The 124600-nt window shown below is 35.7% G+C and overlaps 5 protein-coding genes and 1 non-coding gene across 6 annotated transcripts; 5 read left to right on the top strand and 1 right to left on the bottom strand.

Annotated features, from left to right (window-relative positions):
- Window positions 1–46116: 46116 nt before the first annotated feature.
- LOC127789183 (copper transporter 1) lies at window positions 46117–46676 on the top strand. The gene has a single exon (XM_052317996.1). It carries the CDS (start codon window positions 46161–46163, stop codon window positions 46599–46601), a length of 441 nt encoding a protein of 146 aa, XP_052173956.1. The 5' UTR covers window positions 46117–46160; the 3' UTR covers window positions 46602–46676.
- A 5922-nt stretch (window positions 46677–52598) lies between these two features.
- Window positions 52599–53176, top strand: LOC127789216 (copper transporter 6-like). The gene has a single exon (XM_052318038.1). The coding sequence runs from the start codon at window positions 52618–52620 to the stop codon at window positions 53083–53085; it is 468 nt and encodes a 155-aa protein (XP_052173998.1). The 5' UTR covers window positions 52599–52617; the 3' UTR covers window positions 53086–53176.
- A 2995-nt stretch (window positions 53177–56171) lies between these two features.
- On the bottom strand, window positions 56172–87106 carry LOC127788445 (peptidyl-prolyl cis-trans isomerase PASTICCINO1). Its single transcript, XM_052316705.1, has 21 exons — window positions 86973–87106; window positions 86653–86772; window positions 86425–86509; window positions 85839–85908; window positions 82968–83065; window positions 81155–81277; window positions 79619–79651; window positions 78551–78609; window positions 78338–78422; window positions 77978–78136; window positions 73574–73631; window positions 63397–63545; window positions 63045–63142; window positions 62793–62862; window positions 61752–61811; window positions 61091–61147; window positions 60451–60519; window positions 58111–58188; window positions 57059–57160; window positions 56900–56971; window positions 56172–56823 (listed from the first exon to the last, which is right to left on the bottom strand). Exons 2-21 carry the CDS (start codon window positions 86724–86726, stop codon window positions 56557–56559), a joined length of 1866 nt encoding a protein of 621 aa, XP_052172665.1. The 5' UTR covers window positions 86727–86772; window positions 86973–87106; the 3' UTR covers window positions 56172–56556.
- Window positions 87107–102628: 15522 nt separating this feature from the next.
- LOC127787938 (rop guanine nucleotide exchange factor 7-like) lies at window positions 102629–105949 on the top strand. The gene is made up of 7 exons (XM_052316023.1): window positions 102629–103483; window positions 103594–103710; window positions 103850–104004; window positions 104217–104291; window positions 104394–104684; window positions 104772–105128; window positions 105370–105949. Exons 1-7 carry the CDS (start codon window positions 102955–102957, stop codon window positions 105598–105600), a joined length of 1755 nt encoding a protein of 584 aa, XP_052171983.1. The 5' UTR covers window positions 102629–102954; the 3' UTR covers window positions 105601–105949.
- A 9941-nt stretch (window positions 105950–115890) lies between these two features.
- TRNAD-GUC (transfer RNA aspartic acid (anticodon GUC)) lies at window positions 115891–115962 on the top strand. Its single transcript has one exon. It is a non-coding gene; the product is annotated as a tRNA-Asp (tRNA).
- Window positions 115963–116438: 476 nt separating this feature from the next.
- On the top strand, window positions 116439–117128 carry LOC127789089 (putative lipid-transfer protein DIR1). Its single transcript, XM_052317862.1, has 2 exons — window positions 116439–116802; window positions 116923–117128. Exons 1-2 carry the CDS (start codon window positions 116478–116480, stop codon window positions 116937–116939), a joined length of 342 nt encoding a protein of 113 aa, XP_052173822.1. The 5' UTR covers window positions 116439–116477; the 3' UTR covers window positions 116940–117128.
- The last annotated feature ends 7472 nt before the right edge of the window (window positions 117129–124600 follow it).

Raw genomic sequence — 124600 nt, 5'->3', positions numbered from 1 at the left:
ACACCACATATATATACATATATACTAATTACATATAAACCCCACTAATTCGCATTAATTGCACTTGAGAACCCTTAATTCCACTTAGGAATTTTGATAATATCATTTGAGCCCTCCAAGACCTAAATTAATTACCCTCAAGCCACTTAGATTATTGATTTTCCCAAAAATTATTTATCGACATTTACTTGGGAATATCAATTTTGTCCCTACACCTGCGTGGGACCTCTATTCGACCCAAAAACGTTTCAGGGTTGTCTTACTCGCAAAATTGGATCACCCCTGGGGTCCCCTCAATTTCTCGAAGATCCCCTATGACCATTCGGTATTGGCACCCCCTCGGACTTATACAGAATTTATTTCGAAAATTATTTCCGGTCAGACCGCTTCTAGCGTCATTATCCTCATCTCGAGACACTCACCAATCTCTTGCCCTCTTCCCTGGATATCCAAGTCTCGAGGCACTCCCTGCTGCCAACTCGACAAATTTCATTAATTAATTTCTCGAAACCGACTCTTGGGCTTCTCGGACCACCCGAGATCCTTTCAAAATAATCAAAAATTATTTATTTTCAATACCATGTAATACCGGGTATTACATTCCACCCCCCTTAAAGAATTTCATCCTCAAAATTCACTTTGCCTTGATCTCTTGCCCAAGATAAGGGTCGTTTTTGGCTATCTCCCTCTCTCTCACTCTGATCTATCTCTCTCTCTCTCTCGATCTCCCACTTTCTTGCTGCTCTCAATTAGCCAAAATGCATCTCAATTTATAGGTGTTGTTGCTGTTCTCCACGGCTAAATATATATATATATATTACATCATTAATTACTCAATCCCTTAAATCTTGCTGCCATAATCTCCCCATTTTGCAGCCAAAATCTTGGCCATTAAAGCTTCACAGAAGCTAACCATGGCCACCCACGCGCACACGCATATGCCTATATATATATAATTATATATTACATTATCATAATAGAAAAATTACACATTAAACCTCAATTTTATCATAATATTACTTGGGTAATTTTCTTATTGCAACCATGCCCTCAAACATCGATTAAATTTTTATTTTAATATCAAAAATCCATAATTAATAACTTAAATTTTACTCGATATAGACGATTTCGCCTTTGCGTTCTTTCAGGATCTTTGTTTCATCTCAAAACCACTGAAGGGTTGCTCATTACGCAAAACCAAAGCCCCCATCCGTTGATTTTTCGGGAGTCTCCTACATCAATTCGATTTTGCAGTCTAAATGGCAATTGCATTTTAACTGTATCAAAAACCGTTCCCAATCCGATTTCTCTCGATACCATAAATCCTATCTCGGAATGCTCATCGAAACCATATTATTTTCCTTAGATGATTTCACTCCGAGGCATTCCCTACAGTCGATTCGGTACTTATAACTACTATTAAGCCAATTTTTCGGTATTCTAAACTCATCGAAATTAAGTGACAACTTTAAACGAACATAGGGTATTACATAAGAAAATTCATTTTAAATATGCATGTTATGATGATGCATGGAGCATGTGCATGAAAAGGGTTTTAAAATGTTAAAGGCTTTATGATGCGCGCAGCAGTCGAGTCCGCATGATATATCTGCAGAGAAAGATTAGGCTTAAAGATGGACTTCGGTCCTAGAGTTTTGGACTTCGGTCCCATGGTCTTGGACTTTGGTCCCATGACTATGATTTTAAAATAATTGCACATGAGCATGAATGCATGTTTCATTGTGATACCATGTGAAAGTACCTTAAATGTAATTCATGATTCTTTTGCCTCTCGATACCCATGACTCTTATGCTCACTTTCTTCCAATTATACTTTCTAGGCTTTGTGGCTCATATTTGCTTACATCATTCTAGGGAAAGGCAAGGCTAAGGAGGTGGGCGAGCCAAGTGAAGATAGAGTTGTGGGGTAGAAGTGTGTACAGAGCTGTCTCAATTGAAAGGTCCTTAGGGGGTGTTTTGTAATGTGTGATATTAAGTTACGTTTTGTTTATATTCTAGATTGTACCTTGAGGGGATATGGTAGGTATGTGGACCCTAATATGTATATATCTATGAATAATGATGCATAAGTATGGCTTCCATTGTTAATAGCAAGGAACATGCGTGACGCTTCTAATTGGGTTGTGCGTATATGCCATCTTTTCTAACGGACCCTAATGGGCATTTCCTGTTTTGCATTTTAGATTGGTTGGTAATATATCTATTCAAGTAATCATGTTGTTACATCAATGACTACGTAATGCTTGGCTAATCCGAGCGTCTTCCATTGTTTTAGCTCCAAGAAATCCAGATCCAGCTCCATCAGCAATAAACAACAAGGTCTCGAAAAAAAAGACAACACCCACCATTTTTTATGCCTCGTAAGTTTTATTTGTTGAACAAGCATACAAGAGGAGAATTTATTCGTCTTGCTTAGCTTGTAGGTATTATGGTAGTTGTAAAAGTAAATTGTTATAGAAGTATATGCAAAAGCAATTACATTTACAATATTCATTCATAGTGCAAGTACTATTAGCAATTATATATTTTCAGAATTACAGTTTTTTTTTTTCTGAAATGGTTTTCTTTTCCAAAGAAATTATGTTTGTGTATTTCTATTACTTGTTATTAGGAACATACTAACTCTACCTTGGTTACTTATATTTCCAAGCCCTTGTTGTGCTTGTGACATTAATATTGCTATTTAATATAATAGTTTTAGGACAAATTAATCAATTGAAACACTTATCATGCCATAAGCAGATTTGTTTGTTTCGCTAGACCTTTCGATCTAAGTGCCTCAGTAACTAGATAGGTTCTATTGTTGGCCTACTAGGATTGAAACTAAATTGGATTTCAGAGACCTTTATTTTTCTTTTTAATCTTTGCTTAGTCATCCTTCCCAAAGCTTCGTAGTATGACTTAACTTGATCCCTTTATAATTTTTTACTTAACCCCTTTATAATTTTTATCACTTTGAACCTTCTTTATTCTTGTAAATGGGCATGCATTAGGCATCTTATTCAATTTAAGGATCATGTTAATTGTGACACCCCATAAATTAAGTGTAAGAATAGGGTCCCAACATGACACTTCAAAAGATGAGGAGCTATTCTTAGATATTTGCTGAAACAAAGTATGTAAGGTGGTAGCCAAGCAAGTGGAAAACCACATGTCAGCAACTCAATTTATAATCAGTTTTTGGGGACTAAATTAAGAGATAAATATATGCATTCTTAATATGTTACTAGGCATAAAAAGATGATTCTGATGATATGGAAATTAGTAATTTTGGTTTAGAATTGAGGAAGTTGGATTAAAGACTTAATTAAGGCGCTTATGGTTAATTAAGCAAGGATTAGTGAAGTTCCAGTTGTAGGGAATCTGTAGAAGGTTTCAGCCTACTTAAATTCCACAAGGTTTGAAGTTTCTAAAGATTGAAATTAAAAGAAAGCGTGATCTTCTTTCGTTATATATATTTGTTTTCTTTCACATATATATAGCTAGATTTACAAATTATAATGTTTGTTGCTTGTGTGTGAGTATTTTCTGCCTTGAAAATAAATTTATAGTTTAACACTACAAGAAAAATAGTTTTTAGCGACGGAATTTAGTGACAGAATTATTCTATCGCTAATTTTTTTAAATATTTTTTTAATTTAATGACAGAATTAGCGACAGAAAACCCTTCAATAAATTTAGCGACGGAATTAGCGACAAAAATCCCGTAGCTAAAAAATAAAAATATTAAAATTTAACAATGGGGTCAACCTCATCGCTAAAAAATAAAAATAAATAAATAATAATTCAAATTTAGCAACGAGGTAAATCCCATCGCTACAAAATAAAAAAAATTAAATAAAAAAATTAAAATTTAGCGACGGGACAAACTCCATCACTAAAAAATAAAAAAAATTGAATAAAAAATTAAAATTTAGCGACAGGGTCAACCCCATCGCTAAAAAAATAAAAAAAATAAATAAAAAAATTAAAATTTAGCAACATAGTCAACCCCATGGCAAAAATACAAAAAAAATTAAATAAAAAAATTAAAATTTAGTGACGGGGCTAACTCCGATGCTAAAAAATAAAAAAAAAGTTAAATAAAAAATTAAAATTTAGCGACGAAGTCAAGCCCGTCGCTAAAAAATAAAAAAAATTAAATAAAAAATTAAAATTTAGCGACAGGATCAATCCTATCTCTAATTCCATCGCTGATTAGCGACGGGTACAACCCCCGTCGCTGATTCCGTAACTACAGAAATCTTGTCGCTAAATTTCAGCGATGCACTTTTTAACAATGAAAAGGTACTCGTCACTAAATCCGTCGCTAAATTTTTTAGCGATGGATTTTGATGTTTTAGCGATGAAATTTTTCGTCACTAAAATGTTAATTTTTTTTAGTGTGAGTTTGCCTATTTTCTTCATGTACTTGTGCCAGTGTTGCACAACTTTGGCAGGATTATGTTATCTCCTCAACTTTGGCAGGATTATGTTATCTCCTCACTCCACAACCATAACAGTTTTGGTCATTTTGGAGCTTTTCATTTTACTCTCATGGAATATTTTTGCTATGTTTTGAATTGTAGCATTCATCTCATTCCACATTAGTTTTGTCTTACCTTCTACAATTTAATCTCTTTTGTCGTGCACTTCTTTTTCTTGAGAATAATTTATTTTTCACCTTTTATTTTAGCAATGCAATTTCATCACTAAAAATATAATTTTTTAATTTGATAAAATTATTTTTTAATTTTTTAATATGTTTTAGCGGCAGAAATTTTAATTTGATAAAAATATACGTGCTTGGGAGCCTAGCACGTATATTTGACCCTTTCTATTCCGACCACTAACAGCTTGATAGAAGATGTCGTGTTCATTAACTGGAGGCGATGAGGACTCTTCGGTACTTGCAGATGATGAAGATGCCTCCACACTCAATATTTCATATTTTTCCTATAAAATTAAAACATTCATGTAAATGAATTAAGAAATTATTTTAAAATAAAAATTTTAATTTAATTTATAAAACACACTTGCAGCAACGGCCCTAGATCTATCATCGACCCACACTTCTTCTCCTTGATTATCTTTCCTGGTGTGGGTTCTCTTGAAGAATTCAAACTCATTGGGCTCACGATTCAATTCAGTTACCTGTATAAGAAATTAATAAATAATATAGTAAATTTGATCAAACTAAACTTATAATCTAAATAAATTAAAAAAAATATAACTTAGCATAAGTAATTATCAACCTTCTTCGAGTCAAGGAGAATGGAATGGACCTGCCAGTGTGGAGCGACCCACCGGTCTCAGAAGCACGATTGTTTTTATTTTGTGTGGCAATTTTTTTGTTGCTTTCTTCTGCCCACTTTGCATCAAGTGCCTTACGCACGTCGGGATCCATCCACATTGCTTCGTCTTCCCTATTTCTAATTCGATGCATATGGCTCCTAAAACTTCGTCTACCAGACTTATTCCATGTGAGTCATATGCGATCATTCTCCTCGGGTTGCCAGAAATACATCTTCTACATTAAGTTAAGAAACATATATATATATATAAGAATTTAAATACAAACTTATATTAATAAAGAATTATAAATTAACTTACGTTAAATTCTTCAAGCCACATCCTTCGTATTATTTCTAGCACTTCATCCCAATGAATCTACGATTCAGTGTATCGTGCCCTCCAAATCTTTCCCCGTTTGCTTGGTGGGCCACTCTTAGGGATTAAATTGTCAAACACAAAAGATATATATATATATTCATTTGAATGTATAATATAATTGCAAGTAATAAATTTAAAATAATAAATACGATACTCACTAATTACACTGTTCATCACAAGATAAGTGTTTTCGACCATCTATTCGGCTGATGCCAATTGGGTCAGTTGGAATGGGCTCAGAGTGTTGTGCAGAAACAGATGATGAATTGAGTCCTTGCGGTGTCGGCATAAATGTGTATGGGGAAGGTCTGTCTGGCATATGAGAAGTTCCCCAAACATATTGGCCACTCAGTGGTATAACATCTGGTGGGTAGAAAGTAGGTGGAACACCATAATAACCCCATGGCATCGTGGTTCCAGGATATGGAAAATGATGAGGCATGGGAGCAAAAAGTTGTGAGGGTGGTGGTGGGGGTGGTGACTGAAGATTGAATTGTGTGGATTGGACAACAGGTGTGGAGTCAGGAGAAGAATATTGCGAACTAGAATTGGCATCTGGAGAAGGTGTGGTCCTATAAGATGTTCTACTTCTACCTCTTCCCCTACCCGAAGCTAATGAATGTTCTGACATCTATTTCGACAATTATATAAATATGAAAAAAAAAATTACATTAACATCAAAGTCATCATACTAAAAGTACAGGTACACAAATTATTAATATTCATATTTTAAAAATACAAAGGTTATTAATTAGCATGCACAAAAAAAAAAAAAAAAACTATCAGTCATCTTCTTCTATATATTCATCAATGTCTTCCTGGTCACTATCTCTGTCATTAGATAATATATCTTCCTCGTCTTCTTCTAAAACAGATTCTTCATCCATATCATTTTCTTCTTCCTCAACGATATTGGAGACATCAACTTCCTCAACTAGCCCATTATCATCTTGTAAAGTGCCTCCGAGATCAATATTTACATTAATTACAGGCCATTGCAATATTTCATCCTCTTGAAAAGGCTCTTCCATGTTAGCTTCAGGAGCATTTATTGTACCTCGTGCCTTTGTTTTAATTACAACCATCCATTCATTTTCTTCACGACAGTAATCAGGGTAAGGCACGTAATACACTTGTTCAGTTTGTTGGGCAAATATGAATGGATCATATTTCTTATATCTTCTTAATGATCGAATGTCTACAATTCCATATTTATCATGAATTTTAGTTCCTCGTGGACTTGGATCATACCATTCACATTTGAACAAAATTACTCTTTTTATTGGTAAGCTTGCATATTCTAACTCAAGTATGTCTATAAGTTTTCCATAATAATTCATATGTGAAGCTCCACCTCCTGACGCAAACACGCAAACACCATAGTTTTCTATCGACCTACTCTGACTTCATTCAATAGTATGAAATTTGTATCCATTGACGAAATACATTGGCCAATGTTTTACGTTGGGAGTTGGCCCCCACCCTATGCTCTGAATTAGTGGGTCTGCAATAACTTCGCCACTCAAATTCACCTAACCAAATATTTCCATCACTTTATGTATACATAATTAATATTAAATTAAGAAATATCTTAAACTTTACAAACTTACATGATTATGGAACCAAACACAAAAATGCTTCTCGATTTGTTTGTCTAATTCTTCGTCACTGATTACTGGCGATAATTCACGTAACATGTTTGTGTACATGCTGAAACATTAAAATATATATATCAACATAATATGAAAAAATTATTAATATGAACTCATAAATATATTAATATAATTAATTTTTGGTTCTTACTCAATATAAGGTTCGAGCTCTAGCGTATTTAGCAAGACATACAACTTTGCTGTTTGGAACTCATTCACATCCAACCATCTTTTTTTCATTGGACCAGCCGCACGACTCGGATAATTGAAGATAGAAATTTGTGAATGCAAAGATTCTCCCCCATCATCATTTCGAGGGGCTCTCGTCCTCCTTGATTGAATATTTGATTCAAAATAATATGAACCAAATGTGACCGTCTCCTCAATTAAATATGCCTCACAGATAGATCCTTCTATGGGAGCCTTATTCTAGACTTTCTTCTTTGATGTATTGAGGAACCTAAATCATTTTAAAGTTGTCTTAATTTATGAAAAAGAACATAATAAACTATACAACAAAATCAATAAATTATATGAATATAAAATTATTATTACCGTTCAAATGGATACATCCATCTGTATTGGATTGGCCCTACAACCTTTGCTTCGTAAACCAAATGTACTAGGAGATGTTCCATTGAGTTAAACCATCCAAGCAGAAATACACGCTCTATTTTGCATAGAATGATTGGGATGTTCTGTTTCATAACTTTCAAATGTTCAGTTCTTAACGTTGTTGAGCATATTTCTTTGAAAAACTGGCATAACTCAGTTATTGGACTCCAAATTCAATCTGGTAATCCTGAAAATGTCGTTGGAAGTAACCGCTCCATAAGAACATGATAATCATGACTCTTCAAGCCAAACAATTTTCCATTCTTCATATCAACACATCTACCCAATCTAGATGCAAACCCGTTAGGGAGTTTAAGTTCTTTTATCCATTTCAAAATACTTAACTTTTGTTCTCTCGTGAAAGTATATTAAGCTTTAGGTTTCCAATATTTACCCCCACCACGTTCTACTAATTCCAACTTCTTCCACCTGCAATATTCTTTCAGGTCCATTCTAATTGTACTATTATCTTTAGTTTTACCTTTCACATCTATGATTGTATTGAAAAGATTATCAAAAATATTCTTCTTGATGTGCATGACATCTAAGTTGTGTCGGATAAGATTATCTTTCCAATATGGCAAATCCCAAAAAATACTTCTTTTTGTCCAATTGTGTTGCACACCATATCCGATCATAACACAATTTTGTTGTTCTAAGATAGACGGGACATTATTTACTCTACCAAATACGTTTTCTCCACTTAAATGAGGAGGTGGACAAGAATTATCAACTTTATTTTTTCGAAATGCAGTTGTATTCCTTCAAAAAGGGTGATCCATTGGCAAAAATTGTCGATGACAATCAAAAAATGATATTTTCCCACCATACTTGAGATTAAAAGCTTTTGTGTTTTTCATATAATACGAGCATGCTAATCTACTTGATGTCATCCAACCAAATAACATTCCATATGCAGGAAAATCATTGACAGTCTATAACAGAGCTGCTTTCATCATAAAATTTTGCTTTGTGGATATATCATAAGTCAACACTCCTTCGTGCCAAAGCAATTTCAGTTCATCAATTAAAGGCTGTAAAAATACGTCATCTTACTTTTGGGATTTGAAGGACCCGAAATATTAATAACCGTTAAAAACATAAACTCTCTTTTCAAACATAATCCAGGAGGCAACTTATATGGGGTCACAATTACTGGCCAACAAGAGTACGGGCGACCCGATTGACCATATGGAGTGAACCCATCTGCACACAAACCAAGTCTTACATTTCTAGGAACAGCAGAGAAGTCAGGATGTGTCCGATCAAAATATTTCCATGCTTCACCGTCAGACGGCTGAGACAATACCCCAAACTCTCTCCGATTTTCATAGTGCCATCTCATGTTCGAAGCAGTAATGGTTGAAGCATAGATTCTTTGCAATCTTGGTATGAGGGGCAAATACCACATTCTCTTAAAAGGAATTTCTTTAAATTTCCCTATGCCACTTCTTGCAGACTTAAAACGAGGATGACTGCAAAACTTACAACTCGTCTCAAATTGATCATCCTTATAATATAACATACAACTATTTGGACAACAATCGATCTTTTGACAACCAAGTTCAAGCTTAGAAACCAACTTTTTAGTATGATAAAAGTCACCGGGCACACGATTAACAGTTGGCATTGTATGTTGCATAAACTGCATGATTTCATTATAACAACCTTCAGGCATATTATAATCAGATTTAATGCTCAACATTCTAACTGCAGTAGAAAGTTCACTCTTTGCATCACAACCTGAGTATAATGGGGATTGTGTAGCAGATAACATCTCATAAAATGTTTTTGCATTTTCATTAGGTGGTTCCTCAATATTGTACGACTGATGACCACTTTCGCTAAATGCTCCTTGCATTGTAGCAGGCCCATGTGACGGTCCTGCCGCATCCATTACCATTTGCTCATACGGATTAAACTGATCTCTAAAATTATATTCTCTATAATATTCATTTACAATAACATTTGGAGGCATTATTGGCATTTCTTCCCCATGGTTCGTCCAATAATAATACCCTTTCATGAACCTATGCTTACAAAGATCCCTTTTCACCTCATTAACTGGTTTAAACTTCAAACACTCACATTTCATACAAGGACATTTCAACACTACTTAGTCTTATGAAACTTTCTTAAGAAGATGCAAGTTGAATAAAGTCATCAACATCAGCATAAAATTCAGGAGTGATCCCACCCCTTCTTGGCATACACCTATTATCAATCCATCGACGATGCAACGGAGCTTCCATTTTCAATTCAAAATTGTATAACAAGCACGCGCTAGTTTCTAATAGATATTTTATCCTGAAAACTAATGAAATTATATTTCATCATTCCAGACTGTCATAGGTAACTGATAAATATGAACAAAAAATAAATATAATAATAAATAATTTATTGAGATAAATTTTGTATCTTTTTAATAAATTGAGATAATAAATAATTAAGATAAATTTTAATATCTTTACTTAACTCTACATGTTTGAATTGAATTTTTCTTAAATACTTATTTAAATTTGTATTTCCTTTAATACTTAAACAATTATTAAAATTTTTATTTGTTACATTTTTTATTTTATTTTGATTAAGTAATTAAGAACAATATGGTTAAAATAGTGTATCTAATATATTTTCTAAGTTAGTTATAAATGTCTCACGTTGAAATTTTAAATAAAAATATTAAAATCCAGTAGTGTACTTATTTTATTTTATAACAATAAATTATATTACTCATTAATAGTATTTTATTTTTAAAATTGTATTTCTTATATATTTGAATTTAAATATTTATCTAATTTATTTCTCATGTAATTTTTAATTTTTAGTGTTTTATTTTAAATAAAAAAATTAAAATTTATACCTTTTTAAATTCTATTTTAATTTTTAAAATAATTATCTAATTTATTTCGTACATTATTTTAAATATTTTAATTTTACTTTTATTTATTATTTTTAATGTTTTAAACAGAAATTTTTTAATTTTTAATGTCTATATTTAATCTTATGGCAACAAAATATATGTTTTCATAAATATTGTATTTACTTTTAGTATTTTATTTTTTACGTATTTGATTTAAAATTATAGTATTTTAAATTAAAAATCTATTTTAAATTAAAAACAAAAAAATAAACGTTATTAATACAATTACATAACAAAATAACTAAAGAAATAATTTATAAACAATTAATAAAGTTCACATTTTAATTTCTAAACATTACAAATAATATAAACAATTAAAATAGAACTAAACTAATTAAAATAAAATAATCATTAAACTCAACATACATACTAAACACAAAAATAAATTAACTATTAAACTAAACTAACGCAATTTAAACTTTTATTTCCTTTACTACTTAAACAATTATTCAAATTTTGATTTGTTACATTTTTTATTTTATTTTCATTGAGTTATTAAAAATATTATGGTTAAATTTATTGTTATAAAAACTAATACATTTTTCACAGTAAAATTTTATTTTGTATTTTTAGTGTTTAATTTTAAATTAAAATATTAAAATTCGTTATTGTATTTTTATTGTTTACTTTTTTATTGTATTTTATTTTTAATATTGCATTCCTTATATATTTTAATTTAAATATTTATCTAATTAATTTCTCATGTTATTTTTAATTTTTAGTGTTTTATTTTAAATAATAATCATAATCTATACCTTTTAATTTTTAAAATAATTATCTAATTTATTTTATATGTTAGTTTTAAAAATTTTAATTAAAATTTTATTTATTATTTATTATTTTTTATATTTTAAATAGAATTTTTTATTTTTTAAATAGAATTTTTTTAATTTTTTAATGTATACACTTAAATATTTTCTTATGACAATAAAATATATGCTTTCTTAAATAGTAAGTTTATTTTTAGTATATAATTTTTTACATATTTTATTTTAAATTACAGTATTTTTCATTAAAAATATATCTAAAATTAAAAATAAAAAAATAAACATTATTTATATGTGTATGCTTAGAGTTGCACGAGTTCCCTAGACCAATTATTTCATATCAAAATAACTAAAGAATTAATTTATAAACAATTAATAAACTTTACGTTTTAATTTCTAAGCATTACAAATAATATAAACAATTAAACTAAAACTAAACTAATTAATATAAAATAATCATTAAACTCAACAACTAATATAAAATAAACTACTAAACTAACACAAAAATAAAATAACTACAACTAAACTAACACAAATAAATTATACTATTAAACTAAAGTAACACAAAATAACTACAACTAAACTAACATAAAATAATTAAAACTAAAACAAACTAAAAAACACAAAATAATTACCTTCACTGATGAACACCGAAGATAACCGCAAATAAGAAGAACAAAGGAGAGAAAATTGAGAGAGTGAGAGAGAGGGGGTGAAATGGTGTGGAGGGCTCGTTCGGAGTGGGGAAGAGGGGGGGTTTAGCATTTTAAAGGGCAATTTGCAACGGGGCTGACATGTCCCGTCGCAGTTCTGCTACGGGGCATCAATCCCCGTCGCAGTTCTGTTATGGGGCGTCAGTCCCCTCGCAGTTCTATGACGGGACAACTCGGTCCCGTTGCTGATTTGCGATAGGATACGCCATTCTATCACTGATTTGAGATGGAAATAGCTATCCCGTCGCAATTTTGTGATGGTAATTTCAAACCGTCACTAAACCACTTTAGTGACGGCTTTCCATCACTAAATCCATCACAAATTAGTGACGGGAGCATCCCTGTCACAAAACCCGTCACTAAAACTAATTTTTCTTGTAGTGTTATATATATGATTGTTTCAACCTTTATGAGTTGGAAAAAAGTAACAACCCCCATCTGGGGAGCTTTGGTAAAGGTTCAATTGGTAATTTTGTTCACACTTATATTTCTAATGTGTATTATGTGAATAACCTTAAGCATAACTTGTCAAGTACTAGTCAGTTGTGTGATAAAGGTTATAGTCTATCTTTTAATGAGCATGAATGCAAAGTAGTAGATAAACACACCAATGATGAAATTTTTATAGGTCAAAGAAATGATAATGTATACACAATTGACATATGAAAAATAAATAACGACACATGTCTTGTTGCTGTAAATAAAAATGAGAATACTCTATAGCATAGGAGATTAGAACATGTTAGTATGCATCTTTTATCAAAACTAATGAAAAAGGATTTAATAAATGGTCTTCCTAAAATGAATATAGATAAAAATAATTTTTGTGATGCATGCATGAAGGGTAAACAAGTTTGGACTTCATTCAAGTTAAAGAACATAGTCTCAACCTCTAGGCCACTTGAATTACTTCATATGGATTTGTGCGGTCCCATAAGAACACATAGACTAGGAGGAAAATCATATATCTTTGTGGTTGTTAATGACTATTTACTTGGACTATGTTTTTGAAAAATAAAGATGATACCTTTAATGAATTTATAAAACTTTGTAAAAGAATTCAAATTGAAAAATGCTTAAAAATCCCTAGCATTAGGAGTGATCATGGAAAAGAATTTGAGAATATTTCTTTCAAGTCTTTCTATGAAGAAAATAGAATCTCTCACAATTTTTCAATTCCTAGAATTCCTCAGCAAAATGGAGTTGTAGAGAGGAAAAATAGATCTCTAGTAGAAATAGCAAGAACCATGCTATGTGAGAATTCATTACCTAGGTATTTTTGGCCAGAAATAGTCAATGTTGCTTGCCATATATTGAATAGAGTAATGAAGGTGTGCTTCTAGGATATTAAACTTCAAGTAAAGCATATAAGATTTATAACAAAAGAACAATGGCAGAAGAAGAATCAATACATGTAAGCTTTAATAAGAATAATGAAAATATTCTTACAGTACAACAATCTGAAGATGAAAATGAATGAGAAATATTAGAGAAGCCTTTCAAGGAAGAAAATGAAAATTCTAAAGCTAAAAAGGAAGAAGAAGTAATGGAGCTAAGAGATACATTTGTCCATAGAGAAAAGACTTATGTGGATGAATCTAGGATTCTATGAGATGTTACTCAAGGAGTAAGGACTAGCTCTCATTTAAGAAATCAATGTAAGTATGTAGCATTTCTATCCAAACTAGAACCAAAATCCATAAATGAAGCTATAGAAGCTTCCAGTTGGATATTGGCTCTACAAGAAAAGCTTAACCAGTTTGAGAGAATCAAGGTATAAACCTTGGTACCTAAGCCAAAAGGGGAGCAAGCCATTGGAACTAAATGGGTCTTTAGGAACAAAATGGATGAAAATGGAACCGTAGTTAAAAATAAGTCTAGACTAGTGGTTCAAGGTTATAGCCAAGAAGAATGAATAGATTTTGATGAGACTTATGCACCCGTAACAAGGTTGGAAGCTATTGGATTATTGCTAGCCTATGCTTGTAACAAAGGTTTCAAACTTTATCAAATGGATGTTAAGAGTGCATTCCTAAATGGTTATATTAAGGAAGAAGTATATGTTAAGCAGCCCCTAGGTTTTGAAGATCCAATGCATGAGGATTATGTGTTCAAGTTAACCAAAGCCTTATATGGACTTAAGCAAGCTCATAGGGCATAGTATAAAACCTTAAATAATTTCCTCGTTAAGAATGAATTTAAGAGAGGGAATGTGGACACTACTCTCTATATTAAGAAGGATAAAAAGGATATTCTATAATCCAAATATATGTAGATGATATCAAAATTTGAGATGAGCATAGTAAGAGAATTGAGTTATTTTCTAGGATTGCAGATTAAGCAATTAAAGGATGGCATCTTTATCAACCAAACTAAGTACATTAGTGTAACATCCCGATCGAACGATAGGAAGGACCGGAACAACTTACCCTGATGGACCTACACGAACTTCCCAGGGGGGTCACCCATCCCTGGATTACCCCAGGTTAAGCACGCTTAACTTGGGAGTTCTTTGCCAACATTCAGCCCAAAAGGTATCCAGCTGGTGTTGTTTCCTTTCTTACACTATCCTCGATATATACTAACCTCTCTGGGCTCTCGGGGTATTACATTCTTCCCCCCTTAAGCGCATGACGTCCTCGTCATGCGACCTTACAACTGGTCCCAGATCTTCTCCCCTTGCGGGCTGCCATCCTAGAAGCCTGCCAGAAGCCGCTCCTTGTACAGGCCCTCAAGCCTCGGCGCCACTCCCTGCCCTCATCGAACCGCCTTCGCCAAGGGTCGGCTCTGATACCATTTGTAACATCCCGTTCGAGCGATAGGAAGGACCAGAACAACTTACCCTGATGGGCCTACACGAACTTCCCAGGGGGGTCAGCCATCCTTGGATTACCCCAGGTCAAGCACGCTTAACTTGAGAGTTCTTTGCCAACATTCAGCCCAAAAGGTATCCAGCTGGTGTTGTTTCCTTTCTTACACTATCCTCGATATATACTAACTTCTCTGGGCTCTCGAGGTATTACATTCTCCCCCCCTTAAGCACATGACGTCCTCGTCATGCGACCTTACAACCGATCCCAGATCTCTCCCCCCGTGCATGGCCAATGTGGGATTCGCCTAAGGTGCCTACACGCACCACCCATAGGGGCCTCACACCCCCCTCGGGACTCAGCCTCCTCGCTGAGGTTTGCCCCACCACCGCGCTCAGAGGCTCGGGGGTCAGCTCTGATACCACTTGTAACATCCAGCTCGGCGATAGGAAGGACCAGAACAACTTACCCTGATGGACCTACACGAACTTCCCAGGGGGGTCACCCATCCCTGGATTACCCCAGGTTAAGCACGCTTAACTTGGGAGTTCTTTGCCAACATTCAGCCCAAAAGGTATCCAGCTGGTGTTGTTTCCTTTCTTACACTATCCTCGATATATACTAACCTCTCTGGGCTCTCGGGGTATTACAATTAGAGATATTCTGAAGAAATTTTATATGTCTAAGGCAAAATCCATGGATACTCCTATGAGCACATCTATATCAAAATGGATAAAGATGAAGGAGGTAAATTTGTGGATCAAAAGAAGTATGAGGGATGATAGGATCTCTTCTTTACCTCACTGCATCTAGACCTGATATCCTCTTTAGTATGGCATTACGTGCTAGATACCAAAGTGACCCTAAGGAATCCCATTTAACTATTGTCAAAAGAATATTTAAGTATCTTAAAAGACCTCCATCTTTAGGTCTATGGTATCCTAGATCATTTCCCGCAGAGTTTTATGCTTATGTTGATGTTGATTATGCTGGATGTAGGGTAGATAGAAAAAGTACAAGTGGCACTTATCAATTGCTTGGAAATATGCTGATCTCATGGCCATCCAAGAAGTAAAATAATGTGGCCACCTTCACTACTAAAGCTAAGTATGTATCAGCTAGTAGTTATTGTGCCCAAATTTTGTGGCTTAAACACTAATTGGAGAATTGTGGAATTAAGGTGAATTATATTCCTATCAAATGTGATAATTCCAAGGCTATCAATTTATCTAAAAATCCAGTGCATCATTTAAGCACTAAGCACGTTGAGATAAGGCATCATTTTATAAGAGATCGTGTGCAAAAGGGAGATATAGTCTTAGAATATGTGCCAACTAAGAGCCAATTAGCTGATATTTTTACTAAGTCATTGGAGAAAAATCAGTTCTCAAAGATCAATACTGAATTAGGAGTTATCAAAATTTGAGGTGAAAAAATCACTATAAGAAAAAACACTTTTTAGCGACAAGTCAGCCACGGAATAGCTGTCACTAAATTTTTGAGACGAATTAGGGACAGTTTATTCTGTCGCTAACTTTTTTTAATATTTTTTTTATTTAGTGACGGAAAGACTCGTCGTGAAATAATTTTTAATATTTTTAAAATTTAGCGACGGATACGCCGGTCACAAAATAATTTTTGTGATTTTAATTTTAAAATATAATTTTTAATTTGACATTTTTTTATCAAATTTCAATTTTATTAATTTTTTTTATAAATTTTTTCATTTGACATTTTTTATTTTTTAATTCCATTGCTAAATAGAAAAAAATTTAAAATAAAATTAAAATTTTTTAGTAACAGAATAATTCCATCACTAAAAGAAAATAAAATTAAAACTTAATTTAAAATTATTGAGCGACGGAATAATTTTGTCGCTAAATGAAAGAAATTTTAAATTAAAATTTAAATCTTTTAGCAATAGAATTCTTCTGTCCCTAAAATTAAAAAAAATAAAATTATATTATAAATTTTAGAGGCCAAATTATTCTATTGCTAAAATGGGAAATTCATAAAATATTTAAATTAAATTTAAAATCTCATTTGACAAAGAAATTTTCCATAGTTAAATGCAGAATTTATAAAATTAAAATTAAATTCAAAATTAGTGATAAAATATTCCATCGTTAAGTTACAAAATTAATAAAAGATGAAATTACAAATTAAAATCAACATCAAAACAGGGACGGAATTTTTTGCCGCTAATATAATAATTTATAAAACTTCTATTCAAATTAGTAATGAAATAAAATTAATAAACATTAAAATTAAAATTAATATCCATTTGAATTAGCAACAAAATATTCCGTTTGCAGTCTAATATAAGACAAAAAAAGAAGCCCATATTTGAATACAAGGCAAAATATATATATATATATATATATTCGGATATAAGACAAATACAAATAAAAATATTCGAATACAGGACACAAACAAGAAAACATGTTTGAATACGAGACACAAACATATATTTGCATATTCGGATATCATAGAAGACGCTCGATTATTGTTTATTTATACAAAAATTATTAGTACAAATAAATTTAGAGTTACAAAATTCGTTAGATTTTGAAAATATTTTTTTATCAAATATTTGGAATTATTTACTTACAAAATTATTTCTCTAACATATAAATTGTGAATCATTTTTTTTTTTCTGTAGTCTAACAATAAGTTGGAGTCTAAAAATACTATATATATATATTATTTAGTATAAATATATAATTTATATAGTATTTTTGGTTTATTATTTTTTTGTTTAGTATATTATTTATATATGAATTAATTCTTCTATTTAAATAAGATCTCAATTCCAATGACGGTTTCATTAGATATCTTCCAATTAGAATCCCTCTTTTTTTGATTCAGTTCCTCTACCACCATGAACCCCATTTAAATTCAATTACGTTACACTTTTTAGTTATTGGGATAATCCAAGTACTCTCTTTCAGATTCAGGAAACAACTCTCGGATATATTTTTTTTCCTTTTGGAAGATACAGAAGCGAAACAATCAATCTATTGATATTGGAAGACCTAAAGGAGTCTTCCAATGTATCATTTATGGGTCTAATGGAATTCATAGGTGTAACGACTCAATAATAGATCTAGTTCTTTTGATCTTAATTTCTAAGCGTTAAGTTTCGAAGCATAGGCGAAATAAATGTTAGTTTATTTTAGTTAATAATAATAATAATAATAATAATAATAATAATGGGTGCAAGTGAAATAAGGGATAAATGTAGTGTGGGGCGTGAGTGTGGGCTTTCAGAAGTTTTGGGGCATTGTTATAATTTTGGAAAGAGGGCTGCAAGTCTCCTTAAGATTAAACGCATGCCTAATATAGCTGAAGGCAGCATCTGGCGCGGGCAGTCATGCTCGAGGAAGGCCGAGGTGGAGGCGCAGGTTCGACCCTGCATGAGTGAGCACGAGAGGAATTTGCTGGATTTTGCCAACGTAAGGAAGCCTCGAAACGATGTCGTTTCAGGGGCGAGGAAGACGCGCGGTAGTCGCTGGCTGGGCCACATGACGCGCTTTAGGCCATCCGTTCACCGTGGCAACCAAGTCTCCTTCATTTTGGTGGCCAAATTTCTCTCCTAATTAGCTTATTAAAAAAGTAAGCAAATGAAGGTAGAAGAAAAAGAAGTTAGGCGCAAAAAGCAGCTCTAGAAGGCAATAAATAAGGGGGAGTTTAGGGAAAAATTTGGAAGAAATTATTCAACGGGGAGCTAAGGTGGCCAAGTAGGTAGGATAAATTATTAGAAAGTATCGTACATTTAAATTATAGATTTTACATGGTTAAATTATACACTTTGCGCAGTTAAATTTAATTAATTTAAGCCATGGTTTCATTAATCTCTATAAAACATATTACTTCATAGCGGGTGCACGAGAAAGACGAAAAATAGTCGTTTAAAGCCAAGCTCCTAACCCACTTCTCACATTTTATAATCCCTACCCAAGTTGTCATTGTTTTACATATTTTATTCTCTCCCTTGTCGTGATTCGATTCCATACATTAACTATGTAACAACATGTGGCAACCATTCTATGATTCATGTGTTATTTCTTGTTAGCCTAAACGGGGCTTTGTATCACCCTTATTTCTTTGGGAATAATGCTAAACCTGTGGGGATTAGGTTCTCAAAGAGTCAAATGTGCTTATGGGTGTAACACCCCGCCTTACACGGGTGCGTTACTATAAGGAAATTCCTGAGGATCTTTTTTTTTTCTTTCAAAGTCTGTCACACGCAACGCCGTGGATACAATCTTCACATGCAGATGAAAAACCCGTCACATACAATGGCCGACGCCCGCGGTGATTCCAAGAACAATCTTCACATGCAGGTAAAAATCCCGAGAACCCTAGTCTTACTCGCTTAACTAACAAGATCAAAAGACTTAAGACTAAACGAGACATGATATAACACAGCAGAATAAATACATCAAAGTGTCGTGGCCTATCACGAGTTTCATACAAAGTATTCCCGTACTGAAATATGTAATACAAGCTGCAATATTACTAAATGATATCAGTAGTATCATATGATCGTTTGTACATATATCAAAATAACTTCTGACATCTTCAAAATGGTAATAACGACTATCGACTTAAGCACCGTTGGCCTCACCGGCCATCTCCTCGACCTTGCTGCAATCCCTGGCTGGAACGTTGAATGTTCCAGGGGCATAACCCAGGTTAGATGATAAAACATCTAAGTGATGGCATGAGACAGTTTATACAATGCATGAACAACATATGAGCATGGCATATACAGAAAATGACAGCATGAAAATATGTTTAACTAGAGAAATCTCCCTGACATACTCAACCTCCCGTGGAATAAAACCACTCCACATTCCGTTGGGGTTAACCTTGCCGCGACATACTTAATCCCTCGAGTGCCCTACCGTGTCACTCGTTTACCAAGATTAACCTTGTCCCATTCTCAAGAAGACCCCATCCCATCCCATATGGACCCAACAACGACACAAAAATCAACACCCCGATGTTATGAAAATACATGCCACGCACCGTCTCGTTTTAAAAACAAAAACAGTTGATACAATGTATCATATGATAGATATGCATATGACGCCACAATGTGCATAAATGAAACACCTATGCAAAACAACCCGGGGTTCAAGTGGGTATAACCGCTCACTAGAACTGGTCCGATCACATGGATCCTAAGCTTGGGAGGGTAAAACCACTCACCAGAACCCTCCATACACACTTCAAATCATATTTAAGACAAGACAAAACTAGAGTCAAACCACTCACCTCAAATCGGAAAAGTTCAAATTTTGCCTCGAAAAATGTGCCTCACCTCGAAATTCGTGCAATTCTTCTTTCCAACTCACCAATCGTCTCTTATGCATCATTAGGACCTCAGAAATCAATATTTCTATTTTTCCTCAATTTTCTCTATTTTTCTTTATTTTTAAACCTTTCTTACCTTCGAAAATTCATAAAAAAATACCTAACATCAAGTTTCACCAAATATTTTTCCATGATAATTCCTAAAATAATTTTATAAAAATTAAAAAATTAAAATCAAGGACAAACCCTACCTCACGCGCCACCTAGGAGTTCGGCGAGTGAAGCCCACGCGCGGTCGGTGCAGTCGTCTTCTCCAGCTCCGGCGAACTCCAATGCTTCAAATGACCACAGGGGCTTGTAAAGCTTGATAAGGCGACCTCAATGGTGCCTTCAATCGTCGAAAAAAGTCACCAGAGATGGCTTTAAAAGCCAGTTGCAGGTCGCGGCGTCGGCAAACTCGATTTTCCGGCCAACTCACTGAAACCTTACTATCTCTACACCAAACGATCCCAAATTCTCTAGAATTGATCCTTAAAACACAAAGAACAAAAACCCCTTATCCTTGAGCCTCGATTCAAGCCAAAATGAGAGAAATTTGGTCGATTTGTGCTTTAACCCTCTCGGCCGAGAACTCCTTTTACACTCGACCTCGACCCAAATTTCCACCACCAATCGATTGCTCTTATCCCCTTAACCCTAGATCTAGCCTCCAAACCAATTAAGAAACCCCAAATCACGAGCTACAACCCTCGCAAGATTCGGCCAAATCCAAAATTTTCTTCCGCCATTAAAACCGGTCACGTCGCCGCCGTGCTCGGCCAATAGCCACCCCCTGAAGCTTCATCATCACCTGAAGACCAATCTAGCACCTCTAGGCGAGCTTCCCGACGTCCAGAGGTGGCTGTCGGCGGCCATGTGCGGCGGTCGCGTTCACACTATGAAATTTTGAAAAATTGCATTTTAGCCCCTAGCCAACTTTTAATTATAATTTCTCCCATTTTTGGATACCCCTAGACTATCTAACACTTTCACTACTACCCATAAGTTCCATAATTTTCATTTCCTCAAGAAATTTCTGAAAAATTCATCATTTTGACCTCTCTCGGATACTTTGCAAAATCTGCACTTTTGCCCGAATGCCCTTAATTGCATGTTTTTGACTTCAAACCTTCGAAAATCCCTTGATCTTGTCGAATATTGTTTATTTGGGCAATTTGACCTTTATTGGCTTGCTTGATGTAGTCCCTCGCCTTCTGTTTATGCTTGGAGTATTGCACTTAGGTCCGAAACTATTGTGAATTTCGTTTTTGACCTCATAATTTTGGAAAATTCTCTTAACATTAAATACTGGGTATTATAATGGGTACCCTCCGGTGTGTGTTGTTATAACTAAAGGGCAAGAGATTTGCTATGTATTTTTAAGGGTACTAACTATCAATAGTTGGGTCATGACAGTTGATGCCTGGATGTATGGGTGTTGGTTCCTATCAATAGTTGGGTCATGACAGTTGATGCCTGGATGTATGGGTGTTGGTTCCTAATAATGGCAAATATATCCCAAGAGGGGGGGTGAATTGGGATTTGTATAGATTTTCGATAATTTAAAACTTTGATTGTTGGTAGAATACTAGGTTTCGAAATATAGGCTATATGTTTCGAAATAAACCTTTCTGTTAAGTAGGTTTCGAAACCTACTATATATGTTTTGAAATATGAAATGTATGTTTCAAAATCTACTTCATTGTTTTGCTTGATTCGAAATCCTTTACCTAGTATTTCAAAATAACAATCTTTGGAAAAGATGATTTATATATTTAAGAGTATACCAAAGATGTTTATATATCAAAGATATGTTTTCTATGAATGTGTATAAACTTATACTCAAGAAAACTGTTTTAGCCTTTGATAACTAAACTTATAAAAACATGTGTAATAGGCAATAATGATAAGCAAAAACTAAAGAACAATTGCACACAAGATATATAGTGGTTCGGCACCCGCCTACTCCACTGCCTTCAAGCTTACCCATTTGAAGGATTTGCGATCCCAATCACTTTTACTAGTGATCTCCACAACAAGGGTTTTACCACGGTTCACCCCAAAACCTTACAATGTGAGTTTTTACAGGCTCAACTCAAACCTAGCACCAAGTGAGTTTTTACGGGATTAACTCAAACCTTACACCAAGTGAGTTTTAAAGCTAAACTCAAACCTTTGACACAATAAGTTTTAGGCTCAACTCAAACCTTTACACCACAATGAGTTTTAGACTAAACCCAAATCTTACAACATTTACAAGATAAATAAAGTTTATCTTTACAACCCAGTGGAATGTATAGCAATGAATATCTTACCAATGTGGTTGTACAAACCTCTTAACTTGAGGTGAGGAGAGCTGGAGGATGATACTCGTTGTTTGCACTTGCTTATCCTTTTTCACATCACAATGCACATTTATGAATGAATGGATCTTCGTTGAATGCTTGTCAAATGGATTTAGATCATTTGTGCTTGTGTGTGTGTCTCTAGTGTGTGCTCGCTTGTTGTATCTTGTTCTTGCTCAATCAATCTCTTCTTGTCTTCAAATACCTGCTATTTATACCAAGATATAGAAATCTAGCCGTTTATAGCCATTAGAGATAAGACAAGAAAGTAGGTTTCAAAACATACAAAGTGTGTTTCGAAACATCACATAAATAGACCAAGGTTTCGAAACATAGATAACAGGTTTCGAAACATACAAGCTTCCAACTGGACAAAGCACTTAGAGACAGCAGACAAGTGGGAGACAAACACTTATGCCCACTTTGAATATTTTAAAAGCACTCACATTCAAATTCAAATTTGAATCTCATAGCATGGAGAATGCATTAATAAAATGATGTGAGAAGCATACAAAAATACAAAGCAAATGCATCTCGATTTTCAAATGATCTGCTGACAGAATGTCAGTGGTTTCGAAACATGACATGATAGGTTTCGAAACATACCTCTCTGGAAATGAGGTTTCGAAACATGATGCATATAGGTTTCGAAACATACCTCTCTGGAAATGAGGTTTCAAAACATAGATATACAGGTTTCGAAACATAGTCTAAAACCTGATTTAAAAACACATGGAATGTAAAGATGTTTCGAAATATGAAAAGTAGGTTTCGAAACATACTTCAAAAACATGTTTCAAAACATGTTGAACAAGGATACACTACTGACGAAAGTTTCGAAATATACTAAATAGCTTTCAAAACATAGGCTTAGATTTTGTTATGGGCGATCTCCGGGAATCAACCGACGGGCTGGACCCGGTCCCGCAGGGCGAACCCAAAATACCCAAGGCCCAATAGGCCGGCCGAAATTCCTTAGAGGCCTGCCAGGCCCAGTGATCGAGAACCACCAATGAAGAGTCTCACGGTAAAAGGTCAGATCGCTTAAAGATAGCGAGCTCGCTTAGGGCGAGCTCGCTCAAAACAACATCCCAGCATCACAACATCACGACTTCAGCTTCGCCGAAAGACGCCCCAAAGATTAGAACAGCTAGAAGACCGCGAGATAATCGGAAGCGATATACACCTGCCTATCAGAAGTAATTCAAATCCCTGAAGACAAGGAACCTATCCCTGATATTCCGAAACCGATAAGGAAAACGCCATCAATGGAATAGACTCCTTCCATACTTAGAAATGATTCGAATTGTAAACAACACGACTCTATTTATAGAGAAGGATACGCCACTGTAAGATGAGGGATGACTGAATTACATACTGTGACTCTATCGGAAAAACCAGAGAACAGTCGTGGACTAGGCATCATTCGGCCCGAACCACGTAAAAATCTTGTGTGCTTCTTGTTTAATCTTTTGCTTCTGTTCCCTACTCTTCGACACCTATTATCGCATTGTGGGTTCTCGAACTCTGGTTGACGATTCTCGTACATCAACATCTTGGTGCTAGAAGGAGGGCTTGCATTGATTGATAGCAATGGCAAGAGGAAGGAATGCACGAAGCTTTGATGCAATCGCCGATTTTTTGGAAAATCGTCACAACCAACCGCACGACGATCCGCCTGTCGGAGGGTCCGTTGCCCCAGCAACGGAAACTTTGGTTCCACTAATTACCGGAGTCACTGCTGGAGTGCCCCCGCGGGCTCCGGCTCCAGCGATCTATGGACCAGGGCACAGCCGTGGAGGAGTTGCTCCAAAGGGTGCAGGAGTTGGAGGCACGACAAGGAGCTCGTGGCTAAAGTAGTGGCTACGGAGAGAGGATGTCGTTCATGAGAGAAGTCGAGCTCAAAGCTCTCCCCAGGAGATTCAAGGTTCCAAGCATACCACAGTACAATGGCGACAGCGAACCCTAAGACCATCTGGACGCATTCAATGTCCAGATAGACCTGCAGACCACTAGCTCGCTGGTAAGGTGCCGGGTGTTCCCTGCGACCTTGGGAGACATTCCACGTGCTTGGCTCAGAAGCCTTCCATCTCGCAGCATTGGCAGTTGGGAAGAATGCCAGCGGAGGTTCCTCGGTCAATACAGGGCACTGAGGCGGTAGCTCGCTCCTCCGTGCCACCTCGCCACGGTCTTCTAAAGGTCGAGCGAGTCCCTCAAGGACTACATCGCCAGGTTTTGGCGCAATGTGAGTAACGTCGAAAGTCCCTCTGATGAAAGTATCTTGACGGCCATCTCGGTAGGCCTCCGGAAAGACGGGAAGCTTTATGAGGGCATCTACAAATCCCCCGTTACAGATCTGGGAGAGTTCTATGAGCGAGCTGCAAAGGAGATCTGGTGGGAAGAGGCATTCAGTTCGAAGAAGCCCGCCGGACATAGGGAGGAAGTCGGAAGTTCTAGCCGAGATAGGAAAAGAAACGACGGGGGAAATGGAAGGGACAACCGTGATGAGCGGTCCAGCAATCAGGTAGCCAAACGAGCTTGACGGGAAGAGCGAGAGGAGCGACCTCCAAGGCAGGGCCGTTTCAACAACTACGCGGCCCTATCGGATTCTCAAGAGAGGATTTTCGCTATGGAAAAGAGGAGAGAAGATTTCAGGAGGCCGAACCCGATAAAAACTCCCAATAAGTTCAAAAACCGGGAGAAGTTTTGTGCGTACCACAACGAGGTGGGGCACGACACCTCCGAATGCTACGCCCTGAAAGATGCAATTGAAGAACTAATTCGAAGGGGCCGGCTGCGAGATTACGTGGTGCGACCTGCAAACCAGCCACCCCAGCAGACGAATCAACAACGACCTCCCCCCGAGAATGAGCATGCGCCTGCAGTTCGAACGATCTACACAATCCACGGTGGACCTCACCTCGCAGGCACATCGAACAGGTCGCATGAAAGGTATGTACGCTAAGCTAATCACGTCTTGATAGCAGGATCTGTTGAGCAGATGGGACCATCTAAGCGAGCTAGGGTGGCAATGAAAGAAATCACCTTCTCCGAAGATGATGCCAGGGACATACACTGGCCGCACAATGACGCCCTTGTCATTCGTGCTCACATCGGCAATATGGAGGTACGAAGAATAATGGTGAACACTGGCAGCTCGGTGAACGTGATGTATAGGGCCTGTTTCGACCAGATGGGACTAGGGCCCGAGCAATTGAGCTCGTCCCCAAAGCCGCTTTACGGATTCACGGGAGACGCAGTTGTTCCCATAGGGAGGGTTAAACTCCCATTCACTGTTGGGAGCCCAGGTCGCGAAGCAATGGTGATGGCAGAATTCCTCATTATTAACTGTCCCTCAGCGTACAACGTCGTACTCGGGCAGCCAGTGATGAACGAGCTGGACATAGTCGCCTCAACTAGGTCTCTGACCGTCAAGTTCCCGACCAACAATAGAACAGGATACGTGCAGGGAAAACAGCACCTCGCGAGACGCTGCTATGAGGACGCGGTTAAGATGGGGGCCAAAGGAAAGAAAGTGAACGTGGTCGCAGGAGGAGCTCAGCGACCTTCAAGTCAGAGCGGGATAAACTATGACCTGGATCCTCGAGAAGTGGATTGTTACAAGGCCTCTGGCCTGGTGGAAGAACTTGAAGAAGTCCCAGCCAGCGAAGTGGATGTTGAAAGGTGTCTGACGCTCGGAAAGAATCTGGCCCATGAGGTAAAGTGCCAATTGGTTGAATTCATTAAAGCTAACCTGGATGTGTTTGCATGGAACCATGAAGATATGGTAGGCATAGCCCCGGAGGTCATGTCGCACAGGCTCAACGTGGACCCCAGCTACAGACCAGTGCAGCAGTAGAGGAGGCCAATGACTCCAGAGCGTTATGCCACCCTTAAGAAGGAGGTGGATAAGCTCCTGGACAATGGATTCATCAGAGAAGCCCAGTACCCAGTTTGGGTAGCCAATCCAGTCCTGGTGAAGAAAAAGAACGGAAAATAGAGGACCCGCATCGACTTCACCGACCTGAATAAGGCCTGCCCAAAAGACAGCTTTCCCCTTCCCAAGATTGACCAGCTCGTGGATGCAACAGCAGGGCACCAGCTCCTCAGTTTCATGGACGCCTACTCGGGATACAACCAAATCCCCATGAATCCTAGCGAGGAGGAGCACACGTCGTTTATCACCGATCGTGGGCTGTACTACTACAAAGTTATGCTGTTCAGACTGAAGAATGCTGGGGCCACCTACCAGAGGCTGGTGAATACGATGTTCGAAGCGCAGATTGGGAGAACAATGGAGGTATATGTCGACAATATGCATGTCAAATCTGAGTAGGTCGCAGATCATGTTGGCGATTTAGGAGAAATGTTTGAGATCCTCAGGAGCTACCACATGAAACTAAATCCACTGAAGTGCGCTTTTGGAGTGGCTTCCGGGAAATTCTTGGGATTCATGGTCAACAATAGAGGCATCAAGGCCAACCCGAAAAAAATAAAGGCCTTGTTGGATATGAGATCTCCCACAAAAATGAAGGATGTGCAGAGCCTTACTAATCAGGTCGCTTGAAGATAGCGAGCTCGAGCTGTCCGCTACTGTATTTACGATGAGGTGTTATATAAGCGAGGATTCACAGCTCCACTGTTAAGGTGTATCGAGGGCCCTGATTGTCAGACCGTGCTGGAGGAAATACATGCTGGACATTGCGGCAACCACGTTGGGGCTTTGTCGCTAGCCCAGAAAGCACTTCGGCAGGGATTCTATTGGCCCACGATGAAACAGGATGCGATAGAACTGGTGAAGAGGTGTGAAAAGTGCCAACGGTTTGCTAAAGTCCCGCGAGCTCCTCCAGTCTACCTCCAACAGATGAGCAGCCCATGGCCATTTGCTTTCTGGGGCATGGACCTGATCGGGCCGCTCCCAACGGCTCGAGGTAACTGCAAGCACACTATCGTGGCGGTAGATTACTTCACCAAGTGGGCCGAAGCGAAAGAACTCGTCGAAATCTCCACCTCCAAGGTACAAAAATTCGTCTGGGATAATATCATTTGCAAGTTTGGGGTCCCACAGCAGATAATTACGGACAACGGGACTCAATTCACCAGCGAGCAGTTCATTCGGTTTTGCGAGTCACTAGCATTCAGAAGAGCTTCATGGCCGTAGACCACCCCCAAGCGAACGGGTAGGTCGAGGCAGTTAACAAGATCATCAAGCACGCCCTAAAGACGAAGCTGAAGAACAAGAAGGGTGCTTCGGCAGACAAACTGCAAATAGTGCTCTAGGCATATCGGACGACAGCTCGCACCAGCACAGGGGAGACTCCTTTTTCGTTGGCCTACGAATCCGAAGCTATGATCCCAGCAGAATACGAGGTGACAAGCCAACGAAGAGCCACCTTCAACCCATAAGGGAATCACGAATTGCTAGCTGTAAATTTGGACCTACTGGAGGAAGCAAGAGACATAGCTCGTTTAAAGATCGCCGTATACCAACAAAGGGTAGCGCGTTACTATAACAGAAAAGTCTGAATCAGGCATTATAAAGTTGGAGATCGCGTACTACGCTTAATACTTCCCGCAGCTCGAAAAGCCAGTGATGGCACGCTTAGCCCAAACTAGGAAGGACCCTTTGTCATCCATAAAGACTTGGGCAACGGGGCGTACCATCTAGCCAACATGGACGAGACTGTCCTCCCGCGAGCCTGAAACCCGGAGCACCTTCGCCCCTACTATCAGTAAAAGTGTTTATCTTTGCCTATGTTTCATGTTACAATTCTTTAAGCTCGATTGAGATTAATAAATTTTTGCCTGATCAATTTTGCTACACTTTGTTGTCTGTTCTCCACCACAACATCTTAACATTTTCGGGGTAAGGGTAAAAACCATGGTTTGTGAGCTGGGGCCCATTCATCTTAGTCGATGGGCTATGGTTTGTGGCTTATCTGAGCATTCCTCTTGGTCCTCCCCCAGGTCGTGGTTTGCTAGCTGAGACCCATTCATCTTGACCCAATGTCACGGTTTGGCACCTACCTGGGCAACCACTTCCATCTCGAGCGAAGGGATCACTAGCTGAGACCCCTTTCATCTCCAATACGGCCATGATCTGCGGTCTACCTGGGTGCCCCCCCCCTCGAGCCAACCACGGAAGAACCATGGTATGTTAGCTGAGCCCGCTATGCGACCTACCTGGACATATATCTTGGTTGGGTCTTTAACTTCCATGCAAAAACTTATGGAAGAGCCATGGTATGTTAGCTGAGGCCGCTATGCAACCTACCTGGACATATATCTTGGTTGGGTCTTCAACTCCCATGCAAAAACTTATGGAAGAGCCACGGTATGTTAGCTGAGGTCGCTATGCGACCAACCTGGACATATATCTTGGCTGGATCTTCGACTCCTATACGAATTTACAAGAAAAGCCCTGATATGTTAGTTGAGGTCACTCCGCGACCTACCCGGACATGTATCTTGGCTGTCTTCAACTTTTCCACGAGAATATATCTCCCACAGGAAGCTCGTCTCGAGCCACAGCCTGTTAGCTGAGATCGTGAAATGGTCTATGAAGGCGTATGATTCGTCCAAGTCGCAATACAACTCTCTTTCTATGTTTGCAATAGCTCGTTTTGGTTTTATAAGTTATTTCAATAGCAGATCATTTATCCTCTCGACGAACTGATTAAAGTGTCTAAAGGTTATTTACGACCTGCTGCTCAACTAAGCAAAGCTTTCAAGACAAGCAACTTGCGACCTATAATCAAAGATTTATTATTAAAGAACAATCGTTCTGAGAAACTCTTTAAGATCACAGGATTAATTCAAAGCGAACATTGCTTTATTACAAGAAGGTATCTGATACAAGAATTTTCTACCGAACTACAGCATGAAGAAGGAATGAAGCCTAAACAAACTAGAGGATAACCAGAGTCCACAATGATCTCTAGCCTCCCCCGAAAGCAAGAAAAAGACACAGTTAGCCGGATCCCAAGAGGCCCGGCAGTCTTCAAGCTTTAGCCTCGCGATCCAACAACCTTCAGCTTTGACCTAGCGGCTGGCAATCCTCTTCGTCCCACATTCGACAGAAAAGGAAGAAGAAGATTGCCGGACCGCTTGGCTACAATTGAAATATCGGAGTACAGCTAGCAGCCTCATGCCTGCAAGAACATTCCACTAAGCAACCCAGAATAAACATACCTTGATAGCTTGAAAACAAATGGGGTATTTATAAGCCCCGTCTTGGAACAAGGGGGGACGCACGGTCAAAACCATGAAAAGCGGGGCCGTAATGGTAGCCCTCAGTCCGCAGATTACGGATAAACAGGTCGCGGCAACTAAAACAGCTCTCAGTCCGAAACGCAGATAAACAGGTCGCGGCAACTAAAACAGCTCTCAGTCCGCAGATCGCACTAAGAGTTGGGGGGCTTCTGTTATGGGCGATCTCCGGGAATCAGCTGACAGGCTGGACTCGATCCCGCAGGGCGAACCCAAAATACCCAAGGCCCAATAGGCCGGCCGGAATTCCTTAGAGGCCTGCCAGGCCCAGAGATCGAGAACCACTAATGAAGAGTCTCACGGTAAAAAGTCAGGTCGCTTGAAGATAGCGAGCTCGCTTAGGGCGAGCTCGCTCAAAACAACATCCCAGCATCACAACATCACGACTTCAACTTCGCCGAAAGACGCACCAAAGATTAGAACAGCTAGAAGACCGCGAGATAATCGAAAGCGATATACACCTGCCTATCAGAAGTAATTCAAATCCCTGAAGACAAGGAACCTATCCCTGATATTCCGAAGCCCATAAGAAAAACGCCATCAACGGAATAGACTTCTTCCATACTTAGAACGGATTCGAATTGTAAACAACACGACTCTATTTATAGAGAAGGATACGCCACTGTAAGAGGAGGGATGACTGAATTACATACTGTGACTCTGCCGGAATAACCAGAGAACAGTCGTGGACTAAGCATCATTCGGGCCGAACCACGTAAAAATCTTGTGTGCTTCTTGTTTGTTCTTTTGCTTCTGTTCCCTACTCTTCGGCACCTATTATCGCATTGTGGGTTCTCGAACTCCGGTTGATGGTTCTCGTACGTCAACAGATTTCAAATAGATTTTGAAATACATCATATAGATTAAGCAAAAGTTGAACCCTTTTTAATATACATCTTGAAACAAGTTTAGAAACATGGCAGACTGATGTTTCGAAACATGGAAACTATGTTTCGAAATACATCATATTGAAGAGCATTTCGAATCAACATTACAGAACTATGTTTCGAAACATAGAAACATAGTTTCGAAACATGATGAGACAAAAAATGGATTTTTAAAACATTTGACCTTTAGCGCCAAAACACTAATCATACATGTTTCGAAATATGCAAAACTTATTTTGAAATATGAGATTTTCATATGGTTTTTCATCAAACACATTTTCTCATATACCAAAAAAATATGATACAATAATGGGTGCCAGTTATCAACTACTACGATGGAATATAAACAGGCCAAGTGAGCTGGTACTGCCAGTCACCCACCTTGAGTTTGTGCTTATCATGGTATTGTTGTGATGCATGGGAATTAGGTTGTATTCACTAAGGGGACATGTTCTGTGTGTGGGGGGAAGTGTGCGCATTAGGATAACCCTATTAGCCTGTAAGTGTCGACTTGGGTATATTAGGTGAGCATATGTATTTAAAACATCTCGTATGTGTGTGTTCCTATGTGAGCGTAGCATGGCCTGATACTTGGTTTATAGAGGTCTTGTCATCACGTTTATGCTACAAAAGCCATTGCATTTCTTATATATTGTATTGCATGGTAAGCGAGAGTGACTATGATGAGTGTGAAGGATGCATAGGACTGTGGGGATGAAACCCATAATAGCCATATGTCAAGGTTATGTGCTATTAAAGCTAACAATAGTTATTTAATAATATGGTAGCCTATACTAGGTTGGTAACAGGTTTGTATGTGGGACTTGGGCCCAATGTATGCATCTTAGGTGGGCGCGAAAGACCTTATATGTGCAATTTACTTATGTTTATGTATTTAGGAATCAAGTAAGTACTGTTCATGACATGGTGTGTGACTACATTGGCATGAAAAGCATGGGGTGTCAGGAAATCTTTACTTTTAACCCATTGCCTTTCATTCTTATGCTTGTTAAGTCTCACAACTCATCCTTTGTTTTGCCACCATTCCAAGTAAGAGAACCGTTTGAGTTGATGGGTAAGTTTTGTAACGACCCTAAAGTGGGTCTAGATGTTTTAACATTTAACATTAGTTTAATGGCATTTTAAATATGGGTCTAAGTGTTTTAATATTTAATGATAAATTTCTTTGAGGGCATAGAAATAGTTTTAGATTGTACAATTTTATTTTATAGTTCATGTGATCGGAAAATAAGTATATGGGTTTAAATTTTTAAGAAATTTAGAAATAATGTAATAGGCCACAATTAAATTAGTTAATGAGTTTTTTGGCCTATCTGGTGGGCTATGTGAATTCTGGTTTGGGCTTAGTGTAAGCACCCCTGCCCGGATATCCCAACCACCCGGTCTATCCGAACGAAAGCGCTTACATAAGGGAAGAGAAATAAACACAAGACAAAAATGCCCTGGCATACATACATAAAAAAAAAATACAACAGCGGAAGCAAAACGATATACATGTACGCCCACAAGTACCCTGCTGGAACAGCGGTCAAGGAGTATATAAATATATACAAACCCTGTGCCAACAAATAGGAGATACAAAGAACAACCTAGCACAGTAAAAAATAAGAGACAGAAGTTCTAACAAAATATCAGAGATAACGGGGGCAGCTAACTGTACACCCTACCGACACAGCTAGCTGCTAGGTGGTGCGGTCCTCGCCCTCAACTTTTGCTTTGCCCTTACCTGGAATAATGGAAAGCAAGGTGAGTCGCAAGACTCAACAAGTTATGAGAAAAAGAAGGCTATACAATAAATAGAGGAGAAGGTCACCCCAAACCGTCCCACACATACACACAAGCCATGAGACGCAACAATACAATAGTGGAACATAATAAAAGCACATACCGGTCCTTGAGGCCCACATAAGACACCTGGCACCCAAGTCCCATACCAACCTGCCGCTGCCCTGAAAGCAACATAAATCTCCATAAACCTGCGCGCACTGTCCCGGGTCGGTACTCCCGTCACCCGTGTCCATGTCGGTACTCTTGACACCCGAGCCATAGGCTCCCTCGGAACTGTACTCCCATCCGAGAACTAAATACTACTAGTAACCATGCAATGCACATAAAATGCAATGGCGTAGTGAGCATCAACTTGATACACTGATGCCCATACATCCAGGCATCAGGCCATGTTCCGCCCATATAGTAAACCACACGCGATGCATATGCCCGTGCTGGATGCATCATAACCAAGATAGGATGTCCGTGACCAAGCATAACCAGATCATGAAAACCCCAACATGCAGTCCGTACCCATGTGCACACGAAAACATGCAACAAGAATAAAATGATACCAGTCATGCTATAATCACGTAATGGCAGAGCTAGTAAACAGTGCTTGGCATCAATCAACAGTCAGTGGATAGGAGAGACCAGCCGATGACCTGAGATAGACCGTACGACAGTCACTCCGTCACTGAACAGCCGATCCTTGCCCCCACTGCACAACCGCTCTAGCTTATAAACAACCAAAATCCACAATAATACCCAAACAGCTAAGAACCTAGCCCCGGGTGAGTACGGCATCATTCCCACAGGTTGGGGGTGGCACAAACCCCCGTAGGCAACCAACGAATAAAATTCTCTAGACCAGTTTATTAAATTAAATTTTAAAACAAACCATTTAAAATTCCATAATTAATTAATGGCCGAAACAAATGAAGGGAGGTCAAATAAATTGACAACAAAAGAAACGTTGAGGAGGGCATAAAGAACTTGCCTTTACGAAGATATCCTTAGGCTCATTTTGGCCAAACGCGGTAAAAATTATACAAACTCCAACACCCCAATAATTTGTCAAAATTAACAAAATTGGACTCTAAACGAAATTTCGATCTTACAGAATATTAATTACTAGCTTGTCTACTTACTTGGCAATTTAAATCTTCAATTAAACTTGATTTAATCTGAATTTTTCCACCCAAAATCTCCCAATTTCACGATCGCGCACGCACTGAATTTCTCCCAATTATTTGCTGCTTTTGTTGCGAAAGAAACGCCCGAAATTGGGCTTAATTTGAGGCAAAAATGAAAGAATGAGGAGGAGCCACGTGGCAACGCGCGGGCTAGCCGCTGGGAGGCCACAGCCTCAATCGAAACGACGTCGTTTCGACGCCCAAGGCTGATTAAAATCAGCCAAATTCCCTCAGCCTCGTGCGCCTGACCGCGGATTCGAACCCGTGCCTCGCCCACGACTGCCCTCACGCGCGACCTCTCACGCCCGCACGCCACCTTCAACCTATATACACCCTACATTATATTTAAGGTGACTTTTCGGCCTTTTTTGAAATTCGCACTAGCACCCTCCAACTTTCAAAATTCACACACACACCCCCTTAATTATCTACACTAACGCCCGGAACTTATAAAAATTTCACAATTTAATTTATTTCAATTTTTTTTCTTATTCCAGAAATATTCTAAAATAATTAATTTATTACCTTAATTTCTTATTTTCATAAAATCACATAATCTATTATTATTTATAACAACAATTTATTTTAATATTCATTTTAATTTGGATTAACACAATAATTCAATAATTAAATTAATCTGCTATTTACGGGTCGCTACACTTAGGCCCAAAGGTAATAGGATTTAAATTTTATTATGTGGATAAAAAAAACAAAACAAAACAAAAATGGAAAGCAGCAGGCTGTCTGCTTGAAGTAGCAGGCGTCTGCAACTCTCTCTCCCTCTCCCTTTTGATTCTCTGTTCTCCCTGTACACTGATTTTGTACCATTTGGATGATTTGGTGCTTGATTCTGTCTCCTATTCCATTAGCCATCACTTAAGTTCCTCCTTCTCCAGCCGCTTCATAACCTCGTTCTTCTCTATGTTCTTCTTCTGTTTTTTCTTCTTCTTCATTCATTTGCTGCGTGTTCTATTGCTGGTTGTTTTACACCTTTCATCAGGCAAGTTTCTCCTGTATTTCTATTTTATTTCAAGTCCAAATTCTATCCATACACTCCTTATGTATTACGTGAAATATAATCAACTGTTATTCTATTTCTCTATATTTCAACCATTGTTCTGTTTCTCTATTCCCTGTGAGGCCCTTTGATGTGTCCAAATGGGATTTGATTTACTCCAAGCTTTACTTCTGGAATGGCCTAAGGTAAGTAAAGGTTATATATATATATATATATAACAGCCTCCATTGTTGTCCCAGCCATATATAACCCACTTGTATATCCACCATTGTTGTCCCATCCGAGTGATCCACTTGTATATCCATATATATATATGCTAACAGCCCTTGTATATACATATACGCACGCCCCCTATTTTTGTCCCAGCCAATCCATCATTTACATATTCATATATAGATATATAAGCACGGTAGTGTACTCTCGCTATTTATTCGGATACCCCATGCTTTATTCAAACTGTATAGATATACATATATATATATAAACTCGACTTCATCCCTCCCTTGCCATATTCGGATCACTCGCTTAGTATATATATATCTGTGCACCATAGAAACATCCTTGTACCTGTTTGAGCAATCCACTTATATATACATATATATATATATATTATACAACCATCCTAATGCCCCTTATCCCAGCTAACCCACCCAGTCACATTCTCATACATATACATATATATGTGCGGCAGGGCAACTGCTTGCTTGGAAATGCTCTTTCTCTCTCTCTTAAGCCTCTGTTTTGTTAATAGCCTTATATGCTAACAAAAATGTAGACCCACTGAAAGCACAAGGCACCCAAATAGTATAAATAATATATATGTAAACATATACACACCCACTGTAAGTTAGAGGCACCCAAGTAAATAATATATATAAATATATATGTAAACACATGCACCCACGCACCCTCTGTAATTTGAAGTCCCACCCAAAAATATATACATAAAATAATTCCCTCTCATAATTATTTTTGTAAAGGAGAATTTTTGGTCCAGAAGTCTTTTCTAGTTTTTTTTAATTATATTTAATTATATATATATATATCATAATACATTCTACCTAATTTTGATGTCTTAAATCGAATAATTCAAGTTATATGTAAAGAAAAATACATATATAAATGCTTAGGATGCATACAAATAAATTGTAAAGAATTCATTAGTAAATTGATTAAACTAATTCTTGAGTAAATTATTATATTTCGTGTGCATACTTGATATGAGTGGAAAGATTATCCAGTATTGTGAGATAGACATAAAATATATATAAAAGTATGGCAACAACTTGCTAGATGGAATTCATGATGTTTATATATATATAGAAGTGAATGCGTGACACGTTTCACACACATTCAATATGCATATTATGTGGTACATTATTATTTATTTTTGCACACCTAATATTTTGCGCCGAGGAAAATGATATCCTAGAGCACCTGGCGCGGGACGAGGTGCCCATAGCTTAGCAGATTGGCTCCATATTTATCGTGAAGTTTTGCTTATGTGATATACTTTGGCATATGTTGATTGATAGCTTGCGAGCCTATGAGATTGGATACTGATATTAAATTTATATACACATTTGCATACTAGGACATGGTAGTATGATACATTTAACTTGGAATTAATCAAGTATTAAATTGTGAAACTTGTATATAACTGTCGAGTTCTAGATTACTCACTACAAAAAAATTGGCATTTAGTGGCGGTTTTTTTTGCATTTAGCTGCGGTTTTTAACCGCCGCTAAGTAATTTAGTGGCGATTTTTAAAACTGCCGCTAAATCAGTCATCGCGGAGCATTCAGCAGCGGTTTTGACCAACCATTGGAATAACCGCCGCAAATCATATTTTTTATGGCAATTTTTAAACCCCCGCAAAATTAGTGATTTAGCAGTGACTTTTAAAATATATAGCGGTGGTTTTTGAACTGCTACAAAAATTAAAAAAAATTAAAATTTTTAATTTTAGCGGCGATTCTAGAAACCGCCGCTAAAATTAAAAATTTAATTTCTCCCAAGTGGCCCACCCGCCCGCGCCCGCGCCCAGCCACGTGGCCACATATCCGCGCGCCATGTGGTAAGGCTCCCCTTCCCCAGTTTCGAACCCGTGACCTCCTCTATGCGCATGTACGCGCGAAACCTTCTAATCTGCCAAGCCCCCTTGTTATACAACCGCATATATAAATTATATATCAAAACAACTACTATTTTTCAGAATTATATTTTATATTTTTTAATATAAATTAAAAAATATTAATTAATTTATTATTTTTTAAAAGAGTAAAGGAATCAATTAAAAATACATTAATTGAATTAAATTAACTAAATTAATTGATTAAAAATAAAAAAAAAATTATATATTTTTTAAAATTATTAAAATTTTGTTAAATTTATTTTTATTTTTATTTTTAAAATTAAATTTTTTAATAATTTTGAAATTAATTTAAATTAAATTTTAAATTTCTTTTTAAGATTTTATATTTCTTTTTATTAATTTAATTTTAAATTATTTTCTTAAATAAAATTCAAATTTTAAAATCGCCTCAATGTTAATTTAATTTTAATTTAAATTATTTAATTATTTTTCAATTAAATAATTAAAAATTTAATGTTTTAATGAATTTTAATGTTTTAATGTTTTAATGAATTTTGCGGCAGTTTTCAAAAATCGCCGCAGATGTTAATTTAATTTTAATTTTTAATTATTTAATTATTTTTTAATTTAGCGGCAATTTTTCAAAACCGCCTCTAAATTTAATTTTTTAATGAATTTTGCGACAGTTTTTAAAAACTGCCACAAATGTTAATTTAATTTTAAATTATTTAATTATTTTTTTGATTTAGCGATGGTTTCGCAAAAATCACCGCTAAATTTAATTTTTAGTCAATTTTGCAGTGGTTTTGAAAAACCGTCGCAAATGTATTTTTATTTTAATTTTGAATTATTTAATTATTTTTTAATTTAGTGGCGGTTTCTCAAAAATCGCCGCTAAATTCAATTTTATTTTTAAATTATTTAATTATTTTCTAAAATTAACGGTAGTTTTTTGAAAACTACCACAAAATTGAATGTTTTATTGAATTTTGCGACGATTTTTAAAATCGTCGCAAAATGTTAAAAAAACTACCGCTAAAAGTGTATTTTGCGACGGTTTACAAACTGCCGCAAAATTCCATTTTTTACTGCAATTTTAAAAATCGCCGCAAAAAAATCGCAGCTAAAAATCAATTTTTTTGTAATGACTCTTTTTTTGTGTCACCTTATTCTTGGTTCATGTTCATTGTTTATTGTCCTAGAACTTGCTGAGTCTTGTGGTTCACTTGATCTTCTTTGCCATTTCAGGTAAAGGGAAGGCTATTATTGGGGGCTAGTCCAGTTGGACTAAGGCCTAAGGATAGTAGTGTACGGGGACGCGTCCTAATTTGAAGACCCTGTTTAACATTTTGGTAAGGTTTGAGATGAAATGATTCTTATTTTGTTAATTAACATTAGATTCTCTTATTTATTTTGTATGGCCGTCGAGCCCGAACTCTTAAGCTATTAGAAGTGTAACTAAACCTTAATTTATAGTTTTTGCTGTTAGTAGTGAATTGAGTTGTTTGTTTTATTATGATTTGTTCTATATCATCTGTGATGACCTCCTTTCGAATATCCTATGCTAACGAAAATATTCGAGAGTGTGCCCTTACATGTTTAGTAGGGTTGGGTCCAGACCATTAAGTCATGATAATATGTGTAGAGTTCTCCCAAAACTAGGTTCATGTGTGTCGTTTTGCTTGGTTAGGGTAATGCTATTTTGTTTTTGAGATCGATGTATATTATGTAGTTCCGAAACGTCTCATGTTGTGTACGGTTATGTAAGATCTTGACTTGAGTAACTATGTGGTTGGCTATGAAAGGGTTGTTGTGAAATGTTATATGCGACAATTCTTTTGCTAGATGTTGATGGGGATTGTTCTATATCATTTTAATAATGACCATCTCATAGATTATCTATGCTAATGGAGACTTCGAGAAGCAGGCCGTTACAATAGGTATAGGAAGAAGTCCTATGAAATAGAAATTTTTTTTCTTTAGACCATATTTTGATTGTTAATACGATATATAAGAATCGCTACTACAAAGAGTATTACACCATAGATCGTGAAATATCGATTAATTGTTAAACCTTGTGAATTGCGTGAAGATAAGATACTCTAAATTTGAGATTTTGTTTATTATTTATATATATTATTTTATATTTATTATTGAGTATAAAATATTATTTTTCTATATATATATTATTTATATTTGATGATTTTTGAAAATAACCCCCCTCCCCCCTTGAATTTCCCGCTCTCCCGCCCACGCCCCTTTGAATTTTCCCCTCTCCCACTTTTTGGATGACAAACCAGTCGACTAAAGTGAAGAAACTTAAGTTTAATTCAACAGTCGAGATAGTGATGCAAAACACAGTATTGTTGGGTGCACAGAACCACCCTATTCACCTGCATGGATTTGATTCGTACGTTTTGGCCCAAGATTTCGGCAATACGACCCGGCCCGTGAATGATCCTAAAAAGTTCAATCTTGTAAACCCACAAGTTCTAAACACCACGAGCGTGCCTGTTGGAGGCTGGTATTAAATATTTATTGGTCATTCTTGTCCAAGCAGGCAAGCAATATTTTTAGTTTGAATTGTAATTGTAATTGTGACGAAGAGAGTAACTTAATTTATGGACGCAGGGGTATGTTTGATGTATTGTCACTTTGATGTACAGGTGCCATGGGGGTCAGGTCATGGCTTTTGAGGTTGAGAATAGGCCAATGCCCTCAACTATATGTTGCCTCCATCTCCCCACTAAATTCACCAAAACCTTGTCATTTTGCTTTATGATTTGCAGCAAAAATTTATCAAAATTACGTTATTTTATTGATGAATCAATTATTAAACACATCAGTACGTCATTTTAGTCGTCATGTAAACCAAGCCACACGTCTAGTTAATTGAATATAAAAATGACATCAATGTTAAAGTTCAATTATCAAATTAAAATAAAGTTTAAAATGAGATAAAATTACAAAATGGCCCTAACTTCAGAATAAATCAAACTATTAACCCTATATTATATTATGCATTTACTTAATTTGTTAGGATTGAAATTTGTCCCAGTACTCGTGAGTTGAGTTGTCTTTCCTTAATTTCAAACATTCCTTCTGAGCTACTCTCATTACTTCCGATGAAGTGAAATTAATAGTAGGAATATATAATAATAATATATGGATAAGAAACCTTCCATTAATCAAAATTATCCTCATATAATTAACATGCCTAGGCGCTCCATCCAAAACAATGTGACCAGCACTATGCCTAAACCTAGTTGGTGGATAAGTTAATTTGTGATGTGGCATCGATTCTTTGGGTCCTTGCAAAAGTGGTCTAACTTTATGTGTGTGTGTGTATCCATTTCCACGGATTCCCCCTTATCCTAAATTTCCGATGGTGTTTATTCTGAAACTCTGTGCAAAGGGGATTCCAATTCTAAAATATCATCTCTATTGCTGTACCAAAATTCTACTTATAAATAAATATAGAGAAAATAATATTATTGGGTTTTGATTTTTGTATTTTGTAACAAAGTAATCTTTATATTTTAATTTGTCTTATAACAATTATTAAACTTTTCATCTGTCAAAAAAATTATGATGTGGCAGGTACATAAAATAAATAAATAAATAAATAAACGGAAGTAGCTACTATTACCGAATATCGACAATAACCGTTGCTACAAACCCAACAGTGGATGGGTTCTTTTTTCTGCTTTAGAAACCGCTATGTTTTTCATTTAATTTCTCATAAATTTTTATTAAAATTTTTTTAAAAAAAAATTCTTCTCTTTCAAATAAGGGGTACACTCAAAAACTTTAGCATAATATATACTACACGCCCCTAAAATTTTGAACAAATACAAGTAGTGCATCTCATAGTTTAATAGTTACATGGACTGTCTCTATTACTCTGAAATTATATTAATATTTCATGCCGTTAGTTTTATATGGTACCCTGATATTTTATATATATATACTCAATTACCCAGATGTTTAAAGGAGAAAAAATTAGTGTAATTTTTAAAAGTATGAGCATACACTTAGAATGTATTTGATTACACATATTTATCATAAAAAATGTATAATCATTACACATATTTTTTATGAAAATAATCAAATATTTTAAATTTTTTTATCAAAAAATGTGTATAGTACAATTATTTAAAGTTTCTTTCCATGAAATTCATTTTTAAAAAATGTAAGGTAATTTTTATTTTTTAGACAACCATTACCTAAAATTAAATTCTAAATAATACAATCAAACACACATTTATAGTAAAGTACAGTATTTTTGTAATTTACTCAAAAAATATTTTTACGACATTATTTTAGTACGGTTCGTAGTTTGTTGTGTAAAATTAGGAAATCACACTCATTTTGGCCTATAAATGAAGCTTCGGCTATGCTTTGCCTTCAACAAGAACTCATTTGATTCCCATCTTCTTCAACACCTCCCATGTCGATCATCCCACCCTTTGGTCCACGACGAACCGGTCCTTTTCCTTCGATGTTAGGGATCCTTTGAAGGACTCTCCTTTCCAAAATACCTTCTTCGGCGCCGGCCATGGAGCTCTATTTCCGGGCCTCGAAGGCTCAGAACTTAACTGCCCAGACATCGACTGGAAGGAGACGCCGGTGGCTTACGTCTTTAAGGTGGATCTGCCGGGGATGAGGAAGGAGGAGGTGACGGTGCAGGTGGATGGGGACAGGGTCCTTAAGATTATCGGCGAGAGGGCGGTGGAGAGGGTAGCTAGACTGGGACGATGGTGGGCACCGCGCGGAGCGGCCAGTTCCTGAGGAGGGTCCGGCAGCAGGAGGACACTAGGGCCGATCAGTTGAAGGCCACAATGCACGACGGGGTGCTTGTAGTTACGATTCCTAAGGGGGAGGTGAAGAAGCCTCCCGTCAAGGCTGCTCACATTCTCTGAATCCGCCATTGCTGTGCCTTACTCTATTAATTAGCAATAATTTAGCATATCAAAAGATACATACATAGAGAGAGGGAGAGGGAGAGAGTGTGTTTGTGTGTGTGTGTCTGCGCGCGCGCGCGTGACTGAGAGTAGAGACTAGTTGGATTAATAAATAAACATCCTTGGTCTTCTCTCTCCATTTTTTCTTCTATCCCAAAAATATATAAACAATTAAAGTATTATAGAAAGAATGTAATAAAGTAACAATATTAATTTTACAATTGAAATATATATATATATAATAGATGATATAAGGGGTAGGCCTTGGGGTGGTTTTGAGGGTGTTTTTAAAATCAAATTATCATAAGCAATTAACTTGTCAGTCTTTCTAAGTCTGCATAAAATCATTCAAATCACAGGTATTAAGTGATTTGAGGGGTTTACACAATTTAAAACTATAATCTAATATTAGCTTCTGAAAAATCTAAGAAAAACAATTCTCTTTTGTTAACTAAAATATGAAATAAAAAAAATTAGATATGAAAAGCATTTCGTATATTTATTTTTTTCAACGTATTTGTTAAATTTATCTGATAATTCTTAAAAAAAAATTATGTGACTTCTTATCTTAATATTTTTATATATGATTATCTCTACTCCCTCAAAATAAGCATATCTTAATCCTTATTATAGATAAGAAAAAAAAAATGACACTTGTGTCATTTAGTGCATTCCAAAAAATTTAAACAGTTTAATAAAAATTTTGAAATGCTTTACAATCTTATCTTAATCATTCTATATCTTAATTTAAAAAATATTTCAATATTATCTTAATACTTTCTTGTTTTACTTATTTTAACAAAATATATCTAAGAATGTCATTCCTTAACTTTTATGGAAAGTAATAAATTAAAAAAAAGTGTTAGGTTAATAAATTAAGAGAACCTTAAAGTAAGTTAAACTGGTTACTAGGGATGGCTGTTAGGTTAATATGTTTAGTATATATGGTAAAAAAATTGAGTAAAATAGATAGGTTAAAGTTAAAAAAATTATCAATTATAATTAAGGTTATTGTTATTTAAAATAATCGTAATCATAGTAGGGTAGGTCTATAAACATAGTTAATAATTTATTTATATATATAATATTTATTTTTATTTTGATGATGGTTGGGGGATGATCATCAAAATTTTGCTCGACATTAACACTTGCAAAAGGAGGCTAGCTTAGAGTTATCCTCCAATTGACACTCAAGTTAGTATAGAATACCACTATGTATGTAGTAGGTTAAATGAATTAAATAGATTTACTACTCAATATTATCTTCAAAATTCTTAGACTCAACAATTATGAGTTGATGGATGATTCTTTAAACTACATTAGGATATTAGCAAATCTTCCAAATTTATTTTGGATCATTTAAGATTAATTAAATTGTTGATTTATGTCTTGAGTTTGTACTAGATAGCGAGATATGTATTATTGTCTTATAACTTAGAAATAAAGACATGTGGTAAGGTGAAATATGTCGTTCTTTGAAAATAGTTTAGTAATTTTATCCTTTCAAGGGTTCTCTCATCAAATAGATAATATCGTATTAGTTTATAAATTTTTAATTTAAATATATATTTCGTTATAAAATATTTTTGAGTTGTAATTTATTTACAATAATGTTAAATTAATAAAATTGTGATCTTAAAATATATTATAACAATATCCAAAAAAAAATAGTAAAATCATTTTCATAAAATCTATCTATCATTTCACTTGTTAAATTTGTTGAGGTCAATTCTAATTTAATTGTGTAATCATTAACTTAAGTTTAATCTAAGTGTGTATTTTCAATTTTGACTACCAATTTCATATATATTTGTGTGTTGGTTTCCTATTCTTTATTAAAATAAAAAAAAATTATTTAATAATACAATTTATTAAAATAGTCACGAATAAAAATTACAAATACAATTAATCCATTATTAAGAAGTTGGTTATGAAAACTCATAATCATGTGGTTATGTTTGTAATTATTCTAAAAATTAAAATCGAAACAATTAGGTTGCGTTCTGTTTACTTTTCAATTTTCAATTTTGAGTTTTGAATTCATTTCAGTTTTTTGTTTTGATAGTCTATTTTTAGAAAATTAAAAATGTGTTCCCTTTGTCATTTTGAAAAACTATTTTTCAAAACTAAAAATTAGAAAATGCATTCTCTTTGAAATTTTAAAAATAATTTTTTAATAATATTTTATTCAATAAATTTGATTATTCAGTAAATTAGAAATATTTAATGTTAATATATTATTAAAAATATATATACATTTTAAAGTTAATGAATTTTGTAATATTTTTTTCATTATAATAATAAAATATGAATAAATAAAAAAATAAATGTGTTTTGAGTTTAGAGTTTATTTTGAATAGAAACACTCAAAACAACTTTTTATTATTTTGTTTTTTCTTTATAATTTTTTTTTATTTTCAAAAATACATATTTAAAAACAATAAAAAGAACGCATTTTTATTATTTTATAAAATTAAAAATTAAAAATAACTTGAAAATAGTAAAGTAAAAGAACGTAGCTTTAGTGTCCATTCTTGTTAGTGACCCATCTATTATAATAAATTTAAGAATTTTATCACTATATATATATATGTGAGAGAGATTAATTATTTTTAGTTTGCACTATATTTATTTTTTACAATCCAAAGTAAATAGTGATTTGTTACGGGTATTTAAAATATTTTATAACTCAAATTACAAAAAATAAATGCAGTTTCAAAAAAATAATTTTATTCTATATATATATATTATATATATTAAGACTAATCTTCATTTAATTTTTTTAAAAAATAAAAATAAAATATATAGTTGACTAGACTTATTCCTTTTGTTTTGCTTTTCTCATCCATTTTGTTCTAGTTGTTTCGTTTATTGACATCAAATAAGTCAATTAAGCTTGGCCCGACTCTATTTTATACAGTAAGTCAACTCAGTTTAGCCCACGAGATGCTCAATTCATTCAAAATCTCTAATATCTCTTATTATATTTTTTTATTCTTATATAAAAAAATTACAATTATTAAATATCATCTAATATATTTTAATTTAAATTTTATATTTTTATTTACACGCCTATAAAATAAACTCCCAAGAAAATAGTTAGATATAAAATTTCATTAATTAACAAAAACAAAAAAGAAAAGAAAAAGAAAGAATACTGAGGAAAAAGAAAAAGAAAGATTGCTTGCTTGGTCGCAATGCAAGAGCAAGTCACGTATTCCTCTCCTGCGAAGGAGATTGTTGCTACCCACAGCCATTGTAGGCGCGTGCCCCTCACTCCCCCTCATAAATTCAAAACGGTATGTAAAAATAATTCATTATTACCATGCATTAATGGTTATAGTAATTTAATAAAATATATTTGAACGCAAGATTTTCTATCTTGTGTTTTAAGAACATTAAATATGACACCTTTAATGCCTTTATCAATCAAATGATAACACGTGTACACAAAGTTTAGAGAGGTTTTGAAACTCAATTAAGAATTAAAAAGTTAAATTTGAATAGTTAATAATTATTGAACCAATCAAAAGATGATATTATGTAGCCACCAACCTCACTGAATTCTTAAACTCAATAATAAATTCACCAATCAATGCTTACTAAATGGATTGAATAAATTATTAGGTTAGAGCATAAAAATTCATGTTCCTTTGTTATCTCAATTTGGAGGAAATTTTATGTTACTTGTGGTATTTGTCCTTGTTTACTAAAAGATGTAATATATTATATGACATATTTGTATTATAAAAAATTTAATAGTACCTTATAAGTAGGATATATGAGAATATTTTTTTTAATAAAAATAATACTTTACATAATAAAAAGTGTTTATCCATAACATGAAAGTTTCAAATTATAAGAAACACTCTTTAAATATTGTACACTCTTAGATAGTATTGAATTATTCCCTTCTTTAGTTGTCATTTACCAAATCAACCATTTTGAGAGCGTGCATGCACTCTCTCACTTGGAGCGTGACAATATAACAAATACGCCTCTCCCTTTCTACTCCCTTCTGCAGCTTCAAGTCTTTAACTTCCCTTACCATCGGTCATCCCAACTGCACAAGGAACCGAAAACATGCAAGACGGCGTCGTTGGCTCTCCGCCGCCCCCGCTGGGGTTCAACACTTCGTCCGGCCATGCTCGACGCGGAACAATGGTGGCGCACACGGCATTCTACTGGGGCACGCATGCGGAGGTGCTCTTCTCTGGCTGGCCGGGAAAGAGCCCGACTATGTACGCCTTGGCGCTGGTCTTCGTCTTCGCACTGGCGGCGCTCGTGGAGTGGCTCTCCCATTGCAAGCTCGTGAAGCCGGGGGCCAACCGCGTCGCAGCGGGATTCTTCCGGACGGCGATCCACGCTGTCCGCGCCGGCGCGACCTACATGACGGTGCTGGCTTTGATGTCTTTCAATGGCGGCGTCTTTCTGGCGGCCGTGTCGGGTCATGCGGTGGGGTACTTGATCTTCGGGAGCCGGGTTTTGGAGGTGGAGTCGGGCCTTCCTACGGGGAAATGTTGAGTTGGGTGGAGCCCCGTGGGGGTGTTTTCGTGAATAATTATGCATGAGATTCTTGAGATTATTATATCGTTGAAACTCCAGATGGCAGATGCCAAAAGCAAACGGCGCCGTCTCTATCCATCTATCTATCCCTCTACTTCATTGGAGCAAACGGCGCCGTCTCTATCTATCTATCCCTCTCTCTCATGGGCTATTTCTTGGCCATTGTTTTGTCAATTTGTGATTCATTCAAATTAATAAATTAAAACCATGTCATGTCATAGTCTCTTCCAATCATCATAATTATTTACTCTCATTATCAATTTTTATATTATTTTAAATTAAATGAGACATATTTTATATGAAACTAAATTAATATAAAAAATATACTATTTGATACAAATTGTATCGATGTAAAAAAATATATTATTTAATACAACTTTTATCAAATTAAAATTATTTTTTCTTTATTTGCATGCTCTTTTTATTTTTTGAGGACCCCACCCTTTTTAAGGCCCTGAGCATAGGTATTAGTGGCCTATGCCTTGAGCCAGCAGTCATGTCTCATCCCATGTGTATATAAAAAATATAATTACAAAGTTATGGTAATATAAAAGAATTATTTTCCAACAATTACTTCATGCCCAATATTTGAATCTATTCTAATATAAAAAATAAATATAAAATTTCATTATTCTAAAACTATATAACATTTTTAATTGTCCAAACCCACCCCCTCAAGTAATTTAGTGAATATGCATAAAATAATTGCCAGCCCAATAATCATTCAAAACTGCCTACAACTATTTGTATTTTGAAAAGTAACAAAATTCAAAAGCTTATTTATATTTTATATGACTATTTATTTAGATGTGTGTATATATATATATACATAGCATGTGCCACTTCCCATAATTTAATAACAAATTAACACATAGTTAAGAGTCAAAAAATAAAAAAACTTTTTTGAATTATACCTAAATCAATATTTTTTGAGCTCCCAACTTTTGATGACGTAACGATAACAAATTAGGATAATGCTACTTGCACAATCTATTAGACAATTGATTTGACAATTTGTTTTGATTATAAAATTATCTTCTGTGTCAATTACAAATCTACCCTTCCTTCTTCCTCATACTCGTACTCTCTTCTTTCTCTCTCTCTCTCTCCCTCGCTTTCACCTCATAATTTCAGGTTATATATATTTTTTAAATAAAAATATATACTAATAATTTGATACAACTTTACATATAATTTGACTTTTTATTTCAAGTAATATAAATAAATAAAAACATAAAAATATATAAAATTTTATATTTTATATTAATGATAAAAAGAAAAAATATAATTATATTATGATGAATATAAGATAATTATAAAATTATAAAACAATTTTTTAAAAATAACAAGCCGACTTTTAAAAATTTTACCATGTTACAAGCTATAATTTTTAAAAGTTATAAAATAAGTTTAATTTAATTTAGATAATTTTATATAATGTGTTTGTAGTTTATAATTGTATTTAAAAATATATTTATATGTTTTTATATATATGTAAATTTTTTATATAATATATTCTATCTAAATATATTTGTAGTATATATATTACACAAACTAAGATTTACAGAATATACATTTGGGAAATTTTATTCACAGCTTACACTATTGCTCTTCACAACCACTCTCGCCAAAATTCACCAATATCTTTCAAAAATTCTATTTTACTCTTCACAACCACCCAAAGCCACAACCATATTCCTTCCCTTTTATTCCCCACAACTCACAGTTGGAGCACCCATTTGCTTCATCTATTTTTTTCTCTTATTGCACCCAAATCTCTTTCTCTCTCTTTTTCTCTCTTTCTCTCTCTCTCGAATTGTAACGGTCCACCTCCCGGAACCCCCACTAGCATAAAGGATCCGTGAGAGGGTCATTACCTGAATGATATAAAACAATAATACAAACCAAAACTCACACACAACCCTTAATAAAACCATACTCTTTTTATCACATAATATATCATAATTGTCCTCAACATATTCTTACACAAGCATTCACCCCGTGAGCCCACCTGAGCTTACATAACATACACCCATCTCGAAAACATAAAACATTAACCTTAACACAAGCACAATGACACCCAGGATCTAGTTTCAGAAAAGCTATGCACTTGCTATCATGGCTTGATGAACTGAATCCAACCCCGTCAAATGTACCTGATACCTCAAACGATTCTCTTATCTAGAATGATGGAAAACAAATGTGAGTTGCCAGACTCAACAAGCTCATGAAAGAAAGGTTGTAGGTTAAAGACATAACTCCTCCCATAACACACCATGCAATTTATGTCAATGCCACGTCATACCATACTATATCTAGTACCTGTCTTATCTCTAAATGCATAAACATATAGGAACTTCACATAAACAGTTATTGGGGCCCACATCAAACACACATTGGTGCCCAAGTCCAACATACAAACCTATTAGTAGCCCACAATAGGCTATAATAACAACGATCACAACCTGCTATTACCCTCTCATTCATCCATTGACTTCCCCTGTCATACCATGCCTTTTCCTGTCTCTCATCATAACATAATATCATATCATGCCCTTTTTCCCACTACTCATCATAACATCTGTGGTGGGCCACACCAAACCGTTGGCCACTTCCACGACATATGTTCTGTGGTGGGTGCCACCCATCACCCATACTCATCACTTAAAACTGCACATTCTCACCATGCAATGCAACAAATAGGAAATACAATGGTTTTAACAACATAAACGTGATGACAAAGCCCCCATAAACCAAGTATCAGGCCATGCTACGCCTACACAGGAATTCACACATGTGATGTGCTCTAAATGCACCGGCTCACCTAGAGTACCCAAGTTGGCTCTTAAACCAACCGAGTCATACAAATGCTCACACACCCCATTACACACAAAGCATGTCCCCCAAATGAATGCAACCCAACCCCATGCAGCACACACATTATGATATGCACAAAGTCAAGGCGGGAATCTGACAATACCAGCTCTTCTGGCCCGTCTAGCGCTTATCATAACAGCCGATAACTGGCGCCCATACATCCAGCCATCAACTGCCACAACCTACGGTCGACAGTCAGTGGCTCTGTACCCCATACCCTTAAGACATACTCTTAGATGACATTAACTTATCTGCACTACACTTAGCATTTCATAGGCACTCACCATGACTCTTCATGCTTTTGACAACACAGACACCATTAACTCATTCACGTTCTCACCTCTTCTTATACACAGGAACCCATCTCCACATTCATAATAAATTATTAACATAATCTTATAATCTTGACCATAGCCACTTTCTAATAACCTAGCCCCAATGGATTCGGCATCATTCCCAAGAAAAACGAAGCGATACAAAGCTCCGTGACGGATGGAATGGAAGACACCAAGACATCATTGCTTAACTCATTTCATTATCAATAAACCCATTAATAAAATATAAGTCGTAGGGTGATTGCCACGTGAATTATCATTATTAATGTATGGAACCGAGTCACGGTGAGGGAAGGATTAAAGTACGAAAGACCACAAAGACTCACGTAGGATTTAAAGAATGTAAAGAAATGGTTAGGAGCTTACCTTTATTTAGTCGATTCTTGCATTTTCTACGCTCTTAATGCGAAGTAAAACATTTCCTAGCAATTAATAAAATCGTGGCTTAATTAATTAAACCCAACCGCATATATTACATAATCCATCCGTATATATAAAATCTATAATTTAGATATATAGCACTTTTAGTAATTTTACTCACTTACCAGGATATTTTTAAATACCAAAGAGCTCATTAATCTCTTGATTTCTTCTCATTTCCTTCCATTTCTGCTGCTAGAGTCGAGCCCCCTTCTTCCTTCCTCATTTCTCTCTTTTTCCTTCTTTGGAATGGCCTGAAAATGGCTGAATTTGGCCAAAATTGGCCTTTTAAAAGCCCAGCAGCACGAATCTTGGTGGCCAAGGCACCACAAGTGGCCCAGGGCACGCCACCTGGCACGTCCCGCACTTGCCGCGCACCCACCCCCTTTTTCCCTAAAACGACGTTGTTTCGGGGCTTCTTGCACTGGAAAAATTCCAGCGAATTTCTTTGCGCGTGCCTGCTCCCCTTCAGCCTCGAACCCGTGTCCCTCGCCTAGCCGTCCTCGCGCGCGATCACTCGGTTGCCACTCGTCTTCAACTTATATACGCCTTCCAACCAATTTTTCAGATTTGCACCAGCGCCTCAAAGCTTCCGAAATTCAACATATACACCCTACAACTCATTTTTCCCTTATTTCACTTACACCCTAAAATCTCAAAAAATACACTAATTTATTTTATTTTATTCTTTCTTTATTTCCATAAATACCCCCAAATAAAATTATTAATTGCCTTAATTTCCTACTTCCTCAAAACAATATAAATGAATACTTTCTCTTAAATCTTCAAATATTCAATAATGACCTAAGCACTGGTGTTCATAATTATTATTTATCTCCAAATTTTAGGACGTTACACGAATACACACACACACACACACACATATATACACACTCACACACACCTATATATATACACACACACAAAACGCATGGCCGCGGCCATGGAACTCTTGGGGAGCAATCGAGAACCAGGGTTCCATGGCTGCAGCCATGCGTTTTCGTGTGTGTGTGTATATATCTCTGTGTGTGTGTGTGTATGTGTGTGTATTCAGAGGGGAGAAAGAGATGGAGCAGATGGGTGGCTGCGACTGTGGGCTATAGGGACTAAAAAGGAAAAAAGATGGTTATGGTTGTGGGTGGCTGTGAAGGCTAAAATAGGATTTTTGAAAGATAGTGAATTTTTGTGGGAGTGGTTGTAAAGAGCAATAGTGTGGACTGTGAATAGAATTTCCCTATACATTTTTAGTAAACGGCGGCAGCAAGAATGAGAATACTCGGAGAGAGAGGAGAGATGGAGCCGGCGGCTGTAGCTGCGGCTGTGTTGGAGGCAAACAACGCTGAGAACGAGAAGAGAGATGGGAAATGAGAGAGAGAAAGAAAAAGAAAGACGAGATGGAGGTGTCAACGGCGGAGGCAGCTGCGTCGGCGACGAGTACAACGACGGCGAGAACAGACACGGCAGCGAACAATGATGGTGGAGAAAGAGAGAGAGATAGGAGATGGATGTGTCAACGACGGTTGGGACGACCCAGAAAATGAACCCGATTTGAGGCTTTGTTGTTCTCACATAGAGATGGGACGTTTCTTGGGAGTGGTTGCCCATCTCTGTACTAGTATTCAAGGCCAATGATTTCAGATCCATCTCCAAAATCAACAGCCCTTTGGGTGTGTGTGTTGCACACGTTACTGTGTTTATGATGCACATATACATATATACATACATATATCAGCATCTACTTCTTCTTCTTCTTGTTCTGTTCTTCAATTCCAAGTTCTTAAAGGGGGAACAGCCGCGGCGGTGAGGGAGGGAGAGAAAAATAAGAGAAAGTGTGAGAGTATGAGGAAGAAACTGAGGGAGTAGTTAACAAATTTGGGGGTAGATTTGTAATTGAAAGTGAGGATAAATTTGTAATTGAAACAAATTGTGAAATCAATTGTCTAATTGATTGGCAAGTAGCATTAGCCAACAAATTATACTATAGTCCACTAAGCAATTATGCTTTAAATTTACTAGGCCAAATCTAAACACTAAATTAATTTTCAAGTGTTGTGTACATAATTAATTTGTGGAATATTAAATGAATTTAATAAATTTATAATATATACACTATAAATTTTATTTATATAATATTTATACCTATATAAAGGGTAAGTAACACTATTGGTTCCTAAACTTTATGGTCTGTAAATTATAATAAACTAGTCCTTATACTTCAATTTCTCTTATAAAAACTATTAAACTTTTAATATTGTTAAGCTATTTAAACCCTTATAAATATATGAGTGTAGTTATCTCTTGTTATAGCCTCCCAAGAGTCCCATCTCCTTTTTCTCCGGAGGATGTCAGACGACCATAACCACGGCGGCGGCGGCATGCCTATGCCGCCGGGATCAATGTCCAATCACACCACCATGAACATGAACGACATGATCATGCACATGAGCTTCTACTGGGGCAAAGACGCCATAGTTCTCTTCCAAGGATGGCCCAAACACAGCCTTTCCATGTACCTACTGGCTCTCTTCTTCGTCTTCTTCCTCTCTTTAGCCTCCGAGCTCTTGGCAGCCTTCCAGGCGACCAAGCGGTGGAGGAGCCCGGTCGCCGGCGGGCTCACTCAAGCGGCTGCCCATGCTCTCCGGACAGCTCTTGGTTACTTGGTCATGCTCGCTGTCATGTCCTTCAACCTTGGGATCTTCATAGTGGCCGTCACCGGTCACGCCGTCGGATTCTTCATCTTCAAGTTCTGGGCAGCGGCGACACCTTCCCGGGCTGAGCAGGCCACAAACGGCTTCTCTCCTAAAGTTTGATACAACTAAGGATGCGTTTTTTTTTTTATATATATATATTTAGAAATCCTTTCTTGGGTTCTTTGATCTTGTTTGAATCTGCCGATTGATGTTCATTAAATCTTCTGTTTTTTTTTTTTTTTTTGGTTGTCTTTTTGTTTGTACCTGTTATTTGAGTGCTTGTTCTCAATGAGTGACAATAAATTAAAGTAATTGTTCCGGGGGTGTATGTATTGCTGCTTTTTAAACGTTAGTACAAGCTATTTGGTATTATTTTATAATCTTAAATGATAATTTTATTAAATGAGATGTCTAAAATGCATTTACATTGGTTTTAACAATTATTGTAATTGTTAACATTAATGCAAAAATAATTTTAGAATTACTATTTAAAATTATAAAAGTAAAGATCAAAATGTTATTATTCTCAAATGTCAATGTTATTGTTAGGGCTTATCAACCTCTAGTTATCACTTACCATGAAGTGGGACTCCCCTTCCTAGACAACATCTATGGCCAATGATTTTGATGTCAACAAAAATATTATTAGACTGAAAAAGAGATATCGATTGAACAAAATGTTCAAATTATCCTTACATTCAATGTCACAATCATCGTGTTAGACCCAATAGAAGAGTAATTTTGGATGTTGTCCAATTGACAATTTCTAGCTCCAGAATCATTATCCATAGGAAATGGTACTGCCGATGGAAATGTGAAGGATGCTAACACTACCAGCGGGAAGAGAGAGAGAGAGAGAGAGAGAGAGAGGTAAACGACGAATGATCCGGATGGGAAAAACAAGGTGCTTCAGACTCGCAATGGCAAATGCTATTTCGAGAAGTTCGATGGCTGAGAGAACTGTGGATTATATAAAAAGCATAAACAGAAGATTCTTTTGAAGTTGTCTACACAAACAACCCCCCCCCCCCCCCCCCCCCCCCCCCCCGGGGGGTGGCGAAGGAATCAAAGATAGCTGTCATGTGTGATTGAGGAGGAGGAGGAGGAGGAGGAGGTGTCTTTCCCACTTTGGAAGTTCTCTTTCTTATTATTCTGGAGGTTCATACCGTGCAACGTTGGATAAATCAGCTTCCACTAGATCAGTAGTGCCCTAACCGCTAAAAGAATCAATTGACACACAATCTGAAGGTATTCTAGGATCATAACGTAACAGAAAAAATAAAATTTTTTAACTATAAATGCCTTTAAGATCTCTCCAAAGGGATAGATTATGGTAGAATGAAAAAAAGATTACCTCTTGACATGAAGATTAAATCTCGAAAAGCGGTGATCATGAAGTTGTTCAAGTGTCTGGCCTCTAACGATATCTACGCAAGCTTGCAATCCAAGAACCTTAAAGAGGGCGACTTCCTTAAGGACGGAAGAGTGCTGGCTCAAGAGAGCGGCTTGGAAGCTTTCTCTCATGCACGTCAAACGCATCAATGAATAAGAGAGGCATGCGGTTCAATACAAAAGGAACCACATAAGGCCTATTTATAAACCTTAGGCACACAACCTTAATTAAGATTTTGGACTGCATGGTATTTTAAGCCCATATTTTAAACCCTTTAAAACATAGAATTAGGTTTTCCCTTTTATCCTCCTTGAGCTTTATATTTTAAACACCTTAAAATAACCTATTGGGCCTTAGTTTTAAACACTTTAAAACAGCTCATTAAGCTCCTTAATCCATCCAATATCTTTAGATTAATTTTATAAGTAAACTTATATATTAATTAAGTAACAATCCACCAAGATCCAAGCCCTTAATTTGGATAAATCTAGTTCAACTAGAGTTTCAGATGAATTAAGACAAACTTAATTAAAAGACTTATTTATTATAAATTTTAAAATATTAACTATTAATATTTAAGAACTCTAACTCTTCATTAGGATTCTCCAATCCTAATCGATCCCGCCATTACCTTGTAATTGCAAACCCTTATTGTGTGTAACCCATTAGACTTCTACATACGTTGGCCATGATTTTATCAATTAAAGCTATAGACCATGAGCAAAATTTAGCAACCCATCATGACCCTCAATTGGTAGAAGGATCAATTTATGATTACTACATTTTAGTGATTGTCTTTTCATGCAATTCAATCCTCTTATCGGTTTAAAGTGTCTCAATCAAGTGGGGACATGGATTGTGCATCAATCACCATTCAGTACTTGATTATCATATTTCTTTGGTTCCCAAAAAGTATAGTTTTATAGGATCTCTATCATGCTATGGCCATAGACTTACAAACTATATTTCTCCAAAATGGCCCATAAGACATATCTCTCCAAATTAGGAGCGATGAATTCTGTCTTGGCTTATACACATGTTTCATGGCATACCCAATCACTACCATACTCACACCCTTTATTGAGATACTTCCTTAACAATGTTAAAGCATACGAATCCATACACAAGACACAGTGATGACCTCAAGTCGAAGGATCACTTGTACAACCGCCACTAGAGATTTCCTTAGGCACTCTTACAAGATCCATAAAGAATCATTTTGATCAGATCATTATCCAATGAACTTGTATTCACCAACAAATACCTGTGTACTAGCTTAGGTATCCCATACCTGTAGTTTGTAAGATCAACTACTATCTTTCCTAAAGACAACAACATAGCACACCGATTTTTTTGTGTCATTGATGTCCCGTCTCGATGACACTTTTGATCAGGGACATTTAAGGTTATACTCTTAAGTGTATCAAGAACTTTACAATTGAAGTCACATCTCAATTCCTTTTTACAGAGAGTAAACCTAAGAACTTTGTCTTGGCATCTTGTATTTAAGTAATTACTAAATGAATGAATAACTACAAAAGACAAAACTTGCCAATAAATAACACGAACATGAAACAACTAGATATATTACTCAACAAATATATCATATCGTAATATATCAAATACAACTTCAACACTTAACCTAAAAGGCACACACTAACACAATCAACTGCAAGCAAATAAGGAAAGACCCATGCTTCAAGAGATGCAGACCCAAAATGAAAATGAGTGACCCATTAGCGCTACAAAAATCCGCAACAAAACTAGTTTCCAGACATTAGTGTGATAAATTTTCCTACCAGGGAGTCTTAAGTGGGCAAAATTGCGATCCATCATTAATTAATCACCCAGTGACAACACCCCGATACAGAATGTGAAGTAAAGTAACAGCAAGCAAAAGGCAATAACCTTTCACTTCATAATCAGTATCACTTCAAATTTCATTAAAATGACATGGTGGACGGTACAAATGATGGAGACAAAACTAATTAGTCAACAAACACCATAAAGATCTCCCATCCCCCTCGTGTGTTTTCTCTTCTTCTCCTACTCTATTTTATGGTTTTCCTTTTGGTGGAGGGTGTCCAAGATTTATGGGCTTTAACTGAATCCTAACAAGCAGATTCTTCTAAGTGAAAACATTTGAGAAAACGTTAAAGAGTTGGGTGCATCTCTGTTTCTGAAATACTAAGTTAAACTCATAATATGGAGCACCTTTGTAGCCCAAGCGATCTGAATAGTCTTCTACCAGAAGGCCACAACTGGGACAGAAAACTCGTTCGAGGGGCAGCAGCTGCAGCCTCGCCGTGTTGCTCATCACTATCTCCATCTGGATCATCCTCATTATCTTTCTCACTTTCTCTTGAAACCTGATCTTCAGTATTTGTGGTTCCGACTTCCGCAATTTCCCCTGGTTTCTTGTCAAACAGTCCTTTAAACTGCTTCCGGGCCTTCCTCTCAACTTCCTGCTTGTCAACAAACAATCCATAAATCCCTTCCACTCCATCTACAGAAATGAAAATTCATTGCTCTTGAATCTACCTGCTCCTTTTGTTTCACTTTAAGAAGTGCTGCCCTTGCATTTGGCTCAGAAGACTTGTCAACGCTTATCATCTAATGTCACCCAGAATTGAAATTAGAACATGCTGAGTGTTCATCCAGTATGCTATCTAATGATGAAGATAAATCAAGTGTTGTCACCTTGTTAAAATCATTCCTTGCTTCTTCAAAATCTCCAGCCGACATGTATGCCATCCCACGACGATAAAGAGCTTTCACATGAACAGGGTTTGTATCTAATACCTGAAAATGTTACATCAGAAGCATATATCAAAATCAATATTCAGATTCAATCATTTTTGGGGAAAGATTCAAGGTACACTGTTTCCTTGATTCATATGAACGGCCATTGCAAATATGTGAAAACATACGTTTTACATTACATGTGTTGAGAAACACACACTCACAAAATAATAGAAATACCTAAGATCTAAATCTGAATGCTCTCTTGTATTAAACAAAAGAATTGAACTCTCTACACATGAAAAAACTGAATCCTCTTGCCCCTATTTATACGCTCACTAAGGCCTATCAGATAGATACAAAAAAATGTAAATATACAACCATATAATAATTTCGAAATTATTTAAAGCTGAGTCTATCTGATATTTCACATCTATCTGATAATCTAATCCATGTTATCTCCATATTCACATAATGTTGTTATCTCTTATTTATCAAAAAATCAATTTGATAAATTCAACAACATAGAAGCTGGAACCTTCAGATTTAGAGCAAACAAATTTGGATCTGGATGCTTCAATCTATGATGGTTGTATTGATTCACTCACTTAAAGGGGAAAATCAATGTCTAATATCCAAATTGTCATTTGTCACCAATGGCAGGTCTGATCTTCAGATTTCATGTGTGTGCTTCACTCGCACTATTGTTCACTCAGCTAAAGCTGCTGCAATCTAATTGACAGATTTAATGCATAGGAGTTTAACTTTGTACTATATGCAAAAAGCTTTCATACATGTAAATGACTGCCAAAAATTCAAGCCTTTTCTTTTCACAAACTTGAGTAGGTTTCATACGTACAGAGGTCATACATGTAAAAAAAACAAAACAAAAAAAAAGTTACGCTAGCATTATTGCTCACATCATAAGTAAAAGGACAGTTTTAACTATACAGCATTTCCTGTTATGAAGCAAATAGAGCACACAAATATAATTTGGTTAGAGAACATACCTTATTGCAGGCTTCAATGGACTTTCTGCATTCTCCCATTTTAAGATAACATGCGGCAACATTTAGATGCAATAGATTCTTCAACCAATCAGAAGGAAGGAATGGGAAAAAAACAAAAAAAAAGGTCAATATAGAAGCACATGCTGCCTAATACAAATATGTTACTGCAGTAAGAATATGAATCAATAATAACTCAAGGACCAAAAATTCATTCTCAATGCTGCTTCTGTTATCTTGGAAATAAAACAATTTAGAAATAATAAGTGGAATAAGACAAAATTTAGAAATGTATAAAAATAATTGGAAACTAAAACTTACACAAATGTTCAAATAAATTGCATAGTCGGGGTCCTTTGATAGAACTTTCGGTTTTTGTTTCCTTTGGCAGATCTTTTGTAAATGTTTAAGCAAACTTCCGTTTTTGTTTTTATTTAGAAAAATAAAAATTTAACGTGTTGTTTGATAACTATGGTCTGTTTTCAATTTTAACTTTAATTTTTGTTGTAGAAGTTAGAAAATACCATGAAAACTCCTGTTATTATTATTCAATTTCTGATGAACAGCGGGATAAGGGCTTGGTATGCTATTATTGTTTGTTGTTTTCACATAGTACACATATATACAAGTGCTGTTACAAGAACTACCACCATACCATCACCAGTCCAGCAAGTTGCCAGGACATTGGTGCAACTCCTAGGGCCCTGGGGGTTGCCCAGCATCTAGGCGACTGATTGGCGATTCCCTGGTGATTCCAATAGCCAAGGGTAGGGGAAGGGATGAAAATGAGAAAAATGAAAATTGTGAAAACACCTTGTTCTTGTTTTATTATTATTATTATTATGAAAAGTTTACAAAGATTTTAAAAATTATTGAAAATAAAAACAAATAATCAAATACCATTTTCTGTTTTTGTTTCAACATAATAAAAACAAAAATGTAACACAAAATATAAGCATTCTACCAAGCGGGCATTAAATTGAACTTTCTCATCCTCTGAGTATTTATTTAGATAAAAATGCAAAATTGTGTTACTTGAAAGTAAATCAATTTGAATAAAAAATTATTAAATAACTATGGGCAAGAAAATTTTACTATGCATACACATCCCAAAATAAGGATCAATTTCAATATCTTGGATCAATTGATCAAAAAGAAGGGAGACTAGTGGATGTTACTCATAGGATCAAGGCAAAATGGTTGAAGTGGAGAAGTGCACCTAGCATTTTATGCAATCATAAAATTCCTTTTAAGACTAAAAGAAAAGTTTTATAAAAAGGTTATAAGACCATCTTTGTTATATGGCAAAAAATGTTAGATAGTTAAGTGCCAAGACAAACAAAATATGATTATAACTGAAATGAGAATGTTATAGTGTATGTGTGGCTATAAAAAGACAAAATAAGAAATAAGGTCATAAATAATAAGGATAAAGTGACACCTACTGAAGATCAAAGCTCCTACAAGGTGAGTGGATGAAATGGAGCAAATTTTAGCAAAAGAGGGAGGAAAACGCTTAGATATAATAACCTACAAGGTGAGTGGATGAAATGGAGCAAATTTTAGCAAAAGAGGGAGGAAAACCCTTAGATATAATAACATAGGAGATAATGACCTCATAGAGAATATAGCCATGGATAAAGACACATGGGGGTCTAGAATTCATACAGCCGACCCTACTTAGTGGAATTGAGGACTGAGATTCCTATTACTATATACACAAATCCAAAATGTGCATAAAATTCTAAAGAGATCAGGTTTACAGATATATCAAAATCAACAATAGTTTATTCTATATACATAATAAAGTACCCAACTAACAGTAAACAGAAGGAAAATGATTTCTTAGGGGCAGGAGGTCCTTTAAGCAGTAGACAATGAATATTAGTAACTCATAAACAAAAATGTTTAATGGATTGAGTTGGAAAGAGCCTTCACCATAATAAGATAAAAATACTAGATCAATAGAAGGAATGACAAAAGAAGAAAAAAAATCTAACAATAATAACATCTAGCTAATTTAAATCTTTTTGGGCTTCAAATTCTTTCTTCGATAACAGAAGGAAATATAAATTGTTGTTTTTAGATTTCAGTAAGCATTAAACAACCAATTGTTTCACAATGTCTATAGTTTTTCATTGAGTTCAAATTTATTTTGATACGTTTCAGGGTGAACATTGTTTTTGGTTTGTACTACTGTTTCACAACAATCACCTCAGAAATAGATATCTTTCGGCAGTTTCAGTGGAAAAGACAATTTTTATTCCCCAAATTCAATGTAATGCCATCAAAGAGCAACAGAATTGTGATAAGCTGTTAGCAATTTTTAATAACCACACTTACTCTTGTTTCAGAAAACTCTTTTCCTTCTTCATCATCTTGTGGATTGACATGATTAAATTCACGAAGCACCTGCAGAGCAATTAACACAGTTTAACTTCTCCTTGCAACTTAAATTGAAAATTAACTAATAAGAGGAAATCGACAGTCATATTCACAAGCACAAAATGCTAAACCTCGGTTTTTATCAGCAGTTTTGCACCAAGTGAATCCGAAAAGTATGACATTATTCAAAAATAAAAAATTGTTTTACAAATGTTAAATGTTAGAAGCAGCAAACAAATCATGAATCACAAGCCTTCTGGGCCAGTTGATTGGCACACAAACAGATCTCCAAGGGAAAACTGGGATACAGACATCAATAGAAACTCAACACCTGCTTGGAAGCCATTGACACATTTGATCGTTCTAGACACTGTAGGATTAAACTTAAATGAGGTACTACTTGTATGAAGCTTCAAGTTTGGTATAAACTGAGGCAAATTGCATAATCTTAGAAGAATATGTTCACATTAATTTAATTTCACTTCAAGCTCCAATTCCACAACTATGACTCAAAACATGAGATAAGAGAGAGGACAGTAAGTATTCCAATTTAACATTGAATGAAGAGGTGAAAATGGAAAGAGACTATAGGACTTACTTTCTCATACTTTGCTTTAGCAAGTTCAAACTTTCCTTCTTTAAAAAGCCTGTTCCCCTGAAATGAACACATCAGAATTGGTGAGATATATTCCTGTGTAACCAATTTATACAATTCGATTACCCTTTATGCACAACATTAAATAATTAGACACAGAAAATCATTAGTCACACAAGTCATCAAAATAGATAGCACTTGGCATGTTTCACAGATTTCACAAGTAGGAATGTTGGAAACATATCAGATACAAGCAAGGAACTCATTTTAAGTGTCTGTGTTTCGCAGACGTAAATAATTCTATTTCTTAATAGAAAGAAATAATGTCTTAATTCTTATACATTCCACTACATGTCCAACAGTAGCTGCCATGTGCTGGATGGTTTAGAAACCAAAACCGATTCTTAAATATTGTGCCCACATATAAGTGCATTTATGGTATCAAAAACAGAAGCTTTCAACACATTCCCAACACCGCAATGGCTCTTCGCTGCCAAAAGGTCAGATGGGGATGCCTGAATAGGGCCACCAACCCTGAGCATTTGAGATAATTGGGCATGCAACACTAGAACCAGTGCCAAATTCAGTAATTTGAAGCAGTAATTTGAGGTTGCCTAGTGGCAACTTGAATCATATGTGTTCTAAACTGCTTGTAGGTGTATACCGTGCCTTTGATCTTCTCAACCTCATCCATTATCTCTCTGAAGTTCAAACCTGTCCAATCCTGCAAGATATTATGCACAATAACAGTTAACTTTAACAATGTCAACACATGAAGAGTGTTAATATATTTTTACTGAAAGATAACAAGATAAAAGGAGAAAAGTTCTGGATAGAAACAATTGCAGTAACTTTTTCTTTCTGTAGTCAGTTCATTAACTTAAAAGAAATTTCAAAAGCAACAGCTTTAAGTCATTTCACCAATGCATATAGTTTCCTGATGATAATTACCAGAATAAATAGGGACCAATATCGATTACAGATGATAACCTTGCATTTCAATTTGAGCAGAAAAAATTGAATTGATTAATAAAATTGGCATCAATGAGAAATCATCCAGCCAATTAAAACATTGGCCTTGCAATTAGTTGCAGGAAATATCCTCTAACTTTTCACTTGAGCATCAACAGGCCTATCACTTTTTGACACAATCTAGAAGGAGAAAATTGAACGTTATCATAATAGAAAGGTAATAAACATGACCATTAACAAGGATGTAACTTCCAAGCATGAATTACACCTGGGGATCAAACTAGGCCTCATATTCCTTGCCATGGATGAAGCCTAATGATGATCCATACAGTTGGACTAATAGTCATGTAAACCCAAATATCCAGCTCTTCTATGTTGCTGACAGGCAAATATATCACGCTTGGAATTTGACATGAGAATAGGGTAATCAAGATGGAAAATATGGTAGAAAGAAAATCCTATCAAGGGCGTGCATGTTTTACATGGAATAAAATCAGAGACAATATCCAGGGAGGCTCAGTACATACCAACCTATTGGTTGATTGCATTAGTCCTCAACAACCCTAACTTAAACTTCTTAGCTAACCCATCTTAACTATGATTCTATTACAGTAACTGCAATTAGATACAGACTTGGAGAATGAAAAAGCAAAAGCCACATGCTAATAATCTTAATCTTGGATACTCCAAACCTCTCCCTCCCTCCCTCTCTCTGTTACACTTGTGTGATTACCTTTGGCATCTCAAAACCAAGAAGTTCAATCTCCCATTGAACATGAGCACCTTCAGGTACATTAGCAGGCCTAACATAAGAGAACAAATATTGAAATTAGTTAAACACCAATTATGAAGAATATGAAGAATCATAACTAGGATGGTTGCACCTGTGATCACTCTCATCATGAAATTTACTTCACGAACCCACACCTTATGCATGAAAAACCCATATAAGGAATAAAAGTTAAATAAAATTTGAGAAGGTAACCTTGGAAATTTATCATATGCATAATCAGGAGGGCATGTCACAAGAGCTATCTCTCCAGGCAACATCAAACGAACACACATCTCAAGTCCTTCCGGCACCTATCAATGAAAAGAATTATCCCTTAAATTAAAAAACCAACAAAGAGCCTGCACAAATCTATCTAATTTGTGATAATTGGATATAGAGGAAAAATACAAAAGAAAATTAATCAACATGAAAAAACTAATAGTTTTCCAGTATTAATTAATAGATCTGCCATACTGTTAGCCTGACAAAATGCTTAGCTCTACTTCTGACATAACCACAAAACAAATCCATAACAGCTAATCTATCTTTAAAGTGAACGGCTTACGAGCCCTTCTCCAGAGCTGAACTCCAAAGGTTGGCCATCATTATCAAATTTTGTGTCATAAAAGACTGTCTTTTCTTCATCTTGAAGCATGCCCTTGTAATGCACACGTAGTAGACTGTCGTGAAGAGGGCAATCCATAGGAAATTCACCTAATTATTTCAAAAACAAATTAGAAAAAGCATAAGGCATCAAATACTTACATATACCAAATTCAAATATTAAGTCCACACATAGATATAAAGAACAGTCCTGCCGATAGGTAGATGTTTAATTAACATTAATGAAATCAGAGAACTGAACCATATCAGCAACTGTTCAATTTATAATAAAAAAAAAAAAAATCAGCAACTGTTCAACACAAAATAAATGTTACAACTTTTCAACCCTATCATTTTGTCTTGATGTATTGTATAGCTCAGAGTTAGTAGCATCAGCTGTTAAAGTACGGTCCATCGGAAGTACTTGTGTGAGGTATCCTTATGTTCCTCCAGGCTTAAGTAGGGAAAAATAACTGTTTCCTTCCATGTACATTTTCTGTTAAGAAAAGAACAAATAACCTACAAAGTCCAGTCCTCAGTTCAAGTAAGCATATTTTTTCTTCCCTACTGAAAACAAAGTCTTTGAAGCAAGAAAATGCTGTAGACAATTTAAACAGAGACATTATGCAGTGATATTACCCTTTATCTTCAAACTTCCATTTCCATTACCTCATAAGAATAAAGATTTAGTTTTAAGCCTAGCAAGCAAGGCATTTAGTCGCACATAAAATTTGCAAGATAACATTTGAAAACAAGATCTAGAAAATAAGTTTAACATTTAAAGCCTAGCATATTGCAAGAAAACCCCTTATCAATTTAATCTAAGTTTTCCATAGACTACCAATCTAGATAAGTATGCAATTCCCAGTGTTACATTACTGCAGTTATTGTAGTTTAAAAGCAGCTATAATGATAAAAATAACTCATAACTCATGTTTTCTTGCAAATATCAAACAAATATGTGTCTCGTCTGCTACAGTGAAGAGCAAACTGTAAGAATAAGAGAATGTGTCTGTATATTTTATAAATGATGTGTACAGCAATTTATATACTGTTGACGAAGAAATCTTGGCGGAAAGAGGAGAATCCTGAAATTAAAGGGGATAAATCCAAAATAAGAGGAAGAAGATCAGGTTGAATAAAAGAGGATAAAGACAACAGCTGTTCCTAAGAATTATGAGAAAAATTAAGAGAAAATTTCTCTCCTTATCTGTTGTTATGTTTGTATTTTAAATTCCTAGATTATAGAGATAGATGATAGATAATTTTCTGTATTTAAAGGCATCATGTAACCCAGTAATGCGTGTGAAACATTGTTCACCCCTATTACTTAGAGTGTGTTATTCCTAAATTCTCTAAGTTTGTTCATATACATATAGCCTATTCCTAGATTAGGAAACAGAATAAATTAAGAAACTATACAGGAATAGGAAACTATCTATACAGCTAATTACTACTGATTATGGCTAATATCTTATCATAATATACAACTAATTGCATCCCTAGGATACACTACTAACACTCACCATCAAGCTGAAACATAGATGGCCATCATGTGAAGCTTGTCACTTGGTCTGGTGAAGTCATCCTCCTTAAGGGCCTTGGTGAACATATCTGCAACCTGATCCTTTGAAGGGGTAAATGGAGTACAAATGTTCTTACTAGTAACAGCATTTCTCACAAAGAGACAATCAACTTCAATATGCTTTGTCCATTCATGGAAAATAGGGTTACTTGCAATATGAATCGCTGCTTGATTATCACAATGCTTAGGAATAGGAGTAGTGTGTGTAATATTAAAATCTTCTAACAATGCCCCTAACCATATCAGTTCACATGTAGTATGAGCCATAATATGGTATTTTGCTTCAACACTAGATCTAGACACAACTGTTTGCTTCTTGCTTTTCCAAGTTACTAGATTACCTCTTACAAAAGTGCAATAACCCGATGTTGACTTTCTATAACCCTTGTCATTGTCATGGCCTAAGGATATATTAGGGATATATTAGGAATTATCTACCACATGTATTTTTCCTTTGTTGTACTTTGTTGCTTTGCTGATTTGTACCTTTACCTAGAAAGCTTATAAATGTAACCTAGAGATTTAGTCATTGATGAATGATAATTGACTTCTGTTTCCCTCTTAAATTCTCTCTTAGATTCTCTATCCCTCTTTGTTTCATCTGAAGTCTCCTCCTTTCTTCTGATTTCTCCCTCCGTTTTTGTCTAATTCTCCCTCGAATTCTCCCAATTTCCCATCCAAACCCTAGGAAAACCTGCCATATGATTCGAGAGTTTTGACACTGGAGAAGGGAGCTTTGACATGAAGATCCTTGAAGTCTACAGTTTTTGTCTGTAGGAAAAGAAAAAGCAAACATACGAGCAAAGAGGAAGAGGCCTAAAAGGAGAAAGAAAAAAAGAAGAATCAAACATATCATGAAGACAGGGATTAGATGAAGAGCAAGGCTAATAGTTGTGAGTTCTTGGGGACAAAAACTCTCCCAAGGAGGGGAGAATTGTCACGAATCAAGGATATATTAGGGATATATTAGGAGTTATCTACATGTATTTTTCCTTTGTTGTACTTTGCTGATTTGTACCTTTACCCAAAAAGCCTATAAATAGGTTGTAACCTAGACATTTAGCCATTGTGAAATGATAATTGAATTCTTGTTTCTCTCTCAACTCTAATTTCTCTCTCGTTCCCTTTTAATTTCTCTATTCTCCCGCTCTTTCTGTCTAATTCTCCCTCAATTCTTTTTGTTTTTGTTATATCTCTCCCTCCATTTCTGCTCTCTCTTCCCCATACTCTTCTCAATTTCCAATCTAAACCCTAGGATCATGACAAAATGGTATTAGAACAGATCGTTCCTCAGCTGTGAGCCAAGAAATTTCCGGCTAACATTCAAGCGAATTCCGATGATCTAGGCTCGGAATTGAAGGCGAAGCAGGCCAAGTGAGTTTCGACAATGATTCTAAGTGAATTTGAAGGCAGATCAGAGTGGCGCGGCGGAAGCGTGATAGGCGATTCATAGCCGCGATGCAGCGAAGCTAATTCTACAGGCAATTATGGCGATTCAATGCAACTAATTCAACAAAGTCAATCGAATTCTCGAAAGATTGCAGTAGAGCCGGCGCCTTTCCACGGAATTGATCGAGGTTGAGTTTGAAGTCGAAGCACGAAGTTGTGACAAGAGAGTCGATTATCAGAAAAGCTCAACAAAGTCGATCGAGTGACAGAAATGTCAGATCCACAAGGATCTGGCAATGCCTAAAGAACTAATCTCTCCCAAATGGTAGAGATCACAGTAAGAACGAGAAGGATCTTGTGAAAGGGAGAGAAAGAGAATTAGAAGAGTAGAGAGAGATAGAGACTATGAGAGAGATTGAGAAGGGAAATGAGAGGGAATTCTGATTTCATTCAAATTCTCGATACCTCCAATAGTAAGGTCGACCACAATTTATAGCCTCACATCTCCCACCCAAAATAACCGCCTAAGTAACACAAATCACTACTGCCCCTATACAATGGTTCATAGCATCCTCTTTCCATTATTTTTTATTTATTACAGTATGCCCCCAATACATGATAGGAAATTGTGGATACATAAGCCATACAGTAATTCCGATCCGACATCCAAACTAAGTAGAGTAACTGATTCTTTGATAGCGAAGCAGAGCAAGCAATTCTTGGAACTGATCTAGGTTGCTGCATGTGATAGAGGCAAGAAGGAAGGCATGATCAAAAGAAGATCCTTGAGCAATTGATTGACCATTGGCAATTGTTAATTGATCCAGAGCAATAGATCTTAATCCTAGTTGCATTTGAAGGTGGGTCAGTGACAAACTCAGTCATCTCAGATCTCAATGCTGATCAATTCAGCAAATGGTTTCAGATCAAATTGAAACTCAAGTGACTTTCGAGATTTCCGAGCAGCTAGATCTAGGTTATTGAATCGGATAGTAGGCAACTCTCAGGAAGCTACAATTGAGTCGGATCAAGTTTAGGAGGAAGAGTTGCACAACGAAAGTAGTTTCAGAAGCGAGCCATGGACACAAGGCTCGAGGAAACATGCGCCAAACTCAATAGGTAGCTAGACGAAATTATGATTATGGTGGTCAAACAATTTCAAATTCACCTTCCAACTGAGTTACTTTTTAAGGAGTATTTAGATCCGATTATTCAAAGAAAGGGATCAGATCCAGCAACATGTGGAGATCTTAACATTACTCGTCCATGGAGTCAACTTTCAAAGATAAAGGAAAGCTCTAGATCCATTGTCGGACTAATTCGAGCAAGCATTGGAAGCATACCTAATACTTCCAATCCTAATGTTTCCAATTTGCAGACAACGGATGAATTAGCATTAAATCAAGTCGAAAATGAGAGGTGCAGTGAAGAATTCAATAACCTGAAACAAGAAGGCTCCCTAATGGATTCTAAGGTCAACTTTGAGGAATTGAGTTCCCGAATGCTCAATTCCCATTCGAGCTTTAATGTCTTACTTTGTGTCGAAATTAGCAGCTGAGAACGCGAGGCTGTAAGAATTGTCAATGGAAGCCATTTACAGAAAGCAAGGGTTGTCGCTTAAAAGTTATCTTAAGAGCAGCCAACGGATTGAAGGAGCTTCTAAGGCTACAAATTGAGTAGAGCAAGAATCTAAGCTGACCAGTTGTAACTAAAGACTCCAGCAAGGAAGAGAGATTGGACAAGGATATCGATGAGGATCACATTTTATATTTGCAAGAAGCTAATGAAGTAGCATTGGAAGATGAGGATAGCAATGAAGATAGCTTCCATGTCGTTGATGAGAGACGGGCATGCAACGAGGACTTGGACAAAAGAAAGAAGTTGGAGGCTAAGGGCAAGAATGGTTCTCAAAAAGAAGATTCTAAGAGTACTGTTCCTTTGCCTTTGGTTTCGAAAAGAGCTGAGGAGTCACAGAAGAAAATCTCACTACTATTTTGAGTATTTTTTGTCATATCACAAGATGTAGACCAGATTCAGAAGATGAAGGAATAGAAGGTTGCTACCATCTGGTTCGAGAGTTTTGACATTAGAGAAAGGAGCTTTAGCATGGTGATCCTTGAAGTCTACATTTTACATTTGCGGAAAAAGAAAAAAGAGAAGGAACATAAAAGTGAATAGGAAGAGACCTAGAAGGAGAAAGAAAGAAAGAAGGATATATCAGATAACAAAGACAGGGATTGGATGAAGAACCATGGCTAATCGCTGTAAGTTCTTGAGAACAAGAACTCTCTCGAGGAGAGGAGAACTGTCACGATCCAAGGATATATTAGGGATATAATAGGAATTATCTACTACATGTATTTTTCCTTTGTTGTACTTTGCTACTTTGCTGATTTGTACCTTTACCTAGAAGCCTATAAATAGGCCGTAACCTAGAGATTTAGTCATTGTGAAATGATAATTGAATTCTTGTCTCTCTCTCAACTCTGATTTCTCTCTCGTTGCCTTTTGATTTCTCTATTCTCCCCCTCTTTCTATCTAATTCTCCCTCAATTCTCTTTGTTTTTGTTCTGTCTCTCCCTCCATTTCTACTCTCTCTTCCTCGTACTCTTCTCAATTTTCAATCTAAACCCTAGGTAAACCCTATGATCATGACAGTCCCCAGCATAGTTAGCATTTGAAAAACCAACTAAATTTATGTTTATTATTTTTGAACCACAGTCCTTTCTTGGAGATTCTTTAATATACCTTAGAATATTGCAAGCAGTTTTCTAGTGACACATCTTAGGTTTTTCCATAAACTGGCTATTTAACCCTAGAACATGCATAATATCTGGAATTGTCACTATTAGATACATATGTTTCCCAACTAGTCATCTATCTTGTGTACTGTCCTCAAGGTCTTCATCCTCCTTCCACAAGTCAACTTTAGGTTCCATAGAAACTTCGGTTGGTTTTGCCCCTAATAAGCCTGTCTCCTGTAAAAGATATGTGGCATACTTTCTTTGAGATAGTACTAACCCCGTTTACCACGAGCAAACTCGATACCAAGAAAATACCTCAATTGACCAAGATCTTTTGTAACAAATTATTACTGCAAGTATTTCTTAGTTTCTACAATACCAATTATATCACTACCTGATAATAGTATATCATCAACATACATAATAAGTACCACAACACTAGATGAACTATGTTGCACAAAGACTAAATGATCAGCCTGACTTTGCATAAATCCTGTAGCAAAAATGACTTGACTAAATTTGTTAAACCAAGCTCTGGGACTTTGCTTCAAACCATAAATAGCTTTCCTTAATTTACATAGTAGATAAGTCTACCCCTAAGCAACAAATCTAGATGGTTAATCCATATAAACCTCCCCAGTCAGGTCACCATAAAGAAAGGCATTCTTCACATCCAATTGATACATAGGCCAATCTAGATTGACCACCACAGACACAAGCACACAAATAGAGCTAAGACGAGCAACGGGAGAGAGTCTCAAAAGAGTCAATACTGGGGGTCTAAGTGTACCATTTGGCAACCAATTGTGCTTTATACCTTTCAATAGAACCATTAGGATGATATTTATTTAACAATAAAGACCCATCTACATGCAATTGGATGAACCCCCTTAGGTAACAGCACCAAGTCCTGGTTGCCGTGGATAAGAAGGGCGGTTATCTCCTTCTCATGGCAATTGGATGAACCCCCTTAGGTAAGGGCCTTATGCCAATCTAGGCTTTGAATAGCCTCATGGTAATCCCTAGGAATAGAAATAGAGGACAAAGACAAAGCAAAAGGGCAAAAAAGGACCAAGGTGATCAAAGGAGACAACAAAAGCAATAGGATGTTGAGTACAAGAACATTTACCTTTGGGAAGAGAAATGGTGGATCAGTAGAATCACCATCAGAACGCAATGAAGAAGGAGACGGTTCAAAAGCAGGAAGGATTGGCAAAGTGGCTCGCTGAGTGTAAACCTACAAGGGTTTGGGAGGTGGAATAGGTAGAGGCACAGGAGTAGGAAGGGGAATAGATAGTTTGTCAATGGATACCTAGAAAAATGGTTCAAACTCAAAAAAGGTGATATCTGCAGGAACAAACTGCTTTTTTGTTAAAGGATCATAACACCTATACCCCTTTTGAGTTCGAGAATACCCCATGAAAATGCAACAAATAGCTCTAGGAGAAAGTTTATCCAGACCAAGCTCAAAGAGATGAACAAAGCACACACATCCCAAAATACAAGTAGTAAGAGGGAATAAAGGAGAATTAGGAAAAAGATATTTAAAAGGAATTGAACCTCCAAGAATAGAAGAGGGCATCCTATTTATAAGAAAATCCGACAATAAGGACAACATCACCCCAGAAAGATTTAGGCACATGCATCTGAAGCATAATGGTGCGGCAACCTCAAGAAGATGGCGGTTTTTACATTCAGCCACACCATTCTGTTGTGGGGCATAAGCACAAATAGGTATGATGAATAATGCCATGAAAAGAACAGAATTTAGAGAAGACAGATTTCATATATTCTAAAGCATTGTCAGATCGCAACATACAAATATTAGAAGAAAACTAAGTATTTATTTCACTATGAAAGGTTTGAAATATATCAAAAACAAATGATTGATCTTTCAGCAAGTAAATCCAAGTCATCCTAGAATAATCATCCACAAAGGTAATAAAATACCTATCCCCAGTCATAGTGGAATAATGACAAGAACCCCACACATCTGAATGCACTAAATCAGAAGGATGCAAACTTCGACTTTCTCTATGAGGAAAAGACGCTTTGGTACTAAATCAGAAGGATGCAAACTTAGACTTTCTCTATGAGGAAAAGACGCTTTGCGATGTTTTCCTAACTGACACACATCACAATTTAGTTTAGAAATAGACTCACTAAAAGGCACAACATTTCGTAACTAAGAAAGGGAGGGATGACCCAACCAACAATGCCATTGATAAGGAGACATGCACCCAGCAACAGCAGCAGCAACAACAGACACAAAAACAAAATCATGAGAGAGGTGATAGACTCCCCATAACTTAGAGCCGTTTCCAATCATCGTATTCATCTAGAGATCCTAAATAACACAGTGAGTAGGAAAGAAAGTTCGAAAACAATTTAAAGATTTGGTAAGTTAATGAACAAACAAAAGATTAAAGGACACCTTTGGAACATGGAAGACTTGATCGAGCCCAATAGAAGTATGAACAATACCAAACCAGACACATGAGAAATTGAGCCATCAGCAACAATCATGGAGGGGAGAGATTGACAAGGTGTAAAGTTGGTAAATTGACAATAATTACCTGTCATGTGATTTGATGCACATAAATCAATTAGCCAGGAATTACCAAAGGAGGCAACAAGGGCCCTAGTACCTAATTGGAAGGTATCGAAGGAAACAGGACTTGATAGAGATTGCAGTAACCGATCATACTTCTCCTTGTTGATCTGAACAACATCCTTAGGAACAGCAAAAGAAGAACTAGGTTCACTAGCAGGAAGAGTAACAGCTGCAGCTATAGGGGCATTGGACAACTTAGCACCTTCGGTAACCTAATCAGGCTTGCCATGCTTATCCCAACATCAATCCACTGCGTGTCCTCTTTTACCACAAAAGACACAACCTATCATGACCTTTGCATTTGCCAATGTCAAACCCACGACTGCATGCACGGTGCAACCATGGCTGAATGCCCCAGATCAACCCCAGGAGGACAAGACCAAAGAAGCAGATTGTAAGCGAGAGAAAACGGACTGAAGCGTAGGCATGGTGCTGTCCCCAAGCAGCTGACTCTTGAGAGTGTTGTATCACTCATTTAGGTTCATTAAAAAACCACATACAAACAGGTTTTCCCATTGTCGTTTCTGAGTCTCTAAATCAGTAGAGAGAGGCTGAAGTTGACGAAATTCGTTGATAATCCCCCTATAGGCAGCAAAATAGTCTGGCAGAGACCTCTCTCCTTATTTATTATCAATAAGGTGCTGAAACAAATAGAAGATACGAGAATTATTACCATCATTGGAAAACATCTCTTTGATAGAATCCCACATCTCCTTAGCAGTTGATGCTAGACCAACAGAGGCAGAAATCTCAGGTTCCAAAGGATTTAACATCCATGTCTTCACTGCACAATCAGATTGACACCATGCTGCATATTTGGAATCCTTAGAATCAGGTTTGTTATCAATGAGATTTTGAGCACAACCTTGAGACCCCAAGAAGGTACGAAAGGCTTGGGACCAAAGGGTATAGTTCTTTCCATTAAACTTCACTGTTGTGCCAACAGAGACACGCAGATCGGAAGGAGTCATGCTATCTGCCATCCGAAATCACAAACACTGCAAGGCACACAACCTTGAATATAAAGGCACAAGTGATTGATCACACAAGAGAGCATCAATCTACCCTCGCAACAAACAAGCTAGGGGAAGAAAGGTCACCAAAAGCAGCAGCTTAGGGTGGAAGAGACAACAAGCGACTAGGGTTAGAGTTGAACTTGCTCTGATATCATGTAAGAATAAGAGAATGTGTCTATATTTTATAAATGGTGTGTACAGTATTTATATACATGCAGCCTATTCGTAGATTAGGAAACAGGATAAATTAAGAAACTATATAGGAAAAGGAAACTATCTATACAACTAATTACTGCTAATTACAGCTAATATCTTATCATAATATACAGCTAATTACATCCCTAGGATACACTACTAACATAAACTATCAGAATATTGAGATGCAATGTTACAAAGGGGACTGGCTAAAACACCAACTCAGAGTATAAATACCTGTGCCTCACAGACTGTAATGGTATAATCACCAAACAGAAATTATTGCATTAAAATGTTGTGTGTGATTATCCAACCTACCTCAACAATAAGTTACAAGACATTTCAAAAGAATATATCACTTTTGGAAATGAAGTTTACGAGGATTACTTCATGACAACACCAATCATTCACATAACTAATGTCACTCATTCCCCACATGTAACAGAGAACTTATCTAAGGAAAAGCAAGTTCATCCTAAAGTATTACATGTTAGAATAACAACTTAAGTCTGTGATGCAGGTAAAAGAAACAAGAAAGATCAGGTAATGCAGTATCTTAACAATTGTGGATTTCAAAATTTGAGTTTAATCTAAACCTTTTCCATCACGAATACGACGTTTTATTAGACGACCATCTCCAAGCATGTCCCGCACCTGTGTACGAGTAACCATGTGTATTAGGAGAATCCTGATAACAAAAGGGATAGGAAGATGCAAATATGTCATATGCCTAAATAACTCTTTCATGTCTGGCAAAATAGTAGGGAAAGTCAAAACTTTTGAATGATCCAGCCAGCCCATGTTATGTGCTACCATGATGAGGCATGTAAGCCATATGTTTAGGGTAGAGTATGGACAAAGTATGTTGCAAAGCTATTGCCAATTTAATCATCAATCAAAATTTCCTTAAGTTTATTTCACTTCATATTACAAAAACAAAGCATGCACATGGTAGAAAATTCACTTATAAAAGCTATTCAAGTAAATATAGAAGTAAATATAGAATTAGCTATTCAAGCTATTCAAGGACAGGTAAAGAACAACATCAGTTTGGACATCAGAATTAGAATTAGAATTAGAGATATTGAAGAAACACATGAACATTATACACCTAATGGATATCACAACAATGCAGTTGGAGCATAAGCAGTATTGCAAATTAATATTGCATCTAAGTTAGCGTGCACAGCTGGGGGGGGGGGGGGGGGAGAAATCTACTAAAACTCTTTAATAAAACTAAATACATCGCCATAAAATGAAATAATCCTAATCTTCTAAAGTTTCTAGACAAGATTAGTTTAGAAAATTAGATAAGATAGTAGAATATGGTTTCTGAAGGTACCATACAAGTTATGGAACGTAAAGAGTCACCTTCCTGATTTGTGAAGAGAAGACCCATCAAAGATAGTTCATGTTATAGCTTAACCCTCTGAAGGAAAATTCTATTCAGCCAGGCAAAATGAAAGAGAAAAAGAGTTCTATTTAATATAGAATTTTAAAACTCCGGTTGTATTGGAAATTTTACATTTTTACGAACCTTGGAGTATTAGGATTCTTTTGATTTTATCACATGTATCTAGTTTTACTTCTTCTCCTTTCTTGCCCCTTCCTTTCTTCTTCCCTCTTCCTTGTTCTTCTTTCTGCTGCTGTTCCTATCGCAAATCTGTTTCCAGCATCTTCTCTCCTCCTCCTCCTCCTCCTAATCTCTTTCTACTGCTATTTCTTTTCTTCTTTCCCCTATTGGTTCTGCATTAGAGAGATGTAGGGCATTGGTGAATTATTAACACCGTGCTATTCTTATGAGCATGTCCTCTATTATTAAGTTCTATAATCTGAGGGGAGTCAAAACCAATTCCCAGGAAAGCCATAGGAACACCATAATCCATGCACATTAAAAAATCGCAGAAGAGTGAGAGCTAAAGGCAAAGATCTTCATTTCTTAGATTGGCACCTTGTCTTACACAACCATTTAGCATAGTTTCTTATATATTCTTTGTAATGACCCAAATTTAATTAATTAATGTTGTGTCATGTTTTGAGAATTGAGTGATTAGCCTTGATGTTTAATATGTTGTTTTTGGTAATTATTAATTAAGTGTTGGGTCTAAATTGGAAGATCCGAATGTGTGTAAAGTTATATTGGAATTGTAGTTTAGATATTCTAATGGGTGTATTCAGATGAGGCATGTGACATTCAAATGTGTTTTGTGATATTCGGATGTGTTTGTGTGGTTAATGATGTTATTCGGATGAGTGGGTGTGAGTTTTGGGCTCATTCAGATGTGTGTGTGTGGTTAATGGTGTCATTCAGATGAGTTTTTGTGATTTTTGTGAGTATGCTTCGAATGGTGCAGTAAATGATTTGAACGAATAGCTAATTCAGATGAGTTCTTGTGAGTTATGTGAGTGTCATTCGAATGCTACAATAGCTCATTCGAATGGATTGAGGGTGATTCGAATGAGGGATGAAGTATTCAGATGAATTTTGAAATTCATCCGAATGGAGTTCCCTGTAGCATTCGAATGAGCTTAATTTTGCTCTTACATTTGAATGTCTTTCTATTTCATTCGAATGACTCTCGTTCCAGAAAGTCACTTTCACCTTGCGACCCGATTTTGACCCCGATGCAGTCCGAATCTCGGAAAACTCAAAACATAAAAATTGTAGATCTTTCTCTTGTCTTTCCATAGCATCTTAAATCACCTCAATTGGAGTTTGGACGAGAAAGTTATGCCAAAAATTCGAAAGGGTGTTGAATCTGACCCGAATGTCCATTTTCATTGTATTCCTCTTATTCGAATTAGTTACTGTTGCATTCGAATGGGTCCTTCTGAGACTGAAATACCAAACCACTTTCTCGATTCAGAAGTTACTTTTCAGGAAGGCATGTTGGGAATTTATCCTCCTTTCTTGACACGTATATTCTCCCACTTCCAAATGTCTTTTATATACATATATATGGAGTGTTGAGAGAAGAGGGAATTAAAATTAATTACAGAGAGAGTGGCGTGAACAGTGAAGAAGTGCAAAGAAGAAGAAGAAGAAGAAGGAAGTACAGGCAAGCTCCTCATCCCTCTTTGGAAGTTGTAGTTAGATTTTTAGAAAATCTTTACATTTGGGGAGTTATTGAGATCTTTCTCACTAGGAGTTATTGATGGATTTTATTTAAGGATTATAAGCTTGTATTTTCTCCATTTTTGTTATCCAATTTATTTTCTTTACTTTGAGATTTAAGTTGGTATATTTCGAGGATTAATTTGGATGTTATATTAAGTCTTTGAAATGGATCGGGTGAGTTTGTTCACTCTCCATTTCCTTCATGGAATGAAGCTAGGTTTGTTATGGGATAGGTTCCAGCTTGGACGGTGCATGATTGTGATGAGTGGCCGAGAGTCTATGGCATGTGGTCTTTGTATTTTATTTCCAGTATTTTGTCGTGACAAATGCATGAAGGGGTTTGGGATATGCTTTTAAGGGTTTCATGCGACTGGTGTGCTTGGCCACGGGCATATTACATTAAATGTGTCTTCCTAGTGGGGCGAGCAAGGCTTGATGCATGGTTTTATGGGGGCTATGTATCATCGTTTATACTCATTATACCTCTGCATTATATTTAGACACGAGCACTGCATTGTATGTGATTTCCTATATGGGCGAGCTGGGCTTGATGCATGGTTTTATGTGGACTATGTATCAACGTTTATGCTCGTATGCCATTACATTATATCTATGCATTGTATGGTTACTGGCACTGTGTGGGTGTATTGTGATGGGTTTACAGATGCAGCTGGCGTGCCAGGTTTATGGACGTGGCTGAAGTGCCAGATTTTATGATCAGTTATCTTGTAATGTGATTACAGATGTGTTAGTGTGCCGCTTCGGGTTCCGATCACGCTAGCCCGAGAGAGCTTTGGCCCAGTGAGTTATTTATTCTACCTTTCAAGGCAATGACAGGTTTGTGATAGGGACTTGGGTGTTGTGTGTTTTATATGAGCCCTAATAACCAGTATGTGCATATTTTATTATGCGGCGTATTTATATATCTGTCATGAGTTTCATGGACATGTGATGTATGGTTGGTTATCATGCTTTGCATGAGTGTTGCACTTGGGTGCGAGTTATCTTTAGCTTTCATACTCTTGTCAGCCTTTCCTTTCCTATATGCTTGTTGAGTCTTGTGACTCACTCTTGCTTCCCTTCATTCCAGGTATGTGCATGGCTAAGTGTGGGGGCGAGGCTAACAGTCCTTGAGCTATCCTAATAGGTGGCGTACAAGGCAATCCTAATAGATCCTGGTTTAGTGCATATCTTATGATTTTGTGCCATGGATGTTTAGATTTTGAGTACTTGGCACGGTTTTGTATGTGTTTATGCATATACCGTGTAATCCTGTGACCAGTTGTCTTTCATATGCATGCCTAGGATGTGAGTTATGCTTCCGTTATTATTTCTTCAGTATGAGTTCAAGTGGTCCTAGTTCAACATGCATGGCAGGTCGGGGTAGTCTCTTTTCGATTTTCTCTACCCTCGCGGGCTCTCACTCGGGTTCTTCGACTTGGCTGGGGTATCCGGGAGAGGGTCTCACATTCTTTGTCTACAGAATAAATTAAACAAAGTTGGAAATTTGTTTAGTTACATCCTGGAATGAAAATCTTGCACCTAATTCAATAATACTATAGTCTAAGTGCCCCCACCATCATAATTCAGGTGGTACTAGATGAAAGAATATCACGAGAGAGAGACAATTTTGAAATCTAATTCAATGAAACTACTTCAATTTAACAACAACGCCATCACGTGTCTAAAGCAAACACTACCATCTAGAAGTTGTTCTTTTGCACAATGGTGCTGGGTTCAAATTGCCTATCATTTAAAGAGCCTTTAAAGATGGATGCAGATAAGCTTATCATTCAAGTATTTCTCAAGTCTAACTGCATGAAGTTTGAAATAAAATAAACCATAAACAATCGAAATTCCTATTGCTTAAAAATACAAATACCTGAATAAAGTGAACTAGCTCCACTTCAAAATGAACTTCTTCAATACCTTCCACCATCGGAATGAGAGAAGTTTCAGTTAAGTATTGATTGGCAACATAAATTAGTGCCTTCTCCCCCCGGGACATTGTTCCTATTCCCATCTCAAGCCCTTTAGGTACCTAATACAAATAAAGAGGAAAGAAAGTAACACAATGGTTAACAAAACAAGAATTATAATTCCTGGGTCCACTGAAAGATACCTTTGTAACTACATAACCCTAACAAATCCCCAGAAACAGCAAAGATAGAACTTCCAAGTAGCAGTTGCCAAGGAAGTAGGAAGGAAGCATCATCATTTTCATTCCTAATAAATTACTAACCTCGGACTTTCCAAAAGTAAAGAAAAACGGTTCTCCTTTATTATGTGATAGAATCAATTTTCCGTCCCCTGTCTTTGCAGAGATCCTGGGAACAACATGTACCAATAGAAATCTTAATGAAATTTTGATGCAATTCAAAATTATTGAAAATTTAAACAATCAATAAAATAAAAAGGACAAAGGAAAAGATAACAGCAAATAAGAAGTTTCTACCAAGCCTTTACTTCATAAGGTTCCCTTGGTGATTCCCAACCCTGCCCTTCATCAATCACCTATTCAAATAAATAGAGCTATGTTCAGCATATACCTATGAAACTGAAACAATGAGTGAATAATATTTTCACTGGAAATCATATGCCATTGTAACACAATCTCCATTTTGTTATCTTGTTGATTTAATGTTCAAGTTTGCAATATATAGGATCTTGAAATTGTATGGAAGATAGAAACCATAATCCTGTTTACAAATGGAATTAATTAATCACATTATCCCTGAACCTCAGCCTAAAGAGGGAACGTATGCAAGAGCTTCCTAAACCTTGACCCACAATTTCAAAGAAGAACATATGCAAGAGCTTCCTCTCAATATATGAGTATAAGAAAGTCCAACAAGAATCGGCACAAAATCCACCCCCTCACATCATTAAGTGCTTGTTTGCCATTACTGTGAAATTTCTGCTATCATGATAATTACTTTTATGAAGAAACAGTTTAATAAGAATTGCTTTCATGGAAAAGCAGTTTAGCATTTTCCCAAATCATCTGAGAAATGGTTCTAATGTTATTGTACGTGTTTGGCCAATAATTGAAGAAAACAGTGTTTTAACAATAAAATTACCAGAAAGGGTATGGACAAAAGGGTTTATGTAGTTAATACTATTTGATAAATGCAATGGTTACAATTTTGTATGTTGATTGGGGGTAATTTTATCTAAGAATAAATTTGTTTTCCACTTCTGCTTCTGCATTTACTTAATAGTAGAAGCTTCAAATTTTTGCTTCTGCTTCATAGCAGAAAAATAGCTTTTGTTGTCAGCAAAAGCACTTTTCAATTTTGGTCAAACACTACCAGAAAACACTCATAAAAGCACTTTTATTCCCAAAAAACCAAAAAGTACTTTTCTAGCTTTCTCACCACAAGACCAAACAGGCTATAAATCCATCCTGAGCCCAGTGAATTACCAGAATCCTCCAACTAATTGTGTTTCAAATGCATCGTATTCAAATTCTATCAACCTTTGTCCTTGTACTGTACGTAACATAAATAATGCAGCACATTACCTTCTTCACTACTCCCAAATCTTCACTGATGACCTGAAAAGTAGGGTGCAAAGTTAAAGGTTAAAGCCAAAAATAGTAACATGTACATGCACTCACACAGGAAATATGTTGTGAAAAAGAAGCAACAGATGGAAATAGTAAAATCTAGGTACAGCTATAATAAACAAAGAAAAATCCTAAATACATTGAGCATACTTTGAATTGTAGTTACGAACATTAGCAGAAAAAAGGTATTACAACAAAATCCTAAGAAAGAAAAACCCTGCTGTAACAAGTTTAAGAATACACCTCATGACCCAAGCACAGTCTAGTCTGTACAAGCTTAATGACAAAATTGGAACCCAAACAAGTAAACCAGACCCAAATCTTAATTTAGAAAAAGAAAAAACATAACCTTCAAAATAACTGAAACAAATAAGAACATGATCCAATAAATGGAATCAATAAAAGGATGACAAGCTATTTAATCAGCAAGGAGTAGGATGAGGGGAAGGTTGGACGATAAATAAGACTTAAGAATAGCCTCTAATGAGATCATCCCTGCATCAGACCATTTGCATTAGCATGTAAATAAATAAGAAACTCCACAAACATATCACATGTATAAATACTAAAATCTATTAAGCAAGAAATTCTAGTCCTGATTTTCACCCAAAACAAAAACATAATTTTTAATAGGTGAGTCCTGGCTAGACATGGCCAAAATTGAACCGGACCGGCGGTTCGAACCGGAACCGGACCCGGAACCGGCCGAACTGGAACCGGAACCGGACTGAACCGGCGAAATTCGGTCCAGTTCCGGGGAACCGGAACCGCCGGTTCCGGTTCCGCGGAACCGGAACAACCCCCCCTCCCCCCGTGCAGCACCCCTCCCCCCCCCCCTCCCCCCGTGCAGCACCCCCCCCCCCCCCCCCCCCAACGGTCCAATTCCAATTTTATTAATTTTTTTTTTTTTAATTTTATAATTCCTATCTATATATACCCCTCCCTCCCCCACTCATTTTTCACACTTTCTCTCTCTCTCTCTCTCTCTCTCTCTCTCTCAAGTCTCAAGCTATTATTCTCTCAATTTTGTCTCTCATTTAATATTTCAATTTCAATTTCTTCAATCTTCTCATTTTGTTATTTATCAATTTATTCAATTATATTGTTAATTATTTATTACTTGTTACCATATCCAAAATTGAATACAACAATATTTAAAAAAAATTAAAAAAAATCGGTTTGAACCGGAACCGGAACCGTTGACCGAACCGGCTCAAACCGTTGACCGAACCGGTCCAAACCGTTGACCGAACCGGCACGAACCGGAACCGGAACCGAACCGTCCCAAACCGCCCTTGGGCGGTTCGGTTCAGGTTCAAAGATTTCTTGAACCGGAACCGGCGGTTCATGAACCGTGGCCATGTCTAGTCCTGGCTATTGAAAGTTCATGTAAATGCATTTAAATCAACAGAAGTGGTATTGGTTATAAAATGACTTCAGCAACCTTTAAATTTTAAAGTTGAGAAGATAACCAAAAGAATAAGATCTTGCCTTGACTTTAGAAAAATCTATCAGCTCAATCTCAAAATGAAGTTCAGCTTCCTTTGGAAAGCTATCAGATACTGGAATGGGACAATCTTCCTCGCCATAGTGCATTTCAGGTTTCATCTTGAACTGAAAGAAAAAGTATACCAAAATATGTTAAGGCCCCAAAATTGGGTAAAAAAGTAAAATAGCATAACATATAAATCATTAACAGAATTACTTCTTTAAGTGTGGTCTTTTTGACCCATAAATGCATCAGAAAGCACACAGATACAAGAGTGTTTTTACAACCAAACATAAAATTTACTTCAGGGAAATTCATAAGAAAAAATCTTTTGAGAAAAAAAAAGTATGCCATTGGATAAAAATGGAGTTCCTTTCAGTTTTCATCCCATTTCAGCAAGAATTGATATTCCCTTGTTCCCTTAATTCATTGGTGAAAACAATCACCATGGCACTAAGAAAAGCACCAAGGGCATACTCTGCATAATTCAAAATTCAAATGGATAACTGGCCAAAAGAATTATCACACTCTTCCAATTTCTTATTAAACCTTGACATTGTTTCATTGAGATATGGACAATATGGTATATAAACAAATATTGATAAACATCACATCTTACATTCTTCTACCACCAAGGGGAAATATATTACTCTTATCCAAAAAAAAAAAAAAAAAGAGGAAATATATTACACAAAGCCTACTGAATGACACAGAAGTGGGAATTATAATGCACACTGTGCAAACTTTCACACTAGTGAACATTAACAATGATATCAGCATCATATTCCTTGGCAATTGAAATAAAGCAAATAAATTCAAGTACCTTCTTTGAGTAATTCATTTTGTTGCCTACTATTTTTAGACGGTATGTAAAGAAAATTGACTACAGTATAAAACTTGTCACGCAACAAGAACTTATAATAAGGGACACAAATTAGAATGTGTTTTGAGAAGATGATAAATGACCATCCAATTGACAATATAAGCAATGAATTAAAGGTTCAGTACCAAATCTAACTGCCCATAATTAATGAAAAGCACAATAACTCTTCACAATTGCCAGAGCATAAGAGTTGTAGCATGTCAAAGCTAGAGTTTTCTTTCCTACTTATGCCCCGGTATGGGTAATTTCTTTGGCTTCTATTATTTCCCTTGGGTAAATTACACTGTTAGTCCTTAAACTTTGCACTCTGTAACAAACTGGTCACTGTATTTTAATTTTTATCATAGCCACCAGACTTTGATTTTTGTCAAAACTCAATCCCTCTTTTAATCTTCTCAAATTCTATAAATGAAAATTGACATGGCATATATTAATATAAACCCCAAAATTGCTTGCTTGTGGGGTTTAGGTTAGTTTTAATATCAAGTGATTTTGGGGTTTATACCAATGTATGCTACGTCAGTTTTCACTAATAGAATTTGACAAAAAATCAAAAGAGAGACTGTATTTTAACAAAAATCAAAGTTTAGAGTATGTGGTAACAAAAATTAAGTACAGTGACCAGTTTGTTAAATAGTACAAATCTCAAAGACTAACAGTGTAACTTACCCAATTTCCCTTTTTTCAATCTTCCTGCGAGGAAGTGATGTTCAACCAAGAAAAATAGTAATTGCATGTCATTTTGGTAACCAGTTGCTAAAACTAAATAGTGAATACATTTTTCATTTGTAACTCATTTTCAAAAATAAAAGTATCCACATGTCCTTGTCCAATGAACTCAATAAAAAGTGTAGATATATTTTAGCCACATCTTAATGCTTGTTTCTTTTACTTATTTAACTGTTTGTGTGCAAAACATTTCAAATAACTACCATAGCAATTTCACCCTTCTGCATCGTGGGAATTCCTTCTAGCAGCCCCAGAATCATTTTGCTCTTACCCAAAACATGCCTCACTGGGGTACCATTACCTGTACCCAAGACGAGGAGAGAGATGTTAGTTCAACAAAGCTATGAATTCAGAAAATGGGCAAAAGTTTCAGTCATTAAACTCTAAACAACTGATAGTTCCCCAAAGTCCCATTCAAAAAATATCATGGCGCAGGCCTCAACAAGGAAACAATAACCAAATGCCCACCCTTCTACATATTAAGAGGACCCCATAGTATACAAAATAAGAAAGTGAAGAAAAAAGGGATAAAAAATGGACTGAAGTAAGCAGGTAACTAATGGAGATATCATAATCTAAAAAGTATGGGTATTATCAAATATATAGAACCAAATATGATATCATGAAAGCATGCAAGATCAGTAACCAACAGTGAAATATGGGATACAGCATTAATATTGAGGAGGCTTAATAGATCAAGCTCTTTGAAACAAATCTGTCAGGGGTATACCAAACTTCGTGGATGTTTCATTCCAACAATGAAGAACCAAGAATATAACTTTGCAGAACATCAGCAGGAACCTGATGTAGCAACATTATTAGAAAGAGCCGAATTGAATAAGGTGGTGGAAGTCTTGGCTACCTATAACAGACAACCAGAATGTCAAAGTCATGACATGTTGGAGTGTTTAAAGCTCCAAGTTACCCTAGATCGTGCAGTATACAACCTACAGTAAATGTATTGTCACAGGAATAAGTGATTATCAGGGGTAGTATAGAAATAAGCGGGAAGGTTAGTTAGGAAGTTAGGCCTAATTTTCAAATTGCTGTAAATTCAAACTATGTTGTAAATGGGCAAGTGGCCTTTGGCGCCTATTGGAGAGACGGATCAGTATAAAAGACAGATTGATACCGCTCCCAAGCCATCTTTGAGGAATTATCAATACAATTCTCTCTCTCTCTCTCTCTCTCTCTCTCTCTCTCTCTCTTATTTTCCTTCCCTCTCAATTCTCCCTCTGTTTCTCTCCCCAATTTCTCTCTATTATTCTCCGTCCAGGAGAATTGCCCCTTGTCAGAATTCAATTCTGACATTTTGGTATCAAAGCACGATTTCAGGAGGTGATCAATTCCGAAATTCACCATGGTTGATGGCACTCGCATAAAGCAGATGGAGGCGCAATTGCAGCAAGTCATGGTAGCGGTCACCAATATGCAAATTCGGATGGGAGGTATAGAAACTTCCATGGAGTTAGTTGTGGAAAGACAGATCAAAGGAGCCATGGATCGATGGAGAGAAGAGAATCAGAAGCAACATAACCAATTGAAGGAATAGATGCAGATGTTTGTAAGAATGTTCACAAGCCAACAACTGGTAAGACTCTCTTCAGACTTCCCTCCTAGAGAAAGATCTGACCTGATCCTACCGAGACACATACCGGCCTCTTGAGCAGAGGATGCCTCTGAATTTGAGGCAGATCCGGTGGTAGTAGGGGAGAACATGATGGAAAGAAGACAAGGAACTCAGGTTGCTCCTCATCAACCTAGTTTTCCGTTTCCAAACTTGGAGATCCCCATGGTTGATGGAGTTAATCCTCGTTGGTGGGTACGTAGATGTGAAAGGATGTTTAGCTTCTATCAGGTACCTAAGCCTACTTGAATGATGCGGGAGACTCATGGTTTCAAGGGTGGATTGGGGCTAAGGATGGTTGTCGATGGGTTGAGTTTGTAGATGAATTTTGTGAACGGTTTGGGGATAAGAACATGATGGACGTAATGGAGGAATTCAATAAGCTACAACAGGAAGGATCAGTGTAGTCCTACCAATTGAAATTTGAGGAGCTCAAATCATTGATGTTGATTTGAATCTGCGTCTAATAGAGGGCTACTTTGTTTCTAGCTTTGTGAGCGGATTAAATGAGAAGTTGAGGCCTACTGTTAAGATGCAACAACCCAAAACCATCAAGCAAGCCACGGAGTGTGCATGGCTTCAAGAGTTAACAGTTGAGGTGTTGATGAAAAAATAGAGGTGACAGATGAGAAGCATGAACTCAGGGACACTCTAGCTAGGGGGAAGAGATGGAGGAAGGAACAACCAGAGTGGCAGGGGAGTCAGTCCATCTACTACAATTGTTCCAGTACCAATTAACAATGGGAAGTTGGCTGAGCAAAGGAGGCAATCAAGCTTGTGTTACTGTTGTGTAGACTAATACACTTCGAGACATCAATGCCGAAGGCAGCTCCTACAACTGGAAGGAGCAGAAGAGGAAGAAGACAATGATGAAGGGGAAAATTCACAGGTGGAAGGAGACAGTGAGGAGAATGTAGAGATCTCACTCCACGCACTCAGGGGTCTTACCAACAGTAAGATTATTCGAATGGAGGGAAAAGTGCAAGATAGCAAGTTAATGGTGTTAATAGATAGTGGAAGCAAACATAGCTTCCTGGATGACAGGACTACTAAGAAGCTTAAGTGCGAAATAACATGATCTCAAATAGTGTCAACTTTGTGGTAAAAGTTGAATAGTGTAGTCCTATCCCATGTGTATACAAATACAAATAGGCAACATACAAGCATCACTTTGCTAAGAATGGGTCCTTAAAAAACCTTGTCACCTAAAAAAATGGATATTTAAGAACACAATAATTCAACCAATGTACTCCAAAGTTTAGAATGTCATAAAGATGGAGTAAGAAGCATGAGATTTAGAAATAGAAAGCTAATAATCAAAACTATGTTCATGTTTACAATGTGATTATGATACTTCTTAAACAAGATACAAGTCAGATATCTTCATCTCATGAGGAACAAACCAGTTGATTATATAAAGTGGCACGTGAAGCTAGAGCTAACTGACCTCCAAATTCTGATCTCGTAGACTCAACAATAACTCCATCCAACGTGCGAATAGTGCAATGAAATATGACCTGCAAAGCATAAAACACATATATAGTTAAAGTCCATTCTTTTCCTCCTCGAAATATGGTACGTTCAATTAAATCAAATTAAAGATTTCCCATAATATGATGGAAAAAAATTCAATCAAAATAATATAAACCATAAGCCTGCCAGATATAAACAATTATTAGTGAATTCAATATTTAAGGCTTGTCTATCTGATTATCTTACAGAATTTTGGTTTTAGGTCAATTTAAATTGGCTTATTTACAAATTGAATAAATTCATTTTTGGCTGTTAAAATAAAACAAATCCTCTTAAAGTCATGGTTTTCTTTCTGAAAATTCCAATGCAGCTATTATCATTCTAAATATTTTGAATCAGTTCGTCCAAAGAATGGTTTCGCTGGTACAACAAATGGAACCAAATGGGCCGTTGATCATTTCCAAAAGAACAAATTCACACTCTAGAGGATAAGAAGAACTGGAATGGCCATCAACCATGTCAATAAAACAGATTCACATGCTAGAGGATAAGTAGCTCACCTGATTACCATCAGCCGGATTCAAATCTCCTCCCCCAGGCCTGAGCACAGCTTTCATCAGGCCCCCAGGTACGAGTTTCTTTCTCCTAAAGTTAAAGCACACAAAATACACGCACATCCGCAAGTATTTCAAACAAGTATAGCCAGAAAAAAAAACAAACAAACAAACAAAAAACAAAAAAACACGAAATGCACTTTGAAATTCGAATTGAAGAAGAGGAGGACAGACCTTTTGTCATCATCAGAAGCGGTTTTCTTCTTCTGTGGCGCATGTCCTAGTTCAGCGTCTTCGTCCACAGCCATTGCACACAATTGCCACAGAGAATTTCAAAGATAGAGTAGACTTCCACTGACCACAGATTTTAAAGCTTAGATTCAATATGCTGTTATGGTAAATGCTTGCAAAATGGGTTAGCCAAGCGGCCGAAGTGGCGAAGAACCCTAGGTGGCCGCTAAAATATGTAATATCGCGAAATTACCAAATCAACGGCCTTGTCTCTCTTCAATATGAATTCAAAAAGATTCAAACTGTGAGGGTAATTATCTGACCTGAAATCCGGTGATCGATCGAGTAGGTCGGAGAGGTTGAAGATGAGACCAAATTGAAAGGATGGTGACCGGAGCTAGAGTAGTTGACCTTCTCCTAGCTACAAATGCCCTGTAGTGGGGCAACAGCAAATTTGGACGGTTGGTTACTCCATTAGTCCAATTAAGTATTTAATAAGTTCGCTAATTTCAAATGACCAAAATAAAAAAAAAAAGGCAAAAATTCTGAATTTCACATTATTATTATATCTAATTTGATAATTTCCTCTAGTAGTTTATATTTTTATAAATATTATACATTTATAAGAGTAAATTAATATTTTTCTCCTGAGATTTGGTGAAATTCGTAATGTATTTTTGAATACGCTTTGTTACTCTTTTAGTTTTAATTTTGTTAATATTTATTAATAAAAATTAAGAAAATATTATATTGTTCATCTTTATTAATAAAATTTATAAGATAAATTACTACTTCTCTTGAGATTAGGTAAAATTTATGATTACATATCTATGTTTTAGAAATGTCCCTATTATTCCTTCTATATTTTAATTCCATCAGCATCTTTTAATAGAAATTAAGGAAAGACCATATTATCCATCTTTATTAACAAAATATATATAATTTTATATGAATTCTATGATAATTATATATGTGTAAGATGTTTAATTTATTGCATATCCTTTAACATAATATTTTATATTTTTTATCAAAATAAATTAATTATATATTATAGTAACCATAATATATATGGACTTACCTAAGTTTCTTAATTAATATCATATTTAAATATTTCTCATTATTGTACCCTCGAGCAAACCCAAGCAAGGCCTAACTACACTCTGAATTGGAACTGTTCCTCTAAAATCCAAACCAAAATCGTTTTTGTAGTTCTAGTTCAAAAATTAGAACTAAAACTAGAATCAAATACTTAAAGTGCGTTTGATTGCAAATATAGAACTTGTATAGAAAAAAAAAAATTCTAGACAATTCAATTGTCTAGAAATTATTTGCATGGAAATCATCAATTAAGAGTGTTTGATTGATTTAATTTTCAACTTATAAATTTTTATACTTTTTAATTTTTGATATTTGATTACAATTATTTTCTATAGAATTTTCACCCCAAACTCATCTCTGTCTCTTCCCTCCCCCCTCCACTCTTTCCCAAACCCACTTCTCTTCTATGCCCCCCCCTCTCTCTCTCCCTTCCTAAACCTACTTTGATTACTTGTCGCTATCGTCGCCGTTCAACCACTGCCACCATCATTGGCCGCCACTACCATCTTCCTCCTACAACATGTCTGTTTGCAGATGGTCGATCATCACTAGCCGTCCCTACCATCAACGCAGCTACCATCTTCCTCTGGTGCGTTTGTTTGCCAATTGTTGATCCTCAGTGATCACCAATGGTAGTTGCAACCACCAGATCTGGACTTCTCTTATCTTCTCCATTGGTGGGTGATGGTGGATGGGGAAGGACTTGTGGTGAGTGGATTTTTCCATTTTCATGGAAAATTGCATCTACCCCCACCCCCTCCCCATCTCCAATGAGAAAACCAATTCCGGTAAAAGTAAGAAAAGAGTATCACATGACCACAAGTTGGAAAATATTTTTATTGAAAAATTTGGTCAATCAAACACCTCAAAATCTAAAATTTGAATGGAAAATAGTAATTTTTCATGAAAAAGATGGCCAATCAAATAAGCCCTTATGGTTCAATTCTGATTTTTAAAACCAAAATTGAAACTAGGAAAAAAAAATAAAATGTGCAACGATAAAAAATTTAACAATTACCTATCCTTTTAATAATTATTAATTTTTCAAAAAAATTACTTAAAAACTTTATAAATACCACTTCAATTTTTTTTTCTCATTCACAACTCAATTCTCACTTCTTATTATCATTCTCTCAATTTTCAATTCAATTTCATTTTTTCCACTTAGTAATTACAATTTAATTTTGTAATTATTTTTCTCTTAATTTTTTAATTCTATTCAATTTTTTTATCCAAAAAAAAAATGTGTGGTGACAAAAGCAATAGTAAGATTAAGGAATATACCCAGAGTGAGTCATTATTTCTTGAAAATATTTTTACATAAGAATCCAAACGCATAAACATTAATGATGAAGGTAATGATCAATAATAAGAGCAATCTACAACCAAAAAAAAAAAAAATGTTGAAATCCAACATTTTCAAGGTACATTTCAAAAACAATTATTTGATAGATGGATTTATACAAGTTACTTACAACTATTGTGAACAACAATTAAAGTACAAAGATGGTGGTAGATATGAGGCATTTAGGAAGCACTTAAATAGCAAGCATGCAACTCAATTGGGTATTGACAAGATACAATCTCAAATAACCAAGTTTGTAACTTCTAATTCCTCTTCTCTTTTTGTTTATTCCAATGAAAAAATAGGGAAGAATTAGCTAAAATAATTTCTATTGAATATTTATCTTTTAATTTTGGTGAAACAATAGAATTTGTTAATTATATTATTGTCAAAATATTTTAAATCTTCCGGCTAAACATATGTCTAGAACCACTCTTACATGTATACTTCATTCACTTTATAAAAAAGAAAAAAAAGTTATAGAAACTTTTAAAAATTTAAATGGTAAATTTTTATTTGTAGTGATATTTGGAGTGATCCTTGGCGAGTGCATTCATATATGGGCATTACATGTCATTGGATTGATGATAGTTGAAACATTTAAAAACGTATTATTGCATTTAGAGTTTTTGATGAAAGACATACCGTCGAAAATATTTACAAAATTATTAGTTCAATTTTGTAAGAATATTATTTAGTGAATAATTTTTTTTTATTGGTTTTGATAATGCATCTGCCAATACTGCATCTATTAGAAATTTAAAATATATTTGTAAACTAAGTTTTGATGGTAAATTTTTTCATATAAGATGTTCATGCCATGTATTAAATTTATGATTATATATTTGTGTGCTCACCCACACCTAATGAAATAATGGACTAGATTTTGCGAGGAAAATAGCACGAGACTTAAAGATTTTCTAGAGATGTTCCAACACGTTGGAACTTAACTTATGAATTATTAAATGAATCATTTTCTTATAGACAATTTTTATTTTTTATTTTTTGTAAATAATGTTGGCTATATTGTTTTATATCCCCAACAATAGAATATTTGTGAAAAAAAAATTAAATTTATTAAAAATGTTTAATGATACTACATATACATTGTTCGATGTTTATTATGTTATATCTTTATTATTTTTAATTGTATGCATTAATATTGTAAATGTTATGCAAGAGTATGAAAATGATGAAGAGTTAAAAGAAAGAATTAGTTTGATGAAAACAAAATGGAGCAATTATTTTGATGAAATTCCTTAAATTTATCTTGTGGCAATTGTTTTTTATCCTAGATGTAAATTAGATGGTTTGTTTGACTATTTGAATTTGTATGTTAAATGTTTAGGAAAAACTAATTATGATGTTGCACAAAAAGTAAATTACATTAAGAAGTTAATTTTTTATATGTATATTAAGTTTAGTGTTAATTTTAATAATGTTGCCCAACAATCTTCTCAATCTTTAAATATGAAGGACTTTTTTGAAATGAGTAATAACGTGAAACAACTATTTATTTCAATGGCAAAAGAAACAAATGAATTAGGAATTTATCAAATTTTACATATGAAATTGATTTATATGTAACAATTTCTTTTGAGTTTAATATTTATTTTTGAAATATTTTCTAATTTTAGAATATTGGAAAGAATATTCAAGAAAATTTTCTATTTTATCACAAATTTCTAAACAAATTTTAGCAATTCCTGTTTCAACAGTTGTAACATCCTAGAATTTTGTAGATAAATGATAATTAATAAAAATTTATATTGATTTGAGGAAGTATGTAAATATTTGGTAAATTTGGGATATAAGTGCAATTAAGTAATTCTTAAGTTGAATTTAGGAGAAGTTAACGAGGGAGTTGTGGAAGGGTTGAAAATTCAAAAGAAAAAAGGAAGATTTGAAATGTCAAAATCTCATGTGGGATATGTTGGTAATTATGCTAAGAGGAGAGGGGCGAATTAAGGGAAAATATTTTTATGAGAAATAAATGTAAGGAAAAAGAAAAAGAAATGGGAAAAGTCCAAATAGGGCTTATCTTGTATATATGGTGTAGGAAAAAGATAAGGATAAAAATGGGAATTCTTTAAATAGGGAAAATATAAAAAAAAAGATGAGAAGAGAATAAGAGAAATGGAAAATGACCTAAAGGGGTAAGATATTTTAGTTGTGTGTGCACGCGCGCGCGCGCGCAAGCGACAGCAAATGTGGAAAGCAAAGCAAAAAAATAGTAATGGGAGCAATAGAGGGAAAGACGTGCATGTCATGCCCCTCTCATTTCTTGTATCTTTTTCTCATCTTCATCTTCTTCCTCTCAGCTCTTTCTCTACTCTCCCATTCATTTTTCTCTATCTTCTCCTTTATTTCCTTCTTCTTTTCTTCTTGGTGGTCTAGAAGCTCAAAGAAGAGGGGCTCTTGCAGTTGGTTCCTTCTTCTCCTATTTCTTCTCATTGGCAAGCAACTCCAAGGCAAGTTCTTTCTTGCACTTTTATTTGGATTGTGCAAGTTTCTTCTACTCTTCTTTTTTTAAGCAAGTTTGGATTATCTATCTATCCCCAAATGCGGTTTGAAGGCTCTTTTGTTGCATCAATGATCATAGGTTATTTTTTTGTGTTCTTGAAAAGCATTTTTGTTGTTAATGGGTTATTCGTCCAACTTCTTGGATTTTTATGGATATTCCTTAAGATGTCATTGAGCCTTATTACAAGTCTCCATGGGGTTTATTTCATCCCATTTTTGTTCAAGGAATGACACATTTTTGGTTTGGAAACTTTATGAAATGCTATCTTAGGAGTTTGGGTGCGTTTGTCATTTTTCAGCTTCGTTGTAACTTCAACGACTGAAGTTAAACTTTGATCAACTTAAGTCAGAGTTCAGTTGACCTAAGCTTTAAAACCTCCATTCTGGGAAACTTTGGTCGACCTAAATTAGATTTCGATTAACTGAAGCTTGAAAATCCGTATTTTGTCCAACTTTGGTTGACCTAAGTCATTTAGTCATTTCAGCCTTCGGTCAGATTGCGTACCTTGTACTCTTTTGGACATAACTTTTTGTGTAGATGTCCAATTCATGGACCATTTGATGTATTGTAAACTAGACTTAATAAGATTTCTTTTGGTATAAGAATTGAATCAATTAGCCAAGGTTTGAGTCTGTAAGAGCCTTATGAAGTTCATGTTTGAATTTGGAAACCTTTATTTCTTTACAATCCGATCATGTCTCAGTTTTTGGAACCTAACTTTTTGTAGAGATATCCAAATTGAAATCCGTTTTTTGATTCATAAACTAAACTCCTTAAACTTTGTTTGGGTATATTTCTTGGATCATTTGGGTATGTTTCGAGCCCATAGTAAGCCTACAAATCCTTGCCCAAAATCTAGAATTTTTATGTTTGGGTAATCTGTCTTCTCCGATTTTCAGGAAATAAATAAATTCCTTGGGTTATGATTGGAGTATGGTTGAGAGCCATTAATAGGCTATGTGCTTCTTCCTTTGTTAACAAGTTATTTAGAGAATTGTGGGAGTCTTATTGATCATTTCTTGTTGCATCTTTAATCACTAGCTAAGTAGGGCTTGTACCTCCCTACATTTCTTTGGGAATGATGTCAGACCGATGTGGGGCTAGGTTCTTAGAGAGTCAGGGAGACTCGGTATGGTTGAGGAACATTGTAGGTTTTGCATATAACCGTGCTGGCAATCAATTAATCTATCACTGCCCAATCTTCAATATTATTAAATGTTGGATCGTTCAATAATTTGGGGTATCGACGAGGTACAGAAAAAGAAATATTATTTATAACCTTGTGGAAGTGTGGTGCAAATATTTATCCATGCGAGGAATTCATAATTTTACATTAGAATTATATCAGATATCAATATGTTGACTTGTGAATATTGGGCTAAAGCCTTATGCCAAAAATGTGTTGGAGAACATACAAATATGGGTTCAATGATGTGATTTGTATAACATGGAACATGTGGGTTTTTTCCCTTGAACTACCTAGATAAATATTCTCATAACAACTGTGTAAAGACCCTTACATATACAAGATGGTGTGAGTTGCATATGATCATGCATGACATTGTATATATGATTATCAAGTGAGGTATATGATGGGTATTTGTCCCTTCGGCCTCTGAGCGAGGACATTGCTATCGCTGTTCCAATGACGTCCGGAAAAGTTAAGCTTGTGTTGCCATGTCAAAGAGGGTAACATATAGTTGATGGATTTTGATATTACATATGCTTTTATTGAGCATATTGACAAGTGTGAGCCTAAGGGCTATTTGTATTTTATTGAGCATGTGCATGTGTTGCATTATGATATGAAACCTTTTATGGGGGTACATGATTTAAAAAGCAATGTGAATATGAATGTGTATAACGGTGCACGACATATAATATGAATTGGGTCTGAATGGCCATACAAACCTAGAACATGACGGGGGTACTAGTATAAAGCATAGCCAATATGTACAATAACGTATAACATGACGTGTGAACATGCGTTGGAAGCCTTGTTATGGCCAATCGTGGGTAGTCCCTTTTGATTTTAGCTTACTGTTGAGCTCGTTTATTTCCATTATACTTGTTGAGCCTTGTGACTCACTTTATTTTACCATCATTCCAGGTTTGAGAAGAATGATACTCGGGGATGGATGCTGTGGTGGTTGTTATTCATTTCTTTAGGTTCAATGTGTATAAGGCTCTCTTGACCAAAAATGTAACATCCCACATCGAGCGATAGGAAGGACCGAAACAACTTACCCTGATGGGCCTACGCGAACTTCCCAGGGGGTCACCTATCCTTGAGCTTCCCCAGCTCAAGCACGCTTAACCCCGGAGTTCTTTGCCTACATTCAACCCAAAATGTATCCAACTAGTGTTGTTTTCTTTCTTACTTATCCTTGATATATACTAACTTCTATGGACTCTCAGGGTATTACAAAAAAGATCTTTGGAGGTGAGTATAGACAAGGGCTCAAATGGGGCTTTTTGTTAGATTTGATTAGTTGATATTAGATATGTATGTGAGAGCCCCTAAGATGTGTAATTTTAAATCAAGGTGAAAATTTGGGTCGCTACAACTAAATGTGGACGTCGCGATAATTGTCTAGGAAACATATGGAAGAATAAGCTTATTGGATGTGTATTCTAAAAGCTAATAGAGAAATGTATTTATAGATTGCAGATGGCTCATGGGCATAGAGAAATTTTTAATTACAAAATGAGAAATAAAGAGGAAAGTAAAGGCATAACAACTATAGAATAAAGGCTAAATTTAAAGGCAAAATTTAAGCTCAGCTAAGGCCTCGCAGAATATTGTTTGTTAGGGGGAATCAACCCAATTTGCCCCATTTTCACATGCGCAAGCCCATATCTTTTCCTTCCTTGTCTTAAGCCCATAAGGTGGATCACTTAAAATAAAATACTTTAAAGGTTCTTTTCTTAATAATGTGAGATTGTTAGTTTTTGATATACCTCACTTTACACAACAAGTACAATGTAGAGAAAGTTGAACTACAATTTGGCACTGCAAAGTTTTATTATTAGCTTTGAAATTACTTATTTATGAGAGAATTGATGAACTAATGGCCTGGCAAGTACTGAGCTTTGACAGGGCAAGCAGCTTCTCTCTGGCAGGCAAGCTTGCTTTCATGGCCTTACAATTGACAAGCTCATCAATTCATTTGCATAATTTAGGGAATTTCTCTTCCATTAAAACCTCTACTCTCATGGCTTCTTGAATTATTGAAAGTCAGAAGCTAATAAAGCTCGCAACAATGTCTACCAAATCAATGGCATCTTATCCAAATAACTTCTTACCCTTGAGTTGCCCTTCTACGGTTTTCAAGAATTCGTATGCTTCTTTCTTAGCCTTCTCTTACTCCTCAACCTTGCTTGAGCAAGCCTTCCAGAGTACAAGCAACTGTGCATACAACAACATTGTCTTTGAATTAACTCATGCATGCAAAGTGATTGACAAACGAACTCAAAGAAAATAAGATGGAACATAACATTTTTCGAGCCAATTCTTTAATTTGTGAAACGTTCCGTGGCCATTTCAAAAATTACATAAAATGGTCGGAAACGTTTTTTCGACGACATCGGGAGGCAAAAAATTAGGATGCATCGGCGGTCAGCAGTGAGAGGCGAAGCAGCTAGCCGGCGGTGAAAGGAAGAAGAACAAGGAAAGATTGCTAGAGAAGAAAAGCATAGGTAGCTGTTGCGAACCAACAACACAAACCTTAGGGTAATAACAGAATACGTTCAATCACAAATTGAAAATAGCAAAGACAAGAAGCACGAAAACATACATACACAAAAATGAAACGAAAACAAAAAAGGGAGACAAGGATTTTTACTGTGGTTCACCCCAAAATAGGGTTACGTCCACATTGAGCTCTGGTGAGAAAAGCTCACTACACTAAAGTGATGAATCAAAGATTACACCCTCAAAACACTTACAAATATTCTCTGTACAACAATGGTTCTCTAACAAAATGGCCCAATAATCACCAATACAGATTAGAGGAGAATCCTATAGAACCAGAGAACATAAAAGAACTATACAGAGCATTTACAGAGTATGCAAAAGAGAACCCACCAAAAAACCCTAGCCCAAAGCCAAGATAAAAGCCCTCTCGATTTTTCTTTCCCCCTTTTTCTTTTCTTTCTATTCGTTTGATCATTCATATCCCGAGGAGCGAAATTAATAACATCGATGGATGGCTGGGATTGCGCCTCATAAAGTTTGGATGAGCGGCTGAGATCAAATCGTGCAGTACGATTGATTATTCCAACAGAAAGGCAATTGGGCAAAAGGACAATCGGGCATAAAGACAATTAGGCACCTTCAAGGAGCAGTGGATGGTTGTCGCATGTTACCATCCAGCAGGTGCCACATGGCAACTTGCGGTTGCCACACACGGCCTTCCACCCAGCTCAGCCACATGACACTGTTTGGTGCTTTAACACCATCAATCTCCACCTTGAAGCATCAAACCATAGGTGAACCCAAATTCTCACAAAGTGCAGCATGCTACAATTCTCACCTTCACAGTTCTAGTTGATTTGATCAACTAACACCAACATGCAATAGGTCTAAGCAATGTTTGAACTTTGTTGCAATCAGCACTTTTGTACCCATATCTGTTGGGTTGTTTTCTATAGTCACCTTCAGCATAATTACAGTGCCATTAGCCACCAAATCTCTTACATAGTGATACCTGACATCCATGTGTTTTGTGCATTCATGATAAACTAGATTCTTAGATAAATGAATCGCACTTTGGCTGTCTGAATACACCACCACCTTGTTCTGAAGTAAGTGGATCTCCTATAGAAGGCCTTGAAGCCATATAGCCTCTTTGAAAGCATCAGTCACTACTACGTACTTAGCCTCAGTGGAAGATAATGCAACTAGAGGCTACAACTGTGATTTCCAGCTGATGCAGTTTTCACCCAAAGTGAAAAACAGAGCAGTAGTAAACTTCCTAATGTCTCTTTCACCTGCAAAGTCAAAATTTAAATACCCAACAAGATCAGGAGTATCATCTCTTTTCTTATAGCATAGTCTAATATTTACAGAACCATTTATATATCTTAATAAATATTTCAGTGCATCCTAATAAGGTTTACCAGGATTTGACATAAATCTACTAAGAGAGGAAAAAACATAAGCTAGATCAAGCCTGGTACTAATCATTGCATACATAATAGTTCCAATTGCATTAGCATATAGAACAATTTCCATTTTAACAATTTCTGAGTTAGATGTTGGACTTTGATATTTTGTTAGGACAAAATGTCCAACTAATGGAACACTTATTGGCTTGCAATTGTGCATGCCAAACTTTTTAACATTTTTCATTAAATAGTCATTCTGATTAAATTTTAAGCTGAAGTTGCCTCTATCCCTCTCTATTGTCATCTCTAGAATTTTTTTAGCTAATCCTAAGTCTTTCATATCAAAATTTGTATTGAGCATTTGTTTTAATTCACTGATTTTAGACTTAGACTTGCTAATTAATAGGATATCATCTACATATAACAATAAGTAAACAAGGACATTAGAAAGAATGTAATAAAAACAATTATCATATTGACTCCTAGTAAACCCAATTCCTAGAACAAAATTGTCAAATTTTTTATACCATTGTCTTGGGGATTGCTCTAAGCCATATAAAGATTTTTTCAGCAAACAAACATGCTTAGGCTTAACAGAGTCAACATATCCAGTTGGTTGAACCATATAAATTTTCTCCTTTAGGTCACCATGTAAGAATGTTATCTTAACATCTAATTGTTCTAATTCAAGATCAAATTGAACGACAACAACAAGCATCATGCGAATTGTTTTAAATTTAACTACATGGGAGAAAATTTTAGTGTAGTCTATGTCCTCCCTCTGAGTGAACCCCTTAGCCACTAATCTTGCTTTATACCTAATTGGGTCAGTAGGAGACATACCTTCTTTTAATTTGTACAACCATTTACACTGGATCAATTTTTGTTTCTATGGTTGAGGGACTAATTCCCAGGTACCATTGGCTTTAAGGGAGATCATTTCCTCGTCCATGGCTTGTTGCCACTTGGTGCATTCCTTAGAGCTGACAACCTCCTCATATGTGGATGGCTCACCACTCCTTAATTCTATCCCTACAACTAGGGCACAGTAAACCAAATCTGAATAGGCATACCTTGCAAGAGGTCTAATAACCCTCATACTCCTATCACGGACTAGCTGATAGTCACTAAGATCTTGAGGTGAGTTATGATACTCCACCTTAATCTCAGGGCCATCATCTTGTTCCTCTTGATCATCATCATGATTAGAGGTGTGATTCTCATTTGACATAGGCAAGGGTACTCCTTCTAGGTTAGGTTCTATTGCAGTAAGAGCAACTAGTAGGTTGTTATTTCCTACAGCTTGCCCCACCTCAACTTGAGAGCCTCCTAAGATAACATAATCACCTGGTTTTCTCAAAATATTGGTTTCTTCTGTGTTTTTAACTTTACAAGTGAAAATGGCTTCATTAAATATGGCATCTCTACTGATAATGATTTTTACACCATCAGATTGTCTTTCCCATAGTCTATAGCCTTTGGTCCCTTCTTGGTAACCAACAAACACACACTTTATGGACCTAGGTTCTATTTTACCTTTTGACTTGTGAGCATAAGCTTCACAACCAAACACTTTAAGGTAATTAAGATTTAATTTCCTACCGGTCCATTTTTTCTTAGGGCATTTAAAGTTTAAGGCAGTTAAAGGACTTCTAATTACTAAATGGGTAGCAGTAGAAAGGGTATCTCCCCAAAAGGACTTTGGCATGTTAGAAGTGAATAGGAGGCACCTAAGTTTTTCAAGTAGGGTTCGATTCATTCTTTTAGCTACCCCATTTTGCTGGGGTGTATATCTAACAATTCTATACCTAAGTTTCCCTGGGTATTACAAAATTCATCAAATTCTTTATTAGAAAACTCCAAATCATTATCTATTCTTAAGATTTTGATCTTTTTATCTATTTGATTTTCTATCATGGTCTTCCAAATTTTAAACTTCTCTAGAGTTTGATCTTTAGATTTTAATAGAAAAACCCAAACCTTCCTAGTAAAATCATCTACTATAGATAGAAAATACCTGTTGCCATAGTGAGTAGAGACCTGAGAAGGCCCCCACAAATTTGCATGAAGATATTCTAGGCATGCCTTCGCCAGGTGAGTTCCTTTATGGAAACTCAGCCTGTGTTGCTTTCCCATAACACATAGCTCACAAAAATCGAGGGACCCAACAGGGCACTGATCCAAGGTAGCCTTGGTTTAACAGAGCCTGAAGACCTTTCAAGCTCATATGACCAAGCCTCAGGTGCCATAATTCTGTCTTATCAGTTTTAACAATGCATGCAGAATGCATGTTAACAGAGGGAAAATGACAGCCATTCAAAACATATAATCCATTTTTCTTAGCACCAGTTAAGATTAATTCATCTCCTTTAAAAACATGCATAGAACCATTTTCTGCTCTATAAGAAAATCCTATCTCATCTAAAGTGCCAAGAGATATCAGGTTTCTTTTTAAACCGGGAACATATCTTACATCAGTTAAAATTCTAGTTTTGTTATCATGCAATTTAAGAGATATGTTACCTATGCCTTTAACACTATAGGAATGGTTGTTACCTATGTACACAGTTCCAGATTCTATGTTGTTAAAATTTTGAAACCAATCAATGTTAGGACACATATGAAAAGAGCAACCCGAGTTCATAATCCATTCATTATCAACAAAGAAATCAGAAACAGTGAGTACTTCAGCCAAGCAATTTGAGTTATTAGCATTTGTGGTAATATTTCGCCCTTATTTTTATTTTCTAATAAGGTCATAGCAGTACTTTTTAATATGCCCCTCTTTCCCACAGTGATAGCATTTCCATTTTTGTTTACCCTTCTTGTCTTTCTTTTTACCCTTTTGCCCTGACCCACCAAATTGATCATTGTTACCTATAGAGTGTCTCTTCTCATTTTTACCTTTTACAAATAGGTTATTTCCTGATTTCTTATATGTACTTAACTCCAGTTCCCTAGCTTTAATGCCCGAAATTACAAGATCCAAACTAGGTACAATACTAGTATATCTTAATGCATGCTTAACAACATTATAGTCATCAAGTAATGAATTTAACAAAATCATAGCTTCACTAGTGTCTCCTAATGCTTGATCAGTACCTCTCAGTAATAATGCAAGCCTAGTAAATTCATCTATGTTCTCATCCATTGACTTAGATGTCATTTTAAAATTAAACAGCATGCCTTTCAAGTAAACTAAATTATGTGCAGTCATTACAGAAAACAATGAATCAAGTTTATTCTAGAGGTTAAGGGGATTTTTCATACCGTCTACCTTTCGAATTACACTGTCACTCAAATAGAGGAAGATCAGATTAAAGGCTTCCTCTCTGATCTCATCGATTCTCACAAGTTGGTCTGCGGACCATTTTCGATCATCCGATTCAGGTGCTATCAACACTTTATGATGAGATAGAAACACTCTCATCTTCTTTTTCCAACTTCCAAAATCTCATTTGCCATCAAATATATCGATTTCAAATTGGGTAGATGCCATCTTCGCCTTGCACGAAGGTAACCTAGGGGGTTCTAGACTCAGATAGAGACCAACACAGCAAACACTCGCTGACAAGGACTCTCAGAAAGCTTAGACCACACTGACAGGCATGCATAAACCCTAGATTTGAATAAAAAACTGATTGAACTTATAAAACCCTAAAAGTCGATCTTAACACGGCTTTGATACCATTGTTGCGAACCAACAACACAAGCCTTAGGGTAATAACAGAATACGTTCAATCATAGATTGAAAATAGCAAAGACAGGAAGCACGATAACATACATACACAAAAATGAAATGAAACCAGAAAAGAAAACAATAAAATGAGACAAGAATTTTTACCGTGGTTCACCCCAAAATAAGGCTACGTCCACATTGAGCTCTGGTGAGAAGAGCTCACTACACTAAAGTGATGAATCGGATATTACACCTTTAAAACACTCACAAATACTCTCTATATAACAATGGTTCTCTAACAAAATTCCCAAATAATTACAAATACATACTAGAGGCGGATCCTATAGAACCAAAGAACATAAAAGAACTATACAGAGCATTTACAAAGTATGCAAAAGAGAACCCACCAGAAAACCCTAGCCCAAAGCCAAGACAAAAGCCCTCCCAATCTTTCTTTCCCTCTTTTTCTTTTCTTTCTATTCATCTGATTGTTCATATCCCGAGAAGCAAAATTAATAACGTCTATGGATGGCTGGGATTGCGCCTCATAAAGCTTGGATGAGCGACTGAGATCAAATCGTGCAGTACGATTAATTATTCCAACAGAAAGGCAATCGAGCAAGGAATGCAATTGGGCGAAAAGACAATCAGGCATAAAGATAATCAAGCGCCTTCAAGGAGTAGCGGATGGTTGCCACATGTTACCATCCAGCAGGTGCCACATGGCAGCCTGCGGTTGCCACACGCGGCCTTCTACTCAGCTAAGCCACACGACACCGTTTGGTGCTTCAACACCATAAGCAATAAAGAAGGGAAGAGGCGAGATGACTAGACAGCGACAAAGGGAAAAGGTACAAGAAAAGATTGCTGCAGAAGAAGAGCACAGTTGGTGAAAGAAGGGAAAAGAAAGGCAGAGAGAAAATAGGCTTATTAAGGAGAAAGAGGATCAGAGAAAAAGATTTCTTGAGGGAAGTGAGGAAGAGAGAAAAGTGGAAAAAATCTATATATATAATGATGATATGTATGTATATATTATTTAATTATAAAATTATATATTTATAAAATTATATTTAAAAAAATTCTTATATTTTTTAATTTACACTTTATCCTGCATTTTTTTTTTTAGAAAAATACTATTTTCTTATTTTCATTTTGTATCAAAAATATTTTTCGTGTCCGTTTTCTTGTAACCAGGTTGAAAGGCTTGCCCAAACTCCAAACAATTTCCCTTCTTCTGCCATTATATATATATATATATATATGCTGCAAACTTTTGAGGTTGGTTTAAATTTAATTTTCGTCCTGGACCTGATGATGGATTCTTATAGAGGGAGTTTCTTGGCGGCCAAGATGTCAATGAATGATTTCATCAGCAGTACGTAGCATATATATATATATATATATATAGTAGGTAGTTTGTAGTTGGTAGTTGGGAACTTATAGTCGAGGATTCAATATTATTAAAAATTGGAAACAAGTCAAGGGAGCAACTTCTGGGAGTTATTGCTTTGCTTTGACAAGTTTACGTGAATTGAGATACAAGATTTTGGAGCCCAGGTTAAGTGACAATAAGTTATAGATCATGAGTTTAATACTTAATTTAAACAAGAGTCAAAAACTCACTTACAATTTACCTCATATGTCAAAATCATAGGGGATCGTGTGAACCATTTACTTGTTCTTAACTTTTCATCTTTACTTCTTAATTTTTTGTTTCCAAAATCTTAAAAATAAAAGCAAACATGGTGCTAACTGTTTAAGTTTTTTATTTTTTTAAATGAAAATAAATTAAAATAAAAAAAAGAATACTCAAAGTTCGAACATGCCCTTAATTGTTGATTTTTTTTTTTAAATTAAAAATCTTGGCACAAAGGTATTTTCATTTTTTGCCTTCTTTCTCCATGAGGATGTCCCATTTATACATGCTCCTTTAGGCATTCAAATTAAAAAAAAAAAATCAAATTATTGAACGCTCTGGGTTTAGAATAATTTTTGCCAATATATATGAACAAAAAGAAAAAAATACTTTCCTGTACAAAATTTAACTGTCTTTTTAGATGTAAATAATATTCTCTGGGACGAAACAGCCGGCGAGACAAAACGACAACAGACGAAGGAACGAAATAGGACGCACAGAAGTAAAATGGGCAACGCCTTGTAAGGGAAGAAATTACTTGGAAATTGTCATGAGAGGACTCTCCTCCTCTGGCCCCCCAGCGAGCAAAAGTCGTGCATTCAGTGCCATGCTTAGTGCTTAAACTGCATGCCAAAGGGTTCATAAGAATCATAACGCTCATGCCTTTAAGATTTATGTTATTATTATTATTATTATTATTATTCCATTAGGCCCCTTGTGTTCCCAAGCGTGCTTTGCTTAATTCCTTGCTCCAATTAAAGCATTCCTGCTCTCCGCTTTCCTTAAACGTCTTTCAAAATCTGGTCTCAAATATATTGTGATGGGCAATGCAATTTGTCAGTTTGCTTTGCTTGAATGAACAAGGCCTTTCTCTCTGCCCTTCTCATTTCACGATCAGACATGGTTGAGGCCTCATGGATACAGCTTTCTATCTCCCAAAACAAGAAAGGGACCCAATCCAACAGAACAAACAAACACAGCTCAAGCTCTGGTGCCGTCCATTGTTGAAGCTCAGAAGGTGTAATACCCAAAGCCCATTTTCATTTTTAGCTTTCTGGGTGTCGAAATCAGCGAGCAGGCTGTGTTGTAGAGCCAAAGTTTCAAATGGGTTTTGTTTCAGAAGGGTCCAATTCGATGGCATGGTGGTGAACAACTCTCTCTACTGTGCTTCTCCTTGGTCTCTTGACGCTGTGATGGAGGCTTTAATTGAGGAAAGTGGAGTTCTGGAGGAGACAAATGATTTGATTGGAGAGGAGTGTGGAGATAGCAATTCAAGCTCCGATTTATTGGTATCAGAAACAACAGTGAATGGAGAAGAAGAACACAGTCACAGCAGCTCTGACGATTCATCTTCGCTCTCTTCAATGGGTTGGCCCGTCCCAAAATCTGATAAACCACATTTGGATGATAGAAAACTAGAGAAACAAGGCCCATCGCCATCTGGTACTAGAATCATTTCTCTTTCCCTTTAGCAAGTAGTAGATGTTGACTGTATCTCTGCTTATGCCTGTGATCTGATAATTTCGCAATGTTTTCAATGGGTTGTAAATTAGAGATTAAGCTGATGAAGGAAAGGTTTTCCAAATTGCTGCTTGGAGAAGATATGTCCGGTTGTGGAAACGGGGTTTGCACAGCAATGGCTATTTCAAATGCAGTTACTAATCTATATGGTATGTTATCCCCCAGTTAGATGAAGTTTTTGTTTGGTTAATTTGCTCTGGCTTGATGTGGATTTGTTTATGATTGGCATGCAATTGCTGCACCAGCCTTCATTGATTTTGGTTACTACTTTTTGTGCCCAATTTTTAGCTTCATTGTTTGGACAACTATGGAGACTAGAACCTCTACCTCCTCAGAAGAAATCAATGTGGCAACGAGAAATGGGATGGTTTCTTTCCATTGCTGATTACATTGTCGAGTTAAAACCGTCTTGGCAGACATTTCCTGATGGAAGTAAGTTTGAGGTAAATATAACACAGCATGAGTGGATATCATAAGTTAGTTTTCATCAAAAGATGAACTAGTGCAATTTAGTCTTCTAAATTTGAAAGAGCGCAAAGCTGAACTTTTCGATCCCAAGTACTAAATGGACGAGGATTCAGATTTGATTAGCCAACACATGTTTTCACATCTAATCAAACTTGTATTGATCCTTATCTTTTGCACCGTGATTCAGGTCATGACTTCTCAACCCAGATCAGATCTTTACACTAATCTTCCAGCCCTCCGCAAATTAGATAACATGCTTCTCGTAAGATTTCAGGCACTCGTTCCTCATTTTGTCGTCTCTTTCTGTATATTATTGTTCCCTGTTTGGGCATGTCATCCCGAGTTCAAAATCCCCTTTTTGCAGGAAATATTAGACAGTTTTGCGAATACAGAGTTTTGGTATGTTGATCAAGGTATCCTAACCCCAGAAGCTGACAGTTCATCCTCCTTCCGGAGGCCCCTTCCATGCCAAGGCGAAAAATGGTGGCTGCCATTGCCCCGAGTTCCTCCTGAAGGCCTTAGCGAAAAGTCAAGAAAACAGTTGCAGCATTGCCGCAATTGCATGAATCAAATAATAAAAGCTGTCATGGCCACAAACGGTGTTGTTTTAGCTGAGATGGAAGTCCCTGAATCATACTTGGAAACTCTTCCAAAGGTATATCAATACTTCAATGCCAGGCCACACTAAAATCGAAACAAATGAGACATTGTTATTCATTGATTTTGTTTGCCTTTCAACCAGAATGGAAGATCCTGCCTCGGTGATTTTATCTACCGATATATTACCTCAGAACAATTTTCACCCAAATGCCTGCTTGACTGCCTCGATTTGTCTTCTGAACATCAAGCACTAGAAATTGCCAACAGAGTAGAGGCCTCAATCTACCTGTGGCGTAGAAGAACTAATTCGAAACCCCCAAATAGCATGAGCCGATCCAATTCAAAATCATCGTGGGAGATGGTTAAAGAGCTGGTAACAGATGTGGAGAAGAGAGAATTGCTTGCAGAAAGAGCCGAGAGCCTCTTGCTTTGCTTGAAGCAGCGGTATCATGGTCTCCCTCAGACAACCTTAGACACAAGCAAAATCCAGTGCAACGAGGTCTTAATCTACCTCTCAAAACTTTTCCTATATGCCTGTTATGATTAGAATATTTTCAATTCCAACTCTTGATCAGGTTTATTTTTATTTCCTGCATAGGCAACTCTCTTCATAATTAGCTCTGTACCAGTGTCATATAATTTACCTCAAGCGATACAATATTCATTGTTTTGGGTCCCTCGTTTCCTCTAACAATGTCTTTTTAGTTGCACCTAATGGCGACATGTACCCTCTTCTTTAGGATGTTGGCAAATCCATTCTGGAGAGCTACTCAAGAGTTTTGGAGGGCCTCGCATCTAATATCATGGCGCGGATAGATGATCTGCTTTGTGTGGATGACTTGACAAAGCGTTCAGATCAATTCACGCCAATCTCTAAGCTAGGAGGGATTGCTCCCAAGAGTTTTGGAAATGCATACTCCCTGCCCATCTTGAGCACTCAATACAAGACGGCTTTTCACACAACTTGCTAATGCTAGCCCTGAAAAGGGAGGATGATAGCTGAACGTCAGCAGCAGCAAGCTTGCCCCTCGTGGGTTAGGCGCGAAAAAGCAGCATCTTCTAGTTGATTCAAGAGACAGGCAACAACTGCAGCAGCTATATATAAGCCTGTGAAGTTGAAAGTGTTAGCGTATGTTAACGTAATTAGTATTTTATAATAAGGGTATTTTAGTCTTTTAGTCTTTTGGTTAGGGTTGTATACATAGGGAAATTCTATTTGCAACCATACTTTTTACTCTTCGTAACCTAATTTTAATATTCCTAAAATACCCAGAGATGAAAACTCATATTTGCCCTTCATTTAAATCTTTGACGCTCAGCCACCCATCATTACTCTTCAAGCGCGTTCACTCACTTTCTCGACCACGATTGCTACAGCCATTTTACTCACCCACAACTATAACTGAACATCGCACAATCACTATTATTTAACACCAAACATTACACAACCACTATTATTCAACACCAAACATTGCTCAGGCCAATTCTTCTCGCCATAACCAATTATTAGTTACTATTAGCAGTCACTATCAGTTACTATTAGTGATGGAAGATTATTATCCACTATTATCTACGTATTCCAGCGAGAAACAACACAATTTACAACATTTATCACTAGTTAAATCACATAATTTACATATAAATTCACGAGGGATGAATTAAAAAATAAAAAATACGCTTTGAAACCCCAAACCCCGGGGTTTGGGGATTGGGAGATGTCTCGAACCTCGGGGTTCGGGGTTGGGGCTAAAGGATGCCCCGAACCCTGAGGTTCGGGGGCTGGGGATGCCCCCAAACCCAAGGTTCGGGGCTAGGAGATGCCCTCGAACCCTGAGGTTCAGTGGGAGATGCCCCGAACCTTAGGGTTCGGGGCTGGGGGATGCCTCCGAACCCCGAGGTTCGGGGGCTAAGGGATGCCCCGAACCCTGGGATTCTAGGTGTTTGGGGAACCCCGAATCTCAGGGTTTGATAAGCACCCTGAATTCATGGATTCGGGAAAAATCAATTCTCCCAAAATCATAAATTTGGGAAAAATCATTTTTCTCGAAACTATAAATTCGGGAGAATGTAATTCTCCTAAACCCTGAGGTTTGAGAGAATGCAATTCTCCCGAATTCAATTAATATATGTTAATGTTAACATATGTTATATATTAACATTATATTAATTATATTTATGTTATATAATATAATAAATATAATTATATAAATATAATTAATATAATGTTATATAAATATAATTAATATAATGTTATATAATATAATAAATATAATTAATATAATGTTAATATATAACATATGTTAACATTAACATATATTAATTGAATTCGGGAGAATGCAATTCTCCCGAACCCTGAGGGTCGGGAGAATTCCATTCTCCCCAAATGTATATAATATATTTATACTATTATATATTATATGTATATAATATATTATATACATATATATTATAACTATGTACATATATATAATGATTTTATATATAAATTATTTCAAATGTATATAAATTATTTTGAATCATCGTGTCCTAAATCTTTGGATTAATATTATATTTATTTTTTCTTGAATTAATGTTTTTTTAATTTTAATTTTTTTGAGTTAAATGCAAGTCGTAATAAAATTATGTTTATTTTTATTTCTTTAAAATTTATATTAAATTTATGATATTTTATCATAAATTAAATAAAATAAAATTAAATAAAATCTAATAACAAATACTAAAATAAAATATTATTACAAATAACTTAATGTACGTTGAAAAGTTATAATTATAATTGTTGTTTTTGAGGATAGTATTTGAAGAATATGTTTGGAATAGAAATGATTGTAGAAAATAATGAATGTGGTTATAAATAGTAAAATCTAATATTTTACTTTACACTAGTTGCGAAGAGCAAAATTTATGGTTACAAATATAATTTTCGGTATACATATTTTCTTTGTGTTCTAATTTAACCCTAACTTTTGTGGCTCTTTGCTCTCCTTCCTTTCCTTCCTCTTTTCTCTGAATTTGGTTTACACATTGAAATCACTTGAGTTTAGATTTTTCAGCCATTGGATCACAACCGTTGGATTTGCAACTGATTTGCATCATCTTTAACATCTTCTTCGACTCCTGTCATTGTCAATGCCCTTACCTTCACTATCTGACGCCGTCGTTGCCTCAGAGTCGTTGACCATCACCACTATTGTTGCTTCCGTCTACAGCCACATTCATTGCCGCCATTAGACGCCGGTTACTTTTGTGTTTTCTTTCTGTTTGGCCCTCTGCTCCCTCTCGATTCGGACTCATCTTTGGGACTCTCAGATACTAGATCCAATTCCGCCTCTCTTGACTCGTCTTCTTCATCTCCTTTTGCGTCGAACTGCCGCCGTCGATCACCCTCTCGTCCAACCGACACTGTCGCGAGCATCACCATCTTCGACTGTCATTTGTCTTCCTCTTGCAGCAGATCATCTGACCACCTCCTTCCCCCTCGCCGGCCACTTTTGGTTTCTTGCTCGGCCTCCGCCGTTTGCCCCTTCACTGATATTCTTCATTGCCTTACCGATTGTTGTTGCAAGCTTCATTCCTCTTCCGTTGCTTCTGCCATCATCAATCATTATTGAAAAAGCTTTAAGCTTCAAACCCAGATCTCACCCAAATCTGACTAGATTCAACCCGTCAGATTTGCCAGACAGATCCATTTTTTTTTTTGGGTCCAAATTTGGCCTAGATTCAATATTTTTTTATCCATTATCAATTGAAATTTTGTTTATCGGTCGTTTGGCATTATATAGGATTATTTTATCTTCATATTGGCATTATTTGAATTCGGTGCACTATGTGAATTATTTTGGTTGTGGTTCAAGGCGTAGAATTGGTTGTTTGTGTGTTGTTACTTGTTGACTCTATCATGACAATTAAAATGGATGATTCACTTCAATTTATTAGCATAAGGTTAAATGGGAAGAATTATTCGTATTGGAGTACCGTGATGAAGAATTTTCTTAAGGGTAAAAAATTGTGGAAATATGTTAGTGGAACAGTTGTGTAACCTAAGAGTAGTGCTAATAATTATGTGACAAAGTTAAATACTTGGGAATTAAACAATGTAAAAATTATTACTTGGATTCACAACTCTGAGCAGTCTATTGATACACATTTGGCAAAGTATGAAAAAATAAAGGAGGTTTGAGATCACATGCATAAGTTATACATTAAGTATAACTTTGTAAAATTGTAGCAGTTGGAGAATGATATACGGGCTTCACAATAAAAGAATGAGTATTTTAGAGTTTTATGCTACTATGACTTTGATTTGGGATGAATTAGCGCTTATAGAATCAACAAAACTAAAAGCATGTCAGGACTATATTACTTATAAAGAAGAGTAGCGATTGGTTTAGTTTTTTATGACACTTCATAGTGATTTTGAGGGACTTCAAGGCTCTATCTTGCATCACACTCCACTTACCTTAGTTGATTTTGTTATTAGTAAACTTGTGGTTGAGGAAACACATTTAAAATCTCTAGCAGGAAAGGTATCTCTTCCTCTATTTAGCACCTCAATATTGGTTGTACCTTCTTGATCATCTATGCAGAATCAAAATAAAGGTTATGTGCAAGTTGCTAGAGATGAGTGTAGCTTTTGCCATCAAAAGAGACATTGAAAGTCTCAATGTCCTAGGTTATTGAAGAAACAACAATCTTCACAGAGCCAACAACAGTCACAATAGTGATTTTATCGTCGCAATGCTAACACAATAGCTATCATGCCTGTAACGCCCCACTTTTTCGGGGACGTTATAACTTGGGACAATTTTGGAACAATAATTTTTTTTTTCTTTTCAAACTAATCCTAAATCACATCATTCCTCGAATCTGTCCTAAAATTCCCATACATTTATCTCAAAAGAGAATTATTATACATATCAAATACGGAAACAAAGATCGAACCTGATATCTTAACATTAATCGAAATTCAGATCTTATATCATCATTTCTCAACATAACTTAATACAAATTATGAGTTCTCAACATTAACCCTAAATAAGATTATACATTATCAATCTTTAAAACGTTCAGATTTCAAAGTAGCAGAACTTAAATACATAGACTACAAAACATATATTTCATGCACCTTGCTAAGTACCATTTCATGCCTCATTCGTCCTCGTATCTGCTACAATCTCCATCTGAAACGTTTGAATATTCCAAAGGCAGAACCGAAGTTAAATGATAAATCATCTAAGTAAGGGTACAGAAAACATATTTTGTGCACGAATGTAATGTCTTACTTATCGTAAGGGTCAACTGCACCCTTCATGCTACTCACTATTTTTGCGGCCACCACTTTCGAAGCCGGGGTGTATAGGTGCACTTTTGGTAAAACAGCAGTGCCAATTCGTATTCCTTACAACCACAATGCTCGTGATCAATGATATCAACGTGTACATATACATTTCATAGCATGTCATGTATGCAGTCTACGTGATGGATACATATCAGAGCATGTCAATATGATAAAAGCATTCCCGAGGATCGAGGTTTGAAACATAAATCACCTACAACCAACCATTTTTCCATAAAACTAAATGTAGTTAGGAGGTACCACCTACTTTATCAAGCTTATCAGACTATCTCGATATTTGCGCATGTCTCAAAATTCATGCATTGCCTCGATTTGCATACCAACCTCAAAATTCGCACAAGTCACTTCAACTTTAACCTCAAAGCATCCTAATCACCATATTTGATTAAATAAGTATTAAAACCTATTTTCCATAATTTCTTGCATTTTCTTTACTTTTCTCTCTATTTCTTCCTATTTTTCCTCAATAAATCCAAACTAAATATTTCTAAAATATTTTCTCAAATATTTCACTACGAAAATTCATAAAATAATATTATTGAATTTTTGAAATTTTTTAAGAAATTTTACTTACCTTAATTTAGCCTCTCGAGCTTCCTCGATATGCGTGTCATATCCTCAAAACGCGTGCCCGATCCATTTTCTGACTTCGAAATACTCCTTTGGCCCAAAAAATTTCTTAGAATTATTTTGGGATTTTTCTAGCATTTTTTTCTATTTCTTTCTAATTTTTTCCTTTTCTTTTCCTTTTTTTTCTTTTCCTTCTTTTCTTTTCTTTTTCCTTTCTTTCTTTCTTTTATTTCTTCTCTTCTTCTCCACCTTTTTCTTCCTCCTCCCGCCCTGCCATGCGCGTACATCCATGCTTCTTCTTCCTTTTTCTTTTTTTCTTTTTTCTTCCTTTTCTTTTCTTTTCTTTCTTTTCTTCTTCTCATTTCTCCTTTCTCCTTCTTCCCTTCTTCTTCCTCTCATCTGCTTCTATTCCAACACACGGACAACCATGGCCACGCGCACAGCCAGCCTCCGCCAACCACTTCCACCACTCTCGCCGGCCTCCATCGACTGCCTCAACCTCGCCGGACTGCCGTCACCGAACTTACTGGTCGCCCTCCGCCCGCCGTGGTACTGCCATGGCTATTGCAACAGTAGCTTCGGGGATGCCATGGTCGTGCCTCCATCTCCATTCCAGCTCTCTCTTTCTCTTGCTTTCCCTTGCTTCTCTCGGATTGCCTAGCCCAAGTTCTCTCTCTCGCATCTCTCAGCCAAAGTTCTCTCTCCCCACGGCTTCCATTTCCATTCCCTCTTCGCTTGCTTCCTTCTCCATTTTGCTTCCTCTATTTATAGGCACTCGATCGCTCCCTCACCTCACTGCCCATAACATCTTGCGTGAAGATTACTCAATTGCTAGCCACACGGTTGCAAAGCATGGAGATTTCAGACCATCGAGTTGCAGGGAATGGTTAAATTGCAAGGGTCATCCCACGCTTACAGCACACACACATCACATACATATATATATAATTATATAACTACATATTATACTATAAAAATAAAACATTACACATTTAAATTTTAAAATTCACTTCTATTCCCTTTAGGTAATTCTCTAATTACATTTATATCTTTAAATATTAAATTAATTTACATTTCAATACCAAAAACGCAAAATTAATAACTTTAAAGTTACTCGATATAGACGATTTCGCCCCAGTGTCCTCACCAGGCCATCGATTAATCCCAAAACCACTGAAAAGTTGATCCTTATGCCAAATCGGAGCCCCCCTAGGGTTCCATTGATTTTTCAAGAGTCCTTTACGACAATTCGATTTTGTAACCTTAATGATAGTTGCATTTTAGCTTTACCGAAAACTGTTCCCGTTCCGATTTCTTTCGATACCATAAATCTTATTTCAGACCGCTCATCGAGACCATATAATCTTCCTTAGACAATTTTACTCTGAGACACTCCCTGCAGTCGATTCGGTACTTATAACTATTATCAAGCAAATTTTTCGGTATTCTAAATTTGCTTAAATTACGTGTCAACCTCACGAAAATGTGGGTTCTTACAATGCCACCTTGTGATTCTTCTATATGTGGAGCACCATCTTCCTCTGGTCCCTTGTTGACTGATCTAGCATAGTAGTTTCAAAAGTTCCTAGCCACACAACCATATGTTATGTCAACCTTTATTGATGCAGATTTGTCATCCTAACATCCCTCAGGTTTGCTTCCTTAATGGATCTTTGACTCAGGTGTTTTCAAGCACATGTCATCTAACTTAACATCTTTTGATTCCTTGTGTCCCTCTAACTCATCTCTGTCAATTATGACTGCCGATGGCACCCCATTACCTTTGGTAGGTGTTGGTTCTATTAACACACATAATTTATAGCTTTCAAATGTCTATTGTGTTTCATCTCTTACCTTGAATCTTATCTTTGTTGGTTAGTTATGTGATTCTAGTTACTTGGTTCAATTTTCTTACTGCTTGTTGTGTATAGGATCCTTGATCTCAGAAGTTGATTGGGATAGGCCGTAGACAATGAGGGCTATATGTTTTGAACAATTTGAGACCACCGTATGTTGTAGCCTATGGTGTTGATTTGTCATCTTTCTCTTTGAATTCCTTTTTCTCTGGTTTTTATTTGTGGCACTCTTACCTTGGACATGTTTTTGCTAATCATTTACAATTTTTAGTTTTTAAGGGTCATTTGGGTGATTTGCAAACTCATGACATTTATGATTGTAATGGTTGTAAATTAACTAAATTTTTTGCTTTACCTTTTCGTCACAGCGTTTCTCATTCAGTTGCACCATTTGATCTTGTTCATTCTGATGTGTGAGGACCTACTCATATTGCTACAACAGAAGGGTCTAGATATTATGCCTCTTTTATTGATGATTATAGTAGCTATTGTTAGGTTTATCTTATGAAACGACTTAATGATTTTCTTCTTATTTATTATTCATTTAAACCATTTGTTAAAACTCAACATTCTACTGTAATTAAGTGTTTTCGGTGTGACTTAGGTGGGGAGTATACATTTGTTGATTTTTCTGCATTGCTTGCTTCTAATGGGACAATTCACCACTTCTTGTACTGGAACCCTACAGTAAAATGGTGTTGTTGAACGAAAGCATAAGCGCATTGTAAAAATTGCTCGTTCTCTTCTCTTGTCTACCAACGTTCCTAGAGAATTTTGGGAAGAAACAATTCTCACCACTGTTTCTTTAATTAATAAGATTCTATCTTCTCACACGTCGAGTTTGTCTCCCTTTGAAACATTGTTTGGGCATCCTCCTGATTATTCCTTATTGAGAGTTTTTGGTTATACTTGTTTTTTCCTTCGTCCTAAAGTAAAATGTAGTAAGTTAACTTCACATTCTGCTATCTGTGTCTTTTTAGGTTATAGGGAAGGCCAAAAGGGTTATCGTTATTTTGATCCCATCAATTAAAAATTATATGTTTCTTGCCATGTTGTGTTTCTTGAACATATCCCATTCTTCTCAATTTCTAATAATACTCATGATGTGACAAAGTCTGACATTATTCGTATTGATCTATTCTCCGATGATATTAATAGCTCTCTTTCTCATACCCCATGTATTGTTGGTCCTTTATGCACTACAGGTGCATATGCGTCGGCTCAAGATGTCCCCACTTCTTCTATAGCCTCTCAAGCATCGCCTGAGATTGTTGATCCTGTTTCTGCTCTTTCTACTACTCCTTATTTGCCTCCGCCTCCTCCTCGATATCCTCAATGTATTTGTAAGTCCACTCAATTACCTAATTTTGCTTATCCTTGTTATTTGGATTCCTTTTATTGTTTCTTAACTTCTATTCACAAACTTTCTAAACCCTCTCCCTATAAAGAAACTATTCTAGATGCTCTTTGGCAACATGATATGACTAATGAACTTTCTGCTCTACATAAGATAGACACTTGGGACTTGGTTCTGTTGTCTCCTAGTAAACATGTTATTGGTTTTCTTTGGGTTTATAAGATTAAAACCAAATCTGATAGTTCGATTGAATGTTACAAAGCTAAATTGGTTGCAAAGGGGTTTACTAAACAATATGGTCTGGATTATGAGGAGACCTTTGCTCATGTTGCTAAGATGACCACTATTCGTACACTTATTGCAGTTGCATTTATTCGATAGTGGAGTCTTTCTCAGTTGGATGTTAAAAATGTTTTCTTGAATAGGAATCTTCAAGAGGATGTTTATATGGTTTCTCCACCTGGTGTTTCTCATCATCTTGGATATGTTTGCAAACTCAAAAAGACACTTTATGGTCTCAAACAAGCATCTCATGCCTGGTTTGAAAGGTTTTCCACTGTTGTTGCCTTTCTTGGGTTTACACCTATTCATCAAGACTCTACCATATTCTTTTGATACACTTCGATCAATCGCATTTTATTTTTATTATATGTTGATGACATGATTATTACCAATGATGATGGTGATGGGACTACTGATTTGAAGTCTAAATTACATTGTTGTTTTGAAATGAAAGACTTGGGTCCTTTATCTTATTTTTTTGGGGATCGAAGTTACTTCTTCTCTTAAAGGTTATCTTCTATCTCAGTCTAAGTATGCTATTGATGTTATTGAGTGTGCTCGTCTTACTGATACAAAAATTGTTGACACTCTTTTTGAGGCCAATGCTCGATATTCACCTTCTAATGGTGTACTCTTGACAGATCCCATTTTGTATCGCACTATTGTTGGATGTCTGGTTTATCTCACCATTACACGTCCTGATATTGCTTATGTTGTCTACATTATTAATCAGTTTGTTTCTGCTCTTACTACAGTTCAATGGATAGTTGTTGTTCGTATTTTGCACTATTTTTACAGTACTTGCTTTTAGAATCTTTTGTTTCCATCAACCTCCCATTTAGAGTTCGGTGCATACTCGGATGTTGATTAGGCAAATAACCCCACAGATCGTAAGTCCACTACTAGCATTTGTATATTTTTAGGTGATTATCTTATTTCTTGAAAATGTAAGAAACATATTGTTGTTTCTCATTCTTCTACTAAGACAAAGTATCGTGCCATGGCATCCACTACTGTTGAGATTGTCTGGTTGCTTTGATTCCTTGCAAACATAGGTGTTCTTCTTTCCTCTCCAACCCCTATATATTGTGATAATAAAAGTGCTATTTATATCTCTTACAATTCTGTGTTCTACGAGCGCATGAAAATATATTGAAATTGAAAACATATTGAAATTGATTGTCATTTTATTCACTACTATCTACAACATGGCACTATTTTCTTACCCTTTGTGTTTTCATCATTGCAGCTTGCTGACTTCTTTACGAAGTCTCATCCAGTTCATCGTTTACGTTTCTTGCTTAACAAAATCTCTTTGCTTCTTGTTATAACATCATAAGTTTGAGGGATGATGTTAGCGTTATTAATATTTTATAATAAGAGTATTTTAGTCTTTTGGTTAGTGTTGTATATATAGTCTCTTTGTGTTCTAATTTAACCCTATCTTTTGTGGCTCTTTGCTCTTCTTCATCTCTTTTTTCTTTTCTCTGAATTTGGTTTACACATTGAAATCACTTGAGTTTAGATTTCTCACAGAAGGATCAGACTTGGGCATAACTCACTCTTCATATCTTTTTGATTTTTCTCAAGAAGCCATTGGTCGGTCTGTATGTGAAGAATGTAACTTATTTGTGTTAAAGCTCATATGTGTATTTCTTAAATATCGGATAAGTATAAATGGTCACACCTTCCGATAAATTATTTATTTTTATCGTAGGAGGGAGGAATTTGAACGGAGTGAGAGTGCTTTGGCCACATTTCAGAATACAAAATTTGAGGGGCACGAGTAATGGAAAGGGGTACTCACGATAAAATCATTAATGTTAAGAGACGCTAATAAACAGTCGTTGTAGTATAGTGGTGAGTATTCCCGCCTGTCACGCGGGTGACCCGGGTTCGATCCCCGGCAACGGCGAGCTTTAAAGTTTTGCTGCCACATCTTTTTTTTTTTATATAATTTTCCTCGGTTTCTTGCAAGGCATGAGATTTGCGATTCTGTTTGAGAAATACAGCTGCTCCGCCAAATTTAGGATTCCAATTTAAGGAATGGGAATGAACAACCTATGAAAGATTCAAGCTCTACAGTTGTGTCAACTGAGCGAAGCAAATACTTGAAAGAAACTCAAAATTTAAACCAAGTGGTGCTCAAGCTCAACGATGGATCGTCTTCGTACGTACCCACCAAAATGGATGTGATGTAGGTGGGCACTTCCATGGCCGCCGGTTGAAAATCTGGACAACCCATTTCACGATCCATTCAGTCATTACCAACCCTGATTGGACGCAAAACCACCCACAAAAACGTTTTAAAATCGCTTAGTGCTTCGACCATTAATTACCAAAGTGCTACTTTCCTCAGCCTTCTCGCGCTATAAATTTGCCCAAAGTTGGCCAAGTCCAATGCCATTGGAGCAGAGAATTAACTAAAAAATGGAGGTTCCCGTGAAGCTGATCTGCCTTCTGGGCTTGCTTCTCGCCGTCGGCGTCGCCGAAACCGCCGGACCGTGCGGGAAATCGTCGCCGGACGACGAGTCCATGAAGCTGGCGCCCTGCTTAATAGCGGCGCAGGACGAGAAAGCGGACGTGCCCGGCAGCTGCTGCATGGCGGTGAAGAAAATAGGCCAGAACCCCAGCTGCCTCTGCGCCATTCTGCTTTCTGACAGTGCCAAGAGCTCCGGCATCAAGCCGGACGTCGCCCTCACAATCCCCAAACGCTGCAACATCGCCAACCGCCCCGTTGGCTACAAGTGCGGCCGTAAGTTTCTTCTATCCATGGTCTTTATCTTCTTTGAATTCATAACTCCGACTCGTGTTCTCGCAGCCAATTCTTGTTCAATTTGGGTCTGAATTGTTTAAGTGCTTGTACAATTTGCAGCGTATACACTGCCCTGATGATGAACCGGGAAGATGATGAAATACTGATGCATGATGCTCTTCTCTTATTATATAGCCCATAGAAAAGCTGGGAGTTTGTATGTAATGTGATGTAATGTAATGTCCTCCATCTCCATAAATATAAAAGATTGCCTTTTAGGGCAACTTAATATAAAAGGAAATTAAGCTAATATTATTGTCAAGTGTGTTCTTTCTTAGGCTTTGCCTTTTCATTGAATTCATAATACATCAATATAACCAGCTCAAGACACACACTATATCTGGTTACCGCTTTGAGGCGCTTTGCACTTCTTAATAAGTACTGTCCTCATCCTCTTAAAAATTACAAAAAGAAAAAATTATATCTGAATACAACAAAATTAAAAACTAAAATTCATATCTCCTCAAAGATATACTTCTAATAATTTAATTATTATCTCTATTTTATTCTATTGCTGTTTAATACTACTGACTACACAATAATTATTATCAAGTGTAGAAATTCCACTTGTAGGGTATTATCTCCCAACTAACTCAAGGACATTTTTTCCAACTAGAAAAATGATATTTATACCAAGTGATATTTTATACCAATTTTTATATAGAACTAATTAGTGATTTTTAATTAAAATATCTTTGTTATAAATTATTAATTATTGATGAATGATTATTGTATCCCTGTGGTCCTAATTTTTACTTATAAATATAAGATTTTGGTACTTAATGATATACACTTTTTGAGATATGATTATATTAATCTTTTCTCTTTTCTCTTCATTTTACAACACTTTACAACACGTTATCAATACGATCTCAAATTTCTTTTCTTCAACTTTGTCCATCTAGTGACCTCTCTCTCCTATTGAGTCTTATTCTCAATTGTTTCACATTGAGAGGCAACAATTGCACTTCTTCTTTTTGACAAAAAAAACTTTTTCCTTTTCTTTTCTTGTTGTGCCTAATCTCTATGTAAATAATTAATTATTATTGATAATTATCAATTAATATTTAAATGCGATCAAGATGAGTCAATCTTATTAGATGAGATAAGTTTTCATCCTAAAATACAATATCTCTAAGTAAGATAATTCTAAAATTAGAATTCTAATTGATCTTCATCTCCTAAATCTTATCAGATAAGTTTTTTTCATCTATAAATAGAGTGCACTTTCCGTACTGTGAGTGTGCACTTGACTTAAAAGTTCTAGAAGGCTCGTGGCACCACAAATTTTGAAGATCTGATTTTTCTATTATTAACCAGGTATTTTATCTTTGTGATATTTACAATTTATACATGAAATAGCTAACACTCTCTTTTTAACAAATAAGCAACAATCATCAAAGACACCATCTTTTATGTATTTTGAGAAATGTGAAATTGAGGGTAATAGTGCATTGATGGGATGTTTCAAATCCGAAAATTGATTAGTTCAAATTATTTAAGTTTGACACATAGATTTACTCGTCTTTCGTATAGATGTTGTTTTCTTCTTGTCTTTTTAACCTTTTTTTTACGAACACGATTTATAAGTATTGTTTAATTTATAATTAATATGTGTGATATACTGGGATGAAATTATTATTGAGCAATTAATTAGCTATCTATCTTTAATTGTGTTTCTTAAAGAAACACAATTTCACTATATTATTAATAATCCAGAAGATTATTATATCATTGTGATTCTTGATTCTTGAATAATCACAATTTCATCTTGTTTCTAATATTTTAAAAGAATATATTGGTGTTGCTATACAATTTATCAAATTAAATATTTTATTGTTCCTGAAGTAGCACAACTTATTATAATATTCTAGAAGAATATTACATACTCCTGAAGAGCAAACTTTTATCATATCTAATATTATATGACATTACAATTTCAATATTCCTGAAGAATATTAAACTGTTACTCCTGACGTAATAATAGTCCAAAATATGTCATTATTTTAAAATTATATTATACTCTTAAAGAAGCACATATCACAGAGAATATTTGTTATCTATATGTGATGTATGATCTAATGCTTATCCTTGATGGAAAGCATATAACCTATGTCATGTTGACATTAATTAATTTTTTTAATTGATATGATTATACAATATTTAATTACGTCCTCCAAACTTGAGTTTATTGCACTCGACATATTCAACAAGAACTACTTGTCAGGGACTGTTGATGTTGAGATTCATCTAATCTCAATGGGTTTGGGGGAGACAATAAAAGAAGGAAACACTCAATCCCAACAGGATCGTGCAAAAGCACTCATTTTCCTTCGTCGCCATCTTCATGATGGATTGAAGATCGAGTACATCAATGCGAAAGATCCACAAGTCCTTTAGAAAAATTTGAAAAAATATTTAACCATCAAAGGACAGTGATCCTTCCCAGAACCTGTTATGAATGGATGCATTTGCACTTTCAAGATTTCAAAATAGTGAGTGCAATTCTAAATTATTCAGAATAACTTCCAAATTAATTCTTTGTGGAGAAAAAATAACAGATCAAGATTTGTTGGGAAAGACTTTCTCCACCTTTCACGCCTCGAATGTGCTCCAGTAGAAGCAATACTGTGAGCATGGGTTTAAAAAATACTCAGAACTCATTTCTTGCATACTTGTAGCTGAACAAAATAATGAATTGCTACTGAAAAATCATGTGTTACGTCCAACTAGTTCCACAACATTACCTGAAACAAATGGTACTGCATTACTTGAATGCAACATCATACCATGGATGCGAACACAAACGTGGACGTGAAAAAGCCCATGCACAAAATAATCGGCAACAAGTTTAAAAGGCACAAAGCAAATGAAAACAACTCATCCAATAAGAAGTATGAAGAAAATTGTCGTAGATGTGGAATGAAAAGGCATTGGTGACGTACATGTCGTATAAAAAAACATCTTATGGCTCTATCCAAATTCAATTAAAGGAAAAGAAAAAATGGAGACAAATTTCCTTGATTGGGATGGTCCAATTGATGTCACTCACTTAGATGTCTCTGATCTCTTTACTGGCCCAAATGACAATATTGATCATTTGATTATGGGCGATGTGCTAGAAGATAATGACTAGTTTATTTTTAATGACTTAGTATTTCTGGTTTATTCAGTAGTTTAATTTAAAAAAATTAATTTACTTGTTGCTACTATTTCATAAAGATAGTTGAAGTATTTTTTAATATTAATGATTATGAATTTTAAATTTTAAAATATATTTTTTTCAAATATGTTTGTAGATTCATAATGAATTACTATGATATTTGTCTAGCTAATAGTGCAATTACACAAACCATTTTTCAAGACAAAATATTTTTTGGAATTAACATTAGCAGAAAATAATGTTAATACAATACAGGAGCATCAAACATTATTGAAGACTCTAGAAAAGCTTTTATTATGTTGCCAAATAACACAAAATTACATATAGATGATGCACTTTACTCTAGCAAATCCAGAAAAAATTTGCTTAGTTTCAAAGATATCCGCTACAATGGATACCACATTGAAACGATGAAAAAAAAAATAATATTGAATATATTTGCATTAATTCCTTTGTATCTAGCCAGAAGCTGATACAAGAAAAAATCCCAGCACTTTCATCTGGAATGCATTACACATTCATAAAAACAATTGAGTCAAATAATGTCACGAATCCAAAGTTCGTTGACTCAAAAAACTTTATACTTAGGCATGATCAACTTAGACATCCGAGAGCAATAATGATACGTTGAATAATTAAGAATTCACATGGACATCATCTAAAGAACCAGAAGATTCTTTTACCTAATGATGTTCCATGTGCTGCTTGTTCACAAGGCAAGTTAGTCATTAAACCTTCTACTACGAAAGTTAATATTGAATCTATAGTGGCCCACTTTCGAATAGTCTCGTTAGCATAGAATATCCGAAAAGAGGTCATCACAAAGATGATATAGAACAATAACATACAACACTATATTACAATCCTTAGATAAAATTAGCGAAAGCCAACATAAAGATTTACAACATCTTGGGCACCATGGCCGACACAAATGAAATATAAGGGAACTAACAAATTTTACAGCATAAAATTTCCTCACACGTGCCCTCATCGCAAACACTAACATAAACTGTCTAGTCTGGGAGGTCTTTGTGCACATCTAACCCTAGGCTCTAGCCCTACTGGACTCGCCTTCAACCACTGCTTTACCTTTACCTAGAATGACATAAGAGTAAACAAAGTGAGCCACAAGGCTCAGCAAGTATATTTATAAAGCATAGAGATATAAAATCAAGTGCATGGATAATTAAAATAGAGTAAACAACAACTCTATGAGAAGATATCAGTATAACACAACTCATAAGTTTTCCATCTACATCAATTTCTCATGCCGTGATTATTAAACATACCACGTAATCATTTCCATGCTCATGCACATCCACCAATAGTAAGGAATTTTTCACATAATTCCCAAGGCTCCCATGGCCAATATATCCATACATAAATATATATGTATCATGAAAACACATCAATAAGAAATAACAATTTGAGCCTCGCTTACTAGGTTGATGGCCACCTCACCCGCGTCAAGCGCTCATAGGATATCATTTTCTCACCCACGGATATAGCCGCCACACAAAATAATAGATGAGCAAATCAATATAATCATGCATCACATAAACATATCCCAATTTCATGTCAATCATCAATAATTAAGAAAATTCCCACACAAAAGGCTTAATTAGACAAAATTTTAGAAAATTTTCAAATTTTAGGCTCGGATTAAAAAGGGCACTACATGATTGATTTGTATTCAAATGATTCAAATACTATCTCAAAACGAATCTTATCGAGTTAGGGTTGCAACAAAAAAAATGGATCTTAATTCTGATATCGGGACAAAAAGCTATGGTCAAAACAATACAAGATATGCAGTGAGTTTCTATTTGAGCAACTTTCAAAATATAGAGGGTAAGCTTCGAAATATTGTAAAAAATCTTTCAAAAAATAATTTAGCATTTCGTGATACAAATGAGAAGATTTACAAGATAATAATGAAATTTTTTTGAGTTTAATTGAAATGATTGTTGAATTTGATCCAATAATGCAAGAACACCTTAGACATATACAAAATGGAGAAATTCGTAGTTATTACCTTGGTCATAATATACAAAAATGAGGTGATAAATATTTTAACATTAAAAATAAGAAATATCATTATTAACAAAATAAAAAAATTAAAATATTTTTCAATTATACTTGATTGTACTCCAGTTGCAAATCATCAAGAACAAATGTCTTTTATATTAAGATGTGTAGATATTTCAACAAGTCCAATAAAAATAGAAGAGTATTTTATAGATTTTTTAAAAGTGGATGATACATCTGATCAAAGTATTTTTAATATACTCACAAGTAAAATAAAAAATCTTGAACTTGATATAAATAATGCAAGAGGGCAAGGATATGATAATGAATTTAAAATGAAAGGTCAACAACAAAGTGTACAAAAAAGATTATTAGATATAAATACTAGAGCATTCTATACACCATGTGGTTGTCACAGTTTTAATTTAGTTTTTCGTAATATGGCTAATTCATGTGCTAATGCTATGCCATTTTTTGGAGTCACACAACGCATATACATATTATTTTCTTCTTTTACAAAAAGATAAAAAAATTTACAAGATCATGTTTTATATTTGACACTTAAACCATTATTACAAATACGTTGGAAAAGTCGTATTAAAAGTGTTAAAATAATAAAATTTCAAACTCCACAAATAAGAGATATTATATATCAATTAGTAGAAACTATTGAGGATCCTAAAATGAAAAGTGAAGCTATTTCTTTAGCAACACATGATATTGAGAATTTTGAATTTTTGTTAGGCATGATTATGTAAGGCCCGCTTCCGAATACTCGAAAGAAAGTCATTACAGAGATGATATAGAACAAAACTGAACTCAACTCATTTAATTACATTTTTAAAATCTCATGACTCTAGGCTCGATGGCCATACAAAATAATAAGAGGTTCAAATTCCAATAAACATAACAAATCCTCATCACTATAAACCTCACCAAATCACTAACTAGGATCTTTGAAGTTAGGATGTGTCTCCATACACCACTACCCATTGGCTGTAGTCCTACTGAACTCACCCCCAATAACAATCTTTCCTTTACCTAGAATAGCAAAGAAGATCAAGTGAGCCACAAGGCTCAGCAAGTTCGAGAAACAATAAACAATATATAGGATCCAAGAATATGATGACACTAAGAAGAGTAATCAAAGACTCCACAATTATATACCAAATTCATAATTCATGAATTTATCAATTCAACTTAATATCTCATGTCACCATGTATCACCATGCAAATGTGCATCAAATTCCAATATCATTATCAATTCTCACAGACTCGCAAGCCATTAGTCAATACATGTAAGAGTGCATCATTTCATTATCAATATCAATTTTCCTAGCTCACAAGCCATAAATTGATGCATGCAAAAATGCATAAGTTCTATAGAATCTCACAATAAATATGGAGCCAACCTGCAGGGCTATGGCCAACTCGTCCCGCACCAGGTGCTCTAAGAGACCCTTTCTCCCTCCGAGTAAAATAATAGGTGCGCAAAATATATATATGTAACATGTACATGTATTCATTTGCTAACCACATGTATTTAAATTCTTATTTTCGCAATATTCATATTTTCAACATCACTTACCCATATCGGGTATTTTTTCATAATCAGATAAATTCAACATATTTTACTTCATAACATTACCACATTCAAGACGTAACTTATGACACATAAATGCTTGATGTAATTTATAACATAGGAATAATTTTTTAGAGATGCTATTTAATATTAAATCTTAATTCACCAACTGAGAAGTATTATAAATTTAATAACTACTTTTCTCATCATTTGATTGTTGTGATTTCATTTAACTAGTGACAGTATGCATTTACTTGCATTCGTGCTCATAGTTCAAATTCATGATTAATCCCCATGCAATCATAATGACCATACCACGTGAAATTACTGGTCAAAACAAAATTAAAATTTTTCTTAGGCGAAGGACCAACTAGAACATATTTTTGTAAATGTCTTCATTTTGAAAAACTAACTCCCGGTATTTTGATAACTAACATTCATTGTTGTAAGAATAATTTTTAATGAATTTTTCAAGAAATAAAAGTTATATATTTCGAGGGTGGTAAAATCGTAATTTCTTGAGTTTGTACTAAAACCAAAATTATACATGGTGGACACTAGTATTTTCAATTGAGGACTAAGAGTGTCATGAAAGAAACTGACCACTCTCTATTGTTCAAAAGCATGGTATGGGCAAGCATGGAGAAGTTCCTTAAATCTCTCCCAAGTTTGAGAAAAGTTTTCATTGGGTTTGCACACAAAATTCATAATCTGCCTCTGAAAGGTGGCAATCTTATTGGTTGGGAAATATTTTTTCAAAAATGTCGTTTACATTTCCCTCTAGGTTCCTATGGACCTAGGTGGAAGAGTGCTCAACCACATCTTAGCCTTATCCTTGAGTGAAAATGGGAAGAACTTCAATCTTATGACATCTTCATTCACTGTATGATCCATACAGGTGCTACACACTTCCTCAAACTCTTTCATACAGGTGTATGGGTTTTCGGAATCCATGCCATGGAAAG

Source organism: Diospyros lotus, chromosome 13 (genome assembly GCF_014633365.1).
Source record: "Diospyros lotus cultivar Yz01 chromosome 13, ASM1463336v1, whole genome shotgun sequence".
In the NCBI taxonomy this organism is placed as follows: Eukaryota; Viridiplantae; Streptophyta; class Magnoliopsida; order Ericales; family Ebenaceae; genus Diospyros; species Diospyros lotus.
The sequence above is the reverse complement of the archived record's forward strand: the minus strand, read 5'-3'. Positions and strand labels throughout refer to the sequence as shown.

Coding starts and splice junctions, on each gene's coding strand:
- LOC127789089 (XM_052317862.1), top strand. CDS start 116,478: ATGGAGGTTCCCGTGAAGCTGATCTGCCTTCTGGGCTTGCTTCTCGCC.
- LOC127789183 (XM_052317996.1), top strand. CDS start 46,161: ATGCAAGACGGCGTCGTTGGCTCTCCGCCGCCCCCGCTGGGGTTCAAC.
- LOC127788445 (XM_052316705.1), bottom strand. CDS start 86,726: ATGGCTGTGGACGAAGACGCTGAACTAGGACATGCGCCACAGAAGAAG. Junction 81,278..82,967: donor AGAAGGGTGAAATTGCTATG/GTAGTTATTTGA, acceptor TTTTTCTTTCAG/TTCAAGATGAAACCTGAAAT. Junction 78,423..78,550: donor CCTTATGAAGTAAAGGCTTG/GTAGAAACTTCT, acceptor TGTTGTTCCCAG/GATCTCTGCAAAGACAGGGG.
- LOC127787938 (XM_052316023.1), top strand. CDS start 102,955: ATGGATACAGCTTTCTATCTCCCAAAACAAGAAAGGGACCCAATCCAA. Junction 103,711..103,849: donor TGCAGTTACTAATCTATATG/GTATGTTATCCC, acceptor CCCAATTTTTAG/CTTCATTGTTTGGACAACTA. Junction 104,685..104,771: donor ACTTGGAAACTCTTCCAAAG/GTATATCAATAC, acceptor CCTTTCAACCAG/AATGGAAGATCCTGCCTCGG.
- LOC127789216 (XM_052318038.1), top strand. CDS start 52,618: ATGTCAGACGACCATAACCACGGCGGCGGCGGCATGCCTATGCCGCCG.